Source organism: Musa acuminata, chromosome BXJ2-7 (assembly GCF_036884655.1).
Source record: "Musa acuminata AAA Group cultivar baxijiao chromosome BXJ2-7, Cavendish_Baxijiao_AAA, whole genome shotgun sequence".
Lineage (NCBI taxonomy): Eukaryota > Viridiplantae > Streptophyta > Magnoliopsida > Zingiberales > Musaceae > Musa > Musa acuminata.
The window spans coordinates 35,849,331-35,990,460 of record NC_088344.1 but is presented as its reverse complement, the minus strand read 5'-3'; the positions used below and the strand labels follow the sequence as shown (position 1 = coordinate 35,990,460).

General features: G+C 40.6%; 14 protein-coding genes and 2 long non-coding RNA genes across 32 annotated transcripts in view; 10 read left to right on the top strand and 6 right to left on the bottom strand.

Annotated features, from left to right (window-relative positions):
• Positions 1-2,470: 2,470 nt before the first annotated feature.
• On the bottom strand, positions 2,471-7,678 carry LOC135617876 (TPR repeat-containing thioredoxin TTL1-like). Its single transcript, XM_065118596.1, has 7 exons — positions 6,139-7,678; positions 5,328-5,523; positions 5,065-5,249; positions 4,650-4,983; positions 4,361-4,565; positions 3,913-4,019; positions 2,471-3,794 (listed from the first exon to the last, which is right to left on the bottom strand). Exons 1-7 carry the CDS (start codon positions 7,023-7,025, stop codon positions 3,642-3,644), a joined length of 2,067 nt encoding a protein of 688 aa, XP_064974668.1. The 5' UTR covers positions 7,026-7,678; the 3' UTR covers positions 2,471-3,641.
• A 3,785-nt stretch (positions 7,679-11,463) lies between these two features.
• LOC135617875 (ketol-acid reductoisomerase, chloroplastic-like) lies at positions 11,464-16,544 on the bottom strand. The gene is made up of 10 exons (XM_065118594.1): positions 16,194-16,544; positions 15,968-16,060; positions 15,021-15,086; positions 13,878-14,018; positions 13,231-13,458; positions 12,954-13,071; positions 12,742-12,881; positions 12,505-12,672; positions 12,178-12,333; positions 11,464-12,052 (listed from the first exon to the last, which is right to left on the bottom strand). The coding sequence occupies exons 1-10, from the start codon at positions 16,476-16,478 to the stop codon at positions 11,684-11,686; spliced, it is 1,764 nt and encodes a 587-aa protein (XP_064974666.1). The 5' UTR covers positions 16,479-16,544; the 3' UTR covers positions 11,464-11,683.
• Positions 16,545-17,584: 1,040 nt separating this feature from the next.
• LOC135616251 (uncharacterized) lies at positions 17,585-19,934 on the top strand. The gene is made up of 2 exons (XM_065115444.1): positions 17,585-18,173; positions 18,992-19,934. Exons 1-2 carry the CDS (start codon positions 17,713-17,715, stop codon positions 19,842-19,844), a joined length of 1,314 nt encoding a protein of 437 aa, XP_064971516.1. The 5' UTR covers positions 17,585-17,712; the 3' UTR covers positions 19,845-19,934.
• A 1,581-nt stretch (positions 19,935-21,515) lies between these two features.
• Positions 21,516-23,685, top strand: LOC135616302 (protein trichome birefringence-like 37). Its single transcript, XM_065115500.1, has 5 exons — positions 21,516-21,838; positions 21,936-22,107; positions 22,877-23,052; positions 23,147-23,305; positions 23,394-23,685. The coding sequence occupies exons 1-5, from the start codon at positions 21,516-21,518 to the stop codon at positions 23,683-23,685; spliced, it is 1,122 nt and encodes a 373-aa protein (XP_064971572.1).
• Positions 23,686-29,079: 5,394 nt separating this feature from the next.
• Positions 29,080-31,409, top strand: LOC135616250 (protein trichome birefringence-like 37). The gene is made up of 5 exons (XM_065115443.1): positions 29,080-29,402; positions 29,500-29,671; positions 30,441-30,616; positions 30,711-30,869; positions 30,958-31,409. The coding sequence occupies exons 1-5, from the start codon at positions 29,080-29,082 to the stop codon at positions 31,247-31,249; spliced, it is 1,122 nt and encodes a 373-aa protein (XP_064971515.1). The 3' UTR covers positions 31,250-31,409.
• Positions 31,410-37,375: 5,966 nt separating this feature from the next.
• On the top strand, positions 37,376-39,818 carry LOC135616249 (protein trichome birefringence-like 37). The gene is made up of 5 exons (XM_065115442.1): positions 37,376-37,713; positions 37,812-37,983; positions 38,835-39,010; positions 39,105-39,263; positions 39,353-39,818. Exons 1-5 carry the CDS (start codon positions 37,391-37,393, stop codon positions 39,642-39,644), a joined length of 1,122 nt encoding a protein of 373 aa, XP_064971514.1. The 5' UTR covers positions 37,376-37,390; the 3' UTR covers positions 39,645-39,818.
• A 5,693-nt stretch (positions 39,819-45,511) lies between these two features.
• Positions 45,512-48,287, top strand: LOC103992729 (protein trichome birefringence-like 38). The gene is made up of 5 exons (XM_065118593.1): positions 45,512-46,025; positions 46,136-46,307; positions 47,255-47,430; positions 47,525-47,683; positions 47,772-48,287. Exons 1-5 carry the CDS (start codon positions 45,703-45,705, stop codon positions 48,061-48,063), a joined length of 1,122 nt encoding a protein of 373 aa, XP_064974665.1. The 5' UTR covers positions 45,512-45,702; the 3' UTR covers positions 48,064-48,287.
• Positions 48,288-49,458: 1,171 nt separating this feature from the next.
• LOC135617874 (uncharacterized) lies at positions 49,459-53,129 on the bottom strand. Its single transcript, XR_010488876.1, has 4 exons — positions 52,746-53,129; positions 52,497-52,663; positions 50,044-51,077; positions 49,459-49,933 (listed from the first exon to the last, which is right to left on the bottom strand). It is a non-coding gene; the product is annotated as an uncharacterized LOC135617874 (long non-coding RNA).
• Positions 53,130-55,131: 2,002 nt separating this feature from the next.
• On the top strand, positions 55,132-63,797 carry LOC103992728 (uncharacterized). The gene is made up of 6 exons (XM_065118591.1): positions 55,132-56,088; positions 58,215-58,322; positions 59,582-59,691; positions 62,539-62,598; positions 62,948-63,449; positions 63,519-63,797. Exons 1-5 carry the CDS (start codon positions 55,293-55,295, stop codon positions 62,984-62,986), a joined length of 1,113 nt encoding a protein of 370 aa, XP_064974663.1. The 5' UTR covers positions 55,132-55,292; the 3' UTR covers positions 62,987-63,449; positions 63,519-63,797.
• Positions 63,798-65,635: 1,838 nt separating this feature from the next.
• Positions 65,636-66,409, bottom strand: LOC135617873 (eukaryotic translation initiation factor 1A-like). Its single transcript, XM_065118592.1, has one exon. It carries the CDS (start codon positions 66,298-66,300, stop codon positions 65,866-65,868), a length of 435 nt encoding a protein of 144 aa, XP_064974664.1. The 5' UTR covers positions 66,301-66,409; the 3' UTR covers positions 65,636-65,865.
• A 456-nt stretch (positions 66,410-66,865) lies between these two features.
• Positions 66,866-91,110, top strand: LOC135617871 (uncharacterized). Of its 2 annotated transcripts, XM_065118589.1 has the most exons (16): positions 66,866-67,321; positions 68,091-70,745; positions 72,625-73,093; positions 73,254-73,479; positions 73,897-74,061; positions 74,288-74,560; positions 74,676-74,921; positions 76,102-76,485; positions 76,632-77,981; positions 78,091-78,147; positions 80,417-80,845; positions 84,466-84,689; positions 84,796-84,929; positions 90,090-90,341; positions 90,424-90,602; positions 90,690-91,110. In XM_065118589.1, exons 1-16 carry the CDS (start codon positions 66,916-66,918, stop codon positions 90,774-90,776), a joined length of 7,536 nt encoding a protein of 2,511 aa, XP_064974661.1. In that variant the 5' UTR covers positions 66,866-66,915; the 3' UTR covers positions 90,777-91,110. The 2 variants fall into 2 exon arrangements, with proteins under 2 accessions (XP_064974661.1, XP_064974662.1); XM_065118590.1 differs by lacking the exon at positions 90,690-91,110 and having other exon boundaries at positions 90,428-90,564.
• Positions 91,111-91,857: 747 nt separating this feature from the next.
• On the top strand, positions 91,858-104,233 carry LOC135617870 (uncharacterized). 16 transcript variants are annotated; one of them, XM_065118587.1, is made up of 5 exons: positions 91,858-92,034; positions 96,814-96,885; positions 97,821-98,092; positions 100,968-101,968; positions 103,379-104,233. In XM_065118587.1, exons 4-5 carry the CDS (start codon positions 101,007-101,009, stop codon positions 103,848-103,850), a joined length of 1,434 nt encoding a protein of 477 aa, XP_064974659.1. In that variant the 5' UTR covers positions 91,858-92,034; positions 96,814-96,885; positions 97,821-98,092; positions 100,968-101,006; the 3' UTR covers positions 103,851-104,233. The 16 variants fall into 16 exon arrangements, with proteins under 16 accessions (XP_064974659.1, XP_064974653.1, XP_064974650.1 ...); XM_065118581.1 differs by having other exon boundaries at positions 96,084-96,885; XM_065118578.1 differs by lacking the exon at positions 97,821-98,092.
• Positions 104,234-105,810: 1,577 nt separating this feature from the next.
• Positions 105,811-111,403, top strand: LOC135617869 (uncharacterized). Its single transcript, XM_065118570.1, has 11 exons — positions 105,811-105,959; positions 106,045-106,261; positions 106,681-106,763; positions 106,952-107,052; positions 107,729-107,824; positions 107,945-107,998; positions 109,051-109,199; positions 109,292-109,409; positions 110,543-110,630; positions 110,732-110,929; positions 111,020-111,403. The coding sequence occupies exons 1-10, from the start codon at positions 105,872-105,874 to the stop codon at positions 110,839-110,841; spliced, it is 1,104 nt and encodes a 367-aa protein (XP_064974642.1). The 5' UTR covers positions 105,811-105,871; the 3' UTR covers positions 110,842-110,929; positions 111,020-111,403.
• An 863-nt stretch (positions 111,404-112,266) lies between these two features.
• Positions 112,267-124,867, top strand: LOC135617868 (uncharacterized). The gene is made up of 2 exons (XR_010488875.1): positions 112,267-112,395; positions 124,605-124,867. It is a non-coding gene; the product is annotated as an uncharacterized LOC135617868 (long non-coding RNA).
• Positions 124,868-128,652: 3,785 nt separating this feature from the next.
• LOC103992719 (auxin response factor 18) lies at positions 128,653-132,777 on the bottom strand. Its single transcript, XM_009412532.3, has 14 exons — positions 132,221-132,777; positions 131,987-132,093; positions 131,772-131,867; positions 131,606-131,662; positions 131,335-131,487; positions 131,154-131,238; positions 130,886-130,976; positions 130,646-130,810; positions 130,441-130,554; positions 130,285-130,357; positions 130,065-130,215; positions 129,346-129,974; positions 129,085-129,272; positions 128,653-128,989 (listed from the first exon to the last, which is right to left on the bottom strand). Exons 1-14 carry the CDS (start codon positions 132,231-132,233, stop codon positions 128,890-128,892), a joined length of 2,022 nt encoding a protein of 673 aa, XP_009410807.2. The 5' UTR covers positions 132,234-132,777; the 3' UTR covers positions 128,653-128,889.
• A 5,827-nt stretch (positions 132,778-138,604) lies between these two features.
• LOC135617866 (F-box protein SKIP8-like) overlaps positions 138,605-141,130 on the bottom strand; it is a 12,322-nt gene continuing 9,796 nt past the window's right edge. The window contains exon 3 of the mRNA XM_065118569.1: positions 138,605-139,175. Within this exon, the coding sequence (XP_064974641.1) occupies positions 138,938-139,175 (238 nt within the window). The 3' untranslated portion in view covers positions 138,605-138,937. The remainder of the gene's footprint in view (positions 139,176-141,130) is intronic.

Genomic DNA, 141,130 nt, shown 5'->3' with positions numbered 1-141,130 from the left:
AAAACTAAATAACCTTAATTACGTAAATAAAAATATTATTTATAATATATACTTAAACATGTATCACTATATCTTTTATGAATTATTCATAAACTCAATCATAAAAATACATTCTTTAAAATATTTTAGGTTGTAAGGCGTTAGTAAATTAATCAACAATCAATATAGTGGAACTCAATTTCTTAATTGATATTAATTATTTTCACTCATTTATCTAACCAATCAAGTACTTTAGAATTTTTTTAATTTTTGAGAGGAAAAAAATCCTTTTAAAAACCCCTAATTCTCACGGTGTTATCGCTGCCACTGCATTCTACTGCACCCATGCGCGTATCTCTTATTAGTCGTGCATCAATCGTCTATCGTATACGTGTTGCTCGTGGTGTTGTGACTGTTCTCAGGCAGTTGACCAGTAAACTCACTGTTGCCGCATCGTGCTCACGTGCAATTATGCATCACTACACTGTGTTATGCCAACGTATGGTGGTTATGAGCCGATTAGCGACCACACTCTCGTCGTAACACTCGGTGATGTTTGCGAGTCTATCACACAACTGTTGGGTACCGTGGCTTTTTGGCATCTAGTCGACGCCAACCATGACCAGTAAATGTCATAACAACGTCGCTGTACCATCGTAGGCATTGTCGCAACATTCGTCACAATCATTGCACTACTGTAGTAACATTACCATCGTCACTTATACCAATCGTAAGTATAAAAACTATGATTATACTACTGTTATGCTAAAAACTAAAATCAAATAACAATAAATCAAATATACGATATGTACCTTTTCATACTATTCAAAAAATATTTATCTGATCCGTAGATGCACCGTCATCATATATGTATATACTTCATAGGACTCATACAAACTTGTATTAGCAACAAATGAGAGATAATAGAAGGTTTACAATCTCTTAATGATATATTATTTTGTCCCTATGAGCATAGGGTTTAGGATAAGTAATTAGGAAAATTTCTCTGTCAAAATCATCTCTAAAAGAATCTTATTATAATTAAAGTTTATTTTTTTTATTAATTAATAATTATAATCAAATTTTAATCATATCTATAATATATCTTACTTAATTAGATAGAATCACATAATCTAATAAAAATTACTACTCTTAGGTTAGATTACACGTGCTACATGAAGCCCATGATAAATGGGTTGATAAATAGGTAGAATGATCGATTGATCCACCGCCAATCACGGCTTCAAATTTTAAATCGGCAGGAAATGTGAATCTGACAGCTTAGAAAATGGATAAAAGAATAAAAAAGAAAGAAGATGACATCAAACTTTTACGCAAGGCAAATAAATACTTGAAAATGTACCAAAGCACATGCATTTTGAGACTTTAGGATTCTTTCTTCATCTCTCCTCTCTCCTATACGCCAAGCATTGCTTTCCATCCTTTTCGAATGGAAGATGCAGAAGCATGTGGTTAATAGAGCAATCAAGAAACCCAGTCTTTGTTCGATGAATCTAAAATTATGTGATCTTTCACTTATCTCTATACATTTCTACAAAAATTGTAATGGCGAGATGAGACGGATGAAAATAATAGAAGATAAGAATAATTATTAAAAAAACTTTATTAAAAAAGTAAAAATACTTAAATATATTTATATGTGACTCAACGGAACGAAGGATTTTCCCTATGAAGGATTTTTCTGTTGCTATGGCCGAAGACAAGAAGTGAAAAAAAAGCATGTCCCTCTTCTATTTATACCCTAAATAGAACTAAAGATTTTTCTAAAAATTTTCTCAAGAAATCTTATCTTGGACCACTAATCAATAAACATTGCTCCTAATCATCCATCCAAATGTCGAATCAGTCACTTTCCACTGACATAACCACTGCTCGTCCAGTATAAGCTCATATTAATAATAATAATAATATATCTATCTAATAATTCTATAAACAATTCTAACCTTATCCATAGCTATATATTTCTAATATTTAATTATATATCAAAAGTAAATTAAGAGTAAATTTAATTTATATATTATTATTAATTTTAATTTAAACATTTTGATGAATGGTTTGAATTAAACGGAATTACAAAACCCATTAGAATGAATCACGATTAGATCGTAACACTTAAACCCAATTTAAATCGATCAAGCTATGTATCTGTTTCTATTTGAGCCAAAATCTAATTTAAATATCTATCATTTTTTCTATCAAATTCATCTAAATTCGACTCAAATAGGTTGTTGGATAGACTCGAATCTCCTAACGAATCCAAAATATAGTCGCGCTCTCTCCGGCCATTAATGAGTGCCAAGCCTTATCTTGTCTTGTAAGAAACAAGCTACTGCTGCAACCCTATCATCATCATCACTCTTTTGATGCTGCCTTTTGGTACTACAAAATGTCAATGTCGATGTGGTCTACTTTATGAACACTATCATTACCGTGTTCTGAGAGCAATTAAAAGGAATTGTTGCCGCCAATTCTTCATGGCGTTGCACGAGCACAAGCTTGAACAGTAGTGACGAGGGTTTTGGTGGTTGGGAGATGGCACTGCAGCCACGAGACATGATCGCATTCACATCCCACCCACTGGTTTGTCGATGGTGAACGAAGACATGGGTGCTGCTCCATAATGGAGGGTGAGGTCAAGGACATGGAGAGGTTGTGGGGGTACCCAATGGTCGCAAGTTGCACCCTTGCCGACAACCAACCCTAGAAGAGAAATGACAGCTGACTTTGGAGCCAAATCTAGTGTTTCTTCCACAGGCGGAAGGAAGGGGCAACCCTTCCCCTTCCAACCTGGCTTCCATTCCATGTCTTTGGCTTCATCTTGCTTGCTGCTCTCTCTCTCTCGTGATCTGAGAACAGTCCTCTGCCTCTGCAAGCACCTGCTGATCTCAAAGCACACAAGGTAGGAGAAGACGAGGATTGGCAACATATTACCAAAGCATGTTGTGTGAACCAAATAGTCAAAAGTGTGTTGCAGATGAGAAAGCATTCAGCATGTATCAGCACAGCAGAAGCAAAACAATATCTGAGAACACCTTGTGAAGAGGCCCTCTGCCTCTGCAAGCACCTGTTGCTAAGCACACGCGGTCGGTAGGAGAAGACAAGGATCAACAACATAACATCAAGGCGTGTGCCAAAACCGAACGCAACAAAGAGGTATTGATGAAGAGAGTAAAGAAGTTGGCACATACCGAAACGAGAAAGAATTCTTTTATTTCACAGATATGGCAGCAGCATGTATCAGCATGGCAGAAGCACAACAACATCAATGACATCCCGTCTTTTCCCTCCCTTTTATCGACTACCACCTCCGTGGCTTTCGATGCTTTTCTCTATATGACTTATATACATGAAATAAATCTTAACCAGCCTCCACAGACACCAATTGATACTACAAACATGCGTCTAGAAAAGACGAGATTGATTTCTCGGTAGATAAGAACATCCTAGCCTAACCAGAAAAGGAAATGATAATGGAAATGATGATCCTGGAACTCCGCAAATGGAGGGATCAAACAAAGCAAAAGTAAAAGGGGAATGATGCTTCAGCTCGATTGCTGGATCAAATGGGAGCTGAATTTTGAATCATCGAAGAAAGGTGGGGGCTCGCCCTAGGACACATCAAAAGAATCACTTTATTCATCTTAAAGACCGTAGTGCCTCACCGAGTACTCTAACACCTGCTGGCTCGGACAGATCATCTCCTTCACTCTTGTCCCGTTCTTGTAGATCTTAAATGTCGGGACTATCCTCACATTCTCTGCCTTTGCAACATCAGGGCTCCGGTTGATATCCACCTTTCGGTACAAGCACAAAACAAAAGTTAATGCTTAGAAATAAAAATGAAATCAAGCGACAAAAAAGCATGGATGATACAAAGATGGGCAAACTGTGATGCAGGGCTAACAATATTACCCTGAGAAAATTTGCAGATGGGTACCGATTACAGAGTGCATCAACAGATGGGGTTATCTCAGTGCATTGTGGGTTCGAAGCAACCATGAAGTAGACAACAGAAGCTCCTGAAATGGAACAAATTTACTCTCTCATTGGATGTATGAAATGACTGAAAGATAGAAACGTCAGCTGCATGAAACTAAGAAAAATGTCCCATCATCATTTAACTTTGTTAAAACAAAAAGAAAAAAGGAAAATAAAGCCAGCATCGTCTTCCTAGACAGTAAGTGCATCATACTGCTAGTAACAGTATGAAATGAAGAGTCATGTCCTACCGGTGATCTGAAGATCACAAGTGTACCACCACTAAACTCTAGAACCAGCTTGGAGAAGAGTAATGATGAAGTTTTAGAATGAAGTCAATAACAGAGTAGGAATACTTAATCACTCGAAGATGCTAACTGACCGGGAAAAGATATTGCTGCTCGGAATTGTTCTACACCAGTGACCTCCTCAACCTCTCCACCAAACTTCAGATTGGAGACATCTTCACCACGACATGTTTTCAATGCAACCTGAGCATGGAATAAGGCTTCGGCCACCTCAGTGTCCCGCGGAAGCTCCTTCCTCAGGACTTCATAATCTCGGACACATTCAGCCCAGCACTCAAGCTGATTACAATGTGACAAAAAAGGGTTAAAACAAAATAATTCTTGATCTCTCGGTGTCAGAGAAAATGAATCACGTGATACAACCTTGGCATAGGAATCAGCTCGTCTGAGAAGAGCCTTTGTGTAATTGGGTCGGATTCTAAGAGCTTCACTGCAGTCATCAACAGATTTCTGCCACTGCCCGAGCTTAGAACGGCAAGCTGCTCTGTTGCATAGAAGGACCGAATTTGATGTATTGTACCTGAGTCCTTCCCCATAAGCTGCACAGGCCTCTGCGAAATTCCCCAACTTAAAGAGCTCATTTCCTTGAGCTCGAGCCCTTGCCACTGACCTCACATTGCTCATGACCATTGTCACTTCTACATTCCTAGCATCCACCTTCCTGGCCTTTTCAGCTGCCGTGACTGCATTATCGAACCTGTAAGAGTTCCATTCCATGTCTCATCACCCAAGAATTGTTTCTATGCTATTCTGCAGAACTCCAAAGGTATCAGCTTACCTCCCCATTGCCATATCAACTTGCGCTCTAACAATGTAGAAATAGGAAGAGGAAAGCATACCAAAGATCTTGGTAGCTGAGGAGAAAGGGAGTGAGTCCTTGAATTCAGATGATATTGAAAGAACTGAATCAGCCTCATCAGGATGTTGGAGGTGCAGAAGAGCTTCCGCCCTCGATGCAATTAGCTGCGAGACGCCAAACTGAAAGTTAATTACATATTTAAATTTCACCAAGAAAACAAAAAATGAATCTTCAGGATTTACCGGCAGAGAAGAGTCTGCTCCTGCAGCAATTGCTGCATCAGCTTCTCTTAATGCACTCTTCCAGTCTCCTATCTTCCGGGCATCTCCGCATTTTACCCAATGTCTCTCCACCGCTTGAGTCTTCTGCAACTCAACAGGGTCAGGCGGCTGCCCAGTTAAAAGGAGATGCTTCCTCGCATCCTCAACTAGCCCTAACCTGTGAAAAGAAATGGATTAGACAATGCAATGCATTGAAGCAAAAAACCTATGATAATTGCATTGACTGCAATAGATTCTCCAGCAGAAAATCACAAAGCAACATAAAAAATAATCCAGTCTGTGTTGGCCAAAATATTGGATTTACCCAATTAGAAGAGGAGCAAATATTTCCACCTATAACAAATGCCACCAGAATCTGTGCTCAGAGTTCATTCAAATTGAAGCTTTTCAATCAAACTCATGATTTCTACATAAGCATGGAACCTCCAAGAAAACACATGATCCAACAAAAACTAAATACACATCAAACAGGCTAGATCAATCGAGCATAAGGATCAAAGCTTTTGACAAAAGAACAACTAAAAACATGAACATGATTCCAGTATTATATGGCGAGCAAACAAAGAACACAAAAACAGATCAGCCATCAAGGTGGAAGCTTTGGAGCAAATGACAACCAAAAGAACAAAGAAATGATCAAAACCAGTGAAGAGAATGCATCCCTTGCACTGCACATGTATTGTGGGAGACGAACCAGCACCTACACGTCCTCCGGTATGAACCAAGAACAAGCGAGTGAACCAGAACAGATCTTTGGTAGTATTGGTCTCACCTTAGATTTAGACATGCCAGCCGATGGTGCGCCCGCCCGTTCGCGGGATCCAACCGGACGGCCTCCTCGCACTCTCTCACCGCCTCCTGCAACCTGCCGAGCCCCATCAGTGCCGCCGCACGATTACTCCGGCATGGAGCATTCTCCGGGCACATGGCCACCGCCCGATCGTAGAACGCCAGCGCCTCCCCGTATTGTCCCCTCTTGTAGTGCTCGTTCCCTGCCCTCGTCACTTCCTGCGGATCCATTCTCCCGGTCGCCCTCCTTGTGGTCGAATCCACCGAATTCCCCATGCCGGCACCACCACTGGGTCTGGCCGCTCCGCCACCGCTCATACCACCCCGCATTATACTGCCATGGCCGTAGTTCCCGGTGCCCGACCCGAGCACATCGCTCCTCGGAGTCGTCCTGGGCATCATCCCTGTCTTTCCGATCTTTCCCGAGGGGTAGATGTTCCCGGTAGGTAGCACATTGGTGTTGGGAGAGCTCGCGGTGCAGATACTACCGCCGCATCCGCCTCCGACGGAGAAGATTAGTGGCCCGGAGTCAGATTGGTGTTGACTGATCTCGCCGGAGAGCTCCCTGTAGTGGCTCCGCCGCCCCGGGTCGGGAGCAGCGGGCCTCCGGGCGGCGGGGCCGGAAGGGGAGTGGGGCAGCGGGACGACCTTGCCGGAGGCGGAGCCGGAGGAGCTGGAGCTGCTGCTGCTGTTAGCGGGGCAGGGGCGAAGGGGGGAAACAGGGGATCCGAGGTCAGGGAAGTCGGGCTTGTTCTCCTCCATGCGGAGGGCCGCTTGAAACCGGTCGGCGACCGGCTCGACCTGCCCGGGCGCAGCCAAGCCTGAGCCTGCCTTCTGGTCCGGTCGGCTCGTCTCGCCGGCACGTGACATCAAAAGCCTCGCGACCACCACTTCGGATCTCCTCTTTCACCAACCCACCCTCTGTCTCTCTTACGGATTAATGCCGTTAGCTTTGACAACCGTAATGGCCACAGCCGACGGACAGAAGGCTACAACAACACAACACAACCCGAAAGGCCTCAAAGACGTACTCCTTAAAAGAAGAAGGGGTGTGTGTGTGCGTGAGTGACTGAGAGAGAGAGAGAAGAGCTGAAAGATCTCGTGATTTGGTAACACGGAGAAAAGAGAGGAATGGATATGCCCATCTCGGTAGATTTGGAGACGGAGGAAGAGAGAAGTGGGAGAAGGGAACGAAAAAGAAAGGAAGCAGTGAGAGAGAGAGAGAGAGAAACAAATAGAAAATGGGGAGAGGAAACTTTTCTGTCGTTTCCACGCTCTCTATTGTTTGCCCCTTCTCCTCGGTCCTCACGGTGACGCAATCTCTCGCTCGTTCTCGCTCTCTCTCTCTCTCTCTCTCCCCTTCTCCCTCGGACTGATGTTTCTCACCCTACATCACGCTAATGCCAATTGACTTCTTGTAGGAGATTGAGATTACGTGTTAATTCGTCCCCCTCTTCCGTGGTTCGCAGTTCGCGAGGCGGCGCATTGTGGATCCTGGCCGGCGGATTCCCGGAATCTTTGACGGAGAAGGGAGGGGGGGGGTTGGATTTGGGCGAGCGAGGGGAAGGAGAGGAAGGGCGTTTTGGGTAATTCGGTCAGGCGGGCTCCCCCGGACAATGGGCAGGTGGCCACGTGCGGTGCTTCGATCGCCAGCTGGGCCATTCGGGGAACCCCAAGCGCCGCGTCGCCGTCCACCAAAGCACTTGACGGCGTTAAGGCCGCCGTAGGTGGTGATCCGACGGAGGAGATCTGGTGAACCCCCGGTGTGGAGTCGCGATTGGGTCTTCGATGCGTGCACCGGCTTGAGACCTCCTCACCTTCCTATTTATGATCAAAATTGGAAGCCAAGAACAGATAGGATCAAATTGATTTTGCATACAATGAAACAAAAGATCACACAGGAATAGCTTAATACTATTCCAAGCTAATTGGTTGTAATTGTGAAAGAAAACCACCCAAGAGAGTTTATTTTAGAGACAGTAGGAATACAATAATAAATAATATATTATCTAATGCGTATAAAATGTACTCACACTATATAAGATGTGTTCACATTAATAGCATATCTTAATTACATAATAATTAGCAACACAATATCATCTTGATGGATTAATTAAGAGATCCTTCATTTATTTTATTTTTTTTCAAATGTATTATCATTTTCAACACTCTCTCTTAAATTAAAGCATAAATGTTGAAGAGTAGAATGAAAATGATAAGGACATTTAATCCTTGGTTAAACAGTAGGGGAACTAAGGATTGATAAACCCTCTGAATCACTGTGTCTTTTGAGGTTCATGAGGCTTGAAAATATAAAATCGCAGGCATGCCCGAGAAGATAATTCCTTATGAGCCTAGCATAATGTTTAAATGTTGATTTATTAGAATGATGTTAGAAGAAGAGTTATGAGCACTAGATCTCCTAAGTCACCCTTATTTTTAGAGACGATTTTTGGGATTCACGAGTTTTGAAAGGGTAAAATCGAACTAGCATACTCAAAATGAATAATTCCTCGTGAGCTTACGAGATCATACCAATGACAATCAAATATTAATTTATCAATAAAAGTATCTATTTATGTGATTTACGAGTAAAAATATACTTATGTATTCTCAAAAAAATATATTAGAAAAGTAAACAAAATAAAAAAATACATACAATTTTCATGAAAAAAACTTCGAATTTTTTTAGGATATCATAATAAATTAATTCAAATAGTTCAACTGAGAATAATATATATATATATATATATATATATATATATATATATATATATATATATATGTATGTATGTATGTATGTATGTATGTATGCATGTATGTATAGATACATGAAAAATACTTGATAATATGTTGTCTAATGCATAATATTGCATATTAAGATGCTATAAAAGATATGCTCCTAACAATAGAAATTCTCAATAAATTAATATTTGGTAGGGGAATATTGCCTTGATCTTAAGGCAAGGATTAGGTACATGTACTAAGAGAAGGATAATTAATTAGCTCCCAGTGGAAGAATCAATAGAGAATTTGTTCTGTTTTCTCAACCTTAAACCAATTCACTCTTCTTTTATCTATCCTTAATAGTCATTTATTTCACCATACTCCTAATTTGCTCCATGACAAGGCTTACCGGTGCACAAGCAATCATTAAAGAGATATTAAATATAAATAAATTGAATAATCAAATACCAAGCAATCAATCATCATAAAGAAGAGAGAAAATATTTTGTAGAATCTATTTGTTTTATAGGTAAATATTTTCTAATATTAGTGCATTAGAAATGACGATAGGAAATCAAACAAGTCTAATTATGTGCCTAATTAAGCACTTGCAATACATATTTCTGAGGTCAAGTCGAGTCAACCAACCTGCTTGCATAAATTCTACCAGTCTTTCTTGGGCTTCATACTATATCTTCTACGGCAGATCGATGCTTCCCTCATCGGTGACTCGATCGAGACAAACCTCTGCTCTTTGAATATAACAGTCTCGAGTACTACAGGCATTAATGTGCGTGCATTGGCAGTGGATGTCATCCACTGAACTCGCTCATGGTTTGGTATGTGCTCTGCACAAGCGACGCCGATGGCGGTATCTCCTCCCTCCGCACACAGGTTTGGGTGTTCCTCCCGTTGACCTGGTCAACCGTGCCGGCCTTTTAATACTCTAATCACACGCATAAGCTCGTGCGTTTGCAAGAGACATGTCTGTGGAGCTCCCACTTGATCTAACCAGCGAGATGTGGGAGCCTAGAAAGGAGGAGGAAAAGATTTGAAGCCTGGAGCTCATCTGGGAGCCGCAAGTGGTCCTCGACACCTCTGAGTCGGAGGGACGCAATGAAGTGAAAGCTTGCTGTAGATTCCCTGACATGGATGAATGATGAAAGGGAGGCAGAGAGAGGTTTGGCGTGGCGTCGGTGTTTATTATATGAGGGTTTTAGCGGCAGCAGCAGCAGCACAGGGCGGCCAGTCGAATGATGCTGCTTACAAGGACAGCATCCCTGTTTGTAAGCAAAGAGCATCGCATCTTCTGGGGAAGGTTCACTGCGCTGAGCTCAAAGCTCCATCGGCGGTGGGCGGGAGTTGGTGTGGCAAGCTCGATTCGTCATTGTTTTACCGCTAACACACGCCATTGTGTTCTGCATCCGCATGGGGGCTTCAGATTTGCTAAGCAGGTGCAGATCGGTGGTGTTTCAATGTCTTCTATGACAAAGAATTAAGTGGGCAATAACTTCCAAGCTTTTGGAGCTCCCAACATCCATGGCGACCACACATAAAGCGCCAAGCAAGTGATTACTGCCAGTCTAAAGCTGATGTACTTGGCCTGCAGATCACATGGCTAAAGCATTGTTTACAGTTAGACGTCTTCCTCTGAGCCTCCTTTCGCCTTTGGTACATCCAAATTAACTCTTTGAGCAAGCTTTTGGGCCTCTTTTTCGAGGAGGACGAGATGACCACATTGGTGCGTGACCTGTGAAGGACTCGGATTTGATGGCCTTCAGGTTGAACGAACGTTTGTTGGTACACACTACCTGTGAAAGCTTACGGAGGGCAGGCAAGTTCGGTTTTCGTCTTCTTCTCTTTGATCCGTTCGCTGTCATTGCTTGCGTCAACGTCCGTGCCAGTAGCTATCTACGAATCTTTCTCTCCGGGAACAGGTTTCGAGATCAGAGGTCATGGCCGTGCTGCCGTGACTCCACACCTGTTCCACAAACACCGACATGGTTAAAGAAAGGAGAGATGCAAACAATGTTGATTCCGTGGGTCAATTCTATGCCAACTATTATCCAGTGCCCGGTGGCATCAGAGACCCAATTCCATCAAATTCATCTACCCATCTCCCAAGAACGTCCTCCTCGTGGGCATGAAGACGAGCACAGTGCAAGAAGCAGAGAATCTCATGTTCAGTAAGGACGACAACAATGATCGATGACGGTGGCTGCTAGTGTTGGTGGACATGGATTTGGCTCTCACTTCACTGCCACTCCTCTCTGCAAGTCCCCGAGTAGAAAGATCCAAGTCATTCAGATCATCATGAGGAGAGGAGTCGTCGATCGCTTCAAGTCTTTAATGATGTCTATCATCGACCATCATGGTCATTCAAATCAGCATCTAAATTAGCTTATAGTGATCCGTCATCTAGAACATGTTCACTGAGTAGATTCAAGCTTCGCAAGTTCTGTTCCCTGACTGAATCTTCCACATTTTATTCCTATGCTAAGTCATCTCAAGTGCTTTAATTTGTACTTCAACCTCCATAATAAGCATTCACTGATGTGTTGTCCTCTGCAACGACAAAAGCTAGCCAAATACTTAAAGAGTTAGATCAAGCTCTTGCAGTACACAACCACTGTTATTCAAAGTAGGAAACACAAATGTCAAACTACTTCACTACAACCACATACTAGGCGATCTCGAATCATAATTTCTCCATAAGCGTTGGAACTGCATATTTGGGAAGATTTTCCAAAGATTTAGCCTCAAACATCCGAGAGATGTTAAGCATCGAAACTTCTTACATCTCAATTGCTTGTTTGTCGCAATTCCGGGCGGACAAAATCAGCATCAGGTGGAACTGAGATGTCAACAGTTGGCCTCAGTTGTGCACAAACCTCGATTGCACCATGGACCGGATCGGATAAGAAGTTGCTGATGAGGTCCTGATTAAGGGGGCTCTCTTTGTCGACAGTAACAAAAGCCTGCTGCGTGAGGATGTAATCAAACCGTGGAGCCCATTTTCTGGATCCGAGACGTGCAGTCGTGGAACAGTTATCCACCATAAATGATACCCCGCGAGCATGCATAAAAGGGTTCAGTGAATCAACAGACTCTATGACACTCTCATTGATGATCTCGGAATAAGAGTGTCCCTTCTTCCTTAGGACCTCAATCTGCATAATGTTAATGCCAGAAAGGGTTTAAGCCACATGAACAAACTTCAATAATATAAATATGCTCTTTAAACCGATAGGGTTTAAGCAACAAGAACTAATATTAAGAACAACAGAATATGTACCTGTGCCATCATCAGAGCCACATAAACTCCTGCAGTAAACGGATGCAAAGGACCCAAGTCGCCTTCAGGCCGAACAGCACGAACTTGCTCACCAACCTTCCACATACGTGTTTGATCGATTTTACCCATGGGGAAAGCGGGGAGACCATCCTTTTCCTGAAAGAGGAAATAATAATAATGTTTTTGTCATTTTCTTCAGACAGGAAAGAGAAGAAAATCCAGTCTTTCTGGTACAAAACACATGCTTCATAAAAGCACCCAAAAAAAAAAACACCAGCTTTTATACAATAGCTCTGATGGCATAAACCAGCAGGCTTAAGAGCTTACATAAAAGCGCCGTCCAGCTAGTACGACGCTGCGAATTTCACTGCCACAGGCAACATCCTCATAGCACTCATACAATATGTCCATGCAAGGATAGTAGGATGCACTGTATGCAGCATTAAATTCTTTCTTCCCCTCTTCTGACAGAGCATTGTACACAGCAAGCATACCCTAAATTTTACAGAGCAGTTGAATGAGTAGGGCACCTTAGATCGAGCAACACAAAGCAAATACATTTACCTTTGTCGAAATGGTTTTTGATATTATTCCTGTGATACATTCTACAGTGTTTTTGTAAGCCAGTTCTTCGCTCATTCCATTCTCGGTGTATCTTCTAAATAATGCCTCCACAATTCCATGCACAGCACCAAGTAAAATACCTACATAAGAATCAACTAAAATTAGGTGACCTGCAGAAGTCTACTAGCAATCTAGCAGGTTGACAAACCAACCGCGCTCCCCAAAAATGTCACTCTTGTATTCCTGCTCCAATGTAGTAGCAAAGGTGAAAGGGGAGCCTAAAGCGACTGACCACCCCAGAGCAACATCTGTAGCTCTGCCATCAACATCCTGTTGGGAAAGCAAAACGGTATCGTTAAGCATAACTTGTCAAGAAAAGAAAGAGATCCAAACATACATCTAGAGTTGTAAAGGCTTTGTTAAGGTGTACTGCATGGAAAAACATCACAGGAGAATTAGGTATTAATTCTTAATAGGCCAAGGAGGTACCTGGTGTACAGCAAAACTAGAATTGATCCCTGCACCGTTGATCTCTTTCCCCTGGACATACAACCTTCTAACAGATGGGCCCATTCCCTTGGGGCATACAGCAATTACACTGATGTCTTTTGGAAAATCAAGACCAACGGACTGCAAGTGTCCAAGAAGAAAGCCATGGGAGAGGCCCAGGATGCTGTTTGGCTTCATGTGAGAGAGTACTTTCTCATAGTTGTCAGCCTAGAGTATCAAGACACACAGCATTGGAGTTAACTTATGGTAATTAAAAAATATATCTTCCCAACTTGCTAACCTACAGAAGCTCAAAATTAATACTGCACTAAAAGAAATCACAACACTAAACAAAAATATATTAGCAATTTGGCCAACATTATGACCTAACTCAAATACTTAAGAACAACATGTAGAATAATGATTAAAACTTAAACCATAATTTATCATTTCAGACTTAACCTACATGTTAGATAAATACTATTATATTAGGTATACTTGCAATTTCTTTACAAAAAAATACATATTGCCATGACCATTATGATAAGGTTTTCAAGCCGGACGAGATAAAAATCTGCGGAATCATGTCAAACCAGCACATAAAGACAATCCACATGACTGCGGATTCTGTATTCTCAGAAGCTAACCTGTGCGGCATCAGAAATCAACAACAGCAGAAGATCACTGCCTGAAATTGTCTCCCAGATATCACCCAAAGTCCCATTTTCTTCAGTGAATCCAGCAGCACGTGCTTCATCAAAAGAACTAGAACCTTTTCTCAAACCGATCTGCAAATGTTCAAATCATAGCACTAAAAATTACATATACATAGAACATAAAAGAAAATCTGAAACGTAGCTTCAACATCTTAGTTCCCTTAGTTGATAAGAATGTGTAGTGCACAGAACAGAAGCAACTTGTACAACACGGGGGAAGCATATCACATCATAAACATATTAAGGGGAAAAAACTTTAAATATACCGATAGATCAAATAAATCATGTAAAAGGGATTTAATGGAAAAACAAGCATCTAATATGCTACTCACAGTAACCTAGACAATATTAGAATTTCAATAAAGAGGCATAAAAAGACAGGCGCAAACAAAGGTTGCATCGAACTCAAAAGTAGATGTAGACAGGTCAGCAGAACTGATCATAAGAATGACTACAAGGGCAAACAATACAAACCATTTTCAGGCTAACATAAAGTTAAGCAGATATAGGTTCCTAAAATTAGAAAGAAAGAGTAAGTTATCCACTAGATTTCTCACTTTTTCTTTTTGTTTGCAGGTCAAAGGTAAAATAAAAATGCCAAAAGTCCCTATTTATAACTGTCGCGGAGAAAAGGCATTGTAAAAAAAAAAGGACCAAGTGCAGAACAATTTAAACCACTATGTTATTGATAATAAATTCCATGGTTCGTCTTACCATCCGTACAAGCATACCGACCGACTATCGGTATGGTACATACCGAACCATAGCAACATATTGACATATGGTATAGTGGGATATACCAACAAACTGGTATGTACTGCCCATATCAGTCCTCTATCAGACTAGTACATATCGCCCATACCGAACGAAACATCATGGAATGACGAACCTTGATAAATTTAGTGTTTCTGATAGATAGCTCTATCATCATCATAAAACATATTAGTTTGTGTAGACAGTTCATGTAGGTATTCAGAGCATATATAGGTCGGATCTTCCATCGTGATGATGCAAGATCTCACTTCAAAAAACAGTGACAAATAACAAAGAAATGAAACTTAAAAGCAGAATCACCTTTACTACAATGTCTGACTTTGTGGCAGCAAGTGAATCCCTCAAATTCTGTGCTTGGGCTGGACCCTACAAAAAAAAGACCTTGGTATTAGATATGCAAAGGTGGTCCATAGAAAAAAAACAGAACCATAAGGTGAATCTAATGAAATTTACAAATAACATGACCACCCAATTTCCTATAGATAAATTATAGAAGATTGTATGGCAACTTACACAACAAAGAAACTGACAACAGTTCATGAATTTGCTAAAACGTGATAGAACCTGCAGCATCCCTCGGACTTTCCAAGAATATATGAATAAATATGCCTCAGCACAAGATACAAAAGTAAAAAACTATTTTTTCAATACAAGCCACCCTATGTATTTGAAAAAGAAGAAGCATACAATCATGAGTAATATGCACATTAACATCTAGACACCATAAAACAATAAAATGCCATAATTTGTCTCCTTAAATGATCAGTGATAGCCATTCTCTATCATGTTGTACCTGTTTGCCTAAAACAACTTTAAAAATAAAGCACGCTCGAGAAAGCCATATGCTTCTACCAATAAAGCGTTAGATATTTGACCAATTATTATCTGATTTAACTCGATTTGTTTGATTCATTGCGAAACGATCAGAATATACCGATAGACTTGTTCCCAAGAAAAAAATTACAGTAACCACCTTCAGTCACCTTATAAATTAATGTGGCATAATGCATGTTGCAAACCCCCCAGTAAAACATACGAATTAGCAAACTCGAACAATAGCTCCCAGGCAACAAGCTTCAGTTTAAGGCGAAAGGTGCTATGCAACAGTCAAGTTTCGTCATTCTTTAACCAGTATTACCAGGAAGGAGGTGAAATTATTGTATCTGAATACACGGAAATACAGAAAACAAAATCGCAATTTTGGCATCTATGGAAGAAAAAGTTTTGCTAAAAAAGGGATATTTCACCTGAGACCCCCAGCCGATCACACCAATTTGCTTGATCCCCTTGAACGCATCCGGCAACAAGGGGAACAGATCTCTTCCACCTCTAACAATATACTGATAGCAAAACAAGGACCCAAAAACATAAACGAAAAGGAAGTCAAGAACACCATTCACGCACAGAAAGAAGAAAAATCTGAAGAAAATGGGGCGAGAAAACAAGAGGCAGAGCTGAAAGGAGGTGAAAGACCTCATCGTGGCCGGCAAGGGTGACCTTCTCCTTCTTGAACACCGAGGTCTCAAAGTCGAGGGAGGGGGCTGACCTGCCGATGGAAGGCACGGAAGATACCATCCGGGCCGCGAGGGCAGTGCCGCTTCCGGCCGCGGCGTCCATGTCGAGCCGAGGGAGGAGACGCCTCAGGCACTTGAAGGCCGATAAGGAAGATCCAAAACCTAGGGTTTTGGGCGCCGCCGGTTTCAGCGACTTGGAGAGGGGGACGGAAGCTGCAGAAGGGGTGAAGGCAGCCGCCGACATCAGTGAGGAGCAATGCGTAGGGCGTGAGAAGGACAGCACGAGATAAGCAACGCCACTGTTCACTTAATAATGCAGAGTTAGCACTTAGTTCGTACTTTAAGGACTCACTTTTGCAAATAGCTCCCTTATATTATCATTTTCTTAGGATGTTGTGACATCACAGCGTCGGTATTTTGCATTCGTACCCCTCCTCGTGTACTTGTTTCATCTATAAATGTGATACTATTCTAGTCGAGTATCCCCACCTACCCGCCTTCATATTGGCGGAAGGTGGGGCCGTTTAAATTCCACCGTGGGCCCAACACGGCTCCTGGAATGGGGTACGTCGGGGAAAAGGAACTCCACGCCCTGCCGCCTCACGTATACATCCCTCGGCGTCTCCTCCGGTCACCCTCCGTCCTCGTTCGTCAACAAAAACTCGAAAGGATGCCTGAACAAAGGAGTTTGTTCTCTTTGGCTACGAAGTAGTAAACCGAGAAGAGGAAGAACGAGTCCATCAGTCTTCAATTCGTATAAAGGAAAATCGAGACGCAGTTCTTTATCACCACACTACATCTTCTTCCTCATTCTAACATTTCGGCACATGCATGACGTGGAACCCAAAGCAGACGCCTCGAATGGAAGCTGGAAGTGGCTTCATCTCTCAGTCTCATCAGCACGCATTACGCCCGTAGCCAAGCTTTGTGGCGCAACATCTTTCACATATGGCCATGGTGTAGTTTGGGGCCACCTCAATGCCTTTGTGGCCGAGCGAGGACTTGAACAGCGGCCTCGGTTGAGGATTTATCCACTTGGTGAATGTGAGGCCGACGACGTGGACGCCATGTCGGGGGGGATTTAGATCACGCGAAGGTGGCTACAGATCGAATCTCTCCTTTCATGTTCTCGACCAGGAAACAGAGAGCCGTGGCCACTTACCGCACAAGGCATTGGCTGCAAGAGGTGGCCACCGACGTCAATGGTGGGAGACTCAACAGTAGGTTTCGTGAGTTAGAAAAGCAACCGGGAAGTGCGACACACGTGAGCTATGATGCTTGGTGCCCGTCCACAAGCGATATACGTGATCGATCCTGATTCAGCTTTACTAATATGTATGTCGTCCATCGTTTCTTCTTCCCCATGTGAGACTGCGATCTCGCTGCCTCCTTTTGAATTAGTCTATTGGTAGTAGTTAGCACTGTCCACAAAGCATAAATACATTTTAGATTTGGAAAGGCTGAGACAAAGCAGAGGCATGTTGGATTCTGTTCCTTCCTTCAACGACGACAACGAGAAGAAGAAGAGCAAGTTTGTGCCGCTTCGTGTCGCGGCTCGCATCTTTGACTTCCTTGCCTCCTCCCCCTGCTCCTCTTTAACAACCAAGAAGTCCCCTGCTGCTCCTGCTCCTACGGTTCTGAGTCCGGTGATGGCGGAGAGCGCAGGTATGCCGGCAGCAGCGGCTGAGGATGGGATGGTGGAGGTGGCGGCGATGCAAAAGGCAGTGAAGCAGCTGCACTTTGGTGAGCGCGAGGAGATCAAGGTGGCAGCGGTTGCTGAGATCAAGAAGTTGGCGGCCGGCGATCCCGGTAGGAAGCGGTTGCTGGCCGCGCTCGGTGTCATCCCGCCTCTGGTGTCCATGCTCGTGGAGTTGCAGGACGACCAACACCGGCAGCTTGTCGTTGAAACGCTCATCGTGCTAGCCCACGGCTCTTTCAAGTGAGTAGTACACACCACCTTCTCTTCGTCTTCCTGATGTGATCTTGGAATTGTTATGTTGTCGTTCATCAAAGACGGAGGCACAATCCAAGCGCTCGTTAATGGTGTTGTCATCCTCGTCGATAGTTCTTCCTCGTCAAAACCTTCTTCCTCCATGGTCATCAGCTTCTTTCGTGACGATCATACAGCAAGTACAGAAGCCTATCGGAAGAAATCCGATAGCTTGAGAAGATTTAAGTTCTAGCATCTTATCATGCCCAGCCTTCTAATTCTTCTTGTTGATCTTCCTTTACCTCCAATAGGATATCAAACATATTCCAGAGTTGCTTGTATTGCTCGACTATGATGTCCACTCACATATCCTCTTTGCATTAGTCACAGTAGCAATTATCTTTTAAGCGCAGATCTAAAGATAATGGATCGAAGATTCTTTAAGCCGATGGCGAGCTGCCAACCCTCTATTATATAAGGATCTATACTAAAAATTTAGATATGTCGATGTAATGTAGCAAGAAGCAAGATTGACCGAGTGACACGACACGGCAGAGTCGGCAGATTTCCATTGTCTTAGATGTCTTTGCTAAGTTTGACTCGCAATTGTCAACCGAACAGGGCTCCTTCCTCCTCGTCTTCCCTTCTATTTCAACGTTGACCTGGATCCCTTTGTGCATGTCACCCAACTATTTCATTGACCACCAAAAGATCTGTTGGATCTCGCGGAAGATCTAGATATTTTTGTCATTTTGACTGCTCATAACCTCCACAGTGTTCAGTCACATCTACTTTGGTGATCTCAGTCTAACTTTTGCTTGTTCCAGGAACAAGGCACTCATTGTGGAGGCAGGTCTCCTCGTCAAACTGCAGCAGCTCACGAACACCGAGGACCTCCCAAGGAACCAGCGTTTGGCTCCCCTCCTCCTATCCCTCTCCTTCCTGGCAAAAACCCAGTCCCCAATTAACCCCATCCGCATGCTACCTTTCCTGATCGAAATCTCCACCGCCACCGAAACAACCGACGAGACGAAGTTGACATGCTTAGCTACCTTGTACAACCTATCCACAAAGCTCGACAACGTTAGAGCCATCGTTTCCAGCGGCGCGGTGCATATTCTCCTAAAGTTGATCCAGAACAGGAAGGCCTCAGAGGGAGCTCTGGCAACTCTGGGCAACTTGATGCTGAGTGAAGCAGGAAAGAGAGTCATAGAGGAGGACTCGATGGTCCCGGAAGCGCTGATGGAGAGCATGGCGTGGGAGGATGAGCCCAAATGTCAAGAGCTCGCCGCCTACCTACTGATGGTTCTTGCTCACCGGAGCAGGACCCAGAGGCAGAAGATGACAGAGCTGGGGATAGTGCCATTAGTCCTTGAAGTGGCATTGTTAGGGAGTCCCATTGCGCAGAAGAGGGCACTGAAGATACTGCAGTGGTTCAAAGATGAGGGGCGTGCAAGGACCGGAGGGCATTCTGGGCCTCAAGCAGACCAGATTTCGCTTCCGAGCAGCTCAGCTGGTAAGCAGCATAACCGGGAGTGCAGAAGGGCTGTGAAGAAGATGGTAAAGCAGAGCCTCGATAGGAACATGCAAGTCATTACAAGGAGAGCTCATGCTTCAGAGGATTTTTCTTGCTTCAAGAGCTTGGCTGGCTCTTCCAGCTCCAAGAGCTTGCCTTATTGAACACGACAAAGCTGACAATTTGGTCAAGGCAATTGTGACATTGTAAATCTAGTGAAATTGATGGTCTAGTTTGCCTAATACAATGATCTATCTACGTGATCTTACATATTGCGTCTACCCTCACTGAAATTTTGTGTGTAAGAAGAGATCAGTAGGGGCATGTATAGCATGCATGTCTTCTGTGTAAGAACAGAGGAGGAGGACTCACGCAGTACCGGAGGGAGTTCCAAGAGAGGCAAGCAGAAGCACATTCCATGTATCAGGCAACCCAGGTAGACACCATTGGCTGCAGTCAGCGTATCTTGCAGGCTCGCAGCTTCGCATGCAGTGAATTGTAGATGGCCCTGTGCGCATCTCTCCGGTACTCCGACAGCCTTGTGACATTTAGATACGTCAAAGGAGTAGCCATCTTCTTGATGGTTCTCTCCACAAGAGACACCATGGATCTGGGAAACCTTTGCAGGAAGGTCTCGCTATTAATTGGCCAGGTCTGGTTGTAGCACCAGCTTTCGCTGTACGTAAATTCAAGTGTGAGATGGGAGCAGCGTTAATTACATATTATCTCTTTAATTAATTATTTTTGATATTTTAATTATTTTTTATTTTTTTTAAAATATATTAATATTTATGTAATTACAAAAATGAATCATCTAGATTCGTTTACTTACTATTATCGATTTAGAAGTATAAAAATAAAAAATAAAAAAAATTAAATATTTCAATTGATGATGACGGATGACATCAACGGATGACGACGTCAATACAAATGCAAAGTAATATCATTCAGCAACTATATTAATATTAATGCAAATGCAGAGCAACCTCGATGTCGTCGTTCATTACTATTAATTGAAATATTAAAATTATTTTTTATATATTTTTATTGGTAAAATCGATAACATTAATATAAGTGGACTTAAAATATTTTACTTTAATAACTATATAAATATTAATGTAACTAACTATAAGGCTAATGTGTAATTAACTAACAGGCCAAATTATCTTATTACAAGTGAGATATTGGTTTTATTATTAGAAATAATGCAGGTTCACGAAGACATATGAGATTATTTTTAATTAAACGTGTAAGAATGCTAGAGAGCTTATGTTTATGATGGTATAAGAAAGATCTAAATTGAATCTAACTTGACGGCTATTATTTCTATGAAAGATAAGAAATGCGTTGTTCCTTGTCCGTTACTCAATATCATGCATGGCAGTTAATTTTTGTTGAAATCATTGGAAACATATTCTATGAAAACTAATTATATGATCAATTAGCTGGCCAACCATACTAAAAATACTAAAACTTATTTTTGAGAGGAGAATGACTCCCTTATCTTTTTATCATTGATTCGATATGATGCTAAGGGTGGATTTTGTTCTTGTGTAATTTAAGCTATAATAGTTTTCTTTTCGAGTCAAAAATAGGAAAAAAAACAACTAACAAAATCATATACTTGCGCTTTATACATCCGATAGGTGCGTGCCATTCGCTGCCGACCATTCCGAGCCTCAGCCTCAGCCCACACCATCTGTCCGACCCATTTCTCTCCTTAAACTTCTCGCTGCATGGATTTACTATATATTTATTCTTCACGCTACATAAATAGATGTTGAAGCCTCTCCCTCTCTCCATCACTTCCTTCTTTCTTCCTTCCTTTCTTTGTCATGATATCGAGAGCTCAATGGAGTTTCGTGCTTCTCTGCGCGCTGCTGTCGGCGCTGATCGCCTCCTTGAATGGCACGGCGACCGAGAGCTTCCGTTACACGTATCATCTTGGCAATGGCACGTCGCCGGGGAGCAGGGAGGGAGCGAGCGGCATCAGCTGTAACATGTTCCGAGGCGGCTGGGTCTACGACCAGTCCTACCCGCTCTACGACTCCACCACCTGCCCCTTCCTCGATCCGGAGTTCGACTGCCAGCGCTACGGCCGGCCCGACAAGTCGTACCTCAAGTACCGGTGGAAGCCTGATGCTTGTGAGCTCCCAAGGTTGGTTGCCGTCACCGCCACCACCACAGCTTCTTCTTCTTGCTCCTTCCGTTCATTACCGCGCAGCCACTTGCATTTAATGCATGCTCTTGTGAAGGTTCAACGGTTTGGATCTCCTGAGGAGGTGGAAAGGCAAGAAGATTATGTTCGTGGGCGATTCCATCAGCGTCAACCAGTGGCAGTCACTCGTCTGCATGCTTCACGCCGCCGTCCCCGACGCCAAGACGACCTACGAGAAGAACGACACGCTCTCCACTATAACATTCACGGTGCCGTCCTCCTCTCCTCTCCTCCTTATTTTTGTTTGTGGGGTCGAACACCTCATACGTCACATTCACAACTTGCACAACATTTTCTCCCTGGATTTGACCTCTCCTGAGCTCATTGTAACGATGCCTAATGGCCGAAAACCCCGACGATAAGCCCTTTGGGTTTTAATACTGAGAGACCTCCTCGAGATCCTGCAACTATTGCATCGAGTTGATAGGCTGGAACGAGTGTTTTCATCGTATTCTTCGTCTGGCCTCAGCATGGAGTGTAACATCCATGCATCGTGGTTAGTGCATTTATCTCTGCATACGGATGATTAGGAAATTTGATAGCTTATTCTCCCATCACTCAACTTGTTTCTTGATCCAACTTTTCTCATGCTATCCTCCTTGTCTGTCCTGTAAGTGAAGTCAACCCAATGGCACGGATTAAGTGCACATCCAAATTCCTCTGATTTCTTCTTTTCCCTCTTTCTGCAATCTGGCACAAAGATTACCGGGTGCCAAGGCTCATGTACAACAAAGGCTTTACCATGTGTGAGCAGCAGGGATTCCAGATCCAACATCAGCACTGCACATCAAACTAGATCTTCCGTCATGTACCAGAGAAGAATGAAGGAGAGAGGAGAAACCCGACAGAGGTCTTCATGGCGAACTTATCGGAAGCGTACAGCTGACCTGCTACTTCGAGCACAGTCGTCGTCTGTCTTGGATTTTAGCCAACAGGGCACACGAATGCAAGGACAGCTAACCAGATGCAGTATTGCAGGACTATGGCGTGTCGGTGATACGGTACCAGAGCACCTACCTGGTGGACATCGTGGAGGAACCCATCGGCCGCGTGCTGAGGCTCGACTCCATCCAGTCCGGTGCGGCCTGGCTGGGCATCGACATGCTGTTCTTCAACACATGGCACTGGTGGTCACACAACGGGAGAAAGCAACCGTGTGAGACCTGCCCTGCTCACAGATCCCCCAAAGCTCTTCTTGCCTCCCGTATCCTCTCACCCTGTATGACAAGAAGCAACTTTGTGGCGCAGATGGGACTATGTGCGAGACGGAGACCAAGTTCTGAAGGACATGGATCGGTTGGTGGCCTTCAACAAGGGGCTGACTACGTGGGCCAAATGGGTGGATGCCAACATCAATCCTGCCGCAACCAAAGTCTTCTTCCAAGGGATCTCCCCCACCCATTACAAGTTGCGTTATACAGATAGCACTGTGAATCCTCTGGCTTCTGTTTCATGAAGCTGATCTCACTGTCTTCTTCCTTCGTTTTGGCAACAGGGGACCAGAATGGGGGGATAAGAACGCAAAGAACTGTTACAGACAAACGCAACCAGTAAACGGATCGACTTACCCAGGTGGTCCGGTTCCAGCTCAAGGAGTAGTGACGAGCGTCCTCGGCGCCATGTCCAAACCAGTCTACCTGCTCGATATAACCTTGCTTTCTCAGCTCAGAAGAGATGCACATCCGTCTGCTTACAGTGGAGATCATCCTGGTATGGACTGCAGCCACTGGTGTCTCGCTGGCCTTCCCGATACTTGGAATCAGATCCTCTATGCAGCACTTCTTTGACGGAACCGATTCCTGCAACAAGATTTGTGCAACTATCAAAGCATGCAACTGGTAACCAGTTCGCAAGAATTATCTGATCTATCATCGATTGGTGAATTGGTCATTGATCACATGATGTATATGGTGTTCCTGATTCAAATGGTGCCTTCATTACCGAAAAACGATCCCCTGCTTAAATTACAAAATCAAAAGAGAAGCCTCAAGTAGAGGCAGATTATAGCATTGTCCTTTGTCATGCTAATAAGTTTCAGTGGAACTCAGTTAAAGAATGGTTTCGTTTACTGATCCAGCTTTCTCTGCTTACAAGCAGACCTCGTGGTTATTAACATGCATTCAACTGGAAAGTGATAGGAAAACCTGACAAAAACATGTTTAAAGGTGACACTAGCACTTGTATACTGCATGCATTGTTTCTGTTTAGATGCTTACAATAAGCTCCTACACGAACAGATTATTTATTTGAAGTAAACCTCAGTACAGGATCGGTCGATGTCACCATATTGGCCATCCTGTTCCTCTATCCTTGAATACAAGCTTCTTGCTTGGATTATCTTTAATGCACATCGTCCCCAATGAAGCACAAGCAATTCTTCTTCTCCTGTGGCTTTTGCGGCCTCTAGTGGACTTCTAGTGGGAATCATGATCTAATCTGCATCTTAGTGTAACCTCGAGAGACTCAATCAATCACTTTAAGCCCAAAAGATAGGCAACTCTTGTTGATCACAATTCCTTATGATTTATGTCTTGTCCGGCATCCGAACCACCATGGTCTCGATGGACTCGACCAACCATGATGTTCAGTTAAGTAAATACCATCATTACAAGATGAGTCTGATTCGATGATTACCGATGACATCTTAATGTCGTAGGCAAGATAGCGAATAATGATATAGGTGAGCCTTGAGAGACTCGACCTACATCAAGAATCAGTCCCTACCTATAACGATGGAAGGCAATGTGGGCTAATCTAATTGCCTCACGTTTATCGACTGAATATTATTGAGGATTTTGTTTTAGTCTCATAATGTAACTTGTCACACACATACATATTTAATATATATATATACATCACATATAAATATATATATATACATCACATATATATATATATATATATATATATATATATATATATATATATATATATATATATATATATATATATATATATATATATATATATATATATATAAGGTTGTATAAGCAATCACACATCACATGAGCAATTACAACAAATGATCATGGATCACAACCTAATGTGATCAAGCCCGAGCCATTGGGCCTAATCACTAAGATCAAGATCTATGTGTGCAGCGATGCATCTCTATGCCTTGTGATCGTTTATCTCATCCTCGTCGGTTCAGTCGGTATCTCGATGTATCTCCATGTATCACGATTGTCCATCTCGTGGGTCCCGCTATCGCTTTCATGCTCCTACTATGCCTCTTCGTATGATTACAAGTAATAATAATGAGAAATAAAATAGAGGCTCGTAGGCTCTAATAATAATAATCACAAGTACACATATATAACACGGTCCATGATCATCCATCTACATCATACATCACAAGTACACATCATTATCATGTAAGACTAGTAGATAATAATAGTAATTAATTAAACTTTTTAAATAATTAATATTTTCTTAAATGTAGAAAATTTTTTGAATTACGAGAGGTATTTTGATAATTTGGACAAAAGGATTAAACTAAAATTTTTCAAATTCATAGGTGCAAAATTATCTTTTGCCTAAAAACCCTAAATCCCCATCCTTACTACTTGTTGCGTCGTGGCTGTCGCTACCTTGCTAGCGGTGGTCATTACGCTGGGGGGAGGGGGCATCGCAGTTGCTGGTGTATGCGGCACCCCTATGGGCAAGTGTGCTCGCGGGCGATGTCGAACCTCAAGATAATTGCCCTTTGTGGGTGCTACCCCTACGGGCGAGCGCCACTTGCAAGAGTGCTCGCCCACAAGCCTAGCACCCGCAAGCGCTGCCCCTGCGCACGGGCACAGGTGGCCTGCGCTACAGGCGGCTTGCCTACGGGTGGACGGTCACCGCCTGCGGCACCTACATGCAGGTGGCTTGCTGTAGGAAGCCGAGACCTCCATTGGGAGCTCTCAGCTAAGGATACAAGCAGCCTTTGGCCAACCTACAAGGGCAACAATAGTTGCTGCCCTCTTTCACCTTTTACATCAATGATTTTGACGTCAAAAGATTTTTTAAACCATAACACACATAATTAAAATCTAATTTATCACACAAATAACTTGGCTCTGATACCATTGTAGGAAAATCTGAGGAAGAACATAAAAATAAAATCCTCAAATTTTCATCGATGTGTTCGTCATTATGTGAAGATTGGTGTAATAAATCTGTGAAACTTAAAACTACGTATAGGAAAGATTATGTTACCTTAGGATATTATATATACTTGAATCTCTATATATTTCTAGAAGAGAGCGAAGGAGGTTAAGAGTCATCATCTCTAATGTGATCTACACAGCAGGGTTGCAACGATGCTCCTTAAAATTCCAAGCCTGCTATATGAGGAGAAGGGGAGGAGAATAGAAGAGGCAACCCAAAAAGGCTCTAGCCTATGAACTATTAGTTTCCTCCTATTTATAGAGAACCCTTGTCAACTTAACTCTAATGGATCCTACCATATTTGGTATTAGATCTCCATCCAACTATCCAAGTCTTTTAGATTAGTAGATCTCTATTCAATAATCTCTCATTGGCTTTTATTGGATCTCATCCATAAGATCCAATAATTCAGGGGCTTATTGGATATCCAATAAGATTGGAGCGTGATCCTATTCAACTTTTTATCGATGTGTTTATCGTCGTGCGAAGATTGGAGCGCAAAATCCTTAAAACTTAAAACTATGTATATAAAAGATTATGTTATCTAGGGAGATCATATATCTCTAAATCCCTACAAATCTCTAGGAGAGAGTGAAGGAGATCAAGAGTCCTCATCTCTAGCAGTGATCCACACAGTAGGGTTGTGACGATACTCCTCAAAACTCAAAGCCTGCTATATGAGGAGAAGTGGAGGAGAATAAGAGAAAACTCAAAAATGCTATAGCTTATGAACCATTGGTTCCTTCCTATTTATAGATGTCACTTGTCAACTTAATCATAATGGATCATACCCTATTGGGTATTGGATCTCCATCCAACTACCTAAGCCTTTTAGATTAATGGATCTCTATCTAATAATCTCTCATTGGATCTTATTGTATCTCATCCATAAGATCCAAAAATTCAGGGGCATATTGGATATCCAATAAGAAAGGGCTCCAGCGGATATCTTATATCAGAACCTATATTCATTGCAATGCCTATCATATGTGTGTGACCCTCTATGCCCAATATCGAGCTGACCGTGAGTCGTACCATCATAACTACTTATAACTCAGTGAATTATTATCTCAATAATAATTCACTCGACTCATCGACTATAGACGTACTAGGTCACTACGCCATAGTCTCCAGACGATACAAGGGAATCCAATCCATTGAACCTGTATGTCCTCAGTTACCATATACATATAGTCTCTCATCCATCTAATATCCCAAAGATAGTATACCAGATATAGTGCTGTCAGACCCATACGGTTTTTGCTCGAGTCTCGCTCTAACCGGATTCTTCTGGAAAACTCTTTCTCTCTCAATCTGAATGACCATGACTAGGGATTTGTTTGAACAAGAATACGTGTGAAATTCCTATCATAACACTAAAAGTGGATGATTCTCTATCGATACTTAATAGTTCTCGTAAGGTCGGCTACCATTCTCGATGACTAACTATGTTGTATTTGGAACATCCAGACCTATAAGTCCGGTATCAAAGAATGAAGTACTCATACATAACATCCTTGGTGTCTTAAGTCTAAGGACTAGATGTACTACCAGGATTACAGAATCCTTATTTGATAATAAGACATCATCAACCATCCAGCATTCCGTAAGTGGATCAATAAGTGAACTCATTCTCTAATAAGTATTTGTACTGTATCCCTAGTATCCCCACAGTAGCAGCTATGTGATCAGTTACATCCATTATATGGATGAACATATAACATACCAATCTGTCCGGTTATCTCGATGTCCCTCTTGAGTAACCTATGACCAGGATTATTTAGGATTTGTGTTTAAAGGTTAATCGGTCTCGTTATCGTGATTTCGTCACAATCCGATTCCCACTACACAAATCTATGGGCATCACAATATATTCAAGCAATAGGCAATAGATAGTGATAAAATATCAAATAATAATAATAAAAAGAGTGTGTGTTAAGTCACACATGTCATCACTCGAGTGATTAACTTGCAGGGCACCTATGACTAGCAGGTTTCGCATCGAGCAACCCCCAACGCTAACCTATCATGTCGGATTGCCAATGGATAGGAGGTGACTCTGCTATCAGGACGCAGCCATGTAACCATGAGGTAACCCTTCACCCGAGGACACCCAGACGACTCATCCCTAGGGAGAAACCTTACAACCAAGAAAATCCTAGATCGCCTACCTGATCATCCCGAACCGAGTCCATGCCAATAGAACAACTTTCAACCGAACCACCCACGTTGTCTCACGCACTTGGGTGAAATAATTTTTATTCATGTTACTTCCTATCCTAATAATATTTTACATATTGCAATCCTAGCTAACGATGAGTCCAAATTACCTTATTACACTCTATATGAAATATTTTCATGTCATATTTCATAGGATAGCCCTCAAGTGCAGTGTGTTAAGTTACATCGTGATGCCTACGTTTAAGAGTCATGTGAGTGAGATATTGATTTTATTATTATAAGTGATGCGAAAGAGCTTACGTGTTACGTTTATGATGACGTACGAAAGATCTAAATTGAATCTAACTTGACGACTATTATTTTCATGATAGACAAGAAATACGTTGTTCCTTGTCGGTTAATTTTTGTTGAAATCATTGGAAACATATTCTATAAAAACTAATTATATGACCAATTAGCTGGCCAACCATACTAAAAATACTAAAACTTATTTTTGAGAGGAGAATGACTGACTCCCTTATCGTTTTATCATTGATTCGTTATGATGCTAAGGGTGGATTTTGTTCTTGTGTAATTTAAGCGATAATAGTTTTCTTTTTGAGTAAAAAATAGGAAAAAAAACAGCTAACAAAATCATATACTTGCGCTTTATACATCCGATAGGTGCGTGCCATTCGCTGCCGACCATTCCGAGCCTCAGCCTCAGCCCACCCCATCTGTCCGACCCCTCTCTCTCCTTAAACTTCTCGCTTCATTGATTAACTATATATTTATTCTTCACGCTACATAAATAGATGTTGAAGCCTCTCCCTCTCTCCATCACTTCCTTTTTCCTTCCTTCCTTTGTCATGAGATCGAGAGCTCAATGGAGTTTCGTGCTTCTCTGCGCGCTGCTGTCGGCGCTGATCGCCTCCTTGAATGGAACGGCGACCGAGAGCTTCCGTTACACGCATCATCTTGGCGATGTCACGTCGCCGGGGACGAGGAAGGGATCGAGCGGCATCAGCTGTAACATGTTCCGAGGCAGCTGGGTCTACGACCAGTCCTACCCGCTCTACGACTCCTCCACCTGCCCCTTCCTCGATCCGGAGTTCGACTGCCAGCGCTACGGCCGGCCCGACAAGTCGTACCTCAAGTACCGGTGGAAGCCTGATGCTTGTGAGCTACCAAGGTTGGTTGCTGTCACCGCCACCACCACAGCTTCTTCTTCTTCCTCCTTCCGTTCATTACCGGGCAGCCACTTGCATTTAATGCATGCTCTTGTGAAGGTTCAACGGTTTGGATCTCCTGAGGAGGTGGAAAGGCAAGAAGATTATGTTCGTGGGCGATTCCATCAGCGTCAACCAGTGGCAGTCACTCGTCTGCATGCTTCACGCCGCCGTCCCCGACGCCAAGACGACCTACGAGAAGAACGACACGCTCTCCACTATAACATTCACGGTGGCGTCCTCCTCTCCTCTCCTCCTTATTTTTGTTTGTGGGGTCGAACACCCCATACGTCACATTCACAACTTGCACAACATTTTCTCCCTGGATTTGACCTCTCCTGAGCTCATTGTAACGATGCCTAATGGCCGAAAACCCCGACGATAAGCCCTTTGGGTTTTAATACTGAGAGACCTCCTCGAGATCCTGCAACTATTGCATCGAGTTGATAGGCTGGAACGAGTGTTTTCATCGTATTCTTCGTCTGGCCTCAGCATGGAGTGTAACATCCATGCATCGTGGTTAGTGCATTTATCTCTGCATACGGATGATTAAGAAATTTAATAGCTTATTCTCCCATCACTCAACTTGTTTCTTGATCCAACTTTTCTCATGCTATCCTCCTTGTCTGTCCTGTAAGTGAAGTCAACCCAATGGCACGGATTAAGTGCACATCCAAATTCCTCTGATTTCTTCTTTTCCCTCTTTCTGCAATCTGGCACAAAGATTACCGGGTGCCAAGGCTCATGTACAACAAAGGCTTTACCATGTGTGAGCAGCAGGGATTCCAGATCCAACATCAGCACTGCACATCAAACTAGATCTTCCGTCATGTACCCGAGAAGAATGAAGGAGAGAGGAGAAACCCGACAGAGATCTTCATGGCGAACTTATCTGAAGCGTACAGCTGACCTGCTACTTCGAGCACAGTCGTCGTTTGTCTTGGATTTTAGCCAACAGGGCACATGAATGCAAGGACAGCTAACCAGATGCAGTATTGCAGGACTATGGCGTGTCGGTGATGCTGTACCACAGCACCTACCTGGTGGACATCGTTGAGGAACCCATCGGCCGCGTGCTGAGGCTCGACTCCATCCAGTCCGGTGCGGCCTGGCTGGGCATCGACATGCTGGTCTTCAACACATGGCACTGGTGGTCACACAACGGGAAAAAGCAACCGTGTGAGACCTGCCCTGCTCACATATCCCCCGAAGCTCTTCTTGCCTCCCCTCCCCTCTCACCCTGTATGACAAGAAGCAACTTTGTGGCGCAGATGGGACTATGTGCGAGATGGAGACCAAGTTCTGAAGGACATGGATCGGTTGGTGGCCTTCAACAAGGGGCTGACTACGTGGGCCAAATGGGTAGATGCCAACATCAATCCTGCCGCAACCAAAGTCTTCTTCCAAGGGATCTCCCCCACCCATTACAAGTTGCGTTATACAGATAGCACTGTGAATCCTGTGGCTTCTGTTTCATGAAGCTGATCTCACTGTCTTCTTCCTTCGTTTTGGCAACAGGGGAGCAGAATGGGGGGATAAGAACGCAAAGAACTGTTACAGACAAACGCAACCAGTAAACGGCTCGACTTACCCAGGTGGTCCGGTTCCAGCTCAAGGAGTAGTGAGGAGCGTCCTCGGCGCCATGTCCAAACCAGTCTACCTGCTCGATATAACCTCGCTTTCTCAGCTAAGAATAGATGCACACCCGTCTGCTTACAGTGGAGATCATCCTGGTATGGACTGCAGCCACTGGTGTCTCGCTGGCGTTCCCGATACTTGGAATCAGATCCTCTATGCAGCACTTCTTTGACGGAAGCGATACCTGCAACAAGATTTGTGCAAAGACTACCAAAGCATGCAACTGGTAACCAGTTACCAAGAATTATCTGCTCTAGCATCGATTGGTGAATTGGTGATTGATCACATGATGTATATGGTATTCCTGATTCAAATGGTGCCTTCATTACCGAAAAACGATCCCCGGCTTAAATTACAAAATCAAAAGAGAAGCCTCAAGTAGAGGCAGATTGTAACATTGTCCTTTGTCATGCTAATAAGTTTCAGTGGAACTCGGTTTAAGAATGGTTTCGTTTACTGATCCAGCTTTCTCTGTTAACAAGCAGACCTCATGGTTATTAACATGCATTCAACAGGAAAGTGATCGGAAAACCTGACAAACACATATTTAAAGGTAACACTAGCACTTGTATACTGCATGCATTGTTTCTGTTTAGATGCTTACACTAAGCTCCTACATGAACAGATTATTTTTTTGAAGTAAACCTCAGTACAAGGATCGGTCGATGTCAACGTATTGGCCATCCTGTTCCTCTATCCTTGAATACTAGTTTCTCTACCGTTGGCTCCAATAGCTTCTTGTTTAGATAATCTTTAATGCACACCGTCCCCAATGAAGCACAATCAATTCTTCTTCTCTTGTGGCTTTTGCTATGACCTGCAGTGGACTTCCAGTGGGGATCAGGATCCAATCTGCATCTTAACGTAACCTCGGGACTCGACCAATAATTCTAAGCCCAAAAGGTAGGCAACTCTTGTTGATCATAACTCCTTATGATTTCTGTCTTGTTCGGCATCTGAACCACCATGGTCTCGAGGGACTCGACCAATCATGATGTTCAGTTTAGTAAACACTATCGTTACAAGATGAGTCTGATTCGATGATATATACTCGAGGGACTCGACTAAGCACACAATGTCCTCAGGTCACCGATGACATCTCTATGTCGTAGGCAAGATAATGAATCATGATATAGGTGAGCCTCGAGAGACTCGACCTATATCGAGAATCATGATATAGGTGAGCCCCGAGAGACTCGACCTAAACATATTGGCCATCCTGTTCCTCTATCCTTGCATACAAGTTTCTGCACTGTGGGTCCAATAGCTTTTTGCTTGGATCATCATTATCCACACTTATCCCAATGAAGCACAAGTAAATTTTCTTATCCTGTGGCTTTTGCTATAGTCTCAAGTGGACTCCTAGTAAGGATCGAGATTCAATCAGCGTCTTAGTATAACCTTGATGACTTGACCAATTATTCTATACTCAAAAAGTTAGCAACTCTTATCGATCACAATTTTTTGTGATTTCTGTCATGTTCGGCCTCTGAACCATCATGGTCTCGAGGGACTCGACCAATCATGATGTTCAGTTAAGTAAACACCATCATTACAAGATGAGTCTGATTCGATGATATACCCTCAAGGGACTCGACTATGCATACCATGTCCTCATGTTACCGATGACATCTCTATGTCGTAGGCAAGATAGCAAATCATGATATAGGTGAGCCTTGAGAGACTTGACCAACTAGACCTACATCAAAAATCAGTCCCTACCTATAACGATGGAAGGCAATGTGGGCCAATCTAATTGCCTCACGTTTATCAACTTAATATTATTGAGGATTTTGATTTAGTCTTATAATGTAACTTGTCACAGACATACATATTTAATATATATATACATCACATGCAAAAATATATATATATATATATATATATATATATATATATATATATATATATATATATATATATATATAAGGTTGTATAAGCAATCACACATCACATGAGCAATTACACCAAATGATCATGGATCACAGCCTAATGTGATTAAGCCTGAGCCATTGAGCCTAATCACTCAGATTAAGATCTATGTGTGCAGTGGTGCATCTCTATGCCTTGTGATCGTCTATCTTATCCTCGTCGGTTCTGTCGGTATCTCGATGTATCTCCATGCATCGCGATGGTCCATCTCGTGGGTCCCGTTATCGCTTTCATGCTCCTACTATGCCTCTTAGTATGATTACAAGTAATAATAATGAGAAATAAAATAGAGGCTCGTAGGCTCCAATAATAATAATCACAAGTACACATATATCACACGGTCCATGATCATCCATTTACATCATACATTACAAGTACACATCATTATCATGTAAGACTAGTAGATAATAATAGTAATTAATTAAACTTTTTAAATAATTAATATTTTCTTAAATGTAGGAAATTTTTTGAATTACGAGAGGTATTTTGATAATTTGGACAAAAGGATTAAACTAAAATTTCTCAAATTCATAGGTGCAAAATTATCTTTTGCCTAAAAACCCTAAATCCCCATCCTTACTGCTTGCTGCGTCGTGGCTGTCGCTACCTTGCTAGCGGTGGCCACTACGCCGGGGGGAGGGGGCGTCGCAGTTGCTGGTGTACGCGGCGCCCCTGTGGGTAAGTGTGCTTGCGGGCGATGTCGCACCTCAGGATAGTTGCCCTTTGCGGGTGCTACCCCTACGGGTGAGTGCCACCTGCAATAGTGCTCGCCCACGGGCCCAGCACCCGCAAGCGCTGCCCCTGCGCATGGGCGCAGGAGGCCTGCGCTGCAGGCGGCTTGCCTACGGGTGGACGGTCACCGCCTGCGGCACCTACACGCAGGTGGCTTGCCGCAGGAAGCCGAGACCTCCATTGGGAGCTCTCAGCTAAGGATACAAGCAGCCTTTGGCCAACCTACGAGGGCAACAATAGTTGCTGCCCTCTTTCACCTTTTACATCAATGATTTTGACGTCAAAAGATTTTTTTAAAACATAACACATATAATTCAAATCTAATTTATCACACAAATAACTTGGCTCTGATACCATTGTAGGAAAATCTGAGGAGCAACATCACATGCGCAACGGAAGAACATAAAAACAAAATCCTCAAATTTTCATCGATGTGTTCGTCATTATGTGAAGATTGGTGTAATAAATATGTGAAACTTAAAACTACGTATAGGAAAGATTATGTTACCTTAGGATATTATATATCCCTGAATCTTTACATATTTCTAGAAGAGAGTGAAAGAGATTAAGTGTCATTATCTCTAGTGTGATCTACACAGCAGGGTTGCAATGATGCTCCTTAAAATTCCAAGCCTTCTATATGAGGAGGAGAAGGGGAGGAGAATAGAAGAGGCAACCCAAAAAGGCTCTAGCCTATGAACTATTAGTTTCCTCCTATTTATAGAAAGCCCTTGTCAACTTAACCCTAATGAATCCTACCATATTGGGTATTGGATCTCCATCCAACTATCCAAGTTTTTTAGATTAGTAGATCTCTATTCAATAATCTCTCGTTGGCTCTTATTGGATCTCATCCATAGGATCTAATAATTCAGGGGCTTATTGGATATCCAATAAGATAGACTATCTTTCGCCTTTTGCGTTAACGATTTTAACGTCAAAAGATTTTTTAAAACATAACACACGCAATTCAAAACCAATCTATCGCATGAATAACCTGGCTCTGATACTACTATAGAAAAATCTAAGGAGCTACATCACATGTACAGTGGAAGAACATAAAAACAAAATCCCTAACTTTCTATCGATGTGTTCGTCGTCGTGCGAAGATTGGAGCGCAAAATCCTAAAAACTTAAAACTATGTATATAAAAGATTATGTTATCTATGGAGATCATATATCCCTGAATCCCTACAAATCTCTAGGAGAGAGTGAAGGAGATCAAGAGTCCTCATCTCTAGCAGTGATCCACACAGTATGGTTTTGACGATACTCCTCAAAACTCAAAGCCTACTATATGAGGAGAAGTGGAAGAGAATAAGAGAACTCAAAAAGGCTATAGCCTATGAAACATTGGTTCTTTCCTATTTATAGATGTCACCTGTCAACTTAATCATAATGAATCATACCCTATTGGGTATTTGATCTTCATCCAACTACCTAAGCCTTTTAGATTAATGGATCTCTATCCAATAATCTCTCATTGGCTCTTATTTGATCTCATCCATAGGATCCAAAAATTCAGGGGCATATTGGATATCCAATAAGAAAGGGCTCCAGCGGATATTTCATATATGAACCTATACTCATTGCAATGCCTATCATATGTGTGTGACCCTCTATGCCCAATATCGAGCTGACCGTGAGTCGTACCATCATAACTACTTCTAACTCAGTGAATTATTATCCCAATAATAATTCACTCGACTCATCGACTATAGACGTATTAGGTCACTACGCCATAGTCTCCAAACGATACAAGGGAATCCAATCCATTGAACATGTCTGTCCTCAGTTACCATATACATATAGTCTCTCATCCATCTAATATCCCAGAGATAGTATACCAGATATAGTGCTGTTAGACCCATACGGTTTTTGCTCGAGTCTCACTCTAATCGGATTCTTCTGGAAAACTCTTTCTCTCTCAATCCGAATGACCATGACTAGGGATTTGTCTGAGCAAGAATACGTGTGAAATTCCTATCATAATACTAAAAGTGTATGATCCTCTATCGATACTTAATAGTCCTCGTAAGGTTGGCTACCATTCTCGATGATCGGCTATGCTATATTTGGAACATCCAGACCTATAAGTCCGGTATCAAAGAATGGAGTACTCATACAGGACATCCTTGGTGTCTTTAGTCTAAGGACTAGATATACTACTAGGACTACAGAATCCTTGTTTGATAATAAGACATCATCAACCATCCAGCATTCCGTAAGTAGATCAATAAGTGAACTCATTCTCAAATGAGTATTTGTACTGTATCCCTAGTATCCCCACACTAGCAGCTATGTGACCAGTTACATCCATTATATGGACGAACATACAACATACTAATCTGTCCGGTTATCTCGATGTCCCTCTTGAGTAACCTATGACCAGGATTATTTAGGATTTGTGTTTAAACGTGAATCAGTCTCGTTATCGTGATCTCGTCACAATTCGATTCCCACTAAACAAATCCATAGGTATCACAATATATTCAAGCAATAGGCAATAGATAATGATAAAATATCAAATAATAATAATAAGCTAAAAGAGTGTGTGTTAAGTCACACATGTTATCACTCAAGTGATTAACTTGCAGGGCACCTATGACTAGCAGGTTTCGCATTGAGCAACCCCCAACGTTAATCTATCCTGTCAGATTGCCAATGGATAGGAGGTGACTCTGCTATTAGGACGCAGCCATGTAACCATGAGGTAACCCTTCACCCGAGGACACCCAGACGACTCATCCCTAGGGAGGAACCTTACAACCAAGAAAATCCTAGATCGCCTACCTGATCATCTCGAACCGAGTCCATGCCAATAGAACGACTTCCAACCGAACCACCCACGTTGCCTCATGCACTTGGGTGATATAATATTTATTCATGTTACTTCCTATCCTAATAATATTTTACATATTGCAATCCTAGCTAACGATGAGTCCAAATTACCTTATTACACTCTATATGAAATATTTTCATGTCATATTTCATAGGATAGCCCTCAAGTGCAGTGTGTTAAGTTACATCGTGATGCCTACGTTTAAGAGTCATGTGAGTGAGATATTGATTTTATTATTATAAGTGATGCGAAAGAGCTTACGTGTTACGTTTATGATGACGTGCGAAAGATCTAAATTGAATCTAACTTGACGACTATTATTTTCATGATAGACAAGAAATGCGTTGTTTCTTGTCGGTTAATTTTTGTTGAAACCATTGGAAACATATTCTATGAAAACTAATTATATGATCAATTAGCTTGCCAACCATACTAAAAATACTAAAACTTATTTTTGAGAGGAGAATGACTCCCTTATCTTTTTATCATTGATTCGTTATGATGCTAAGGGTGGATTTTGTTCTTGTGTAATTTAAGCTATAATAGTTTTCTTTTCGAGTCAAAAATAGGAAAAAACAGCTACCAAAATCATATACTTGCGCTTTATACATCCGATAGGTGCGTGCCATTCGCTGCCGACCATTCCGAGCCTCAGCCTCAGCCCACTCCATCTGTCCGAACCATTTCTCTCCTTAAACTTCTCGCTGCATGGATTTACTATATATTTATTCTTCACGCTACATAAATAGATCTTGAAGCCTCTCCCTCTCTCCATCACTTCATTCTTTCTTCCTTCCTTTCTTTGTCATGAGATCGAGAGCTCAATGGAGTTTCGTGCTTCTCTGCGCGCTGCTGTCGGCGCTGATCGCCTCCTTGAATGGAACGGCGACCGAGAGCTTCCGTTACACGCATCATCTTGGCGATGTCACGTCGCCGGGGACGAGGGAGGGATCGAGTGGCATCAGCTGTAACATGTTCCGAGGCAGCTGGGTCTACGACCAGTCCTACCCGCTCTACGACTCCTCCACCTGCCCCTTCCTCGATCCGGAGTTCGACTGCCAGCGCTACGGCCGGCCCGACAAGTCGTACCTCAAGTACCGGTGGAAGCCTGATGCTTGTGAGCTCCCAAGGTTGGTTGCTGTCACCGCCACCACCACAGCTTCTTCTTCTTCCTCTCTTTCGTTTATTACCGGGCAGCCACTTGAATTTAATGCATGCTCTTGTGAAGGTTCAACGGTTTGGATCTCCTGAGGAGGTGGAAAGGCAAGAAGATTATGTTCGTGGGCGATTCCATCAGCGTCAACCAGTGGCAGTCACTCGTCTGCATGCTTCACGCCGCCGTCCCCGACGCCAAGACGACCTACGAGAAGAACGACACGCTCTCCACTATAACATTCACGGTGCCGTCCTCCTCTCCTCTCTTCTCCTTCTTCTTCTTCTCCTTCTCCCTCGGACTCCCATCATGACCACTGCTTTCAGCAGTCGCTGTTAACATATTAATCGTCTGTACGTTTTGTTTGTGGGGTCGAACACCTCGTACGTCACATTCACAACTTGCACAACATTTTCTCCCTGGATTTGACCTCCACTGAGCTCACTGTAACGAGGCCTAATGGCCGAACACCGCGGCGATAAGCCCTTTGGGTTTTAATACTGAGAGACCTCCTCGAGATCCGGCAACTATTGCATCGAGTTGATAGGCTGGAACGAGTGTTTTCATCGTATTCTTCGTCTGGCCTCAGCATGGAGTTTAAAATCCATGCATCGTAGTTAGTGCACTTATCTCTGCAAACGGATGATTAAGAAATTTGATAGCTTATTCTCCCATCACTCAACTTGTTTCTTGATCCAACTTTTCTCATGCTATCCTCCTTGTCTGTCCTGTAAGTGAAGTCAACCCAATGGCAAGGTTAAAGTGCACATCCAAATTCCTCTGATTTCTTCTTTTCCCTCGTTCTACAATCTGACACGAAGATTACCGGGTGCCAAAGCTCATGTACAACAAAGGTTTTGCCATGTGTTAGCAGCAGGGATTCCAGATCCAACATCAGCACTGCACATCAAACTAGATCTTCCGTCATGTACCCGAGAAGAATGAAGGAGAGAGGAGAAACCCGACAGAGATATTCATGGCGAACTTATCTGAAGCGTACAGCTGACCTGCTACTTCGAGCACAGCCGTCGTTTGTCTTGGATTTTAGCCAACAGGGCACATGAATGCAAGGACAGCTAACCAGATGCAGTATTGCAGGACTATGGCGTGTCGGTGATGCTGTACCACAGCACTTACCTGGTGGACATCGTGGAGGAACCCATCGGCTGCGTGCTGAGGCTCGACTCCATCCAGTCCGGTGCGGCCTGGCTGGGCATCGACATGCTGGTCTTCAACACATGGCACTGGTGGTCACACAACGGGAAAAAGCAACCGTGTGAGACCTGCCCTGCTCACAGATCCCCCAAAGCTCTTCTTGCCTCCCCTATCCTCTCACCCTGTATGACAAGAAGCAACTTTGTGGCGCAGATGGGACTATGTGCGAGATGGAGACCAAGTTCTGAAGGACATGGATCGGTTGGTGGCCTTCAACAAGGGGCTGACTACGTGGGCCAAATGGGTGGATGCCAACATCAATCCTGCCGCAACCAAAGTCTTCTTCCAAGGGATCTCCCCCACCCATTACAAGTTAGAGTTATACAGATAGCACTGTGAATCCTGTGGCTTCTGTTTCATGAAGCTGATCTCACTGTCTTTTTCCGTCGTTTTGGCAACAGGCGAGCAGAATGGGGGGATAAGAACGCAAAGAACTGTTACAGACAAACGCAACCAGTGAACGGATCGACTTACCCAGGTGGTCCGGTTCCAGCTCAAGGAGTAGTGACGAGCGTCCTCGGCGCCATGTCCAAACCGGTCTACCTGCTCGATATAACCTTGCTTTCTCAGCTCAGAAGAGACGCACATCCGTCTGCTTACAGTGGAGATCATCCTGGCATGGACTGCAGCCACTGGTGTCTCTCTGGCGTTCCCGATACTTGGAATCAGATCCTGTATGCAGCACTTCTTTGACGGAACCGATACCTGCAACAAGATTTGTGCAAAGACTACCAAAGCATGCAACTGGTAACCAGTTAGCAAGAATTATCTGCTCTAGCATCGATTGGTGAATTGGTGTATGGTATTCCTGATTCAAATGGTGCCTTCATTACTGAAAACCGATCCCCTGCTGAAATTACAAAATCAAACGAGAAGCCTCAAGTAGAGGCAGATTGTAACATTGTCCTTTGTCATGCTAATAAGTTTCAGTGGAACTCAGTTTAAGAATGGTTTCATTTACCGATCCATCTTTCTCTGTTTACAAGCAGACCTCATGGTTATTAACATGCATTCAACAGGAAAGTGATAGGAAAACCTGACAAACGCATGTTTAAAGGTAACACTAGCATTTGTATACTGCATGCATTGTTTCTGTTTAGATGCTTACACTAAGCTTCTACATGAACAGATTATTTATTTGAAGTATACCTCAGCATAGGATCGGTCGATATCAACCAATTGGCCATCCTGTTCCTCTATCCTCGCATACAAGTTTCTCTACCGTTGGCTCCAATAGCTTCTTGCTTGGATCGTCTTTATCCACACCTATCCCAATGAAGCACAAGCAATTTTTTTTATCCCGTGGCTTTTGCTATGGTCTGACTTCTAATAGGGATCGGGATCCAATCAGCGTCTTAGTATAACCTTGATGACTTGATCAATTATTCTATACTAAAAAGGTTAGCAATTCTTATCGATCACAATTTTTTATGATTTCTGTCATGTTCGGCCTCTGAACCATCATGGTCTCGAGGGACTCGACCAACCATGATGTTCGGTTAACTCAATACCATTGTTACAAGATGAGTCTGATTCGATGATATGCTCTCGAGGGACTCGACTAAGCATATTATGTTCTTAGATTACCGGTGACATCTCTATATTGTAGGCAAGATTACGAATCACGATATAGGTGAGTCTCGAAGAATTTGACTTACTAAACATTATTAGTTATGAATATGACACTCTGCTGTGGGTCAGAAAGAAGACATTTCTCACATTATTGATAAAAAAGCATAAATGCAAAAGCTATAACTAATTTTCACATAAGAACATCTTTGTGTGATGAACAATAGTCACTCTCTCATTTACTTGCAAACTTCCTGAAACTATTGGAGCAATAGCAGGCCTTTCCTCGATAGCATCAGAATATTTAAGAGTGTCTCCTAATGACCATTTGATAGGGATGATTTTTTCCACGCCAGCTCATTCGAGGCCGACACTAAAATGGTACTACAGGGTATCTCGATGACCATCCTACCTTATCAAGATCACAGAATGATCAGATGGTTTACCTAATTTTATCTCAAACCAGTCAGTAAGAAGTCCTATAGATCAAGTATAAAAAGGAATACGCCAATTTACACGGAGGGGGGACTCTCTGCACACTCATCTATTTATACAGCTTACACTGTTGTCTTCTCCCCTTCCCTGAATTAAGTATCGGAGGGGTGGCATTGAGTAACCCCCAATGCTAACCTATCATGTAGGATTGTCGATGGATAGGAGGTGACTCCGTTGTCAGGACGTAGCCAAATAACCACGAGATAACCCTTCACCCGAGGACACCCAAATGAACCATCCCTGGGGAGGAACCTTACAACCAAGAAGATCCTAGACCGCCTACCCGGTCATCCCGAACTGAGTCCATGCTAACAAAATGACTTCCAACCGGACTACCCACGTGGTCTCACCTCACCAAGTCAATCGCGTTAGCCAAGAAGAGGCACCTGGGTGAGTATGCACCTTCAGCAATGGACCAACCGTGCTGACTCATCAATCGATAATACTCATAACACCATTATTTTAACGCTAGAAGGAGGGTCAAACATTATAGACACACCCTTCTGCCTCCTTTTTTATGAACGTATAAGACAAGGAGGGCCCCTCCTCCTTTTCCCAAGGGGCGGAGGTGAGCCCCATGCTTACCTTGTTAGAAGCATCTCTTAGGCTTCGGCGTCAGGGGGTCGAGCATCCATGGCTCCGCACTCCTGCTATGCCCCTAGCAATTCGCCCCTTGACCCCTTTAAGCTAGTGCCTAGCTTTCCCCGCTTGCGAGAGAGTTGGAGCCAAACACTTGATGACTCCCCAGGGGATGCTCCAATGATACCTGAGGCTTAGGATCTCTCGGCCCACGAAGTGGTAATGCAAAGCAAGGGAAAAGGATTTCAAACATTCCCGAGCTCGCTCAAGAATCATTTGAAGGGCGAACGATACATTCCAAAGAGGTTATCATTAAATTAGACAAAATAAGTTATAAAAGCAAATGTCATCCCGAAAAAAAGTCTATAAAACAAGAGCTAATAAGAAACAAAAAGGGTCATCAAGACCCAATTGCATCAGGCAAGAGGAGGTAAGGCCAGAGGAGACATCGGGTGATCATCGAATGGAACCTCTACGGGAGTTGCTAGTCATAAATGCTCTGCAAGCCAATCACGTGAGTGATGACATGTGTGATATGACATACACTCTTTTTACTTAGTATTATTATGATATTTTCTTACTTTATATTACTTAATGCATAAATATATTATGGTCTCCATGGATCTATGCAATAGGAATCGGATCATGATAAGATCACAATAATAAGACCGATTCACTTTTAAATACATATTCTAAATAATCATAGTCATAAGTTACTTAAGAGGGACATCGAGATAGCCGAATAGACTAGTGTGTTGTATATCCGTCCATATGATGGAGGTAGTTGATCTCATAGCTACTCGTGTGGGGACACTAGGACTAAAGTGTTGTCAAGAGATGTGATGTCAAGAAATGTTGAATTTAATGAACAAAAGAGTCGGAGTTGAAAAAGTAATAAGAAGCATAAGAAAACTATAGCTTTATAAGATGATAATATAATACAAGTAAACACTAAAGAGTTTTTATCTGAATCAACACTCGATTATGTTATATGATTCAAGAAGTCTAATTATAAAAAGGATAAGAATGATTTAGAAACTATACGATGTGATTTGGAGAATTGATAATAATAATGATGAGATTGCTTTACTTTTTTTTCATGCTAGCTTAGAGCTCAAGAATCCTGTGGTGAGAGGTAAGCACGTGTTGCTCCAAGTGAAGACAGTGACACACACTTTGTGGGTAATATCTGTCGGTCATGGGCAAAGGAAATTTTAGGAAAACTAAAAATCTATGGAGTTAAAAATATGAAAGATTTGACCTTGGTTGAAGATACCAAGAATGAACTGTGGTTTTGCATTTCTGGAGTTGTCATCAAGCTCTGAAGCAATGGATGCTTACAGATATAGTATTTGGAGTTGATAGCATTGCTATGATTTCCTTTGCAGATTCTTTTATTGAGCCAAATGATGAAATCATGTCACATGTTAATTTATTGATGGGTTGCCTGCTGTATGGAATGAGGACCGTGTGAAGGATTACTCGAAGAAATATGGCAAAATCGAGAAAGTAGAGCTTGCTCGTAATATGTAAAACAGGAAAGCTTTTGGATTTGTTACTTTTGACACTCATGATAATGCTGTTGAGTGCGCTGAAGGTATCAATAATGCGAAGTGAACAAGTGATTGATATACTTATAAAATCTCTTAAAATTTAAAGTATTTTAACAACTTTGAAAAAAACATGATATATTAGATGCAACAAATTTAAAATAAAAGAATATTAAAATTAAACTTATCAAGATATCATGAAGAGGTTTATTATATCAAAAGGTTAACATATTAAATGTCAATAGAATGATAAACTAAATTGATTATTGATTCTTAAAAGAATCTCTTGAAAAAAAATAATTCATACTAAATATAATATATCTATGGGGACTATATAGACCCAATGTGTTAGTCATGAAAAATATAAAATTTTTAAAATTATAAGGATTTTTAAGTAAAATATAGAATATTTTGTCTTGTCGTATTTTTTTCTTTGTGTGATGGCTCTATCTATTCTCCTTATGTAGTTCAACAATCTTCATCTCTTCTCCATAAACAAGTTAATAGCTCAACTTGGCCAAAAACACATACCTGTTACTCTGCTGCTTGCAAGTGATTACTGAGCAACTTCTTTTTGGATGCAAGAGTAGGCTTCAAGGAATCCTAATGCCAACTGTGTGTGGGGTCTGCTTCAATCATCAATCATCATGGAGAGTGGAGCCTATTATTAATAATCAGGACATCAAAGAGAAGAGATAGATGTATGGAATAGTCCACTTGCTCTATCCATCATTTTGTCTTGCCAACTGCAAATTACTGTAGGAGTTTGCTGCTGTGCCAAGTCTCTGATTCAAATAACAGTCACAGCCATTTTTAATTTATTAATGAGGTGTATGGATTAGATATTAAGCTAATAGAGTAAGTGAGAAATTATGATCACAACAGGAAACAGTTCTCAGCAATCTATAATAGGCAACAATTCTATGATTGACATTTTGTGGTCCTCAATACTACTCTTTTTTGTTTGGTTGTTGAATCTATTGATTACTATCTTTTTCTCAATGTTTCTTCTTTATTTCTCTATGGCATCTCTTCAAATCCAAAATTAAGGTAAAATTTTTATTTTTTTGTGAACTGGGTGAATGGTAAATGGTTTGATAGTGGTGGTGAGTCAGAACCATTGGGCATTAATTGCAATTAGCCTTTGGTGGATCTAGTTTGGAAGAAATGATATAATTTTTATTCAGAATGCCTCCTCTCCTAATAAGATTTTACATAGAATAATCATAGCTAATGATGAGGCCAAATTACCTTCTTGCACTATGCGCGGTCAACACAGCACATGCCACCTGAGGGGTTCCAAGGTGTTGAGATGATTGACGTTTCGCGTTGCTCGTTATAGTCACCGCAGCATGTGAAAATGGCCCAAAAACAATCCAAACCTAGTCATTTTTGGTCGCGTGAGCGAGCAACGAGCGACAGACAATAAGCGAAGCGAGGGGTGGCACCTTCCATATTATCCGAATGTCTCATTCAGCCCTGTTCCACCCGGGGGGTTTCAGGGTATTGAGATGGCTGACGTTTCGTACCGCTCACTGTGGCCATCACGGCATGCGAAAACGGTCCAAAAATAGCCCAAAACTGGCCATTTTTGACTGCACGAGTGAGCGACGGAGCGAGCGAAGCAAGGCGCAACACCTTCGAAAATCCCATCTAGCCCTGTGCCACCCGGGGAGTTCCAGGGTGTTGAGATGACTGACGTTTCGCGCCGCTCACCACGATCACTACATCATATGAAAACGGCTCAAAAATAATCCAAAACTGATCATTTTTTACTGTGCAAGCGAGCGGACAGCGAGGGGCGGCACCTTCAAGTGCAGTGTGTTAAAGTTGAAATGTAATACCTTTGTCAAAGTGTCATTTGAGTGAGGTATTGGTTTTGTTATTAGAAGTGATTTGGATGCAGGTTCATGAAAGTATATGAGGTCTTTTTTCAATTAAAGCAGTAGGAGTGACTGTGAGAGAGCTTATGTGTTGTAGTTTCTGATGGTATAAGAAAGACTCCAATTGAATCTGACTTGATGATTATGGTTTCTGTGATAGACAAGAAATGTGTTGCTCTTTGTTCGTTACTCAATATTATGCATGACATTTGATTTTTGTTGGAATCATTTGAGACATATTCTGTCTATCATGAATATAAAGAAACTTAACTATATGACTTATTAGCTGGCCAACAATACTAAAAATACTAAAACATTTTTATTTTTGAGAGGAGAATGATTGACTCCCTTATCTTTTATCATTGATTCGTTATTGTGGAATCTAAGCAATAATAGTTTTCTTTTTGGGGAAAAAATAGAAAAGAAAAAAGCTACCAAAAGCATATACTTGCACTTTATACATCCGGTAGTGCATGCCATTCACTGCCGACCATTCCGAGCCTCAGCCTCGGTCCACTCCCTCTGCCCCTCCCCTTTCTCTCCTTAGACTTCTCGCTTCATGGATTTACTATATATTTATTCTTCACGCTACATAGATAGATCTCCTTGAAGCCTCTCTCTCTCTCTTTCTCTCTCTTTCTCCATTACTTCTTCTTTCTTCTTCCTTCCTTTGTCATGGGATCGAGAGCTCAATGGAGTTTCGTGCTGCTCTGTGCGCTGCTGTCCGTGCTGATCGCCTCCTTGAATGGCACGGCGACCGAGAGCTTCGGTCACACGCATCATCTTGGCAATGGCACATCGCCGGGGAGGAGGGAAGGAGCGAGCGGCATCAGCTGCAACATGTTCCGAGGCAGCTGGGTCTACGACCAGTCCTACCCGCTCTACGACTCCTCCACCTGCCCCATCCTCGATCCGGAGTTCGACTGCCAGCGCTATGGCCGGCCCGACAAGTCGTACCTCAAGTACCGGTGGAAGCCTGATGCTTGTGAGCTCCCAAGGTTGGTTGCTGTTACCGCCACCACCACAGCTTCTTCTTCTTCTTCTTCTTCTTCCTCTCTTTCGTTCATTACCGGGCAGCCACTTGCATTTAATGCATGCTCTTGTGAAGGTTCAACGGTTTGGATCTCCTGAGGAGGTGGAAAGGCAAGAAGATTATGTTCGTGGGCGATTCCATCAGCATCAACCAGTGGCAGTCACTCGTCTGCATGCTTCACGCCGCCGTCCCCGACGTCAAGACGACCTACAAAAAGAAAGACACGCTCTCCACTATAACATTCACGGTGCCGTCCTCCTCTCCTCTCTTCTCCTTCGTCTTCTTCTTCTTCTCCCTCGGACTCCCATCATGACCACTGCTTTCGTCAATCGCTGTCAACATATTAATCGTCTGTTCTCTTTGTTTGTGGGGACGAACACCGCAAACGTCACATTCACAACTTGCACAGTGGCTCACTTGTTAGAGCTAATCATGGGAGACAGCAGAGCATGTCTGTGCACTGTGCGACATTTTCTATTTTACCTTCTCCCTGGATTTGACCTTTCCTGAGTTCATGTCACGAGGCCTAATGGCCGAACACCGCGACGATAAGCCCTTTGGGTTTTAATACTGAGAGGCCTCCTCGAGATCCTGCAACTATTGCATCGAGTTGATAGGCTGGAACGAGTGTTTTCACCGTATTCTGCGTCAGGCCTCAGCATGGAGTGTAACATCCACGCATCGTAGTTAGTGCATATTTCAACCAACGTAGCTTTTATCTCTGCCAACGGATGATTAGGAAATTTGGTAGCTTATTCTCCCATCACTCAACCTGTTTCTTGATCCAACTTTTCTCATGCTATCCTCCTTGAATATCCTGTAAGTGAAGTCAACCGAATGGCAAGGATGAAGTGCACATCCAAATTCCTCTGATTCATTTCCTCCTTTTCCCTCTTTCTGCAATCTGGCACAGAGATTACCGGGTGCCAAAGTTCATGTAGAACAAAGGTTTTACCATGTGTGGGGAGCAGGGATTCCAGATCCAACAGCAGCACTGCACATCAAAATAGATCTTCGGTCTTGTACGCGAGAAGAATGAAGGAGAGAGAGGCGAAACCCGACAGAGGTCTTCATGGCGAACGTGTCTGAAGCGTACAGCTGACCTGCTACTTCGAGCACAGCCGTTGTTTGTCTTGGATTTTAGCCAACAGAGCGCATGAATGCAAGGACAGCTAACCAGATGCAGTATTGCAGGACTATGGCGTGTCGGTGATGCTGTACCACAGCACTTACCTGGTGGACATCGTGGAGGAACGCATCGGCCGCGTGCTGAGGCTCGATTCCATCCAGTCCGGTGCGGCCTGGCTGGGCGTCGACGTGCTGGTCTTCAACACGTGGCACTGGTGGACTCACAAGGGAAAAAGCCAACCGTGTGCGACCTGCCCTGCTCACAGATACCCCAAAGCTCTTCTTGCCTCCCCTCTCCTCTCACCCTGTATGACAAGAAGCAACTTTGTGGCGCAGATGGGACTATGTGCGAGATGGAGACCAAGTTCTGAAGGACATGGATCGGTTGGTGGCCTTCAACAAGGGGCTGACTACGTGGGCCAAATGGGTGGATGCCAACATCAATCCTGCCGCAACCAAAGTCTTCTTCCAAGGGATCTCCCCCACCCATTCCAAGTTGCGTTATACAGAGAGCACTGTGAATCCTGTGGCTTCTGTTTCATGAAGCTGATCTCACTGTCTTCTTCCTTCGTTTTGGCAACAGGGGAGCAGAATGGGGAGATAAGAACGCAAAGAACTGTTACAAACAAACGCAACCAGTAAACGGATCGACTTACCCAGGTGGTCCGGTTCCAGCTCAAGGAGTAGTGACGAGCGTCCTCGGCGCCATGTCCAAACCAGTCTACCTGCTCGACATAACCTTGCTTTCTCAGCTCAGAAGAGATGCACATCCGTCTGCTTACAGTGGAGATCATCCTGGCATGGACTGCAGCCACTGGTGTCTCGCTGGCCTTCCCGATACTTGGAATCAGATCCTTTACGCAGCACTTCTTTGACGGAACCGATACCTGCAACAAGATTTGTGCAAAGACTACCAAAGCATGCAACTGGTAACCAGTTAGCAAGAATTATCTGCTCTAGAATCGATTGGTGAATTGGTCAGTGATCACATGATGTATATGGTATTCCTGATTCAAATGGTGCCTTCATTACTGAAAAATGATCCCCTGCTTAAATTACAAAATCAAAGAGAAGCCTCAAGTAGAGGCAGATTGGAACATTGTCCTTTGTCATGCTAGTAAGTTTCAGTGGAACTCAGTTTAAGAATGGTTTCATTTACTGATCCAACTTTCTCTGTTTACAAGCAGACCTCATGGTTATTAACATGCATTCAACAGGAAAGTGATAGGAAATCCTGACAAACACATGTTTAATGGTAACACTAGCACTTGTATACTCCATGCATTGTTTCTGTTTAGATGCTTACACTAAGCTCCTACACGAACAGATTATTTATTTGAAGTATACCTCAGCATAGGATCGGTTGATGTCAACATATTGGCCATCCTGTTCCTCTATCCTTGAAGACAAGTTTCTCTACTGTTGGCTGATGAGACCTTTGATCCCCACTCCAATAGCTTCTAGCTTGGATCATCTTTATGCACACTTACCCGAATGAAACACAAGCAATTTTTCTTCTCCTGTGGCTTTTGCTATGGCCTCTTTGAATTCCTCCTCACTCTTCACCTACAAAAGTTCACAGGATTTGCTTTGTCACATGAGTTCCAAACACGATTGTAGGGTTAAAATCAGCAATTGTTGTCACAAACTCACCTTGCCCCGCTGTTAATGGCACCAACAACTCCAGTATAGTTCCGGTTCTTAATCACATTGTAAGGCCCATCATGGATCTCTACTTTAATGGTGTATCCACCATTATTAATGATGAAGACAATGCTCCGCTGCCCTGCTGGATCATATTCAATACATCTTGAGCTGCCACCTAAAGAATGACGGGAAGTAGAAGTAATGCTGAGCAAGGATTGAATTATACCGTACCAAAATTTCGAGACTTATTTGGTACGGTACGGTATATCGAGCGGTATATTTCGGTATACCACTCGGTATATATATATATAGGTAAACCGCTCGGTTTATCTCTATGCGGGGCAACGTCGACTCACTTCTCGGGCGACGTCGCCGAGGCGATGTCGCAGATAAAAAAAAAAATTGCGCCGAGGCTATATCGCAGATAAAAAAAAAATTTGCAAGCGACGTTGCCCGAGAAGAGAAGAAACAAAAAATCTTCTCCTCTCTCCGCCTCTCGCCACCGATGCTTCTTCTGCTACACGCGGATAAGAAGTCGCAGGCAAACGAGGAGGAGAGCGGCGATCTCCAGGTTCTCCCTTTTTTTCCTATTTATTTCTTCTCCTTCTCTCTGTTTTCTCCCTTGGTCACCATCGGCGATAACGCCTCAATCGATGGTACCCCTCAGTAGTGGACGGTTCGTGTATCAGTTTGTTGACGGACCGGTATATACCGCCCGATACGGGCGGTGTCATTCGGTATTGCAGACCTTGATGCTGAGTACTGAATACACAGAAACTATTTTTTCCCCCTTTTTTCTTTTTTTTTCTTCCTTTAAGATGTGAGGAACCCAAATGTAAGTACCACCAGCCCTCTATATACTGCTGGGTCAGAAAGAAGACATTTCTCACATTATTCATAAAAAAGCATAATCTGAATGCAAAAGCTGATCTAATCACTAATTTTCACATAAGAACATCTTTGTGAGATGAACATGCAGGTAGTCACTCTCTCATTTACCTGGAAACTTCCTGCACCTATTCGAGCAATAGCAGGCCTTTCCTTGACAGCATCAGAATATTTAAGAGTGGCTCCTACTGACAATCCAATAGATCCATACTGCATTTGAAACCCATATCTGTTTCAGTTGCATTCTTGAGTTGAGCCGAATGACATCATAATAAGGAAGTCAGAACATTAGGAACAATCTGATCATAAAACTTACTCACCCACACTTCTCTGGCAAACAAAGTCTTTGGCAATTGAACCATGAATCACCAGTCTCTATAATAACATTGGTCTCTCCACTCAGCACATCCTGCTTAATGGCATCAATTGTACAAGAAACAAGTAGTACAATACTGAACCTAATTAGAATTATGCATTTGTTGTGAACAAAGATGCTCTTTGATATTTTTAAGATGGGAGAAGGTTGGTGTTGAAAATGGTGATAAAAAAATGCAACAATTATGTACTTTTTGTCAAAATTAGCTATACACAACAAAGTTTTGAATGTCACTGAAGTAGTCAACCCCTCAAAAAAGTGAAGGAAGAAGAAGAACAAAATAAAAGGTGTTTTGCAACCAAGGACTGATGTCATACCAATATAAGTTCGTAACGGTTGGTGCTCTTTTTTTTTTTAATGATACCAAATGATATAGGAGGGTATATTACCTGAAATGAAATTAGTATTTGACTGAAAAATAAAATTTAGATTTCAATCATGTTAAGGGAAAAACAAATAAATGAAATATGATTTGATAGCAAGAATAATAATGGCAAACTTGCCTGAATGTGCTTAAAAAGGATATTGACCCATAAAGGCTCATTATTCTCCCATTTGAATGCTTGAAGGCTGTAGATACACCAGTAATTAACCGAAGTAGTCGTATTCTTCCTGAGCTTCCGAGATGCAGTTAAAAAGCCCACAATGAAAGGGAAAGACCATTATCAATAGTAACTCGGTCAGGCTGTCCAATCACTGCTTCTTCTCAGCATGGAATAGCCCACACAGCTATAGTCATTAAACATTCACCTAACAAACACATTTGCATCAGCTGATTCCACAATCTCACCACAGAAGTTGGTACTTATGGTACAACTATTAAGCACCAATGAAGTGAGGACGGTGATCTGGTACCATACCTTTAGCTGATGCAATAATGGCTATTGGATACTCACATGCATCTGCTAGCTCCATGAAGGCCCGCTGGGCTTTGGCTACCCTCAGTTTCAGTCCTGCAACTAACAATGGCTTTACAGCCTTTGTATGATAATTACATACAAATTAGAAGTAAAATAAAGGTCCCAAGAATATTGCCTATAGCAATCATATTCAGATCATAACTATTAGCAGCTCAGCCTCAGCCCTCAATGGTATCAAGTCCACAAGAATGCACATATGATTGTATCTAAAGATGTAGATGTTTGGGTCTACAAAGACTCTCAGGACATCAGTCTTTGTCACAGAGCTTATTCAGTGATCTCTTACTGGGCATATCAGTTAACAGTACCCGGAACTGTATTGCCTACCTAAAATTGCTGCAAAACTGAAGGAATGATACCTAAAATTAAATTCTACCACAATCACATACAGTTTACGCTGCTACGATTCCGTAACCAAAAATTGACAGCATCAGAGAACTAACTAATGAGTTAGCTTTTGTGCTTACCAAATTCAAAAATGATGATAACAACATGCATAAAAGAGAAACTTCTCATCCATTCCAAGTTTCCCATATCCTGAAAGTGGAAGCTGATAGAATTCACAATATGCAAGCAAGAAAAGATCTATAAGGCAGGTATATTATGCAGAAACAAATGGCAATCATTATTTCCTATTCACACACACACACATACCCACAATCTAACTTGAGCATACTCTGTCAGTACAGACCTGTTCAATTTAACTACAAATAATTGACAGTATATATATTTTCTATTACTTAGATTTTTCATATTAGTTAAAACCATTAGCCATTGTACTTAATCAGATTCCTCTGACATTTTCATGGAAAGATTGTCAATAGATATTAATATCGTAATTGACTCTCGAATTCAGGTTAAATCTATTACTGAGTACGAGTGACTCTACTGATGACTAACTAGACCACTGTTAGATATCGATGAAACACCCATGCAGAGTGAGCACACAACCATGTGCACACATTGCCAGGAGCTAAAGAAACTATCAACCATCTAACTGTACAATTCAGCTCCACAGGAAAGACTGAAATTTGTAGCACTTTTCTGGGTAGACTATTGCATTAAGTATTAACTATGTGTGCTTGTAGAATACAAATGACTTAGACCGGGAGATGAATTCAAGAATATTAATACTGACAGAAGATGACAGGCAAATGTTCAGAGAACAGGAAAGAGCATACTTCTGTAGTTTAGGAGGATAACAGTAAGCAAAGGCGACAGAGACGCTCAACAATTAGACAGATAAACATAAAGTTAAATGCGGTTTGCAATCACAAGCATTGAGATTGAATATAACTTTAGGTAATCTGATCAAACACTTGCAATTGAAAAGAAACGATCGGTTGATTCCACATGCTTTAGTAATCATCAGTGTCCAATCGTAGAAATCGAACAAAATAGTAACTAAAATGATTCTGGCTTATTATCCTCTGTACCAAGATATCAAATTAGCATTTAGCAGAATGTCCAAGGCTACCTATTTGGGCGCGAGGAAGTATGCAATGTGCTCGATCACGAAGGTAGGTGTGGATCCCCGACAAGCTGCGGCTGATGCTGACGATTGAAGTATACGGGCAAGCTCTGCTTCAAGTCCGACGAGATCGCCGTGTGGATCATCGTCCACTCCAAATTATATACCACCTCCTACAAATTACAAGCCGATATATAAGCCAATCTGACAAAATCCACGCTCTTGCTCTTTGAAATCGGAAACCAACTCGGTGACCTCGGAGAAGCCGATGGTATGGAGGAGGATGCGGCAGGTGCCATAGTCGTCGGAGTTGTGCCCTCCCACGACGCAGATGACGGGTGAGGTTGTCGCCCCAGGAGCCGGCTACGCCAACGGTGAAGGTGAGATACACGGAGTATCCGTCCGCAGCGAAACCGGAGCCGAGCTCGATGCAGTAGACCACCAGATTGAGCTCCGGCTCCAAGCTGATGGGATACACAAGCAGGGCCAGATTGACGTCGGCGGGGACAGCGGACACATCAGTACGCCGACTTGCACCAGCCAACGGACCAGGTGCCGGCAAGCGTCCGGGGGCTCCGCCGCCGGTAGCCTGTGCGCTCTCCATCGGCTACTGGTGGTGGCAGTAGCGAAGGCTGTCGAGAAGCGAGCAAGCAAAAAGCGAGGGTGCAATTATTTATGCTCATCTATTAAGGCACCGTTCGAAGGGCACGCAAATTAACGCTGATATTAATAAATGACGAGAAATATTACCCGAATTTATAAAAAATGGGTGGCGAATATATTTTTTTTTCTTAAGGATGATATTTGTTAAAATAAAAAATATGCCTTAGATTTATGTTTTTTTTTAAACGAGCCAAATATTTGTTATCCTCTTTAACCATGTAGGTTTTTTTTAAAATTTATTATAAAATATAATCGATCAGTCAATACGACGATAAGGAGACACATAATAATCAATCAATCAAATCTTATGATTGATATGATCAATTAATACGATAATGTACAACGAATATCGTATGATGACTTAGATTAAAATATCACGTGTCTCTCTCCAATCATAAATAATCATAGATATAATCTTTTTCGAGGTTACTAATAAAAGGGGTCCCTAAGGACACTCTTGAGGAGTTTATTTTTAACATTGATCGATTAGTCTAAACTCAAAAACTAATTTAAACGTCTAAGAGACATTTGTTGAGAATATCCCACGGTTTTTATAGGTTCGACACATTACGAATTGTGACTTAGACTGAGACTGACTTAGAATGGATCTTAGTTGGATTCGAATCATCATTTTAGCTTCGACAATTTGAATATACCACTAACATATTGGATCATTGTCTCAGGAAATTTTTTTAAGACCTTCCGAGTTAAATCATCAAGTTTCGAATGAACTAAACGAGTGAAACGAATAGAATAAATCAAACGAGTCAAATGAGCCGAATGAATTGAGCAAACGGGGAGGTTTGAGTCCGATCGTGACGAATGCCCTCTTGCCAAAATTACCAATATCGATCCTCCTAAGGCAGATTTAGCTTGGGCCTTTGATAGGACTCTTGCTCCTCTCACTTGTCAAATACCCGATCCTCAACTCTTTTATCAACTATTTTAAGATTCGTTGAGCAACCCATCACCACTTGCTCATCCTCTAATATCATTAGCCAAAATTGTAATTGTACTTTAGAAATCTCCTATAACCCAAGAGTAAGAGGGACCAAAGGAGCCATCGATTGAGCTCCTTCGAGATGTATGAGTTCAGCTCTTCAAGATGGATCAATGGCTAAGAACATCAAGAAAATGGTTATGGTCTACTTGGTGAACTCCCCCTTCTCCTTTTCATCAAACTCGACTTCATCTTCTTTTGCAGGAGGGGTGAAGTACTTGCGATCATTGGTTTCATCAGATTCGATGAGGATGACCTCTCTGATTGTCTTGCTATTAAGGACCTCCATTAGTGTGAGATTGGAGTGGGGGCAATGAAAGAGAGTTAGGGTTAAACCTTTCTCAAACCCTTTTGACGCCTTATACTTAACTACTCACTCGACATCATATTTGGGTTATTGAGTCTTTTCGACTCTAAGTTGCTTGGGAAACCCCTCAACCATTTTTTGTAGCTGAACCTTCTCAACACGGAATGCGATAATCTTTGTGTCCAACTTTAGCAACATATAGTTGAAGCAGTGTCGGTTAGCCCTCACCTCAATTATCAATTGTTTTATGTCATCGAGTCGACTCACCAGCTTTGTCGACTTATATCGCTTCACCATCAACTCCCTCTCCAAGGTTTTTTTGGACTTGAAATTTCACGAGCTTATCGGAGGGAATCCAAATGCATCAATCCTAGGATACGAGCATTCAAAGATATTTAATGTTCTTTAATCAAGCAAAACATTTTCATATGTTTCTATATTGGATGAAGGTAATTTAATGATCATTTTTTTATATAAATAATTTAATTATTTTTTATGCAACAATAACTATAATTTCATACTATATATATATATATATATATATATATATATATATATATACAATTTTCGGACCTTATTTTATCTCAAAAACTAAGATGAAATAATAGATATACGGAGGACTAATTCACATATTTGTCGAATATATCAGTGAAGATTGGCTTTATGCCGGTCGAAAAAGAAGCGCCTCCTGGGTGGGAGTCCAGGGAAAGGGATCCGGCGAGGGCCTCGGCCGAAGAAGCTCCGTCCGGGTTGGAGCCCAGGGAAGGCGATCCCACCAGCGGGACGGGGCGAAGAAGCTCCTCCTGGGTGGGAGACGAGGAAAGGGGATAAGATGAGCGGCCCGGCCGAAGAAGAAGTTCCTCCAGGTTGGGAGAGGAGGGTAGGGGATCCGACGACCAGCTCCGCCGAAGAAGCTCCTCCTGGGTGGGAGACGAGGGAGAGGGATTCGATGAGCAGCCCGGCCGAAGATGTTCCTCCTGGATGGGAGAGGAGGAAAAGGGATCCGAGAAGCAGCCCGGCCGAAGAAGCTCCTCCTGCGTGGGAGGCGAAGGAGAGGGATCCGACGAGCAGTCCGTCCGAAGAAGTTCCTCCGGGATGGGAGACAAGGGAAAGGGATCAGAGTAGCTGCCTGGCCGAAGATGTTCCTCCTGGGTGGGAGACGAGGAAAAGGGATCCGACAAGCAGCCCGGCCGAAGATGTTCCTCCTGGTTGGGAGAGGAGGGAAGGGGACCCGACGAGCAGCCCGGCCAAAGAAGATGTTCCTCCTGGTTGGGAGAGGAGGGAAGTGGATTTGACGAGCGGCCCGGCCGACGAAGATGTTCCTCCTGGTTGGGAGAGGAGGGAAGGGGATTCGACGAGCGGCCCGGCCGACGAAGATGTTCCTCCTGGTTGGGAGAGGAGGGAAGGGGATTCGACGAGCGGCCCGGCCGAAGGAGATGTTCCTCCTGGTTGGGAGAGGAGGGAAGGGGCAATGACGAGTGGCCCGGCCGAGGAAGCTCCTCAAGGGTGGGAGAGAAGGGGAAGGGACCTGACGAACGGCCCGGATGAAGAAGTTCCGCCCGCGTGGGAACCTTCGGCTCCGCTGCAATCACAACCTCCTGCACTCCTTTCACCAGCTCAAACTACAGGTTGGGTTTTCCCTTCTGCTCCAAACGAATCGAATAATGTCCTAAATTTATATGACTCAAACTTAATTTTTTTTTAATGCTTTTGGGATTCGAGTAACACAAATTAGCATCATCTCTTTGAGCGGAGGAGGTGAGTCTGTTAATGATATGCAGGCACTGTCTTTCATAATTGTAACATCGGTGCAACATCATATGGAAAAAGAAAAATAATATTTTTATCTCTTTTTTCGTGTCTCCTTGCCCTAAAATATATTAGTTCCTTTTTGTTGGTCTACAACAAAAAAATATCATGATAGAAAGGTTGGATGAGTTACTAGGGTTTGAACTCTATCTATAGATAATCTATGCTAACGTGATGCTTTAGCTTCAATTTTTGTGAGGGTTGGAATGCCAGTTTGTGACCACAATGGTAACAATCAATTTTATATTTTCAATGTGGATGTTTGTAATAATAACACAGAAGTTCAATGACAGATTGCATAATGCTATGTAAATATCTAGGAGGTAGGAACTGTAAAATGCATTGGTTATTGTGATGGTGAATATCTGCTTTGGAAGTGAAGATACATCACTGGATCACCTACAAAAAGTACAATATAAGATTCCACAGAGGATCTGAAAATGGTGGTACCATTGATCAATGTGGACTCTGAAGGGAGAAGTGCCAGATACATAATTAGTATAGAGCTTACTGGTTTGGATATTTTATTCTACATAATTGGTCTAGAGCTTAATTGTCGAGATACTTTATTTCTCTAATAAATTTTTTGATATGTATATGTACATATATATAAACTAGTTAATTGGAAATTGCTTTGCTTCATTAAATATTAACACAAAAATTGACAATATAAGCTACATGGTGATGAACATGATGTCATAAATGGGGGACCAATGTAGTAACCAAGGATGGTCATTTCTCTCAGATCAAACGATTGGTAAGTACTGGTCCAGGTGTGAATTGGTATGCGGACCGGCCCTTTTTTGGGCGGTTTGCTTCGACCCATTAAAATGAGTTCGCTCCTACCTGTTTATTCGAACATGAGTCCTCTTTGTCCAAATGTGCTCACGAGCCCTCTTTGCTCGAACATTCTATTGCAAGCCCTCTTCGCTTGAACATGAGTGCGTCTACCCTCGTGCTATCGATGTCATCGCTCGTCGCCCGCCACTTGCCGTGTGTTATCGACAGATGGTTACACTTCCTCCTCTTCCTCCCTCCTCTCCCTCCTCTCCCTCCTCTCCCTCCCTCCTCTTTCTTTCTCTTCCTCCTCCCTTTTCCTTCCTCCTTTTCCTTCCTCCTCCTTTCTCCTTCCTCCTCCTCTGTCTTTATTACCCCTTTCTCTTCCTTTTCAAAACACCGGTATGGACCAGTTATGTCCGACCAAATCATTGGAATTGGTCCAATACCCAAAATGATGATTGTTGGTAGCAACTATTGATTCATATTCACTATCAAAAGTTTTGGAAATAAATGATATCACAATTTAGTACTACAGATGTCTAGTACTGGTCCTGCAAGCTAATTGTTACTTCTTACCAAAATCTTTTGGACGTTACCACGTATTGGTTATTTGAAGGCAAATTTATTAGAGATTTGTCACAGAGTTGCAAAATTTTTGTGCCATTAATGAACCTAGATAATATAATAACATAAAGAATGTTTTGCAAAATTTTTACTTTCACTAACTCATGTTCTCTTAACTTTGTAGAAACTGAGTAGTAATCAGGTACATTGAGTTTTCATGTGCATCCGTCAAACATGAAAGCTTTTTCTGTATTTGATTTATTAATAACTCTAATTTGACAGAGTTGGGCTCGATCAAATATGAATGATTAACCAAACACAGCAATTTATATTCCCCCGTTGTAATTGCTTTGTTTGGTTAATCATTCATTCGATGACTTGTTGATATAATTTACTTGGCTGAAAGCATATGGGTTCAGATCTAGTTAGAATCATCTGTTACTTTGACTACGAGCCTCTTTTATTTACTATAATTAGCACATTCATACAATGAACTAGTGATTACACAATATGATAATTTTCTCTTGGTAATCATTTAATTTTTATTCCCAACCTGCATTTCCTTGATTTTCAGTTTCTAATGTTTCAAATTTAAAATCAGAAATGGGTCAGATGGTCTGTGGTGGTTGTCGCCAACTTCTGTCTTATCCTCGGAATGCAACTTATGTCCAGTGTGCTTCCTGTCAGACAATTAATCTTGTACTTGAAGGTACATGCTTCAATTTTGTCCTTTAGTCTGCACATGCAAGTTATTTTTCACTGACTGCCATAATTTTATCCTTTTTCTGCTTATTTGTGTGCAAAAAATGTAGTTTCATTCTTCAATGTCAATCCCAATTCAAAAATTGTAGGAACATGAAATCTTTAACTTTCATTTCTAAAGCTTATGTCGTCTGAGTATAGGTGCTGTATCATTCCCTTTCAATGTAAGTTTATGTCAATCAACTTTCGTTTCTTTCCACAATAATCTCTCTTCTTAGGACATTTTCCAATATGGCAAGCTGTTGAACCTTCTCTTTTTATGTTCGACAAGAGGCTATTTCTTTCAATTACAAATGTTATTTTTTAATGTTCAGTACTGGGTTTTTAATTTCGAATGTTACCGTTCGTACCGGGCAGTACGTACTGGTCCACCAATAGACCGGTACGCGGACCATCCGCTATCAGGTGGTACCGTCGATTGGGGCTGTTTCCGCCCCTGTACCATGCGAAATCGGTAGGTGATGGTCAATTTTGACTATTGCCGCCTGCTACTGGACGATGTTAGCTGAGGGAGAAGGAAGAAGATGAAGAAGAAAGAAGAAAAGGGAGAACCTGGAGATCCGGCACCGCTCTCCCTCGACGATCCCGATCCGTTGTCGCCCTCTCTTGCTAGACGCCGTAGATGAGAGGTCGTCTCCTCCTCATTTGAGGCGACGAGGCCTCGGCGTCGTTGGCGACTTCTCCTCATCTGCGTGGGGAGAAGAAGCCTCGGCGACGTCGTCGAGGTTTCGTAGGGAGAAGAAATGAGGGACATCACCTTTTTTTTTTTATAACTTTTTTATTTTGTATATATATATATATATATACATATACCGAGCGCGACGCTAGAGCGTATTGCTTGGTATACTCATACCATACCACACTGAGCTGAGCTCGATACTTCAATACGGTGCGAAATTACGAACCTTGGTTTAGTGTGCAAACATGTATCAAAATTGCTCTATAGAGATTTACCTATTGACCCATGATGGCAGTCCTTTGCTCGAGAGCCTGATACATTTGTGGTCATGAGTTTTCATGTATTATTCAACATATTGTGGTTCACAGAAGTTTGTCTTTTTCTATTCTTGCCAAATAATTTTATTTCCTCCTCTAATTCCTCATCTTGCTGATCATCTTGCATAAGGACACCAATGGTATTATATTGCAGATTATTTCAATGATATTTTTTATTAACACCGGTTATTAATAGAAATTGTGTTGTAGCTCATCAGGTTGGCAATGTGAAATGCGGGAGATGTTCTGTTCTATTGATGTACCCCTATGGAGCTCCATCTGTGAGATGTTCTTCATGCTGCTTCATTACTAAAATTGGAGTAAGTAAACACTTGATTTATACAGCTGTTTATTACTTTTATGAGAACATACTGCTCAGTGTACCATTCCATTCATCTCTATTTTTATGTCTGCTTTTATAATTATAGTCATAAGCAGAAGGAAAGAACGAATGGAAAAGGACTTCTGGCTTAGCCAAGACTTTTCTTTGCACTATGGCCTTTGACTTCTTTCTTTTATTTTCATTGAACTGTTGATAACTCAACGTCGAAGTTCATTCGATGAACAACATTTAGATATCTCAATCGGTTGAGGTGTTGTCCCATACCAGTGGAAAGTCTATCAATTGATCTGGCTTAGCCAAAACATAGATCTGATTTTGACTTCTTTCTTTCATTTCGATTGAACCATTGATAACTGAACGTGGAAGTTCATTCGATGAACAACATTTAGATTTTAGATGTCTCATTCAGTTGAGCTGTTGTCCCATATCAGTAAAATATCTGAGTCTAGTCTGATTGCATCATTCCTGCTTGCGTTTAGTTAATTAAACTCCCTTGATAGACAAAGAAAGGAAATTGCTAACCCTGATATACGTTCTGTGCTCAAGTACCATGGACATAGCTGCCCCTGTGATCAGTGTTCATAGGCTAAGCCAGTGATGCAAACTTTTCTGCCCTTTTGGTAAATAGTGGTGAGACTTTGACTCTTTCCTTGATTCTGATTTACTTTTTGTGACGGAGCATGATGCTTCCAGTAAGCTGAACATGAAGACACACATACACATGTAAAACATTGATGTCAACTCAAGGGAGTTGTGAGCTGGAGTTTTCATATAACTCGAGTTACAAGGGAATTCCACTCCTCTCGTTAGTCATTGCTTATGAAAATGAAATTTGATATTGGTCATTCATTTGATCTTTGCCTTTTTCATGTAATTATCTCTTAATACTGAACAATATTCACATATAGAAAATTTATGGAATAGTGGTCTAGATCAACGATTGTTGTACCACCCAAATCGGTATGAAGTGGGCAGTACAGACTGGTTCGGGCATGGACCGGTATATGGACCAAGGTAGGCAATACCGAATGATACCGCCTGTTATGGGCGGTACGTACCGGTCCGACGGCATATCGGTACGCGGACCGCCCGCTACCGGGCGGAACGAAAAAAAAAAACAACAAAAAACATATATATATATATATATATATATTAGAAAAAGGTGCCTTTTTCGGCTACGTTGTCGAGGTGACGTGACGTCGCCTTTTTCGGATTATATATATATATTTATATATTTAAATAAACGAGGCGACGTCGTCCCGCGTGGGGAAGGAAAAGGTGACGTCGTCGAGGCGATGCGACGTCGCCTTTAAAAAAATAAAAATAAAAAAATAATATATATATATATATATATATATATATATATATATATATATATATATATATATATATATATATATATATATATATATCGAGCTGTATACCAAACGGTATATCGCTCGGTATACAGTTTCGTATCGTAACGAGCGAACGTCGAAACTCCGGTACGGTACGAAATTGCAGACCTTGATGTGGACCACCCTTGTTTTAGGTGGCTCGATCCAACTCAGAAAGAAAAAAAAGTAGCCATGGGGCTATCCAACTCAGCATTAAAAGAAGAAAAAAAAAACTTTAAAAATAGAAACTAAGGCTCGTGAATGTGACTCTTCTCGCATTCAATGTTGCTGTTGCTTCGCGACACCGCTGCCGTAGCTGCTGCTTCACGACATTGCTGTCATGTTTTTTCTTCTTCCTAGGGACACTCCCACCTCTTTTTCCCCTCTTCTCCTTTGTCGCCTCTATTTTCTTCATCTTCTTCTTCCTCCATCACTTTCTCCTTTTCCTTCTTCCTCCGCTTCCTCCTTTCTTCCTTTTCCCTTCTCATTCTTATTCGTTTTCTTCCTCTCCAAAACATCGATACATACCGGTGAACTAACACATGGTACATCGGTGTGAACCGGTATACCGGTCCAACTAGATCATTGAAACGAGGCAAACCTGGGTCTAGATTATTTATTTTCTAAATACTTTTATCATTGTATGGTCTGAGCTCAATTTTGATATTTGTTCACAGGAAATATAAGGATGAAAGGATTGTTCAACAACTGCTTGAGTTTTGTAGATGTTTTTTGTCTACATATTGATTGTGATATAAAATCGTGCACTGAACACTCCTGGTTACCGCTCATTTTGTGATTTATAGGAATGCAGGTGGTTATCTGATGATGACAAGTCCTATGCTCCTACTTCTGTTTTGTGTTACGCCTTCAATTCAGTAGTGAAGTAACTAAACTTAGTTATGGGAGAATCGAGTTTCATGGCTATCTTCATCTCGTACTAGATCTTCAGTGGGGCACAACACAAGATATCATTGTTTCCAGTTCTATTCAGAGAAATATCTTGTTGGCTGGCTATAAAACCATTTTAGCACCACATTTCACTTTCTCTAGTCTGCACTTCTTACATGCAATTTGGTTATAGTGCAATAGTTTAAGACCGGCTTTGTTTTTCGTTAGGCCGTTTAAAGCAAATAGAGCTACAACAGAATAAAGATTTGGAAATGAAAAACTTTCATGATTCTCCTTATGATCCAGTTAACATCATGCATAATTGCTGCTTGTAGTTTATGATGTTATTGCCTGCTTAGAACCTGAACTGGGCTCACAAGGAGACACTCAACATTAACTAGAGAAACTTCTCTTATGTTTACAAGCATCATAGAACATTTTACATTGATTACATTACGGGCATGATTCTTGTTTTCATGGCTCTCTGGTAGTACACCAGCATCAAATTTCTTTACTCGAAACCAATGTCTGATGCTTTCGATCATCATCTTCTGCAGGAGCGTAATGTTCGGCCCCCACTCTCTGTGCAGCAAGGCCAACCACCCACCGGAAATCCTGTATGTTAGAACAATCTCCTGTGCATAGCTCTTGATCCTAATCAGAATCAGTATACTTCATGTGATACAGTTAATTATTTATTTGGAAAGCTATTAACATACATGTCTATTAAGTGAGAGCTCTGTATTATTGTCGTTATAATGACGTGATTATGTAACCTGAGACAAATGTCTGCCAGTTTTTGGGAATAAATTGGTGCATGTAACTATAGGTAAACCAATTGTGAACCTAAACTTAGGATCGCTCAAATAATATTTTATTGATATGTAAAAGTCTAGGGTTCATTCTCACATGCTTTTCGATCATGATAGAAGATAACAATTTGACGATGCTAGATGTTGATTTCAGGAAAGTATGAAAAAAGAACAGAGATGTGGGAAATCATGAAAGGGTTACGGCCACAGTACGTGTTGATCCACAGCCACTAACTCCCTCCCGTGTGGTTTGCACCGCATGGGAGGATGAGCGCGAGTACGTAGCGACACAGCCCACCACGAGCGTGCGCTGATGCTACCGCTTACTCATCGCCGGCCACTCCATCTTTCCCTGCGCACCAACGCGACTCGTCCACAAGATGGATTGCCAACAGCAGAAGCCAACTCGGCCGGAAGAAAGAGCACGGCATAAATTCCACTCGTCGCCACATCTAACCGAGTCCAACCTGCGCCGGAGAAGGCAGACTTCTTCTCTCACGTCACCGTCATCGGATCGCCTCGTCACTCCCACCACCATGAAGGGTTCAGGCGCCGTGACGATCGCGTCCACGGTGATCACCGCCGCCGCATCGTACTCGACCGCCGTGTCTGGCTCCTCCCTCCCCGACCCCCCGAAACAGCAATCGGCAGACCAGGTAATTTGCACGCGAGTCATGGTTCCCTACGAATCGTACGAAGCCTAGTCTCACTTGTTGGTAGCGCAGGAAGAGCAGCGGCGGCGGTCATCGGAAGACAGGTTCGCTCCCAGGTTCGATGGGTTGCGGTTCATAGAGACTCTCATCACCGCACATCGATGATCCATGACGACGACTGACGCAACCATCTACCCTATTCCTACATCATTTCATGGATGTAATGCTCGCAGTGATTCGTATCATTAGTTGGACATAATTGTATGTCTCTTTTTTTTTTTTTTTTATGTACGGAACTGATTGCTGTTTCTTTTTTTTTAATACCGGAAAAATACTTTTAATTTTTTTTTATTTTTGTCTTATTCTTATGTCCCAAAAAAAAAAATCTACATTAACTTTAACCCCAAAAAACACGACTGAAGCAGTGATTCATATCATTGTCTTATTATTTATAGTGTAAGATGCCATCGCTACCGCTATCGATACATCCTTGTTCCTCCACTGCTATCGCTATCGATACATCCTTGTTTCTCCACCATCGCTATCGCTATCGATACATCCTTCCTTGTTTCTCCACCACACTAACATATCATGTGTTGATACACTGATATAAAACGATAAATTATCAAAATAGATCCGATAACCAAAAAAGCAAACACTGATCCCAATTAGACATTTAGAAAAGAATTTCCACAACCAGAGAAAACTTGGGATCAGTTAAAATGGAGGTCATTTGGGTGATCAAGGTTTCAACAATGCCTCCCAGAATATGTGGAAACTTCAGGAAGTTGAGGTAATGCAGTTATTGACATAAGCACAAATAGCATGAATCTATAGTTACATTTAGATCAAGATCAAGGCATCAAACAAATCCTTCCAAATTAGCATAAACAGCATGTTTGTTACATAGCAACTTAAACAAGCACAATCAGTATCCAATTCAATGTGTGCTAGCATCTTAAGAGAGAGATAAAAAGACCCCACTTGCCCAAGTTTACTAGCAGGAAATTGCAATCAACTTATGCATACTCAGCTACTTGCAGAAATAAACCCTAAAGGACCTTTTACTCGATGTGCAATCAAAAAGCAAAGTTTCATATCAATTCTTCTTCCTGTCCACATATCAGTAGCACCTCAGCTACCGAACAAGCATAGACACATTGCTCAAATTAATGAACAAATTAGAAAAAATAGCAGCCCATGGGCCATAGTCCTAATATCATTCATGCAACATCGACCAGCATTTGGCTTACTCATGATGAATTCTAAGCACTCCACTAAATGGAGTCTCCAGAACAAAAAACTGTCGGATTAACCTTCACCAATCATACTGTAAACACACAATACAAAAGGACATGCAAAACTGAATACATTGGAAAGATGTTGAATGAGTATGAAACATGAGAGATAAACCAGCTGAGATGGACTACTCCAAGCAACAAAATGACTTGAGCAAAAATATGCATCTTAGTGATCCTACAAACTTTATACACTTAGTTTTGGATTTGTCATTTCATCTAAAATTGTCTACTAAAATTGTCATTTCATCAACAACCTAGGGATTTAAGTAAGCATGCATGAGAGCAATAGAACAACAGAATTGTGAGAATGAAATTATGCAACACATGGGTAATTCCAACCAGAACCAGCACTACAGACAAAATAATAAGACAAAAACTTATAAGCTGAACCTTGCATCAGTAATGGCTCTCCATGCCTAAAGGATACTAGATCAGTGTCTCCCTTCATCTTTTAGCTAGTAACCACATACCAAGCTTCATTAAATATACTGTAAAGCGTAAACACACAGTGCAAAAGGACACACAAAACAGAGTACATTGGAAAGATGTTAAGAGTGTGAAACATGAGAGATGATCTGAGATGGACTACTCCAAGCAGCAAAAATTCTGAAGCAAATATGCATGTCCACCAAACTTGTCATTTCATTAACAGCCTCAGTATTGAGGTTAACATGCATGAGAGCAATAGAACAGCAGAATTGTGAGTATAAAATTATGCACACATGGGTAGATCCAATCAGAACCACTGCCACAGACAAAAGAATGAGAAAAAAACTTATAAGCTGAACCTTGCATCAATTCTACTTCTCCATGCCTAAAGGATACTATACCAATGCAACCACATACCAAGACTCATCAAACATACTCAACTGTTATTTTCTTTATAGGTAAGTAAAATAGAAACATCATCATATCAGATTAAAAATCTTGTTCACACAAGCAGCCACCATCGCGGAATTATGAATATATAGCCATACAAGCATCTTCATAATTATTTTTATGTTATAACCCTATTCAAGAAGCAGATTTAGGCATCCAATTGATCAGGAAGGGAAGGGATCATCACCAAACAAGAAGAGGTAAAGGCAAAGGCAGACCAAAATCGATTCTTCCATTACTTAGATTTTGTCGATGTCCTCATCCTCGAACTCGATGTAGTCATCAGCAGCGCCCTCATCCTCCACGTCGAGGCCTCCGATGCCCTCGTTGAGACGGATGTTCTCGGGAAGCTCGCCGTAGGCCTTGAGGAGGCGGGCCTCGTCGGGCATGTACTTGAAGATGACGTCGGCCTTGTCGTCCTGGTAGTCACGGAGTCCCAAGAGGATGATGTCCCCGGCGGCGATCCAGACCTTCTTGTGCATCTTGCCGCGGATGTGGCAGAGCCGCTTGCTGCCGTCGATGCACATGGCCTCGCAGCGCCCGTTGCCGAGCATCCGGAGGACCTGGGCGTACTCCTGCCCGTCCTCCTTGAAGACCAGCTCGCGCTTCTCGTCGTCGGCCTCGTTCTTCCCTCGCTTGCGGTTCTTCCCTCCCTTCCCCTTGTTCTTCGGCATCCTTGTTGTGCGTCGATCGAACCCCTAAACCTAGCGCTCGATCCTTTGGTTTCCTCGATCGGTGTTTGTTCGGTGCTCCGAGATCGCGTTAGCGTCACGGAAACCAGAAGCTGATGAGACCCTGCTTTTATATTCGGGGTGGAAGTAGATGTCGGTTAATCCATCTTCGCACGAATCATAAAGCAAGCCCACTATGACAACTAGCGGGCCCAAACAAAGTTATAACGATGGCCCATATTTTCTTCTCGAAAATGCATTTCACCCCTTCCATCTGGACCATCTCACGTACCTGTCACGTAATTGTAAGGTGGGACCCAGAAATTTACGTTACTGCCAATCGAAACGAGGGTACTGGTTGGGTAGTTGTAAACCAGTAGAGAAGTATTGCTTGGGAAATCAAATTTTGTCCTTCTATTTCATGATAATAACAGAAGGACTCCAAAATTTAGTGGGCAACCACATCTGTTCTTCATCAACCTTCTTTCTGAGGATATATCATTTATTATCTTCTCAATCAGGGACCTTTTTGTAGATGTTCCTTAAATATTTTCCCCACTCGGTCCTCGGCACCGACCTCCGCGCAGTATCCCAACGTTAGCCTCAGGGGAGACCAAGATGCCGGAGGCGGGCGGCGGCACGGCGAACCGTGGAGGCGGAGCCGATGAGCCCGAGGACATCATCGATATCCTCCCTCTCGAGCTCGTCCGATCCCAGCTGATCCCTCCCGCTCCAAACCGCCGCGGGTCGGCGATCGATTGGCTCCCGGAATTTGGTGGCGCCTCGTGGATCGCATACGGCGCCTCCTCTCTTCTCGTCATTTCCCACTTTCCTTCTCCTCTCTCCGACCACGAACGCCAACTCGGCCCATTCTTCCGGCAGGTGATCGAGCCGCCGCCTGGAGGTGAGCCCGTCGATTTGAGTGCGGTCTCTTGGTGCCCAGCGATACCGTCAGAGGGAGAGATCGCGGCGGCATTGGGAAATAGCATCTTCGTGTACTTGCCGGTCCCCGGCGGCGAATCAGGTAAGAGGGAGTGTCTTTTCGGTTTCCTGACTATTAGAATCGAGAAAATTGGAGAGAGAAAAAGGACTGAGTGGAGAGAAACCAAGCAAACTGATTTATCTCCACGTGAGTGTTTCTCTTTGAATCTGCTCGTTTCTTCTCTTCTTTCCTCGAGTGTTTTGGATCAAGAACTGATTAATTTCATTCCCAAAGTTTAAAGGTTCTAGATTTTCTTTGATTCTTGAATATTCAGATTGATTCTGATTACAAAATATATGCCACATGATTTAATTGGGTATCTTATATTTGAATCTATTAGTCCTTTCCTAAGATGTTTGTGCCATTGCCTCTAGCTGTGCTTGGCATTTTGCTTTACTTCATCCAAAGGAGTCAAAGCGTTCTGAGTATGTAGGTGGGTTTGTACTTGCATATTTACTGTACCATCTGGGTTGATCCTGCTTCACGCACCCAGCCAGTTTTGTCTTTCAGGATTCTGGAGGTAACAACAATTGTACTAGAAAGGTTCAGGATTAGCGCATTTCAATTGTTAGTCCTTTAGCATACTGTGGACTAAGTTCTTTTTGCTAGTGTTATAAGTAAAAAATGTCCAATAACTAATTTCTATGTATTCATCGAATTGCTTGGAATTTTCTGTTTAGTTGACAGGCAGTGGCAGTCGGAGTTCTGTTAGCAGCAAAATAATTTCAACCATGGATAAAATTTCTGAAGGACTTTTACTTTTTTACCTGTTGTTGGTAACAAACCATAACTGAGCAACTGAAAATTTCAGGTTCCTTTTCTTGGAAGCAGACTGTGGGGTTTGTGGAGACATTTTCAATAGAGACAATTGGATGGACGGGGTCTGGTGATGGGCTAGTTGCTGCTGGTGCCGAAGTGGTCTTATGGAATAGGAAAAAGGGCTGCTCTTGGGAAATGTCTTGGAAGTTGAAAGCAGAGGTGCCTCAAACTATTGTTTCTGCAACCCAGTTTGCTCAAGGGTCTGTGGCAACAGCTCCGCAAGCATTGATGCAGCATGACAAAGTTATATCCGGAGACCTTCATTCTTCAGTGTCAGACGAAACCAAGCATGTTCTAGTATATCATGATGATGGTAAATCGGGAATAACAAAAGTTCAGCTCTGTCATCCTCAACCTGTTTTGATGATTCAGTGGAGGCCATTTTCTGGGATGCAATTGCAAAAAGATGCTTTCCCTGCATGGAGGGACATGCTGTTGACTTGCTGCTTGGATGGAACAGTAAGATTGTGGAGTGAGATAGACAACGGTAGGCCTAGAAAATTCAATAAGGACATGCATGATCAGAAGCACATGAGGCGATTGTTCCATGTTGTTGCGGTGATTGAAATGAACCAGTCTTTGAAGGGAACACTTGGTAGAAACATATTTGTAAAATGGGCACTTGAACTTGGTGGTGTAATTGAAAAGGGTGAAGGAGATTGTTATTCTTTGTTATCATCTCATACTGAATGTGAGCAAATTGGCAAGTGTGAGTGGTTGATTGGTGTAGGGCCTAACTTCTCCATTACTTTCTGGGCCATTCATTGTCTTGATGATGTGTCCCCTACACGGTTTCCACGGGTGACAATGTGGAAGAAAGCAGATTTGATAGATCTTAAAGGGTCTAACTTTCTTCATTGTAATTTTTCAGAGACAATGGGCCAACCTATCCTAGTAAAAGTTGTTGCTTCAAGGTGTCGGCTTTTTGGTCCACCTTCTTCATGCTCTTTGCTTCAATTATTGCCTGATAATTCAATCAGCTGGTCACAATTGTATAGTTCATCAGAAAATACAGAGGATGGAATTTTAAGTAAGATAACAAAGGAGAGAAGTCTTTCATGCTTTGCTGGCAGTGCTCTCAGTGAGCATGGGCACACTGGGCGCATCATACAAATTGCAGTGCATCCATATAGTCGTGATATTGAACTTGCTGTTTCATTGGATTCCCATGGTTTACTTCTCTTCTGGTCCTTGTCTACTCTTTCAGAGAGCATCTTGGGTGTGCATACGCACATACATCCCATGTGGAAACTTATGGGTCATATAGATTTACCAGTTTCATCGCCTGATTGTAAATTTTCATGCTTGGTGTGGGCACCTTCAGTTTTGGAGGAGAACCGATTTCTTCTTGTGGGACATGAAGATGGAATTGATTGTTTCATGATTGAAGATTCCTTGAAAGGGGAAAGTATATTATCTCACAAAATTCTCACAATTCCATTTGGTGGTCAAACAAATGGAGCGAGTCCAGATCAAATGTTTGCAACACCTATTAGTTGCGGTGTTGGCCAATCATCTTGTTATAGTAGTTTCTCATTGCTTTGTGTATGGATTAGAAATTTTCAAACTTTATCATGGAAGGTCATCCTTCACATGTCCGGAACCAGTGGTATACTTTCCTCTGATGTCAAAGGACTTGCTATTTCGGAAGAAGGTAGATGCACAAGTTCTTCTGGTAAATTTTATTATGCCAATTCTTTTAGGCAGTCATCGAACTTACCTACTCCCCAGTGTTGTGGTGAAGTTACCAGTGTTGCTGTAGTTTCTCCAAGTAGTTGTTTACCATCCATCCAACAAGCATCTTCTAATGATTTTCCTAGTAGTTATTTTGGATACCATATGGCCACAGGATATTCTGATGGAACTTTGAGACTATGGAGGGTTTGCCATGTGCAATCAGAACATTCTGATACGGAATATGTCCCATGGGAGTTAGCGGGTACATTTACTGCACATGAAGGTCCAGTCAACGCAGTCTCTTTAGCTAGTTTTGGCAGTAAAGTTGCTACCACCAGCATCTGTGGCCCTAACAGTACATCCAGTCTTCATATCTGGGAATCTGTAAAGTTGACAGGTGGTGGTTCTTTTGTTTTAGAAGATGCAATATTCTTAAAAGGGACTGTTGTTGCTCTTAGTTGGTTAGCTTTAGGCAATGGTCAGACATTGCTTGGAATCTGTCTGCCAATGGAGTTGCGTATATATTCACAGAAAAGATCCTCTATTCACTCTTTTGTACATTCAGATAAGTCAAAGGAGATCCATAGTTGGTCTTGTATTGCAATCACTAGTTCTTTGACCATTGTAAGAGACTTCTTTTGGGGACCGAAGATGACTGCTGTGCTTGTTCACGAGAAACATTTTTCTGTCTACAGTCAGTGGTTATTCAGATCAAATAGTCCGTGCTGTGATGATTCTGTTGCCTATGTTAATCGAATGCAAGAAAACTTGTTCTGTGCAAGTGATACTGATAGAAACATCTTCAAGACACAAGAACAATTGAAAAGTGGGAGCAGTGGAAAGATTTTTCAGCAGGCTTATGCTCCTGATACTAGAAATAGGTTATTTTCCATTCTAGATATATCAAATAAATTGGATGGAACTTTAGCACTGTATCATCCTGAGGCATTGATTCAATATATCTATTCAGGTACTGTTTCAGCTCCTACAATATTTGACGTCATACAAGTTGTCATAGGCAACATATAAAAATATCATAGCCTTTGCTTTGCAACTTATGTTGGTTAAGGAACACTGAAAAACATATTATTGTCATGAAGGACAATCATCCAAATAGTCTGCAGCTTATGTTGTGAATGGACTGTCTATTTAGAAAGCAAGCAACACCATTTTCCCCTTGGGTGTGTTCTCATGAGTCATGATCACCAGTCGACCAAACCTGTTTATGCATAAATAGTTCTAAGTTATTGGTTTTCTATTGTTAGCCAGTACCTCGGAAGGATTTATAACATTATCTTATGAAAATTGGCCTTTGGTTTTCAAATATTAAATTTGAACTGTTTTTGATGCTTACTACAGTCATTGTATTTTGCCTACTAACAAAGTATCCATGTCCAGATAAATGTAACATGGTCTTGATGGTTTGAAATCACTGTACAGAAGAATTAAACTCCATCAGTCACTCAATTTTATGATGATACTTCCCTTAATCTACCCCATCTGACTAGTTGGTGGAAGATGTCTAGATGATGGAAAAAGTAGTGCTGCAGGGAAGTAGCCATTAACTTCTGAAGGAGACTCTTGCAAACCTGGAAATGATTGTTATTTCTGGAAAGAAGAGACGTATTGATCTATGTAGCAACAGTAGCATAGTCATCCTACTTCATCCGATGCTATAGTTTGCTATATGCTATTCATGATCGTTTTCTCTTGGTGACGTAGCATCATATTATGCAGCATTAGACTTTTAGAGGCTTGATCATGCTCTATCCATTGCCTATTTGATTCTGACCACAATATTATTGCCTTGTTCATCAGTAGTTTTACTTTAGTTGGACAGTTGTCGATACTTCTCTTAAAGAGGAACAGAAAACAAATACACAAGGACATATTCATTGGATACACAAGAGTTGTTTTCACCATTTGAGCACTATAAACTTAAGTAGAATTGGGTATGCATGGCAATGGGGTTATAGTTCTGCAATCTGTTAGTGGCTTAACATTTGAATTATAAGTTCCTTTTGCTAATTTTTCACTTTTAGTCATCATCAAGCTCTAAGCTGACCAGACAAATGGGAAATCTTCTGTAACTTGGAACAATTTGTTCATTATCTACAAAGTGCTTTCTCAGTCCTTCCAAGTTTGATTCTGTATCAGACCACAGCTATATTAAGGGATTATAATCTATTTCAGTATTACCTCTACTTATGTGCCATTAATATGAATCCTACTTTATCTTGTCATATTTCTTCTGTTTCCTTATTCATTGCAAGATATCAATACCTTTATTTTTCCTTAGGTCATGTGTGCTCACCAGCTTCGTCCTCATTTTGTATGTTGTTAATACGGTTAACTTTCTTTCTCAAGTCTCACTTAAATGGTATGTCCCTAAATTGCCGAAAATGGTGCCCGCCAGGAAATCAGAAAAAATAATTCACTCAAAATTTATTTTCCTGATCTGATCCTAGCTTCATTGCCATAGGTTCTGTGAGAATATTCTGTTATTAATATTGATTATTATTTTTCGAGGAATATACTCATGGAAAAGGATATTATACAAAAAATTATAATGCATAAGGAATCAGTGAATATCATTTAGTTTGTATTGGTCTTGGATTATTAAATTTGTGCTGAGAATATTATACATATATATAGATATTAATTTGACATTAAAAAACTGTAATGCTATTAATAATCTGGTTTTATGCTTTTCTCTGTTTCATCTAGTTTTATTGTGGTGACATTGAGCATTAGGCCATGACTAACTCCTGCCTGAGCTTCAAAGGTTTCACTTGTAAGATGTTGTTCATACTTCATACTACTGTTGAAACAATGATCACTTGTTGCAGGTAACTGGAAACGTGCAAAAGTTATTGTGAAACATTTTGTTAAATGTGTTAGTTGTAGTAAAACTTCATCTTCCATTATGAAGGGCAATCATTGTGGAAAATCTTCCTATAATGTGCCTGAAGTACACTTGTCTACATACTTTGAGGATAATAACTCTGTAAATTCATCCAGTGAAAGGTTATTTTGGGGTCAGGGTACTACTTCAGAAGAACCTACTTTGCATTTTCAAGGAAACAGTCTCCAGTTGCTAGACAGTAAATTAGAGGCTAACACTTTTGGGAGAATTTCAACTGCTGATGAAAAATCTGAAATCATGGATCTCATTGAAACTCTTGAGAAATCTGATGGAATTGCTGGTATGACAGATTTGGAGAAAACCCAAATACTTGTGATTCTTGATCTTCTGAATGAAATCAGTGATGCAAGAGCTACTTCAGCCTATAAAAGCCTTGATGAAGCCGGGCGTAGGTATGTTAAAATAAAAAGAGTAGAAGTGATTTTCTAAGATATCAAATTTATTCTTATACTTTGTGAAGTGTCTACCTTGTATGTACAAATACAAATACGAAGTCACTGATTTTGGGATTGTTTGTCATAATATTAACAATGTTTTTTTATTTCTCCAAAGGTTCTGGGTTTCTGTGCGATTTCAACATCTATATTTCATTCGTAAGTTTGGAAAGATGGTTGCTGAAGAGCTTGTCATCAACTCTAGGTTGGCTGCATGGGCCTTCCTATCTGATTGTCAAGATGATATGCTTAGTTCTGTTTTATCCACGGAGCCATCTTGGTTAGAAATGAGAAATTTGGGTATAGGGTTATGGTATACAAATGTGTCACAGCTGCGAACAAGGGTATATTACTTAATTCCAAACTGTCATGTCAGATTGATTGCTTGGTCTTACATTATCTATTTAGCATAATTCTGCAGTTACTATTTATAAACATCATAGATCTGCAGCTTTTGTAATCTCACATTGCTATGAAACAAAATACTAGTATTCAAACTAATTGTACCACTGAAATCATTCTTTCGACCTAAAAATGCAGCTCTTTTGATTATGTGGGTTGTTGAATATTATTGAACAAGTTGGTCCATTGTTTTATAGTGTGCCATCCCTTTACTGAATTTCTGGGCATGTGTTTATATTCTGATAATGTTATGTAACTTTCTGGAAATTCTGTTTGATTGTTCATTTTAATTGCTTTCATTCTTTTGCATAATCATGCTCCAGATCTTCCTGACTAACATAATATATTTGACCATATAGATGGAGAAGCTGGCAAGATCGCAATATCTGAAAAACAAGAACCCTAAGGACTGTGCACTTTTGTATTTAGCACTCAACAGGCTTCAAGTTTTGGCTGGCCTTTTCAAAATTAGCAAAGATGAGAAAGACAAAGTTTTGTTTGGATTTCTTTCACGTAATTTCCAGGTTTGTCAGTGTAATTGTGCATAATATACTCCTTTTTGCTCTAGGGCATTGTGTGAAGTTTGCAAGCACTTATGTAGTATCTTATTTTGCATTAAAAATGACATTTTGGGGGCATGGATCTTCCAAGTTCCAAGTTTGTTTTATAAAAGCTGATATATTATGCTCATGTGGAAAGTGGTGCAAAACATTGTACTGCCTTTTTGAGAGTGCATTTTCACTGATTTAGGAAGAGAAGAACAAAGCTGCTGCTCTGAAGAATGCTTATGTTTTGATGGGAAGACATCAATTGGAGCTCGCAATAGCTTTTTTTCTGCTAGGTGGAGATCCTTCCTCTGCTGTCACTGTTTGTGCTAAGAACCTTGGGGATGAACAACTAGCTCTTGTTATTTGTCGGCTCATTGAAGGTTATGGTGGTCCATTGGAGAGGCAACTCATATTAAGCATCTTGCTTCCCAATGCATTAGAGAAAGGTGACTACTGGCTTTCCAGCCTACTTGAGGTATGTGTTATATAAGCATCCTAGTTTTTATTTTCTCATTCTCCCAGAAATTTCCAATTGTTTCTATGTCAAAATTCTATAGCCTGTTAATGCTAACATAATTTTGCATGGTCAGTGGACATTGGGGAATTACTCACAATCAGTCAAGAGACTAGTTGATTTTCGGACAAAACATGTCAGCTGTAATTTAGTTGCTTTGCACAATCATGCTTTCTTATCTGATCCTGATATTGGTCGGTACTGCATGATACTTGCCACCCGAAATAGTTTCAGATGTTCTGTTGGTGAGAATGTCGCAGCAGCCTTTTCTAAGCTTGCAGCATTTTTGGCTGCAAGTGCCTTGAACAGATGTGGAATCCCTGTAAGTTCTATCTAAGTTGGATTTGCATATTCATTTTGTCTGTTCAAATTGTGTTGCTGAATTAGTAACTCTTCTTTCTACAACTTATTTGTATCATTTATGCATCTGCTGTATCTGATATGGGACATATGTTGTGATTAACTTTGGATATTGGATTCAGTTTGTGACGAATCTAATATATTTTCATCTCTCCAAGCAAACACAGAATCACAGATACAGTTCTTTCTCGCTCATTGATTCAGATTTTGAACATGAGCCTTCTGTAGTTGACGAAATCATTTTGGAAGTCGAAATTCAATATCTTATCTTATCAAACATTTTCCACTCTATTCAAATTCTGACAATTGATTAAATTCTATGGATTTGTGAAACTGTTGCAGTATTTAAGTATTAACCTAACCAGGCTTGATCAAATGTTTATAGTCAGTATATTGTTGATGTCTCATTCTATCTGAGCTAATCCTGGATTTCAGGGCCTGTGGCGGATTTGCTAGGTCCAGAATAGATTCGGTAGAATGTGCACTTTTTATCTGTCTTTTGATGCCAAGGAAAATTAATACACCTAACTTGTACATAACTCCTGCGGTTTACGTGAAAATGATGAATATTTTGGAGATTTGAGACTAGCAATATATGGCCAAGTCACGAAATTGTAGTAGGCTAATGGTTTCTCCTGTCAATACATCACAATTAGTTAGAAGGGTTTGATTATAGTGAATTGACATGGGAACTAAAATGATATCTCATTATTTTGCTGTTATAAAAGATAGTTTTAGGTGAAAGATCATTACAGGCTAATAATTCACTAGATTGTAAATAAGGTTTATTTTTCTTGTAATATTTTGATGAAAGATGTTCCTACTGAACTTGTAAATGTTATAAAGCTCTGTGAACTTTTATGATAAGATATTTGGATAGTCCCCAGTTTTGTTGCACTATTATGTGATATAATTTCTTCTTTGAAATGATTTATCAAACTGCGCATATGTAAAACAAAAAGAAAAGGTTACTGGAATTTGGGAACTTCCCTAGATACTCTGTGATATCTTCTAATCAGGAATCAGTTGTTTGGTGATTGCTTTTATCTTTATTGCTCGAGTTGTTTTGTGCTTAATAGCTTATGAGAGAAAACATGATTTTGGTCATTGAGGCTGATAAAGTGTCTTTTTGTTTGTCTAAGCTTGATGCACTTGAATGCTTGTCATCTTCTTTAAGCATTGAAGGTATGGACCACAAGAATATGTCAGGTGTTGAAAATCATGATCTTTTTCAAGGAATACTGAATCCATTCTCTGGTGATGCTTGCAACTGGCTACTAGAAAGTGTGGCCCATCAGTTGGAGCTGGATGTTAAACTAAATATGGCATTACGATACATATCAAGCTACTTGAGAAATCACCCAAGATGGCCATCCATTAACCTATCAAAATCCAGAAAAGTAATTAGCTCTGACTATGTTGCTTATCAAGATGAGGAGTTTCAGCAGCTGAAGCTTGATCTGGGCATGATAATATCAATGTTTGACAGGAAATTCTCACTGAGGCCAGTTGGCTTAGCTAACATGGTAATTTGATATATTACCAAGACAGTTTTCTTTTGCTTTTTCTTTCTTCTTTGATCTGTAATATTTACATCTTCAAGTTTCACATCAACTAATGACATTTAAAGGTATGTCTCTCATGACAGTAAAATTGTGATTTGCCTATGCAGGTACTACTTTTTGCCGACAACAAGGGATTGATTTTTCTTGGTTACCTGCTCTTGTATGTCAATAATTCTCTAGAAAGTGAAGATAATCACCGAACTCTTGACATGGTTTTGGATCCTGCTTTGATCAGGCTTCTGTTTAAGGCCACCGAGGAGATCTTATCTTTTCTGGCTAGGTTTGTTGTGTCGATCAATTTTACTTATTCAATGCTGAATCCAGTTTGTGACAGTAACACGAAATCTAGAGAGTATAGTCATGATCAGCTACTTAGTGTGTTTTGTTTGCAGAACATGTTATACTTGATCAATATTTTCAGGCTAATCTTTAGTTGTCAGAAAAAAATTGTTCCAGAAGATCTCACTTTGTGGTCTTTGGTTTTTGATCTTCTTGAATTTTATGTAAACTTTGCTTCTGCATGCATTAGAAGAAATATTAAAGAACTGATTCTGATGATTCATCCTATTGTAAATGCATTTATCAATGATGAGGTATCTTTTGAAGTTGCATATGGGAAACTGAGGGAACTTTCACGTCAGACTTCACTATTGGTTCATGTTGCATCAAATGATGAGGTTGGATTCATTTCTGACTCTGGATTTCAACAAAAACATTCAGAAGTACATGAGTCTTCAATTCCAGAAGATGAAAGGTGGCAAATATTAGGGGTTTGTTTATGGTTGCACATGTTGAACTTTACAAAGCTTGGACTAAGCAAGTTTCCAGCGAATGAAGAGTGTTACGATGTTAGAAGTATAAAAAATGTGATCGATACATTTCCTTTTGCTAGTGCAAATTCACTAGTAAATGCACTCAGATATGTCTCCTCTTCTTTGGTAAAACTACTCGCTTCATTCCTTAAACAGAAAGCATTGAAAGGTTCACCAGTTAATAGTATTGTTTGGTTGGATGAATGTGCTCGCTCCCATCCATGCTCATTACAGAATTGTCTAAATCAGGGACTTGATTCTTTGCAACTGCCTGACAATGAGCAGCAGCCATCTTTGAAGATATTGTGGGATGTTTCTGTCAGTCCTTCTGAAATATGTGCATATTTTGCTAAAGAAAAAGTTGGCTCTTTTCCCTGTAATCATCAGAATCAGTTTGCTTCCTGGAAAGATGTGCAGAGGAATATTTCCTCTGAGAATGAGAATGCTGATTCTTTGGACAATAGAGAGGGAGAAAAGATTGGTGGTAATGGTCTTTATAAAGAAACCAAATCAGGACATGATGGTACAGTTTTGGACAAGGATAATTTTCTTGAAACAAATAGGAAACACTTAGGTCCCAGGGGAGATGTTACTTTCTTCAACAACCCAAAAGAAGTTATGAAGAGAAGTGGGGAACTTTTTGAGGTATATTTTTCTTTGCTAAATCTTTTCTCCCAAAAAGCACAGAACATAATATCTGCAAGTTAAGCATCATGGTTATAAAAGCAGGTTAAAAATGTTCTTTTCGATGCAGGCTATATGCTTTAACTCCATCAATGAGAATGAAGTTGCACTTTCAAGCAACAAAAAGGTAACTTCTTCCTCGCATATAAAGCATGATTTGTGATCTGTCTTGTGAAAGGAGAATTCTAGAACCTAAAAATTTGTTCTTATTTATGGCTATATTCTCTGTGAAGATTTGTTTGATTATGGCATGACACAATTTTTTACTTTTATGAGAGTATTATAACTTGTAGAACTGGGTTTTTCTTCCTGGTAATGAAGAACCCTGCTTTTGTGTTTTAACAAATACTATGTAGAAAAATCAGATGCCCACTGCTTGATGTCCATTGACTTGGTTGTTGGCTATGTTAACCCCAATGAAAAATCAATCCATCAAGATCGACAAGTGCTGAAGCTTTTTTATTTTACTGGTTCTTTTTCAACTATAATCCTATATGGATGAAATGTTTTTGTGTCATATAATCTGGAGTCTGGAATATATCACCTCATGTTGGACAAAAGTTGATGACTGTCAATTTTCTTCTGATTTTTCTTTAATGCATGCATTTGTCACATGGATTTGACCTGTTTACTTGTGTGAAGTGTCCACGTTACCAATTTTCTAGACCGAAATTCTCCTATAGTACATAGAAAAGAATTAGCTTACTATCAAAACTTCAGCAGCTTTAGTACATAAAAATTCTTTACTAGTCCAACCAAGTTCCAGCACACAGACTTTCTAATTTCGCTCAGTCCGGCTCCAAGTTGAGCTTACCATCTGGTATTCATACCACACCATGGTGGTAGACTACTACCCGTTACCTCTTTCATTCTTTTTTTTGTCTTTTACTTCTCCTCCTCCTCCTCTACCCCCTCTTCCTCCTCCTCTGCCTTTTTCTTCCCTATATTTGTTCTCCTCTTTCTGCTTCCTTCTCCTCTCCTCTTCTTTCTATTTGGTCTGTCATTTGTGTTGACTAGTATGCCAGCATACGGTGTGCCAATATGCAATATTCCAGTATGTACCATACCAGTCTTGTCAACAATCAGTATGGATCTTGGACCAAAACTTAAAACCTTGCTCTTTTGTTCAAGACATATTTGTTCCCTCGGAGTAATATAATATTTTTTTAAGGACTTATAGAGGATACATGCTTGTCATTATTCAATTTGTGGATAGGTGGATCTTTGGGAAATTTGGGGTGTCTTTCAAGATTTTAGTAAATGAATATTGTTGAATCTTTTGCTCCCTCACTCCCCTTTGTGTTTCAATATCTTTAACCTTCACACCCTTTCATATGAGTGTTGTCATATACTCTTCCTGAATATGGCTCGACACCTCTATGCATACTATGTGTGTCACTCTGTGGGCCCTGATGAATTGGTAATGGGAGATTCTAGAGCATAACCCAAAATTTCTTTGGCACATTTGGCAATATTTTGTGACTAACCATCAAGTTCACGTCTTTTAGCTGAGGCACAATTTGGCGCAAAAGAGAAATACCAGAATGTAAACAGCTAGTTATTGGATAGAAATTTATACCTTGTTTTCTCCAGTTTAGGCTCATGTAATTATGGAGTAATGCTCCAAAACTTGCTGTATACATGTGAAAAGGGGCATGAAATAAATCATTTTGCAAACTTCAGTGGATTGGAGTAATACTGTAAAACAACAACAGAAATTTACATTTGACGAGATGGTGCAGATGGGGTGGAAGTAATTCCCTGTAAATGCCCGTATCCTGGTTAAGTGGATTGCAGTTATTCCTGTATACTTAAGTTCTTGGTAATATATGTAACTCAAAAATTACAAAAATATAGCATTTCTGTTAGATCTACAATTACTTGTCAGTATCACAGGCCTTCATCCTTACTTAAAATGGTCTGCATGTTTATTCATGTCATACAGATATTTCCTTTCTTCTTTTGGGTTATGATACATGATTTAGGTGGTTCCAAATTGCGGATCTCGGTGTTGGCTGTATTGTTGTACACTTGTACTTACTGTGTCAGCAACTATTCATCGAGTGTCAAGGGTGCATCATGTGTTCTGTTCATGAAGAACTGGCAACATGCATTCTAGCTAGTTTAGGCACAGGAGAACATCGCATTAGTGGTATCTATTATGTACTGTTCTATTGGCTGTCACTGTACAATCAGTCATGGGTAAGATATGTGGCACCAAAAGCATTCTGATCCTTTGAATTATATTGTACTTTTATTTTTGAAGATTGATAGTATGAAATAATTGATATTAGAAATATTGGAAATTATGTCTGTGGTTTCATTATTTTTATTTCGGTGATATCTTGACACCTCATTGTTTATGGTTATTATACCAATTAACTGGTTATTTTTAGGGGCTCATTTTCTTCAACTTGGAAGATAAGGAACATTTCAGGCAACAAGCAGAGTATATCTGGTCAGTTTCTGATTGGCCACAAGATGGGTGGGCTGGTTGTGAATCTACACCTGTTCCTACATATGTTTCTCAGGGCATTGGCCTTGGGAACAAAAGAGGGGCACACCTTGGTTTGGGTGGTGCGACAATTGGCGTAGGCTCTTTGGCAAGACCAGGAAAAGACCTGACTGGTGGTGGAGCATTTGGAATACCAGGTTATGCTGGTATTGGAGCTGTAGGTTTAGGATGGGGAGAAGAAGAAGATTTTGAGGAGTTTAGAGATCCTCCAGCTACAGTTGAAAACATTCACTCACGAGCATTATCACGTCATCCCTCGATGCCTTTCCTTTTAGTTGGATCTAGCAACACACATGTCTACCTCTGGGAGGTAATAATTTTCTTTGATAATGCCAAATTATCTGTTGTGTTATTTGATTCGGATATTTTGAAGAGAACTTTTTATTAATCAAGTTCTTAAACTTGTAAAGACACTGATAGTAGTATCAGTGAAAATTTCAAGTTTATCCTGTCAAAGTTCTTTTTGGTACTATCGATGCTCTATCACCAAGTTAAAAAAAAATTATTTGCAGCATCTTCACTCGCATATTCCTTCTTATAACTTGGATTTTATGATTAAAATATGTTTCCTTCCTGACAAATGGTGATAGAATCTATTAATACAAACTAGAAAGCAAGGATTGAAATTTCGTACCATACCAAAATTTCGAGACATATTCGGTATGGTATGGTACTGTATACTGAGCGATATATTTTGACATACCGCTCGGTATATATATATATATATATATATATATATATATATATATATATATATATATATATATATATATATATATATATATATATATATATATATATAGAGGTAAACTCGAGCGACGTCGCAGATTAAAAAAAAAATTGCGACGTCGCCCGTGGCGACATCACCTCTCTTCTTGGGCGACGTTGTCGAGGCGACGTCGTAGATAAAAAAAAAATGACGTCGCAGATTAAAAAAAAATTGCGACATCGCCGAGGCGACGTCGCTCGAGAAGAGAAGAAAAAAAAAATCTTCGCCTCTCTCCGCCCCGCGATGTCGATGCCTCTTCTCCTGCGCACGGATGAGAAGTCGCCAATAGACGAAGAGGAGAGCGGCGATCTCCAAGTTCTCCCTTTCTTTTGCTATTTCTTTCTTCCCCTTCTCCCTCTTCTTTCTTCTCCCTCGATCACCGTTGACGATACCGCTTGGTAGCGGGCGGTCCGTGTGTCGGTCTGCTGATGGACCAGTACGAACCGCCTGGTACGAGCTGTATCATTCGGTATTGCAGATCTTGCTGGAAAGTATTTAATTTAAGTTCCACAAGTTGTCTCTGCCTTGGTTTGGATTAATATTGATCCATCAGAGTTGGATTCTTATGAAAAATACATTAAATTCCTTATTATATATGGCTAATTGTGACTCATCGGATGCTTTATCTTGTAAGTAATTTCTGTACATATGTTTATATGTAGCCTATGTAATCATTTTGGTTAGAGAGAAATATGAAATTCTACAGAAATATGTTGACGTACTCATTGCTATTTGTTATGGTTACTCATTGATCCATTAGATTTTTTTTCCTTGTATTTTCGTATGCATGATATTTAGCATTGCTATTTATATATATGTTTTCATCTATATTCATCTACGTGCATCATAAGTTTCTTCATTTTTTTTTTTTCAGAATCTTTGCATTGTTTCTATTTTTGTGCTCTTGCTTTGGGGTTTCAATCATCTTTCCAAATTGCAACTTTTACGAAATACAAAATTTGTTTAATTGTTCATAGCCTCTATATTCTGCCTCTCCTCTCTATTTCTTCTTGTCTTTTGATTTAATAATCATGTGACTCTATGATAGATTCAGTTTCATCCTCTCCTTATAAAGGGAAAAAATATGGGTAGAATAGTAAAATTCAAAATGTGTATTCTGGATGGGTTTGATGGAGTCGAAGGGCACTTATGGAGTATTATATGTCTTACTATCTTTGACGAGGTCACAAAATCCAAGGTTTTTAATCTAGTATTGTATTGGTGTACTGAGCCTTGCTCGGTACGGTACGTACTGATGTACCGAGTGGTTTGCCAGGGCATATTGAGTGGAGAACACGAAGCAACTTAGGGTTTTTGTATTTGATCGTGGACACAGAGGAGAAAAACTCCCCCCACCGACGGGTGAAGTGCCTTGGGGTTGACTGGTGCATGCACGAGGGGGAGTGGCGGAGAGGGAAGGCTTCCGGAAAGGGAAAGTTCTCATGGCCCTCCAACGTGACCTTCATAGGAGAACTCCGTTCCAATCGGATAGAAGGCTTCGGGACCTTCACCGAGTTGGAGGGCAACGCTTGCCTTGGCGACACAGAGCACAAGTTTAGATACAAGTGGTACACCAATGACAACTATCATGAGGGCGGCTAGTGGTGCAACCTACAGGAGGGTTGTGACCGATACGTGTGGCGGAGTGGAAACCAGTACATTAGTGAGTGGCCGAATGACGTAATATCCGACCGTGGGGCACTCACCTGGGCTAATGGCAATCACTACGACGGCCATTGGGAGAATGTTGTGCCGAAGGGGAGGGGCGTGTAAGCTTGGTTGGACAACAACTGCTTTATAACGCCCGGTATAGGTTGGTAACAATCGAAATTTTGATCGTTACCACCTGGTACATTCCCGTATCACCTGATATAGGGCCAAAAACCTTATACTGCCTGGTAGCAACCTGTCCACGTGCCGGTCTATTGGCGAACCGGTACATGTACAAAATTAAAAACCCTGGCAAAATCTAGTGGATATTAGATTGTTGAGGTTGACGGTATAAAGCGTGGATAAGGCTTGGAATAATTTGTTTATGGGTGCAGTATAAGTTCTTCTAAGCACAAGTTCTGTAAATTGATTAAAATGATGGTCACTGTCTTCAGAATCAAGTGGAAGACTTATTCGAAGAACTTGGTCAACAAAGGGTAAATTCATAAAAAGATGGACAAGATGGTTTTGATAGTTTTGATGATTTTTTTATGGTATTAATTTTAATAATTCTTCTTCCCAGTTTATTTGTCAATTTGAATAGGTAGAAGTATTATATGTAAAATAAGAGTAGGATACAGTGTTGCTTAAATAATTGGTCGACTATCAATATCTGAGGCTTATTTGTAAATATTTTATGACAGTATAGGTTTGTTTGAAGTCTAGTAGATTCTTTACTAGCTACATAGGTGAGCCAAAATTTACTTTCTGAATTGTAATAGTTTCAAAAGAGATTATGTTTTGACCTGGGGAATTCAATTATTCCCTAGTGACTTGGTTTGGTTCCATAATGTCAGGTAAAACACATACATGTGGACCTATTTTTAATGCTTGAATTATTCTGTTCTCATGTTTTGAAATTTATCTTGTCTAATTATTGATAATATTTACTTTCTCATGTTTTGATATTTATCTTGTCTAATTATTTATAATATTTACATGCATTTTGTATGATAGCATAAAAAATACTATACAAACCTTTTATTTCTATGGGGTTTTTCATGTCTATCCCTTCAAAGTTTGGAAATACATATTTGCTCCTCCAAATTTTAATATTTCACTTATATCACATCAAAAATGTATATTTTTCGTACATGACCATCTAAATATTTAAATATTTTATATATGTCACTTCTGTTAACAATTCCTCCAATAAATTCAAGTTAATTACTATTAATCATGGTTATCATTGATTTTTTTTAAGTAAAATTTTAAATAACTAAAATATCCTTTATTTCTTTCTTTAATTATTTGATCTCTCATGTTCCTCAACATTTTGAAGGGAATATTAATGTCACTTTGTGAATGCCATTATGCTAACGGTCAATTGGCAGATATTATGTCATTGGGAAGATTTGAGCTTTGCAAGTATACATATGCTAAACTTGAATTGAGAGGGGCAAATAGGAAAATCATAAACTTACTTGCTTTGTTAATATTGCATTTTGCAGTTTGGGAAAGACAGAGCTACAGCAACCTATGGTGTGCTTCCTGCAGCTAATGTGCCACCTCCTTATGCACTTGCATCAATATCTGCATTACAATTTGATCACTATGGGCACAGATTTGCTACTGCTGCATTAGATGGCACAGTATGCACATGGCAACTTGAGGTGGGAGGGAAGAGCAATGTACACCCCACAGATTCTTCCCTCTGCTTTAGCAATCATGCATCGTATGTACCTCCTGTTCTAGGCAAATTTTTTCCAATACTATGAAAATCAATATGAACATTGCATCATTCTTTCTGATTTTAATTGATGGGTTGAAACTGTTCCCAGGGATGTTGCATACGTGGCCACTAGTGGGTCAATTCTTGCTGCTGCTGGGTGTAGCACAAATGGTGTCAATGTTGTTTTATGGGATACTATGGCCCCGCCTGCCACATGCCAAGCTTCTCTATTTTGTCATGAAGGTATAGCCCAAGTTGGTATTTCAAAAACATTAACTTTATCTAAACCTAGATGTGAAAGCTTATTGTTATCAGGGTACAAGAAGAGTATCATGCAAGGTTATTAATATGGGCCTCTCACCTTCTATCTAAACCTAATTAATAGGAGACAGTCAAATGCATACAAATTTGAAAACTTATTCTAAATTTCTTATTCGGGTACAAGAAGAGCAGCATGTGAGGTTCTAAATTTCGATCTATAGTTGTGACAACTCATAACTTCATATAGGAGCAACTTTCCTCTTGGTTGCTACATGCCTATTATGTCATGGTACTATTTTATAGGTTTTCTTCCTAATTTATATGTTATGTATAATCCTGTCATGTAAATCATCCTGGTTTGTAGCATTTGTAAGTATCATTTCAGATCTTGATGATCGGCATATATGGTGTTTGCACTTTGTACTACTCTTTCAGTCTTATTAACTATGTAGTTAACAGTTGTGGACTTGGTAGTTGGTACTACTGATGGGTAAAGATTAGGCAGATCAGATATCTGGTCACAAAAGCCTTGACACAAAATAACCAAAGAGATACGAACACCAAAAGCAAGTTGCTCATCTAGTCGGCCAGTTGTGTAACAAACTGGCTCTTTTGCCTACCTAGATGGGATCTCTCTCTGGCCTATATCAGGCACTCATTCCTATATATTGATAGAAAGACCTTTGTCAAATACTGGATGTAGGGATCTTATTTTCTCTGCTGTTTACTTCTATACCTACTGCTATATAAACTTTCAAACTTTAACTGCACAAGAGCTATAGCTTATTTTACTGACCAGATAAACTTTTCACATGTAAGACATACCTTCATAATCAAAACAATTCAGATGTATTTGAGACTGTGCTGAACTGTTGAAGCTGCAGAAACCTATTCGCTGATAGCTACAGTGGAATTATATAGTGATTTAAAAAGGCGCTCGGGCGCTCGCTTAGGCGCTCGGGCGAGGCGAGGCGAGGCCCGAGCGCCTCACTTCACTTCCAGGCAGTGTGCTTCAAAGAGGTGCCGCCTAGGCGCTCGCCCGAGCCCAGGCGCTGGGCGCTTCGGGCGAGCGCTTAGGTTAAACCAGGCGACCGAACCAGGATTTTAGGTCTGGTTCGGTCTCCGGTGTTTTAGTTGGTTCAATCGAACCAACTAAAACCGATATCAGCTGTCGCTGCCCAACCCTAACCCTGCTCATTGCCGCTCCCGCTGCCGCTGCCTCGTTACACTCCCGCTGTCGCTGCCTCCTTACACTCCCACTCCCATTGTCGTTGTCGCTGCCGCTTCCTCTTTTCTCAGTCAGCACCCCCTTACACTCCTCTTCTTTCTTCTCCTTCTGTATAATGTTAACAGTATACAGTTAACAGTATACTAATAATAGTATTTGAATTTTGAAACTTTTTGTTAATGTGACATTATGATTTTGTATCTTAGATTTTCTTAATTTAATAACATATTTTTATTTAATTTTTTAAATAATTATATTTATTAATTATATTATATATTTTTATATTTTAGCTCCTCGCTTCGTTCGGACGAGCGCCTAGCGCCTCGGGCGTTTTTGGACCTTAGCGTCTTTTGGCGCCTAGCACTTTTTAAATCACTGGAATTATAATCCCATTTCAATTTTGATTTTGCACATATCCTCATGTGACACTTTGAACTTGATTGCCAGTAATTTGCAGCTAGAATATTTAACTCTTGGTTAATTAATCATCCAAAACATTTCTTCATATTTCCCTTATTGTTGGAAAATCTGCATGAAAAAGCAAAGTGATGTGTTATCATGAGGAGTGATTTTCATTCCCTATCTCCAGTTTATTATTCTTTCAATCTTTTGTATCAGCTTAGTCACTAGTTATCATGAGAAACATACCGTAATTGAACCTCATGTGCAACTTAATTGATTGTAACTGTTCTCCCTGCAAACTGTTCTTGCATTCTATTATTGCAGAATGTCAAAATTGTCTTTATTTTGACCAATTTTTAAATATGCATACTTATCGACATTTCTTGAACTATTTTCCTAACAAGTTTGCTTTAATATTTTATGGTAGTTTATATTATCAGATACCATGATAAAGTTACATTTTCTTTTCCATCTGCAGTTTCTTGGATTACTTCAAGGTGTTTTCTTAATTTTTCCCACGTTTCTTTCAGTTATTTGCAGTGAAATCATGAAAAATGTACATGTTCAACATCAACTTTTGCTGACAGCGTTTCATTTTTAGACATCCTTTTGTGCATCTTACTACATGAAGTTCCAAATAAATAACTGGACTTCTGAGCTTTCATGAATCTTTTGTTTTGTTGAGAAGTATCCTTTGGTAACCAGATATCCTTTTCATATTTGTTCATCCTTTGGTATCAATAATTTCATTTACTAGTAGGTAGGTGATGAAAATCATCAACTTAGCAACCATACACCCCGATAGTTAAAGAGTTATGATACATATGGAATGCAAATTGATACCCTCCAACGAATTGAAATAAGATGAATCGTTCAAGATTGAAGTAAGGGAAACTATTCTAATCACTTTATCAATGAAAAATTGATAAAATAATTAGAACAATACTTTGATTCCCTTAAAACACTACAAACTAAGAAGTTTAATAAGTTGAAAGGAAAAGCAAAGATTTTTGGGTTTTGAACGTCACAAGCAGAAAGCTTGATAAGTTCCAAGGTTCATGCAAGAACTTAAAAACAAAATACTCACCAATGTTGAAAGATGATTATAATTCTAAATTACCTTCTTACATAGGAAGTCAGTCTTATTTATATAATACAAAGGCCAAGTATAAAGGAAATGAATCCATTAAATACATTAAATGACATTCATATTCCTAATTCATGAATGTAGATCACTCATTAATCTGCCTTGAATTTATTTAAATGATCATTCATGAATAAGCTTACAATTCCTAAGATGGTCCAACATGGCTGAATGACCTTTATTCTTTAAAATGAGCCAAAAATTCATCATTCTCTCAAAGCTGGATTTTTTTTTCATGATTTAGACTTATTTGAATCATGTTGATCATTTTAGGCTCTTCTTGCATCCATATAACCTTGACCGAGTCTTGACTAGCTTGCTCCTTCCAAATGCCTTCCAATAAGCAAATTAAGGTTTCTTTCATCCTTTTAGCTTTAGCTTGGTCCTTCATGAATAGTTAAAGGGTCTTTGACAGAATTATGATCAATTTGTTGGTTCATATCATTCTTAAAATAGGCTGAAAATTCATCATTCTCTCAAAGTTGGACTTTCTTTTCATGATTTGGACTTATTTGAATCATGTTGACTATTTTAGGCTCTTCTTGCATCCATAGAACCTTGATCGAGTCTTGACCAACTTGCTCCTTTCAAATGCCTTCCAATAAATAAGTTAAGGTTTCTTTCATCATTTTAGTTTTAGCTCTTGTTATGATCAACTTGGCAGAATTATGATCAACTTGTTGGTTCATATCATTCTTAAAATAGGCTGAAAATTCATCATTTTCTCAAAGTTGGACTTTCTTTTCATGATTTGGACTTATTTGAATCATGTTGACCATTTTAGGCTCTTCTTGCATCCATAGAACCTTGATCGAGTCTTGACCAACTTGCTCCTTCCAAATGTCTTCCAATAAATAAGTTAAGGTTTCTTTCAGCATTTTAGTTTTAGCTCTTGTTATGGTCCTCCATGAGTAGTTAAAGGGCATTTGGCAGAATTATGATCAACTTGCTAGTTCATATCATCAGGACTTGGACCGGTGTGATACCAGTTCATACCACCAGTGTACTAGGCATCGGTATGCCAGTACGTACTAAGTTTCAAAAGGTACTAAAAAAAGTTGATAAACAAAAAACAAAACAAGTGCTTGGTACAGAGCTTGTACCACCATGTACCAGATGGGTGTACAGCCCAAATTGTTCCATGTGCCGCTAACTTGTCAAACCGGTGAATACCACCTGTACTGTACTGAATGGGTAATTTGGTCAAAAAGTTGGCTTATTGAGCTGGTAATGTCGAACTAAATTGTAATGCAGCTAGCACTACAATTTGGTACACTCTTGAAGCACTTCCTGATCTCCTATCAGAGACAGCAAGTCGATAGTACTGTTGTGCTTCCTGTAAGTATTCATGGTACTATTATCAGATTTACAGAAGACAACCGGTTATAAAATTTTAGACAATTCATTCCCTTCACCTTCAAAATACTGAGGTAAGAAAAGATGGCCTTCAACCTTTGCTTAGTTTAATACTTGCATACTTCTTTAGCCAAAGTCATTTTTTATATTATGTCCTTGGTGCAGTTGTGTTCCATACAGAATGATTTACTTCTGTACTGCAGTCGTAGTCCATGCAGAATGATTTACTTTGTACATTAATTTGGTTGCTAGCTTTTTTTCATCCTTATTTGTTTGTAGCAAGTTTTCAGTTTTCACTTGATGTATCCTGATGACCCTGTTTGGTAAGGTTCAGACATCAAAGAACGAGTCCATGTTGACACTCATTGAGTTAATATGAGAAAGGAGGGAAGGAGGGAGGGTAAACTTCAATCCTCAAAAGCTTTCCCTTCAACATTGTCTAGTCAAGTAAATTTCTCAAGGTTCGTAATACTTGAGTCAGTTCTTAAAACAATAAGGAGGCTGAATATGGATTGTCAAGTGAGCTAAAAGGGTGGCACACATGGAGTGGTTATCCATAGATCAAGTTGGATTCCACTGGCACACTATTCACCTTGCTATATGTCATGTTATTTTTTTTTTACTCGATGCTTAAAACATACATGGTTGGTTAAGAACTGTTTTGTATGTTCTCACTCGGAGGTGATGTGCAGAGCATCGATCTATAGATTTAGGAGTTGTATTCCAATGGTTCATTGGATTATTTATGTGTTTCGTATGGAGCTTTCCTTTTTACACAGTCCTGATGGAAGGATCAGAGCTTAGTCTCTTTTGCTTATATTATAAATGTTGCCTAAGTAAATGCATGTAGATTTTCATCGAGGAAATAATGAACTGCTGAGCAGGCAAAAGTTGAACAAAATAAAAATTTATAAGTTATTCACATATTGATTTTGCTTAGACAAGAATATCAAGTATTAGTTGTATACCCAAATAATGCATCTTTTGATTGCGAATCTTCTTTCATTTGAAGGTGGTGCCCGTTCTATATCAGTGTTCGACAATGATATCGGGACTGGTTCTATTTCACCCATAATAGTTACAGGAGGGAAAAGTGGTGATGTTGGGCTTCATGACTTACGATACATTGCAACTGGAAAGTCTAGACGGAATAGGCATGCCAGTGAGCAAGATCTCAAGACAATGCATGATACAAACTTGGGAACTTTCAAGCATGGTGAGAATTCAAATGGGATGATCTGGTATATACCAAAGGCTCATCTAGGTACATCATGCACCTTCTCCATATATTCTCTATAAGAATAAATTGGTTCTTTATTCTGATTTCCTATTTGGTGTTGGTAAAGGAAGTGTAACCAGGATAACGACTATCCCAAACACCAGCTTGTTCTTAACTGGTAGCAAAGATGGAGACGTGAAACTATGGGATGCCAAAAGATCCCAATTGGTTTATCATTGGCAAAAGCTGCATGATCGCCACACTTTTCTTCAACCAAACTCACGGGGCTTTGGTGGAGTTGTCAGAGTAATCTCTTAGACAGAACCTAGAACATAATTTCGTACTTTCCTATCATTAACATTACTAGATACTATCTCTCACTCTTTTATGTAGGCTGCTGTGACTGATATCCAAGTCCTTTCCAATGGTTTTCTTACATGTGGTGGAGATGGTTCTGTAAAGCTTGTCCAACTCAAATAATTTTGACAGAACAACTAACAGAAACCAAAAGAAAATCTGCTTCAGGAAGGGTTAGGCCTGAAGAACTCTGTGGTGCTTAGTTGAATTTCATTCTGTACTTCTTATATGTCAGGCGTGCAACCTGGCTTGACCAACGACGTCTAACGGCATCAAATCATCAGTTTTGGCACCTAAAGTTTGTATATCCTTTGTCATATATCCTGACTCTTATAATCTTATGCATTTTTTGGTTGTATTGGCTCCCTTGTGTTATGTTCTGGTTTATTTAGATTCATTGTTCAGGTGCCACTGGGATGTAAAAAATATTTTCTCGAGTTGTCTGTAATTAGGTTTACACCTTTTTGTGTCGCGTTGAGAGTTGTCTGAATTATCTGAATGCCAAGCTGCTGGTAAAATGATAAAGGATACACCATACGGGACACTCCTTCCCTTCAGTCACATCTCAGATGGCTAAACTTTCTCTTGTGCCAGGAATACCAAGAATCTGGAGAACTTTTCGTGTCAGGTACACCAATCAGAACAACAATATGCTATCTTTCCCACCAGCAGCAGCAGCAGCATGTCATCTAGATCTGAAACATTCACCTGAGGAAAGCATCGAAATTGATCGCCTGGTGTTCTTCACTGTTTTAGTTAAGCTATATAGCTTGTGCAGTCATAAATTTTGGTGAGCTCTGTATATAGTTTGCATTAAGTTATCAGTGGTGATATCAAGGAGAATTATAGTGAAATATTTCATACTGCAATATATTAGTATTTCTGTAATAAATTGTCTCTATATCATGATTTGGATTGTTGGCATTCTGTGTGCAGCATTTTAACATCCTAATTACACTCCTGAAATGTTTATGTTATGACCTTTCGCCTTTTTTACACTTAAAAAAATGGATAAAGAAAACTATAGCTTAAGATTGAAATCACATTATAAAGAAAACTTCCAACTGATATTTATGTAAAAATTAATAAATAAATCCTTCTTTATTCTTATCCAAACAGCTGTTTCGATTATGCTTAAAAGCATGAGTGCGGCCGGCCCTGCCGTTGTTACATGTCGATAGGATTAGGCCAATCATGCAACTGTCGCATGGCCGAGCTGGCGCGGGTTCCGGACCGGCTCTCCTTCGATTGAAGAAGCCCGCCTCCCTCGTTCCCCTCTTTCGATCTAGAGCTCTGGGTTTCCCTCTCCTTGGCATTTCGGAGTCCGGAGAATCGTGAGATCCCAACCCTCGTTCATCGAACTGCTCTGGTTCAATAACAGGTACGAGGAACTTCTAATTCCTAGAATCGCATGCACTGGATTTCTTGAATTGGTGGAAGGATGCTAGTTATTGGTTGTTAAAATATGTGTTTGCTCTGTCTCGCTTGAGAACCCTCTTTCCACTTCTTGTGAAGCGAAGCATCCGAATCTTTGGAAGTTGGACGACTCATCACGGTTAATCTATTGTCGTCGAATTTGTTTCGGAGAATCTTCAGTTTTAGGGTATGTAAGATGTGAGAGGAATTACACTAGATGGCTGGTGGAAAACAGGGAGAGATTTATGTGAGGACTTTTTTTTTTTGAAATTGTTTTAATCAGGTTAAGATTATGAAATTTGATGCCACATCCTTTTGTAGTTTAGGTATATAGTTGTGAAGAACATTTGATGTGGGTGCTGTGACTTTTGGGTGACACGCTAAATATCCATTTTCCAGACTTAAGTGAGATGTTCATGTAGCTCTTCCGGATGTGCTGAGATTACAATAGAACTAACTATATGGTATCCAGTCCTTATTTTCTCGAAGCTGTTCCTGTCTATTGTTTAATCACTTGATAAATACAAGCAGATAGAAGTTTTTTTTTCTTCTCAATATTGTAGATTTTTTTGACAAAATAGATTAATTTTATCAAGCTTTCAAGTTTGTGCAACTTTGGATGCTTTTAGATCGATCTTGCTTGTGTCAAATTCATTTGGTTACACCATCATACTAAGAATGAGAAGATCACAGGTTTGAGACCTTATAAGTTCATTTTGCTTTATTTTTACTTTTGATAAGATAGATTTGTTCGGATGCAACTCTTGTGGTTTGGGTTTGTTTGCTAAATGTAACTGATAGGATGTAACTTGGCTTGTGGCTTGAGGTTTGTCAATGGCCGACCTCCTAACCTTTCGTATTGTGTATTTTCTACCGTGTCAACTTGGCTTATTCAAAGCTCAACTTTGCTTGTTTGGGTTGATGATGATGGTTTGTTTACTTTCTTGAACAAGATAATGACTTGGGTTGGATCAAAGTCAATTTAGTTTCCTGAGATAACAATTTTGTGAGTAACATGAAATATGATAAGAGCTATTCCCGACAGCCGACATTGGATGTGAGTTATGGATTACTTGGTATAATAAGTAACCACGCCTGTGCAACGTGTAACTAGAAAGAATTGTTCTTCTAGGGAAAATTTACATGGTAACAAGCTCGAAATTATGTCAAATATGGTAACTGGAACTCTACATGTGAATCAATACAACTATTTAAAATCTAAGAAAACATTCTTAGGAATGTCTATTAGTTCTATAGTTTAGGAGCTTGCTCTAATTAAGACACCAATATGAAATCATAACTAATTAACTTGTACCAAAATATATACTGCTAGTTCAACCTAAGATGTCAAGTACGAAGCTAAACCTTATTAGTGGTGGTTTTCACTCACTAGAAACTGAAATCTTGCATATAATGAAATAGTTTGTCTTGAACATAGATAATGTTAGTTTGTTAAGTTGTACTTTCCAGACTAATCTCAATGTCCCATGTCTCCATCTATATTAAGATTGTTATATTTCTACATGTGTAATAGTTCAACCTGAATATGTGCAGTCCTTGGAATTTAATTCTGTAATTACATCTAATTATTGGTTTACCATGGATAGGTTTAAGTGTTCTATACAGGAGTACGTCCACAACTTTGATGTTGGAAGTTACTGTTTCTTGAAGTACTACTGGCTTATAATTACCATTAGAAATATTGAGCTTTTAGCTTCTTCATTTTTCTTCAAGCTGCTGAGTATTAATTTTCAATGCAAATAAGCTGCTCAAGCCCTTTGAATACTGACTGTGAAATCTCAACCCTTTCCTACTTCCTACTTATCATGAATACCTGAATAGAGCACCACGTGCTCTCAAGTTCAGTATTTGAAACGGTTACATTGACCTCATTGGTAGAGCCTTGTCCACTTTGCTGCCCAGTAAGAATTTGCTGCCCTTTTGATAAGGTGAAAGAAAATTTAATTTCACCGAGCTTGGCAAGCTAAAACCTTAGTATCTTAGTAGTTTCTTGTTTTTACTTTTAGGTTAAAGTCCATTTTAACCTCTTTGATTTTGGTTATGGATCTCTTAAGTTTTTATGATTTACTTGTGTATAAAATAACTCATATATTTTTAAAAACGTAGTATATAAGTTCCTCCCGTCAAGTCTGAGTTAACAAACGTTAGAGTCTACTTACGTGATAAGCTGATTCACAATAAATCATTAATATATTAACATGTGTAATTTATTTAAAGGGTTAAGGTCCATTTTAGCTCTCGTCGTTTTGGTCATGGACCTCTTGAGCCCTTATGGTTTACTCATGTTTAAAATAACTCTTATATTTTTAAAAACATAGCATATAAGTCCCTCCCGTCAAGTCTAAGTTTACAGATGTCAGAGTTTGTTTACATGGCATATTGACTCACAATAAACCATTAATATAATAACACATGTAATTTAAGTTTAAAAAAAAACTAAGACCACCATCAATGGTGGGAGAAGGCGTCGTCATGGAAGTAACCACCAGCAATAGCGTCGAGCCATTGCTGTCTAGCAAGGCATCATATGCATGTAGTCTTTCCTTCGCTGACAACAAGATCAGTAGCTTCTGGTCTTGCCTCAAGTGGATGTGCGTTGACCAATTCGACGTTAGGCATGCAATGGTCTCTTGGTTCCTCTTCCTCCTCCTAGGCGTCTTCGTCTCCACCGCCTCGCACTTCGTCTTCTCGTACGCCCCCACCCATCGCGCCTACAACATGGTGGTCTAGTCCAGCTCTCCCTCACCTCCACCTTTGGCCTCTTCCACCTTTGCCTCTTTGCTGGGGAGGTGGTTTACAAGGTATGGTGGTTCGTCAAGATCGGAGCGGGTGTCATTCGCAATGGCAGGCAGTGCTGTGGTGGCACGTGCCCTGGAGCTAGCAAGTGACATCCGATAGATTCAACTCGCCAACTCCAAGGCGTATGCCACCACGTCGCCCACCACGGTGTTGCCCGCCATTACGATGGCACCTGCTTCGATCCCGACGAGTACCACCATACCTTGTCATCCACCTCCCCCATGAAGCATGACATCACAGACGGAGAGTATGCAGAAGGAGCGATTGAGTTGGTCCATATAGGCTTGCCGCACCCGCTCGCTCTCCCTAACCAGCTTATCGAGGAAGTAACGGAGGTTGTAGCGATGGACAAAGGCAGAGATAGGAGAGGTCGGAGGCAGAGGTGAGGAAGAGTTGGACCACCACGTTGTAGGTACGGTGGGTGGGGGCATAAGAGAGGACGAAGTGAGAGGCAACGAGGACAAAGATGCCTAGGAGGAGGAAGAGGGATTAGGAGACCACTACGTACCTAGCGTCGGATAGGTCGACACACATCCACTTGAGGTAGGATCGAAAGCTCTTGAGATTGTTGTCAGTGTAGGAGAGGTTGCATGTGTACAACGCCTTACTAGGTAGCAGTGGCTCAGTGCTATTACTGGTGGTTGCTTTCACGACAACGCCTCCTCCCGTCATGAATGGTGGTCTCAGTTTTTTTAAAAACTTAAATTATCTATGTTATTATATTAATAATTTATTGTGAGTCAGCATGTCACGTAAGTAGATTCTAACGCCTGTTAACTCAAACTTGATAAGAGGAGAGATTTTTATACTATATTTTTTAAATGTATGAGTTATTTTAGACATGAGTAAATCATAAGGGTTTAAGGGGTTTATGACCAAAACCACATGGGCTAAAATGGATTTTAACATTTTAAGCTTAAATTACACGTGTTAATATATTAAAGATTTATTGTGAGTCAATATGTCACGTAAGCAGACTTTAATATTTGTTAACTTAGACTTAACAGAATGAGCTTATATGTTATATTTTTAAAAATATAAGGATTATTTTAGTTACGAGTAAACTATAAGGGCTTAAGAAATCCATAGTCAAAATCCAAATGAGCTAAAATGGATCTTAACCCTTTATTTTTCTTTCTAGTCTTTCAATTTTTTATGGGAACTTGGTTTGGAATGTGCTCACTTTTGTTTCAGACTGCAAGCAATGATAAGAATACAGAAGTAGAGGGCCCAATGCTTTGAAATAGCAGCGGCAACATACTCGACATCAAGAAACACGAGCTTCAGAATATATCAGATAAGTACCACAAATTAGATGATATTCCAACATTTGATTTGGGTTTGCAGAAGCATGTTTAGGAGAGCTTCTTACTGTAATGTACTCAGAACCAGACTAAAATCTTGACAGTTCTGATATCGTCAATGCTGAAGAGTTTTATCTGATAGAAACCCACCAAACATCTTGAATCCAGTATTTTGCAAAGATTTTGATAGGTCTTATAATTGATAGATATGAAAATGAAATCTCGTATTGACCATTGGGTTGCTATTATATTCTTTATCTTTTCCATGCATTCATGGCTGAAAGGAATCCTCTGATTGATCAGTACCGACTTATCCTGTTGTAGTACTCTCCAACGGTGAGTGAACTGCAGTTAGGCTGTTGCTTTTGCTCTACTACAAAAATATTCTTATAACAGAAGGAGACAGGCAGATGAAAAGAGTTGTATCATAAGAGCTGCATGCTCTCCCAGCTTTCCTTAGTTCCATTCTTTTCGCTATGGACCAATGATGGTTGTCGATTTTGTCATGTTTCTCGTTTAATACATTTAGGCAGTTTGATTCAGTGCTAAATGCCTGGTGTCAAGGTCTCTATCTTGTTTAATCTGTGCTGATTCAGTCACTGACACATTGCTTTTGGCAGTAATCACCATGAATGGACCAGCAATTGAAGGCGCTTCTTGGTCGTTGGACCATCTTCTCGTCACTGCTTCAGGTAAGATGCTCATCTATCTGTTAATATAACTTGAAAGAGTGTCATTTATCATTTTCTAAATCAGTTTATCAACAATATGTTTGGAATTACAATATCTTTGCGTATGACGTTAATTACATGCGACTAATGGTAGTTAGTAGTTCTCCATGTTTGATTACGTGAACCAAAAATGAATGGTTAGTGTTTTAGATGCCAAATATGATCTGCTTCACTGCTACTTCTCTAATTCAGTGTACTGATTGGTGGTTTACCGGGTTGTGGTTTGATGGTTTTCTTGTTAGAATTAATCAGTACCACATCCTACATTTGGAGATCAGTGATCGCTTTGCTCCTGCGTTGTGCAAATTGCACGAATCTCAATACCATGATTCCCAGAATTGCATACATTCCTAAACCTTCTTACCAAAATAAAAGGAGTCCTGGCAACTGGCGAGAGCTGAAAGGTGCTGCTAGTCATGGTAGAAAGAGTAAGGACACAGTTTTAGGCACCTGGTTTGTGGGTTTGTTTAGGTAGAACCGAAAAAGATGAGACCCTGTTCAACGTTTTAGTTGTGAAGAGGATGTGGTTGGTGAGACAGCTCAGCCCTCTTTTGCTTCCTGCTTCTGCACCTTTATGCTCAGTCACGAGAAGAGTTTGCCCGTAGCTTTCTTCAGCGTTAACCTGTGTGCCATACTTCGGATTGCTGGGGTCCACCGAGCTCATGGTTTACTGGGAGTGACGTACTCGGGTCGCCGTCCTATTATATAATATAATGAACTAGACATATAACCTGACTTGTATACGTCGTGACGGATGATCACATTGTTAGTGTTACAGATATACGTATTCCATTGGGATGGAGTACAGTTAGCCTCCTATCATATAATATAATGAACTTGACATATAGCCTGACTTGTATACGTCGTGACGGATGATCACATTGTTAGTGTTACAGATATACGTATTCTATTGGGATGGAGTCTAGTTAGCCTCCGTGTGGGTTGGAGAGGACACACGGACTCGGCAAAACCGTCCGCGTCGCCACGGATGTGACCCAGCTGCCCTTCCTCCGGACGCGCTGACGTTCACCCGCCGAAAGCGAGGGCGGTCTTTGTCGACCCAATCTCCGCCGACCATCTCCATCCACGTTCTTGGGGTGATCGTCTCTTGTCCGTGCCTTCCCTCGCTTCACCCATCGTGCTACCTCCTTTGCGACGACGCCAACAGGTGGGTCCCAGGATCCTTGGCCTATTGCCTCAACGTACATCACGCGGGTACCATCGGAGTCAGCGGGTAGGAAAAATTTTCTTGTTTCCTTCCTAATCCTAATGTATAAATGCACGCATCGTGGTGGTGGGAGCGATCCATTCGTGGGACCCGCCAGCAACGTACCCCGATGAGCACAGGCGATAAGATATTACTGTGTAAAATCGGGGGGCCGGCAAGTCGGTGGCTGTTTTTGGAAGTTTCGCTTACGATATTACTTGGGGAAAGGAAAATTATATGATTGAAATTATGAAGCGGATTAAAATGGCAAAAGCCAGCAAGATAAACGAAGAGGGAGAGGGAAGGAGACGGCGCATACCATCGTAATCCGATTTCGTTTCTGGTTTCTTCTTTTCTTCAAACCAGATTTGCAGGTCGATCATCGTGCTGCTACTGAGTGGGTCTGATTCTGGAATTTGATCTCCCTCAAGTTTCTTGTTCGTACAAATTCTGTAGTATGTTTCTTCATCCCCGATCCTTGATTATTAGATTCCGGAGTCCGGTCTTCTCATGAAATTGTCTTCTGATCTCTTGATTTCCTGCTTGCTTGCTGATTTTGTTGGGATTTTAGAGGTGTCGGTTGTCATGATGGGTTCTAGTTTGTGTTGATGGATTGTGGTTCTTTTGGGCTTTCGTGTTGTTCGGATCTGGTGATGATCGGTGATTTATGAAATCTCTTGCTGCCAGTTGTTTTATTTTCCTCTTCTTTGTTCTTTTCTGAAGCTTCGTCAGCTGTGCTTTTCGAATGGTAGCTAAATTAGGATTTCAATTTTCTAGATCTGCCAAATGAGAATTATTTGGTTGGCCTCAAATTGTTCTCTTTGTTGCCTTTGCTTGCCTTCTGCTGATCTAAAGGTCTACTGAACCGTGTGCGGCTACTATTCTGTTTCTTTGATTGTTGTGGTTTTTAGCCTGCTTGATTACCAGGTTAATGATGGAAGTTACTAGAGCTTTTGTTGCGTTTAGTTGATGAATCTCGCCATATTCACGATGAAGGGAGAGCGTATATTTGCTTGGGAAGGGAAGATTTTGGGAGCGTTTCCCTTTCTTTGAAAAGTAAGGTTGTAGACTTCACAAGATTATGGACATTGGTTTCTTGAGTGAAACTCCTGCTTACAATTTTCATGAATTTATGAAGACTTGCCATCATTACAGGCCAAAAAATACATCTAAACAAGCCCCGATAACTTGCATATATTGGAAGTCAGAATTGTGCTTTGTATTAGTAAGTGTAGTTGTTACTGATCGGAACAAATGTTGTCTAAAATCACAAAAATTTGGATAGAGAATATTTGGAAATCAGTGACCGCTGGTCGTTGTCACCGGAAGTCTATCGGTAATCTGAGCTTGCAATCCAGCTCCAAAGTACCCCGCTGATATCATATAAGATTGTCATTTTTTATTTCTATTTTCCTTCAACTCACCTTTTATGTCCTTTACAAAATCAATTTTTGCATATTTAACTTAATTCTTCTTTTCAGAATCTGGTATCAGCTTTTGATGTTCACGTCAGGTTAGCAACCAGATCTCAAGTCCGAAAAACACTTCTATGGTGTCTTCTCAACATTGAGTTGTGATCTATAACACTATGTTTAATTTGAAAAGGTTGGGTTGTGATATTGATGACTCAGGCACTAAAACAAGGATCATTCTCCAATTGGCCAAAGTTAAAAATATAATGACATGATATTTTTTTATTATTGTCTGATATGGAAGCCATCAACTCGTTGCTTACACAATGTATGTCAATCTAAATATGGAAGCCAGAGAAACAAAACAATAATAGAAGACAGTAATAGTTAGCTTCCAATGTATGTCAATCTAAATATGGAAGCCATCAACTCCTTGCTATCTTCTATTATTGTTTTATTTCTCTGTTGATGTTGCTGCCATGGCTTTTGATAATTTGCTCCATGGAGAGTTACCTAGAAGAAAGTTACAAATCAGTATTTAGTCTATGACCAGTGTATGGTGGCCCCACCTCGTTAACTTGTCTTGAATAGCATTAAAAATAAAATCGAGTGCTTTTAATAGTTCTCGGGTTCATTTTAGCCTACCACAAGCAGCTTCCTTGTGCTCTATCTTAGCCCTTGTCAGACTCTGTAATGGCTTATTATTCATCATGACTCCTGCCTGACTAATTAGTTGGAGTAAGTTGGCGCTGAAGCTGATAGGATTCATAATGAAACTACGAAGTTGGCATCTTGATTCCCTGTGTGTTTGTCATTGTACTTGATAGGTCTTGGAAAGAAATTAAATATGCCAATTGCAGTTTTCTTAAATCAACTGGTTGTTAGATTTTTTTTTTTAATCAAATTCTTCCTTTAAAAAAAATATAATATAAGATAGTTTGCTATGAAAAATAAAAATGTTCTTATCAGTTCCTTGTTGTTACCACTGACTATATTTGTTCTTGTTGCAAATGTAAAATTGGGTTAGGTAGCCATTGCCGGGGTATAGATAGGAAAGTCCTCCATTAGGAAGGATTTCCATTGGTGGATATAGGCAGGTCCTATGGCACAGCACTGGAGATCCTCACTGGCATTGATTTCAGAGCAGTATCGTGGTTACAGAAAATGTTGTGGAACACCATATAGCACTGCTTAGATTGAAGGTACTTCTATTTGGAAGTGCCTTTCAGCTTAGGTTGTCTTGACCGTAAAAAGCTTTTAAACTCAGAAGCTAATTTATATGTATAACTGTTTCTGGAAAATGCTTTGAAAATCAGATCTGCTTGACATCTAGAATTTAAGTTATTTTGATAGAATTGCTTCTGAGAGTTTGTTTGATTTTCTCTTAAATGAGGATATGAAGCTGATATATTTGCCTCTGGCAGATGAAGATTATGAAAATAGTTTGAGGAAATGGGCTACTAATGGCAGCTGCAGAAGCAAGGGCTGCTTGGCAGCGCACTGCGAACCGTTGTCTAGTCCAGGAAGATGCAAAACGAGCTCCAAAATTAGCTTGTTGTCCATCGTCTACCCCACAAAATGATTTAGGCAATGGGAACACAGCAATTGCACAAGATAATTCTGTTCCCAACTTGATGCCTTTGAACAGGAATTCCATGAATGCTAATCTTTCACCTGAAACAAAATGGTGGCTTCAGCTGCAACCCAATTTTGGATACCAAAAGGACTTTATCTTTGAGCAACTAAGCTCCTTAGAAGATGAAGTTGATGAGGAGGACACGGAAACTATGGTCCCAACATCAAAGTTGGATCTGGAATCTTTGCCAATTGACTTTAACAATTTTGCTCTTAAAAAGGAAGAGAGTATTCTGGAACCACCTTCGATGGTATCATCAACTGTCGTGATGCATGATTCTGAAACTATGGTCAAAGATATTAAGACAGCAACCAGTAATCCACAACAGTTACCAAAGCGGAAGGCACCTGTGAGTGATTATTTTCATAAGAAGAACGAACTTCTGGATATGGAGTCAGTTGATCAATTAAGTTTGAAAAGGCCAGAAAAGGCTTCTTCGGACCTTGAAACACCTTGGACTGGGAGTAATAACTCTGAGCCATGGTGGCGTATTGCAGACAAAGATGAGTTGGCTTTATTAATTGCCCAAAAATCAATGCAACAGCATATTGAAAACTGTGATCTGCCTAAACCCAGAGAGACAATTCATGTTACTAAGAACCTTTCTTCTTCTGAGAATATGGATAAATGTGGGAATTTTCAATCATCATCGGGAAGAAAGTTAAGTGCAGACATAAGCAATGCCAACGAACACTCACATAATACATTTTCTTTTGCAAACTCTGAGAACAAGAATTTGTCTTCTGGTGAAAGAGGCTATATGCTCCATGATTCAGAGAAATTGTACAGGCAAGGCCCTATCACCATATGTTTTATCTTTCAGCAAATTCTATAGTTTTTCTGTGAGCCTGCATGGTGTGTTATATTTGTCTGTTAACATTGAATTTAGTCCGATTATTGTATGGTTGCATTAACAGTTTTTCTTCGATGCTTGTCTATTTGAACTCTAATTCGATGAACTCATCTGTTCAAAATAAAATTCTACACTGTATATTGTTTGTTAATAATGTTGTCTTGCTTGAGAGTAGACTGGATAAATCGTTATGGGGACAACCTTTATAGAATAAGTTTTGCAGATTAAATAGGTTCATGACCAATTATACGAAGTGTAACATTAGGCACATCTATGGAGTAGAAGGTGCAATCTGACCTTAATTGACTTTAAAAGAAAAAAAACTGTTATCCATCATAAAACAGGATGGGGAGGTTGATGAGGATATTATTTATAGAACTAAAATGGGATGGTTAAGATCGAGAGGGGCATAAGATGCATATGCAATGATAAAAAATCCTTGCTGAACTCAATAATATCAAATTTTTAAACCAAACCTGAGCCGCCTAATACAGGTGTAAGTTGTACTTACTGTCCCATACCCATACAGAAACAAGTCAGTTTAAATTGGGTCATCATTGAGATGATTGCTTTTGACATGATTTAACCCACTGAAATGACTTAAATTCGGTAAACCGAGTCCAGAAACCCGCTAATCACACAATTTGGATAATATGCCTGGCATAGTAAGCCCAAAGGCTATTCTCATGCAGGATCGATTGTCAATTGTATTTTACTGGTCCTTTGCTTGGAAATCTGCTTTTCCAGTTTATTTTCTTTCTTGCTTCTAAGGCTGGTTTAAATCATTAGACCATACTATGGATGGAACAGTCTGTGTCCAATGCAAATTTGGACATGACATATTTTTGAAGTCGTATATACTGATATCCCATTCTGTTGATCGTTTTTCATGTCAAGATTTAAGTGAATGATTAGTGATTCAAAATTATTTATTGAAGTTGAGTAATCTAGTGGTGCTTGATTTAGGGATCCACTTGTACCTATTAGTAGTTTGTTAATCATAACCAATCAAAAATATATATCCATGCATATAATTTTGATCCTTGAAAACCATATGGAGATCAAACAAATTGACCTATGTTAAAATCACATGTTTAATTTACTTAGTGATTCTCTGTGATGCTTTGACCCTGTTGCATATCCTTGTTGGCTTGTTCTTTTATCTTTTATGCCCATCCAGACATGTCATCTTCAATTATTTGTGCTTCAAAACTTTGACAAAGTCTCTTCCACTTGGCATGTTCTCTTCCTATTATTTATCTTTGCTATGAACATGTCTTGAAAGAGGGAATCCTCCATTTAACTACAGTGTCTGAATATGTTTTTGATCTAACAATCATATGCAGCCACACACGAGGTTATGTAAATGATGAACAACATGAAGATAACCATACATCTGAGCATGACCTTTCAAGGGCTGAGCTGCTGGAGGCACTTCACCATTCCCAAACCCGAGCTAGGATAGCTGAAATAGCAGCCCAGAAAGCTTATGATGAGAAGGAACACATAGTCAAGCTGTTGTTCAGACAGGCATCACATCTATTTGCATACAAGCAGTGGCTACGAGTGCTGCAACTCGATAACATTTTTCTCCAACTCAAGATCAAGGACCATCAGATAGCGACGATCATCCCTGTGCTGCCCTGGATGTCATTGAAGGGGAAACTCTCAGGCAAAGGTAACATAACAAGAAACGGGAGTAAAAAGCACAAACGTCACATATGCAAATATGCCTTTGCCTTTGCTGTTGGGTTGGGTCTGGCTGGTGCAGGGTTGCTCTTAGGTTGGACAATTGGCTGCTTGTTTCCCTCTATATAGATCACTATAGTTCAGAAATATGCCAATTTCTTTGAACCAAATGACTCCCAGGCTCCTTTTATCTCAGGCAAGCGAGTGAATATTAGGCCCATATTTTGTGGGCTGATGTGAAATCTTGGGTATATGGGGTGGCTCAGATCATCTTCACTGGAGGATTCATCTTTTGTTGTATATATGGTTTCTCATGTACATACGTTGAATCTGAAGTTGTACATGCGTTTATTATGCACAGGTAGGGTGGGGAAGCTTTATTAATTGTATGAAATAAGAAAGTGTCTGATGACATCATCGATTAGATCTTTATTGTTATTCATTACTGCACAATCATTGTAATGATGCCTTGTGATCTCAAATCAGTTTGCTCGTGTCATTTACATGCATCACATCTTCTGCAGGGCATCGCTAAATCTCTTCAGCTGAGTATTGTTGTCATACAGTGCAGGAATGGCTTTGACCATCGAAAGGTAGATGGCTCAACCTTTGGATATAATTAGGAGTTGGTTTTAAGAGTCCGAGTGGATTTATAAACCTGATTACTTTAGGTTTGGATATGATGGCTTTCTTTCGAGACTGAGAAATTAGAGAGATGTTAAACGATCGTAAAAGTGGATATGCAATTATGAATGAAATGTTTAGATTGTTTTTATATTCCCTTTGTTTTATGTAAATTACTGACGTTTACTTATTTCATGTACTAACATTGTTGGTTCTTCATCAAGACATGTTCTTCTTATCTTACACAGATTACAAGTTGAAATTGCGTGCCCTCAACTATCCATGAGAAATGTGGAGCTTAGCTTTGCATTTTTCAATGATCACGAATTCTCTTCTCCTCCGTCGGAGAATACCGCAAGTAAAGAACAGATGCATCATGCGCTTTAGTACAGGTATCCTACTGATCTCTTATATCAAGCAACTTGTGGGAAAAGTTATTTGCCATTTGTTTCGTGCCGACAGGACCATCTAATTATTGACATGAATGAATGAATCGAGAAACCACTGTGAATTTTCCCCTTGACATGATGTCCAACCATCACCATTCATATCCAGATTCATCCTCTTGGCAAATCATAGAACTTGATGCAGATTTGAGTCCATAAAGTTCACAGAATGCATCTCCTCAAGGAGAGAAACACTCCATCATCAAAGACAAAGGGCATCAACTACAACTTTAGTATAATGTTAAAAGGACGATTGTGGCCATCAAAGATGGATTTATTTGCAATATCTGACCTTCCATCCAGCACTTAAAACAATAATATTATTGTCAGTAATAATAATAAGATAAGGAATGACTCATCAGTGTCCTATGGGCCTTATTTTCTGGTCGCCATCACATCCAACCAAACCCAGAGTTCTGCACGTTGAACTCGTGCCCCGACGGATAGTGACAAATCTGGAACGTGATACATATTTTTTCGTTAGGAGAATATTTTATAGGAAATTTATTTCATATTTTGAGTGATAGTTTTGTACTATTGAACTTTATAGGAAATTATAAATAAAAAAAAAGAAAAAGGAGAGAGAACACCACATGGAAAGAATGATTTTAATGAAGAATTTATCCTATTTTTATGTGATATTTTGGAATTGCTGAACTTTATAGGAAAAGATAGGAACTCCACGAGGAAATAAGACCTTATACGGAATTCCACCCACCCCCACCCCCCTCCTCCATTTTTTTGGGTTTAAATCTTCATATGCATTTCATGGTCAACCACATACTTTCTGGACCGACAGAAAGACGTTGATTTTCGTGGTTCTAATCGTGATCGATCGGATTCATCATTATTATTATTATTATTATTATTATCCGTCGTTCTTTTTTGACTCCTCTTCTTATCCTTCCCGCCACAACCGTCCCATCTGACGCAGACTAGTCACCTCGTACCAATCCATCCACGCGTCCCGTTGCCTCCCACCTCGCCGCCCGTCTTTAAATACTCCCCCAATCTGATCGGACAAACCTTCCTCTCTTCTCTCTCCTCTCTCTCTCTAGCGATCCAGTTATCGTCGTTAATATGCCTTACTGCGACCTAGGCAGCAATGGCATCAGGATTTTCTACAGGAGATGCGGAAATGGGAGTACCAAAGTCCTCCTCATCATCGGTAAATTTTCTCTTTTGGATGCATTTTTCCTGTTTTTGATGGAGATTTGGGGTTTTCGAGTGCCAAAGGTTCTTCTTGCGTGTAGGATTGGCGGGGACGCACGATTCCTGGGGACCGCAGATAAAGGGGCTGACGGGAGCTGTGGAACCCAATGATGAGGAGGCGCCGCCGACGGAGACTGTCGGCGGGGAATCGAATACCTTCGGTGAGGAGGTCCGGGAGGGGGACGGGATCGAGGTGTGCTGCTTCGACAACCGCGGGGTGGGTCGGAGCTCCGTCCCCACCGAGAAATCGGATTACACGTAATTTTTCTCTCTTGTTTTTCTTACTCATGATTTTTTAGAGCCCCGTTAATTTAATGTTGGTGTAAAAGATTTAGTCCTCAAAATTGGGTTTTTCACGATCGGATTTTAGCTTATTAATCGGAATAAACAACATCGAGATAGTTAATGGACTAACGTTCTTTATCTCTTTTGAGGAAGAATCCAAGAAAATGATAGAAGAACGTGTATTAATCGATCAGTTGATTCAGGACTATACGTGGCACTTTTTTAATGAGATCGAACCATATATATATGTAGAGAGAGAGAGAGAGAGAGAGAGAGAGAGAGAGAGATAGGAACCACGATGAATGCAATCTTTTCTCCTGAGGAACTTTGAATTAGTGTATGAGGTATAATTGCTAGGAAAGAACTTATGTGCTCTGTTCTTTGGGTTGCAGAACAACTATCATGGCTGAAGATGCCCTGGCTTTATTGGACCATCTAGGCTGGAAAAAAGCTCATGTTTTTGGTCACTCAATGGGTGCGTTGACTTCTTCCTAGAACATGATTGATTCTTATTGGCACTAAGATGGAAAGTTTATAAGCAAATCATACTTTGCCTACTGATTCAGTACATTCTCTTTTCCTTGCTGTAGCTTCTCAGAGTTTGAAGAGTGTTTGTGTAGTATACGCTTACATGCTATTCAAATCCGTTTGATTGATGTACAGGAGCGATGATTGCTTGCAAATTGGCAGCCATGGCACCTGATAGGATATGCTCCTTGGCTTTGCTCAGTGTGACTGGAGGTGGCTTCGAATGTTTCCCTAAGGTATATCAGTAAAGCTACTACTTCCGGACAAATCAACTCCATTCAGTACCCCTTGATCTTGTTGAACTTTTTGATATGATTTAGTTCTTGCAAAGATAAATGTCTCTTGCAATGGTGTGTTACCTGGATTTATACAAATTTACCACTTGCTTCTTTACTTTCTGTTTGAAGCTGTTTGTTTCAACTACTTTCAAGCATCTAACCCAGTTATGCAATCTAACCCAGTTACTTCCAATTTTCTGGAATGTTCTAGCTTGCTACTGAATATGTAGATCGATGATAACTAAACTAAAGTATAACCTTCTGTTTCAAAGCACTTTATCAGGAACAGTGTCCATCAATTAAGTAATCTTGACCTTGTTAGTTATCTTTCAAGGATTATGAAAATGTCGGTGTTAACTCTGCTCAGAACCACAAAAAAGCAAGTGATACTGCTACTAAATGACTCCAGCGGAAAAAAAAAAGAAAAAAAAAAACAAGGCTCATCGTCAGCAGTTCTTAATGGGATAGTTTAAGTGAGGATTCTTTATGAACTCCTTTAGCAACATATATACGCAAAATTTATCATGCAATGTTTCTTGTTTTACTAAATTGCATATTTGTTGCCTAAGGTTAAAGCAAAATACACACTGCTGTGCACATCACTCATCAAGATGAAATTTCACCGCTATTGCAGATTGATCTCCAGATGCTATCGCTGGCATTTCGATTCTTGAGAGCAAAGACCCCAGAACAACGCGCTATGGTGGACTTAGAAACCCATTACACTAAGGTGGAGCACTTTTTTTTGCATGCACTATCTTTGATTGCCATGCAACCTAGATGAGATATTTCATCTTTGTGAAACCCCCCGAAAGCAATTAATTATGAACCTCTTTGATGTTATATGCAGGAATACCTTGATGAATGTGTTGGATCTCGGACAAGAAGGGATATTCTCTATCAAGTAAGTGAAGTTGTGCCAAAATAGAACACATAAAAATTATTTAGATTTATTTTGGTCTCCTGCAGTTAACACCTAAAACACCTTGGCCACATTTCCAGCAGAGTTTCTGAATATCAGTTCTTCTCTTTTCTTTCAAGGAAAGCAACACTAGTCCTAAAGTTCTCTAATCTATTCTTTCCTTTAGCTGTGCTAGCATCAACCTGCCCTATAACTCAAGCTAGTGACAAACAATATTTGGTACTTTTCATCTTATCCTGCCTACTTTTGTCTTCCTCATCTTTCCTACTACAGATTCTTTGTCTCCACCCAAGTTCAAAAGATACCAAAGTCACATGATGAGAACTTGCCATGGCTGTCCATCTCCATCTCATCATGTCATCCTGCTCAATTCTCCTGGCAAAACTGATATGAACTTAAACACCTCTAGCCAATTGGCATCTAGAAAATTACTGAAACGATGGTTCCCAATGAACAGATTGGGACGGAATTGTGCAGCAAATTTTCACCACAAAGTTCTGTTAGACATAACATAAAAAATGCTGAAAATTATTATAGAAAGCGTAAGCCATTCATCTGTCGAACATCGAACAAAAAAAGCACTCCTTCACTTGCAAAAACACTTTTCCAACAATATAATAAAGATTTTCATATCATTTAGCCATTTACCATACCTTCATGTTGAATCAGTGGTGATGCGATAGAAAGAAATGTGAAACCATTGACAAAGTTACAGAGAGATGTAAATTCTGATTTTTGTTTTGGGTATTCATCGTCTTGCATTGCTATTATTCATATAAACGGCTAAAAGATTTTAATACTGGGAAAAAAAATTTAACTCGCCAGGCTGGGTTTATTGTCATCTCTATTAAATTGATGGTAAACAATGTTCTAATATGGCCTCTAGCACAATTTTCTCCGTAAGAAGCAACCTTGTTCTGAATTTAAGATGAAATCTCTGGCAAAATGATTAATGGAATCACGTGATTTTCTGCTTTTTTATGGTTTTCCAGTCTTTTTTATTTTTAATACAGATAAGAGTTTCATGACTTCAGGATTATGTAAAAGCAATATCATCAAGTGGAATGCAATCTAACTATGGTTTTGAAGGCCAACTTAATGCCTGCTGGATGCATAATATGACTTCAAAAGAACTTGAGACAATTCGTTCATCAGGGGTTCTTGTTTCAATCATCCATGGCAGGTAGCAACTAAAGTTTACTCCCTCCCACTCTCCCCCTCCTATGCTTGTCAACAATATTGAAAAACTAACATTGTGATGCAATATCTTGATAGGGATGACATCATTGCTCAATTGGATCATGCAAGGAGGCTTGCAAAGAAGCTGCAACCTGTTGCAAGAATGGTAGAGCTTCACGGCGCACATCTAGTGAGCCATGAGAGGCCAGAAGAGGTATCTATATTATGAATCCATATAAGTCAGAACTTTGAAGTGAAATGCTCTATAACTGATGATGATAGAAACAGAAGTTTGCAGCATACGTATTATACAAATTCTTTCTTATGACTGTCTTTTGACGGAATGTAAAAGATAGCAAAGATATTAGCCACTGAGGTTTGATGGTAGGATATCATGAAGATGCTGCAGTTTCATGCCATTCAACAAGTCACCTATGTGGTTTGCAACCTTTAGTGGTATAATAATCCCAGGAACAGATATTTTATAAGTTTTTTGTTTTCATTTTTGGTCTATTACAACCATGATTTTCTTTATCATCATAGCACCAAGATACTTTCTAATGAAAATATTGTGGCATCTCAAAGAGATTATACTTCAGACTTCTACATATCTGCTTCACCTCTGTTTTTAAGCCGTTCAAAAACAAAGCAAAGAAATTTTAAATTACAATAACGAAACTTTTGTGGATGTCATGCTACATATACTACAGCTACAAGCTAGCATAATGGCTCAGGACTAGTTGTGTCTATTATTTATCTGAAGGCAGTCATGCCTCTAGCCGCATGATATGCTTTCCTGCAGTGAAGATATGACATAATTGCTATTGACTTTGGACTGGAGTAGTTTGGTACTGATTGCTGGACTGTTAACTTTCAGAGATTTCACACTAATAATATCTCAAAACATGATATTGTACCAGTTCTTAGCTTATCCATGTTCCCTTGTACAAGAAAAAAGATGTCTTTCAAAACTGAACTTGTCCTTCAAGATGTCTTACAAGAAAAAAGATAATCAAATGACAAGTTAAAACATATCTAGTGAGCTCAAGATAAATGTAAAAACTTGTTGCAGATCATACAACTACTATATTTGAAGTAGCATGCTGAACATTCTCTCACATTTTCAGAAAAAGTTAGTCTTTCAATTATTCCTCATCTATGATTTGTAGACAACAGCAAGTTGTCATCTCATCTATACATGGGGCCAGTTCAGCCCTGCTGCTGTAAAGTAAACCATTCTGGTGTATGCCTGTTTCTGCTGTTTGATTATATGTTTTTAAGAAGAAATCTTTATCACTTCATACTCTAAATGCCAGACAAGTCCTAAACTTACTGGTGGACTTCCAGGTTAATGTTGCTCTTATGGAGCTAATAAAGGCTTCAAAGTCAAAGCTAGAACCAGAAGAATGGTCACACTTGGCTGAGAGTGAGTCAGGTAATCTGGAAGCAATTATTTCAATGCATATTTAAACACTCACCATGGAAGTGCAGTATCCTGATATCAATCAAAATTCTCATATGACTCGTTCTCCATAGGTTGTCTTGTCTTGAAGACGCATCCACCACTGAACAACAGGAACAAAGATGAAGCAAATTCTCTAATCATGTATAAATTACTAGGAAAACTACAGCTTAGATTCCTTTAATTCTTTGGGGCATTTATCACGGGATACGAACACATCCGAAATACTCTCAAAATAAAGCCAGTTAGAGTTGCAGCCTCTGTAACATAAGGTAAAACCATCATTTATGCTATAATTTTGTTTCCTTATATATTTGTTGATCATGAACATCCAAACAGCATTGACAAGTTTTATTTCTTAGATCTTATGATCTTGGAAGAGCAACCATTACACTTACAGGATGCGATAATTCACCGCTTCCATTTTTCTAAACTTAGAGATGCGACACACATCAACTCAAACAGTTGGAAACTACAAAGGAGAAGTGTTTTCTGAGCAAGTTACAGCCTTGAGAAGTGTAAAAAGTTTCTTGCATTGAAAGAATAAGAAGCAAAAAGCCACTGATTAGATGTTGTAAGTGCCTGTAATCTGTATCATGGCACTGTCCTTGTCCATTTTAATTCAAGAATTGCACTGATGGCGCATCAAATTAATCCCAGTTGATGCTGTACAGTTGCATATATTTTCACATCGTGTTTTCTCTCTTCTTTTTTTTAATGGAAGAGATCATTGAATTTTTATTTTACATGATGGATGAAAAACAAGTTGTATTTGATTTAGTATGGAATTCCCTATTTGTTTCACTCAAATTCTTGTTACAAATAATTGTGGATTGACATGATCAATGATTCCAATGCATAGCCTTCTTGCAAAATGGGGAATTCTATTCAAGAAAAGGGGAACTTCATATGCATTAAATGAAGGTAAAAGTTAACTATCTGTCATTATAAAAAAAAATCTATATATTAAAATTCCTATCGAGATGAGAAAAGAAAGTGATGGATACTGATTTGGTTACCTGAACTCAAAAGACTTCAGAGAGATCCAACTCAGAGAGAGAGAGAGAGAGAGAGAGAGAGAGAGAGAGAGACGACCCGAGCAGCGGTTCTATGGATGAATCTTAATGTACCGTATGAGAGCGGTAGATTCCAATAATATTCCGGTATCTTGCAGCGGATATTCTTGGAATCCGTTCCCTGGATGGGGTACGGCGGCCCTTGACAGGGCCAGCCGAAGCGATCGATGAGTCGGGCTACAATCAAGTTAAGCCCGGCCCAATTAGTTTTATTATTGGGCCTCATCCCGTAGATTGATACCTACGCCCTGCTTCGATCGCCACAATATCTTTTGTCTGTATTAGAATTCCTAATTGCCCGATAATATTATCAACATAAAAAGGAAATATATATATATATATATATATATATATATATATATATATATATATATATATCGAAAAGGACTTTAAAATTAACAGGATAAATTAAAAAAAACAAAAATGGGTAAGACCGAGCTCAAATTAATGGGCTAAAATCAAATAAATGGGCCGGCCTTAAGCCCACATGATCCGATTAAAACCTGTGTGCGTGGACGAAACCCGCACAGGGAGCAGAAGCAGGGCGTGATCGAGGGTGCGAACCGAGAGAGCAGAAGAGATGGGGCGGGTGATGGAGAAGCTGAAGATATTCGTCGTGAAGGAGCCCGTCGTCGCCGCCTCTTGCCTCATCGCTGGCGTCGGTACCCTTCTCTTCCCAACCCTAATTATGTGATCGTTTGTTCTCGTCGATTTGAAATAGTCGAAGATCCATCGATTTGGTAGTTCTTCTCTCGGTTTATTGTTTTAGATCTTGTAAGTTGATCGATGTCAATTCTTGATGTCTATTTTGAGAATAGTTCAGAGTGATAGTTGGAGAAATTACAGAAGAAAAGATAGAAAAAGAGTAACCTAAAGAGAGCGTGGGTTTCCATTCAGAATCTAAGATGTGGAGGTTGCTTCTGAGATGGTGCCATCAGTGCGCCAGAAATAGTTGCGTAGGTGCTATGATTTTAAGGTTCCTGGAACGGGTCGTGGATCCAAAAACGAAACATATGAAGGTTTTGTAATCTAGGTTTAACTTGCTTTGAGTTATGACCATTTTCTTCTTGTGGAAGATGGAGACTTTGGATCGACCAAGCATATACATCAGATCTTAGTTCTTACTGGATCTGCAGCTGAGCATGAGAATGTCAACATTGAATATATTCATTCCATAAAGAAAAAATAATGGTATTTAGTAAATTTGAAGGAGAGGTTGTTCTGATATATTTACTCATATGTGATGGTTAAATTTGGTTCCTGCTTTAGATTCTTAATAGAAAAGCTAGGTTGCACATTGTTTTTTTTTTTTTATGAAGCTTGGTGCAATTAGCAAGTTATACATAGCAAAGACCATAGCATCAATACTCCTCTTGTTGTGTGTTTTGATCACTCTACCTTGAATTTTTTTTAATCTACATCATTATATTTGAAAAAACACAATCTTTAAGTGGATTCCTGAAAATAGATTGAGTTTAACAAAGCATTTACTTTCAGATACCATAAATCATACTTGTGGTAGCTTGAAACTGTACTTGGTTTTAAGACATAGGCTGTAGTTTGTGAGCTTAATTTTCCATGAAAAAGAAAAAAAAAAAAGGCTTTGTGCTGTTAGTTTGCAATGTAAATAACTAGATATAAAATTTCTCGAGTTATTAAGTGCATTCTTCAAATTTAAAGGTTTTTATTGGTCAAAGATTCTATCTTTTTGGCCATTGGCATATCCTTGGCATATACTGGTAGTGCTTCCGTTTCTGTCTGTGCTTCATGATTTTTTATGCGTGCAACGAACAAAAAGTCTCAGAGTTCACTTTTTGATGAGGCTCTTGTTAGAAGAACATAAACTACTAATAATATGCAACTTGTTATCAGCCTTCTTAATGAAAAGCTGAATCACAAGCTTCATGTACATGCTATGTTCAGGATATCCAAAAGCGGCAAATTTGGATATGGTCCTTCTCAATTAAGTTTTTTAATGGCCAATGTCCTATAACTTCACAGTAGAACACTTCATAATCCTGTTTTGTTGTGAGAAACTTTCTGTCATTGCATTCCTGAACCTTCTAATGTAGCACCATCATGCTCAAGTAGTAGGTCTTTCTAGAATCATAGCTTCCTGAACCTCCTAATCCAATATACATTTTAACATAGCATACTTTATGTTCATTGTAGCTCCATCTTGTGAACAGGATGAATGAGCTATCTGTTGATTGTTTATAAAAAGGTGCCAGTGAGAACCCTAAAACGGGGTATTCCATTCATTAGAATCTTGGTCTCCCTGCTACGAGATTGGCTTCTAATCGAAAATTCCCACTATGTTTCACAACTGACGAAGAAGTTCAATGTTCTAGCTCTTTCTAGAGTTACGTAACTTCCTATGACAAGTGATACGAATGAACATTACTTTAGGAGACTGTTTTTCAGAATCCTTTGTCCCCCATAGGTTGTGAACAAATACGATTTTCAAAAGCTGAGCACTCGATATTATCTACCATATGTAGCATTATTACTTCAGATTAGAGTGTTATAAAACCAGAAACAAAAGAACAGTTATTACTGCTAGTCATAAGTGCCCAGCAAGCCAATCACATGAGTGATGGCACGTGTGACTTGATACAGAATCTTTTTGCTTATTATATTTTGGCGTATATCACTTTATAACTATTGCATAAATGCATATGTATTGTGATGTCCTTGGATTTGTGCAATGGGAATCGGATCGTGATGAGATCACGATAATGAGATCGATTCACCTTTAAACACATATCCTAAATAATCCCGGTCATAGGTTACTCGAGAGGGACATCGTGATAACCGGATAGACTGGTGTGCTGTATACCCGTCCATATGATGGATGCAGCTGGTCTCATAGCTGCTCGTGTAGGGACACTAGGGATACAGTACAGGTGCTCATTGGAAAATGAGTTCACTGATTGATCCGCTTACGGAATGCTGGATGGTTGATGATGCCTTATTGTCAGACAACGATTCCGTAGTCCTAGTGGTGTATCTGGTTCTTAGACTTGAGACACCAAGGATGTCCTGTATGAGTGCTCCACTCTTTGATACCAGACTTATAGGTTTGGCTGTTCCCAGATCTAGTACAGCTGGTCATTGGGAGTGGTAGTCGACCTTACGAGGGCTATTGAGTGTCGATAGAGGATCATCCACTCTCGGTATCATGAGAGGAATATCCCATGTGTTCTTGCTCAGACAAATCCCTGGCCAGGGTCATTCGGGTTGAGAGAGAAAGAGTTCTCCGGGAGAATCCGATTAGAGCGAGACTCGAGTAGAAACCGTATGGGTCTGACAGCACCATGCTCGATATACGGTCTCTGGGATATTAGATGGATGAGGGACTATAGGTACATGGTAACTGAGGACAGACAGGTCCAATGGATTGGATTCCCCTGTATCGTCTGGGGACTACGGCGTAGTGGCCTAGTACTTCCGTAGTCGATGAGTCGAGTGAATTATTACAGAGATAATAATTCACTTAGTTAGAAGGAGTTCTGACAGGTATGACTCACGGCCAGCTCGATATTGGGCCTAGAGGGTCACACACATATGGTAGGCATTGCGATGAGTAGAGGTTTGGATATGAGATATCCGACGGAGCCCTTGTCTTATTGGATGCAGATCCAATACCCACTAGGGAAAGGACCCATTAGGGTTTTGACACGGGATCTCTATAAATAGGTGGGATTCACAGCCTCATAGGCTAGAGTCTTTGCTTGCCCTTCCTATTCTCCTCTCCCTCTCCACCTCAGAGTAGGCCTGGAGTTTTGAGGAGCGTCGTCGCAACCCTGCTGTGTGGATCACCGCTAGAGAGGAGGACGCTTGACCTCCTTCACCCTCTCCTGAGGATCTGCAAGGAAACAGGGATATACGATCTCCCTAGGTAACACAATCTCTATACGCAGTTTTGTGTTTTTTGCGGATTATGCGCACCAATCTTCGCACGACGACGAACATCTTTTTGGGAATCGGGGATTTTGTTTTCTTGTTCTTCCGCTGCGCATATGATGTCGCCCCCAATGATTTCCCAACAGTGGTATCAGAGCCAGGTTGTTCGTGCGAATGATTGGTTTTTGAACTGCATGTGTTGTGTTTAGGAAGAATATTGACGTCAAAATCGTTGACGCAAAAGCAAGGAAGGGCAGCAACAGTTGCTGCCCTCGATCTGCATGCCTGCAGCCAGCCGCAGCCGCAGCCAGGCAGTCTGCTTGCAGCAGGCTTGCGGCCGGCGGGGCTGGGAGCCCGCTCGGTAGAAGCGCCTGCGGCCACTGAGCCCGCGGGCAGAGGCGCCGCGGGGCAGCAGCGCGGGCTGAGGCACCGCAGGGCAGCGGCGCCTGTGGCCGCTGCTCCCACGGGCAAAAACCCCGCAGGGGCGGCCGCTAGCGAGACAGCACCACCTGCGGGCGCTGACTCGCGGGCAGAACCGCCCGCGAAGGCAGCGGCGCCCGCGGGGGCGCCCACCTGCAGCGGCAGCGACCCCAGCGGGCGTGCCACCTGCAGGCGAGGGCAGTGCCCTCGCCCTCGCCGCACAGGCCGCCGCCAGCAGGGTGGCGGCGGCGGCGGCGCAGCAGCGAAAAGGGGAAAGGGTATTAGGGTTTTCTGCGCAAAAGACAGTTTTGCCCCTCGGAATTTGAGAAATTCCAGTTTCTGTCTTTTGTCCAAATTACGAAAAATACCCTTAGGAATTGAGAAATTCCCTATATATCCCTGATTTCAGAAAATATTAATTAATTAAAAGGTTTAGTTGATTATTATTATTATCTAGTAGTCCTACATGATGACGATTATTTATACATGTGATGTATGATGAGTGGACGGATGATCATGGACCGTGTGATGTGTGTACTTGTGATTATTATTATTGAGGTCTGCGAACCTCCATTATATTTCTCGTTTATTGTCGGGCCTGCGTGCCTATGATTAAGTTGTAATCACATGAGGAGGCGCAGCGGGAGCGTGGAAGCCATAGCGGGACCCACGAGACGGACGATCGTGATGCATGAAGATGCATCAAGATGTCGACGGAACCAACGAGGACGAGATGGACGATCACAAGGCATGGAGATGCACCGTTGCACACATAGATCTTGATGTGAGTGATTAGGCCTACTGGCTCGGGCCTAATCATATTAGGTTGTGGTCCATGATCATCTGGTGTGATTGCTTATACACATACTAGATATGTATATATATTTGCATGCGATGTAGATATATATTAAATATGTACATGTGTGACATGTCATAATAGGAGACCAAATCATAGAAACATCTCTCGATAATATTAAGTCGGTAAACGTGAGGCAATTAGATTGACCCACGTGGCCTTCCATCGTTATGAGTAGGAACCGAATCCCGGTGTAGGTTGAGTTGGTCGAGTCCCTCGAGACTCACCTATATCGCGATTCGCTATCTTGCTTACGACATAGAGATGTCACCGGTGACCTGAGGGCATGATATGCTTGGTCGAGTCCCTCGAGGGTATATCATCAAATCAGACTCATCTTGTAACGAAGGTGTTGACTTAACCGAGCATCATGGTTGGTCGAGTCCCTCGAGGCCATGGTGATTCGGAGGCCGAACAGGACGGGAATCACAAGGAGTTGTGATCGGCAAGAGTTGTCTACCTTTTAGGCTTAGTGTGATTGGTCGAGTCCCTCGAGGTTACACTAAGACGCTGATTGGATCCTGATCCCCACTAGAAGTCTGCCGGAGACTTCCGTTTCACGTGCTGAGGGTGTCGCGTGACTCGTTAGTAAAATAGTGGGAGCATATTAAGATAGAAGTCCATATCTTGATAGTTTATTTCTTGCAAAATCTGCATGTTATTCATTTTTGCTACATCTTTATTTTCAGAAAATGTCGCTTTCAAATCCCTTACGTGGCATACTTGATGTCAACCGCCTCACTGGTCCAAATTATACGGATTGGCTCCGTAACTTGAGAATTGTTCTCACAGCGGAGAAAATCGTGTACGTCCTTGATACAGTGATGCCTACGCCCGAAGAAGGGGCAAGCGAGGATGAGATCGCTCGCTACGTGAAGTACATTGATGACTCCACTCTTGCTCAGTGCTATATGTTGGTCTCTATGACTCCAGAGTTACAGAGACAACATGAAAAGATGGATGCCAGATCCATTCTCCTACATGTCCGTAAATTGTTTGAGGAACAGGGAAGGACTCAACGATATGAGATATCCAAGAGCCTTTTCCGCGCTAGGATGACTGAGGGGACACCGGTTCAGAACCATGTCCTAAAGATGATTGAGTGGATAGAGAAACTCACAGGTCTAGGAATGGTCCTAGAGGATAACTTGTGTGTGGACATTGTGCTTCAGTCCCTACCAGATTCCTTTTCACAGTTCATAATGAACTTTAATATGAACAAGCTTGAGGTGACTCTCCCAGAGCTCCTCAATATGTTGAGGGAGGCAGAGAGTACTATTAAGAAAGAGAAGCCAGTTCTCTACACTGGTGAGACCAGAAAGAAAAGGAAAGCAGAAAGGTCCCTTAAGAAGGGAAAGGGCAAGGGCAAACAAGGTAAAGCAAAGGTTGCTAAGAAAGACCCAACAAAGGACAAAGGCCAGTGCTTCCACTGTGGTAAAGATGGGCACTGGAAGAGAAACTGCAAAGAGTACCTTGCAGAAAGGGCGAAACAAAAGCTTGATGAAGCTTCAGGTACATTCATGATCAGTCTCCATTTGTCAGACTCTTATGATAACACATGGGTATTAGATACCGGTAGTGCTTATCATATATGTAATTCGTTGCAGGTTCTGGCAAGGCCTAGGAGACTAGAGAGAGGCGAGATGGACCTCAAGATGGGTAATGGAGCAAAAGTTGTTGTATTAGCTGTTGGCGAGGTCGCCCTACATCTGCCTAGTGGAGCTTTTATTGCATTAGATGCATGTTATTTTGTTCCTTCTATTATCAAAAACATTATCTCCATTTCATGTTTAACAGTTAGTGGATATAAATTTGTTTTTGAGAACAATGGTTATTCGATATTATTAGATGATAAGATCATCACGAAAGGAACATTGCATAATGGTTTATTTATGTTAGACACCACTCCACATATCATGAATATAAATATGTCCAAAAGGAAACGAGATGAGTTGAACAGTGCATACCTGTGGCATTGTAGGCTAGGTCACATCCATGAAAGAAGGATTCAAAAGTTGCTAAATGATGGATATCTAGATCCATTCGACTATGTGTCATATGCAACTTGTGAGCCTTGCATTCGTGGAAAACTGACCAACTCTCTATTTAGTGGAACTGGAGAGAGAGCCACTGAGTTGTTGGAACTCATACATAGTGATGTATGTGGACCCATGTCAACTCATGCCATTGGAGGTTACTCCTACTTCATTACATTTACTGATGATTTCTCAAGGTATGGATATGTGTACTTAATGAAGTACAAGTCCGAGGCCTTTGAGAAATTCAGAGAGTATAAGAATGAGGTGGAGAACCAGACTGGAAAGAGTATCAAAACTCTTCGATCAGATCGAGGTGGTGAGTACTTAAGTACAGAGTTTACTCACTTCCTCAAGGACCATGGGATATTATCCCAATGGACACCTCCTTATACACCTCAGCTCAATGGTGTCTCTGAAAGGAGAAATCGTACATTATTAGATATGGTACGGTCCATGATGAGTTTCGCTGACCTACCCATCTCATTCTGGGGATATGCCCTAGAAACCGCAGCTTACCTTCTGAACAGAGTTCCAACTAAGTCGGTGGTGTCTACACCATATGAGATATGGAAAGGGAAGAAGCCTGATCTTAAAGTAGTTAAGATTTGGGGCTGCTCTGCCCATGTTAAAAGACACAACCCCGATAAGTTAGAATCAAGGACAGGGCGATGTAAATTTGTGGGATACCCCAAGGAAACTTGTGGGTATTACTTCTATCATCTCGAGGACCAAAAGGTCTTTGTAGCTAAGAGAGCAGTGTTCCTTGAGAAGGAACATATTCTTGACGGAGACAGTGGGAGAATGATAGAATTGAGCGAGGTTGGAGAACCAAGCTCAAGCACCACTCTACAGCCCGAGTCTGTTCAGGTATCTAATACACAAGTTTCAACTTTACGCAGGTCTGATAGAGTATCTCATCCTCCTGAGAGATATGTGGGACATATTAGAGCAGAGGATGTAGAGGATATTGATCCTCAGACCTACGAGGAGGCTATTATGAGTATAGACTCCGGGAAGTGGAAAGAAGCCATGAATTCTGAGATGGATTCTATGTACTCCAATAAAGTTTGGAACCTAGTTGATGCACCCGAAGGTATTGTACCCATCGGTTGCAAGTGGATCTTTAAGAAAAAGATCGGAGTAGATGGAAAGGTAGAGACCTATAAAGCAAGGCTAGTGGCTAAGGGGTATCGTCAAAGGCAAGGTGTTGACTACGACGAAACTTTCTCACCCGTAGCAATGCTAAAATCCATCAGAATTCTATTGGCTATTGCAGCACACTATGATTATGAGATCTGGCAGATGGATGTGAAAACCGCATTCCTCAACGGGAACCTGGAGGAGGAGGTGTATATGATGCAACCTGAGGGATTCGTGTCCAAGAACTGCCCAGATAAGGTGTGTAGGTTGCTTAGATCCATTTATGGACTAAAGCAAGCTTCCCGAAGTTGGAACATAAGATTTGATGAGGCAATCAGATCTTATGACTTCGTTAAGAACGAAGATGAGCCTTGTGTGTACAGGAAGGTAAGTGGGAGCGCTATCACCTTTTTGGTGTTATATGTGGATGACATCCTCATCATTGGGAATGACATAGGAATGCTATCCACAATAAAGGCTTGGTTATCTAGAGACTTCTCCATGAAGGACTTAGGAGAAGCATCTTATATCTTGGGGATTAGAATCTATAGAGATAGATCCAAAAGGATGCTTGGCTTGTCCCAGTCCAGGTACATAGAAACTATTGTCAAAAGGTTTGGCATGGAAAATTCCAAAAGATGTCTCATACCGATGAGACATGGGATATCGCTTTCTACGAGTATGTCCCCAAAGACTCCAGAAGAAAGGGCGAACATGGATATGATACCTTATGCCTCAGCAATAGGGTCTATCATGTATGCCATGCTATGTACTAGGCCTGATATAGCGCATGCTCTGAGTGTCACGAGCAGGTATCAGGCGGATCCAGGCTTGGAGCACTGGAAAGCAGTAAAGTGTATCCTTAAGTACTTGAGAAGGACTAAGGATCTTTTACTAGTATATGGAGGTAATAGCCTTAAGGTTGAAGGCTACACTGACTCAAGTTTTCAGTCTGATGTCGATGATAGCAAGTCGAATTCAGGGTATGTGTACACCTTGAATGGAGGAGCAGTGTGCTGGAAGAGTTCCAAGCAAGATACCACTGCTGACTCGACCACAGAGGCGGAGTACATTGCTGCATCAGATGCAGCAAAGGAGGGAGTCTGGTTGAAGAAGTTCATCACAGATTTGGGAGTCGTGCCGGATAGTGAGGAGCCGATTTCCCTATATTGCGACAACAACGGGGCAATTGCTCAAGCGAAGGAACCTAGGTCTCATCAGAAATCTAAGCATGTTCTGAGGAGGTTCCACCTTATCAGAGAGATCGTGACCCGAGGAGATGTAGCAGTGGAAAGAGTTCCATCCGAAGATAACATTGCAGATCCACTAACAAAGCCATTGTCTCAGATTGTCTTTGAGCGTCACAGGGGTCTGATGGGGATCAGACACATAGGTGATTGGCTTTAGGTCAAGTGGGAGATTGCTAGTCATAAGTGCCCAGCAAGCCAATCACGTGAGTGATGGCACGTGTGACTTGATACAGAATCTTTTTGCTTATTATATTTTGGCGTATATCACTTTATAACTATTGCATAAATGCATATGTATTGTGATGTCCTTGGATTTGTGCAATGGGAATCGGATCGTGATGAGATCACGATAATGAGATCGATTCACCTTTAAACACATATCCTAAATAATCCCGGTCATAGGTTACTCGAGAGGGACATCGTGATAACCGGATAGACTGGTGTGCTGTATACCCGTCCATATGATGGATGCAGCTGGTCTCATAGCTGCTCGTGTAGGGACACTAGGGATACAGTACAGGTGCTCATTGGAGAATGAGTTCACTGATTGATCCGCTTACGGAATGCTGGATGGTTGATGATGCCTTATTGTCAGACAACGATTCCGTAGTCCTAGTGGTGTATCTGGTTCTTAGACTTGAGACACCAAGGATGTCCTGTATGAGTGCTCCACTCTTTGATACCAGACTTATAGGTTTGGTTGTTCCCAGATCTAGTACAGCTGGTCATTGGGAGTGGTAGTCGACCTTACGAGGGCTATTGAGTGTCGATAGAGGATCATCCACTCTCGGTATCATGAGAGGAATATCCCATGTGTTCTTGCTCAGACAAATCCCTGGCCAGGGTCATTCGGGTTGAGAGAGAAAGAGTTCTCCGGGAGAATCCGATTAGAGCGAGACTCGAGTAGAAACCGTATGGGTCTGACAGCACCATGCTCGATATACGGTCTCTGGGATATTAGATGGATGAGGGACTATAGGTACATGGTAACTGAGGACAGACAGGTCCAATGGATTGGATTCCCCTGTATCGTCTGGGGACTACGGCGTAGTGGCCTAGTACTTCCGTAGTCGATGAGTCGAGTGAATTATTACAGAGATAATAATTCACTTAGTTAGAAGGAGTTCTGACAGGTATGACTCACGGCCAGCTCGATATTGGGCCTAGAGGGTCACACACATATGGTAGGCATTGCGATGAGTAGAGGTTCGGATATGAGATATCCGACGGAGCCCTTGTCTTATTTGATGCAGATCCAATACCCACTAGGGAAAGGACCCATTAGGGTTTTGACACGGGATCTCTATAAATAGGAGGGATTCACAGCCTCATAGGCTAGAGTCTTTGCTTGCCCTTCCTATTCTCCTCTCCCTCTCCACCTCAGAGTAGGCCTGGAGTTTTGAGGAGCGTCGTCGCAACCCTGCTGTGTGGATCACCGCTAGAGAGGAGGACGCTTGACCTCCTTCACCCTCTCCTGAGGATCTGCAAGGAAACAGGGATATACGATCTCCCTAGGTAACACAATCTCTATACGCAGTTTTGTGTTTTTTGCGGATTATGCGCACCAATCTTCGCACGACGACGAACATCTTTTTGGGAATCGGGGATTTTGTTTTCTTGTTCTTCCGCTGCGCATATGATGTCGCCCCCAATGATTTCCCAACAATTACTTCATTGGTTAAGCTTCAGGAGATGCATGTTTATGTATCATTTTAATAGAGATGCTTTGTCAGCAAAAGAAGGGAACTGCTGCTTGGTCCTTGTAGAAAACAAACAAGATGTATATTGATGCCCCTTTAACTGATAAAAGGTGTAGGATGATAGATAAATACAACCTTTATTGATCAAACACTCTGGTCTGTTTAGTAATGGAGCTGTTTGTTTCAGTGCATTATGATCTGGATCATGCTTAATGCTTTTGACCGGACATGGATAACAGACAACATAAGAAAAAATGTCCACATAGCAATATCTGTCTTAGGTGACGTTGATTCATGTGAATTGTAAGGTAATTTAGGTTCCGTGAAGTGGGACTGCAGATGTGACTGCTTTTAAGTATTGTGCTATTGAACTTAGGTAATAAATGGAGGAATTTTATGGGGAATATTCTGTTGCTCTTTTAAGCTCCTGCATCTGAAATTGTCTCTAGCTTACGAATGAAACTGTTTTTTCTCTGAGAACAGGAAAAACGATGATTTTGGTACTTGTTGCTCATATTACCTGCTGCAGATGTATGAAAATTAACTCTCACCTCCGTTCACCTCCTAATATATGGTTGTTATTACCTGGAAGACCTTGGTTTAAATATAACATACAATTTGTTGGATTTTTTTTTCTATAATCTTGTTGATTATATTTTCTTCTATACTACGACATACAAAGCTACCATGAATCAACGACAGATTTTGGTGCAATTTGTTTATATTGCCTTATTTTGTAAAATCACTTATGCCTCATATTGTGTATGCTAAACTGAAGCTAGGATATTTGATCAGTCTTAGATGCATTGTAACCTCATCCACGAATTCATGCCAAGTCATTGCATGTTCTTGTTTTTCGAGATCAGGGCTCAAGCACAATATTAATTTTTTTTGCTGATGATCTAATCAAAGGCACTCTAACATAAACCAAAAATGGGGCTTATTTTCGCTATTGGACAATTTAGATTCTTGGAATATGATATTTTATATACCTAATTATGTGCTCTCAGTTAACTAGAATTTTTATATAGGTTGTTTGTATGCCTGCTCTGAAGCATGTTAAATCAGGAGATGGAGTCTGATAAGTTGGTTTGCTTGCATTGGCTGCAAGTATAAAGATTTATGTTTATAATTTCAACCATGTTGCGTCTTATGCTATTTCAGGTCTCTTCCTTCCTGCTGTAGTTAGGCCTATCTTGGATTCCTTTGATACAGCCAAGCAGGTCCCACAACCTGCTCTTTCTGATGTATGTATATGTTGCACCTTTATTCTTTCGTGGCTTTAAGAAACTTTCTCCTACCTTATTTAAGATGAGATACACTTGCTATATTCCCAACATCAAAGTATAAGCTGTATTTTAGCTGAGGTCATGTCCACTTAGCGCTTTAAAGCACCACAAACAAGTCAAAATCAAAATGGAACTCCATGCTTAATTTTATGGATAATGGGATCATTAGCATTATGACAAGCATTAAATTCAGAGTGTCGTCATCCATGAACAATAAGATTTGTTTGTTACTGGATTTCTTAAGTGTTTTTTTTTTTCCTTGTGAGCGCAGGTGGTAGCTGGTGTGACTGGCAAGAGAAGAGACTAACCTGCATCTTATTAGTGTTCCTCGTGCTTTTAATTCCTCTCTTTATATTCTCCTTCTACTTTTAGGCTTTTCAAGATAGTGTGATGTCTTTGGTTTTCTATGTTCAGAATGATGTGGCTAAACTTAGACCACATTTCTACTTTTGTTGACCACTACTATGGGCATTGAACATAGCAAGTTCAGAATTGTTCTGGATCAGTTCAAATAAGAAAAATATTTGGAAGATACGAATTTTGTATTAGTTTCTCCAGTGATCCAGTCAACTAGTTGCTCCCTTGATGAGTCCAAATGGTTACAGCTTTGGGAAGGAATACAAGTTCATGTTTGTTTTGCTTCTCAAGAAGCTCAATGATACTGTTTCGATGTGTTGTCTTGCTTATGTTGCAGATCCAGAGGCTAGACGTTCCAAGAGAGAGGGGTGAAGCCCTTGTTCTTCGTGGTTAGATTCCATCAGCATTAGAGATAATAAAGATAATGGACACTATGATTAGATTTGGTCATGATTGCATCACAGATAATGGATATTTCATGATTAAATTTAATTATATTGAAAGTTTTTTTAGATGTTGTATGGATAAATTTAGTTATATTAGAAATAATGTATGTTTTGTTTTATGGTCAAATTCGATCATGCTTCATAATCAAATTTGATGCATGTTGGATGTTTTATGATTCAGAGGTAATGAAGACCTCTGAATGCTTCATGGATATATTTGAACGTGTTGGGAATAAATATTTCATAGTCGGATTCAATTATATCGAAGATAAAAGATATATAATTAGATTTGGTTACATCAAAGATAAATGATACTTTATAATCATTCAATTATGTCGAAAGATGTTTTATGATTGGATTTAATCATGATTGGATTCAACCATGTCAGATTGGACCGTGTCAAAGAGAAAAAGAGAAAGGATGCTTTATCAATTATGTTTCTTGAGATGTCACAAGTGCATTGATTGATTACATGCGTGATCCATTATCACTTCGGACATCAGCATGCATTCCAATATAGTCGAAGCATTAGGGATCTAAGGATATCATGATCTTATTGATTGATCCACTTAAAGTGATGCACTGGAGACGAGATTTCAGTTCCCTCTCCATCGTTTTTTTATCGAGATCTTAACACGTATAAGGGATCTCATCCACTAAGGTGGCATCAAATGCTTGGCGACACCATGCAACATATGTTACCGAATGTCATAGTCTTAGCAATACCCTTATGCTGACCTTGTTGCATTATAAACTCAATATATTTAATAAAAATTAATTTTTAAATATAATGATCCTGTAATCAAATATTGGAATGAAATATAGCTGTATGAGCTCTTTGAGATTATATATGTTTAGATCTGTAGGTCGTTTCATATTTTTTTATTTTAGTATAGAGAGATATTTTATCATATTTATAAATATCTTATTGAGATATTACTATATATATATCTAATTATAAATAAAGTTGAGAAATAATTAAATAGAAAAGTTAAGATTCTTAAATCGAACATGGTGATAAATTTTTTTATAATAGATATGATGAGTCTAATTATAATTATAGTTCTTTCACTGGATTCCTAGAATAACAAGATATTTATACTCAAAACGTCTTACCATATGTACAACGAAGAATAAGATTGTTGAAAGATGAAATCATATTATCATGAGAGCTTGATAATTTATTTTTCTATACTCAATGTGAGAAGAAGCATTAAGGATGATTATATATATCTTGAACAAAATTTTTAGTAAGTCAATTACATCGACCCTTTTTAAGTTACATATCGGTAGGAAATCAAGTTATTTACGTATTTGAGATTGTCTCAAGATAAAGATCTTTAAATCATATAAAAATAAATTAGGTTCAAGGACCATTTTGGATATTTTATTGGTTATTTAGAAAATTTTAAAGGGATATAGATTTTATTGCTTTACGAGAACAATTGAATTTGATGATGTAAGATTCCTAGAAAATGGTGAATAAATAAGAGTAAAAAATCTTAAAATTTAATTTTAATATTGAGAAAATACATATTGATATTGTTTTATTATTTTATATTCAAGAAATTATTATTCCTCAAATCACTAAATAATTTGATAAATACAAACAACAAAATAACATGAATAAACTCTAACATAGTATTGATATTGCTATTATAAAATAATCACAATTGATAGTTTTGAGAATATTTCAAAGAAAAATATGATTTATTATTTTTTATTATTATATGATATATCTACAAGAATCAAATTATGATATTGAAATCAAAAGATCCTTCATTATTTTCACAAAAGTAGTGATCCTAAAAAGTGATATGACACAAAAGAGTTAAAATTAATCACCAGAATGATATTTAAGAACTCATTGAATTACCTAATAATTGTAAAAAAATCTATTACATAAATATAACTTAAAGAATAATATTAAATAATATAAAAGACATATTTATGGTCAAAGGTTTTACTCATGAGGAATGCATCAATCATAATAAGATATTTTTTTAGTTTTTTAAATGAATTTATTAAGAATCATTATGAAATTAGTGGCCCATTATAATTTTGAGTTACATCAAGTGGATGTAAAAGTAATTTTTCTTAATAGAGATCTAGATTTTATGTATTAACTTAAACGATTCACAAAGAAAATAAGAAAAATATAAAATTTTATATGTAAATTTAAGAAATCCATTTATGACTTTAAATAGGCTTTTAGACAATGATATATAAAATTTCTTGATATTATTAATTCTTTTATATTTAAGAAAAATACTATCGATCAGTATTTATATCTAAAAATCAATAGGAGAAAGTTTATTATATTGGTCTTATATATGGATAATATTTTATTTGCTAGCAATGATCTTGATTTATTTTATTGAACCAAAAAAAATTCATCGAGAATTTTAAGATGATTGATATGAGTAAAGCATCTTATACTATTAACATTGAGATATTCAATGATTGCTATGAGAATGAATATATTAACCAAGTCTTTGAGAAATTTATTATACATCATTTGTTCAATAAATGATAAAAGTAAAAAAAAATTTAGTCAAAATAAATATTTTTAAAATAACTCAAAAAAAAATCAGATAAAAAAATATTCTTTATATATGCCTAATTAAAAGTTTATTATACGTTTAAACCTATGCCACATCATATATCAGTTTTTTAGTTGCTGCTAAAAGCCTCATCTATTTAGGGTTCAAAGAAACCTTTCTCCCTCGTATAGAGGAACATTTCAATGTGTGAGTTATTCAAAGGCATTTAATCATCTTTAATGATATTGTTGAATTTTGTAAGATAGTAGTCCAATAGAGACTCGCTTCCTCACTGTCAAACTACTAGAAGGCAGATTGTTGTCCTCATTGACAATTTGCAGTTGATGATATTATGCTTCAAACTCGTTGGTCAATTGACGAACGAAGCTGATAAGAGTTTTGAGAAAGAGATGAGTACCACTCTCGGGCAACTCCTCGTGGAGTCACACGATGTAGCTCTGCACTCGAGTGTACTATTGATTCATACGGCGATTACTCATTCTCGACCCTTAATGGGAAGACTACACCACCTGCCCAATTTTGTTTGGTAGGACCGATCGAGAATCAACGTCTACGCTAGGAATAGATTCTGGTCGTGTGAGCTGTCCAGGGTGAGATAGGAACAACGTGACTTGTTGAGTCAACGTAGCGAATGTTTTAAGCAAGCAAAACGACTGTGGAGGGATTCACCACCGACGATGTCCTGAATTATCAAACAGGCGTTTGAACATCTTCCGTATGATCCCGTGATTCTTATATCTCCTTAAAAAAATGATTATGAGACAAAGATCCCTCTGACATTGTTCTTTGTGATTTGCTAATTGTCGGATTCTATTTTCTTTCACTCCATCAGCGGATGTCAATTTCATATCAAAGGCGTTTTTTCCATGGCTTAATGATGCTCTCCACAGAGCCAGAGATCAGCATGCATGGGCGCGTCGGAGTCGAGAACACAATTGTTTGCTGAATGCAATTGCAAGGATAGCGAAACTTCGCTTAAAGGATGCAATGATCAAACTGACTCGTTCGGGAACACCAGCCTTTCAATTATAGGCTTCTTTTGGAAAACAGAATTGCAAGAAGCATGACATTTTATTGACTGTTGTCATGCATGATGAGGAGTCCCCCAACCAACAGATCGGTAGGGAAGAGTGAAAGCATGCCAACCTTCAGTTGAGTTTTCTTCTGGGAAACAGCAGATGGCTTCACCCTATGTGGAAGAAGTGGCAGGTAACTTGTTCTCAGGCTCCACCCTCTTCACATCTTCACTTGGATAGATGAGTATCTTCCTTGCTACTTCACAAAATTCCCTGCAAAGTTGTGTTCTTGACTCAATTTAATTCCTCAAGCAGAAGGTGACTAGTAATCAGTTAATAAGTCAAGAGGGTTCATAGATGATACATACGGCCATGGATAGTCGCCGACCAGCATCATATCCCCTTCATCATCGGTAAAGACAACCTCCCATTTGTCGCGACAGCGAAGCTCTACTTTGATCTCAAACATCTGTTCTAGCTCTAGGAACAATTCATCGTAACCTTCTAGGTTTGCCAAGCCTACAGCTCGGCCAACTGCAATTCCTTGCATGTGAACCTTGTAATCACCCAAATGTTAATCAAAGTTCCTTATGAACAGTAATCATGCTTTCGAAGAGCTATGTTTTTACCTTGGTACAGCTTCTGGCAGCAATGTTTTGTTTGCTCTGAATCTCCTTTGGAGATGCCTGCGGCACTTGTTTTGTCTCTTTTGAAGCTTTTGAAACTCCAGACTGCTCATCCAAGTCCTCGGTCAAAGCGGTGGCAGCAACAGGATCCTCAGTTGTGGCACTTGATATGCATGCATGTTCACCTGATAACGCGGTTGAAGATATGCCAGTGGAAGGACTGACTAAGTCAATCCCAAACAACCGGTAACAACCGCTACTCTTAGGCTTCTTCTCATTCTCAATCTTGCATTCCAAATCCAATGAGGGTTCTTCAATTATAGGAGTCGAGGCAAGCCCCCAGGAAGGGAGGGTGGCCTCTGCATCACCAACAGCATCCTCCAAACGCTTGGGCGTAACATGTGGCAGTGAAGATGATGTGCCATTCAAAGGAGAATGGGAGTCTTTCGACCAGCCATCCAACAATCCTCTGTTGCATGGCCTGGGAATATTTAAATAATTGAAGTTGATGCTCTCTGTCTGCCTAGGTGACCAGAGAAATCGAGTCTCTGAGCTCCTAGCGCTGATGCTGTTCGGTGGTCCTAGGTCGAACATCTGGTCCTTAACAGGATGCCTAAAAGTTGAACTAGGTTCTGCGTATGAATAGATTAAAAAAAGTTTAAATTTCAGTCACATAAACATCGAGCAAATGAAGAGGAAAGGAATAACTTCATTCTCACTACCAGTGCCAGGGAGGTCCAAGGGTGACCGAGCTCTCTTCTTGGAAAAGGCTGCCTGAGGATCACCAGAAGCAGAGATGGGTTGACCGAAAGGCTCAACATCCCATGGAGAGATCTTCTCTGGTTTCTGATTAGATGCTTCATCCCAATGCACCTGAAATTAGTAGACTTCAGACACAAAGTTCATGCGATTTGGGTGAATGAAGAGGAGTTCATGCGTAACCTTTAATGATCTCCACTTTGAACCTGGCCACTGTGAAGAAATGTCTCCAATTCCAATTACAGTACCGGTGAAACTAAGAAATAAGAACCAAAAAAAAATTCATTAGGAAGAAGCTCAAGACAATACAACAAGAACAGAGAATTAATGAGGAATAACCTTTTCTCTGGAACATCTTCTCCCTCAAATTTCATCTTGAATCTCATCCCAACTGCAAATTCATTTTTAGTTGCCTCCAGATACTTGTTGAGACTAACAATGAACTGATTACACCTAAATTATTCACCATGCATATCTCAATTAACACAGCAATCAATCATGATAATAATGTGCTTTGACATGTAATCTGAGTATCAGTTCCTACCTAGGCTTGTAGTACACCATGAAAAGTGTATGAGTTGAAATGGCATGTGATGCAGTGGCAAGTACTCCAACATGCATGCTATGACTAGACATCACAGATGTCGGCAGAGTGTTTTGGCAGCGGGCGAGTCGCCTCACTCCAACCCGCAGTTCATCATTCTCCCCTCTAGAGCATCGAATCAAACTTAAAACACTAGTCTCAAGGAAAAAGGAAAGAGAACTTTTTTCAAGAAACATTAACCTCATTAAGATGAATGCATCACCAGCGACTAATCTCTTTGATGCTACAAATGTACTCCATCCTGTTGTGAGCAAATGTCGCCGTGGTTGACCTGCCAATCAGAATTCAATTAGCCGAGGATTTGAGAAGACAAAAGCTACTTTTCTTTTTTACCTTCAACTAACCCTGGAAAAGTACACAAATGAATTGAAGCTCATTGTGCTGCAATGGAGAATTTTTACCTTGGTTGGTAACAAAAAATTCAAAGAGAAGAGAATCAAACTGATACCTCTGAATATGTGTTTAAATCGCCATACCAAACTGTGCAAATCCTCGGCAACCAACTCTTGTGAGGGGGTTTGTTGTGATACATCCTGTCAAGGCATGCAAACGCAGTCCAGATTGAGAGAACATCTGAAAAAGTAAGACCGATTACTGAAACCGACTGAGAGAGACATGGAAGAACTGACTAGAGGAGGAAGACATTCGGTGGCATGTCTACGAAGAACCGAGAAGCCACCATGGGTGCTTGTATCAGAAGCTGTCAATATCTTACAGAAGGAATGAACCACCGGTCTCGGCGTCTCCAGAACACATGGATCAGGACTGGTAGGCTCGTTTTGCTAACAAGAATCAAACCCCAAAAGAACTCAATTTGTGTGGCATTGTATCAAAAAGAGAATTTCTTTTTCCCGAAATGCAAGTGCAATTCTTTGAAAGTAACTTCAATTTGTTTCTTACGTCTGACTCAGGAATCAGAGTGATTTGAGCATAGACTTCGTCAGTGTCGGGTTCGGCCTGGAAAAACCGGGACGGTAAGGAGCTATCTATTATCCGACAGCAAATTTCTAGAAGCGAAGGACAAAGTTTTAATTCGAGAAAGAAAGAGGGTGGAAATATAGCCAACCTTTAGAGTAACATTGACAACGCGGCATAGAATTTTGGGAGGAAGGTTGAACAGCGGAATCTGCTGGTTCAACTCCTGATCTGTCGAAACCTCCAACTGCATATAAACAGAGGAATTCACGAAGAATCCAAAGATTATAATCCAAAAGGTGGAGTTTTTATCGCTTCCACCGCATACAAGAGAAGAAGAGCATGAGAAGTCTTTCTTTCTTTCACCTGCTCCAGATGACCTTGGGGGAAGTAGAACACCCTCTCATCCACCCGGGGAATCTCCACCAGAGGTCCCGCGCACGCCCTCCACAGCTCTTCGTACAGCGTATCACCTGCATCACCACATCAAACAGGAATCAATCAAACTAAAAGAGAGAGAGAGAGAGAGAGAGAGAGAGAGAGAGAGAGAGAGAGAGAGCAACCCCAAAAAATTAAGGCCACAGGAGACGCAACCCTCACCTTTCTTCAGCATATCGCTCAGCCGAGACTCCGATCCGCGCGGCCACGATACCAACTCAAGCGCTCCAAAAGCACCGGCTTTTCCTTCACCACCGTGAGTAAGGTCGAATTTGGCGGCCGAACAACGGAGAGAAACCTCCCGTGCGACCCTTGGGCGCTCCCTCAGGCATTTAGTTCACCCCATTAATGAAGCAGCAAAACGCGTCAGGAGAGAAGAACGGCGCGAATTAAAGGCCTCGCCTTTCACCCGCTGCCGCCCTCCTCGCTGAATCCCCGAGCGCTGGGATGTTCCCCAGCCCCCGCGAAACTGCCGGACGCCGCTTCGTTGCCTCGATTCGAGGAATGAAACCCGTCCTCTCTCTCTCTCTCTCTCTCCGCCTCTTTTCTTCCCCCTTTTTTTTCTCTCCCAAACAAAGCGACCGAGAGAGAAGAAGAAGAGGAAGACGAGAGAGAGAGGAGCCAAGAAAGCGGCGTCACCGAATCGGCCGAAGACCTTTTTACCTGCTGGGTGTGGGGGTGTGTCCTCCTCCCGTGTGTACAGTGATGGCGATGGAGTTAATGGCTTCCCCACTCGCTGTCCCTCTCTCTCTCACACACGCACATTGAAGACGCCACGTATACCCACTGTCACATGGCGCTTATCGTTTCTCGAGGTGGGTCCACCGGTGGTCCCCAATCTTGACTGCGGCTTCCGGTAATACACCGCAACATAACGGAAGTCCTCCCGGCGAGCCAAGCCGCCCCGTTACGTTCCCCGACGGTGCCATCGCGAGTGGGACCGGCGGCTCGCGGGTGGCGCACATACGTATGCCGATGCGTGGTCCGCTGGAGGGAGACAGGTGATTGGACCGCCTCCCGTTACAGTCAGTATCGGCACGTGCCGGGAGGCTCTGTCGGTAATAACCAAAGGGCGGGGACGGGGTGGACGGATGGGTGGGGGATTGGTGGGGTCCAGAAGAGGAGGGCGGAAATTTCACGTGGGGGGCTCGGATATGATGGGCTCATCATCGTCCCCGTCCACCCCTCCATCGGGGAAGACGAGAGGGGCGGTGGTGCGACAGCGACCGGGTGGGAACTTGTCGCCGTACGGTGGAGAATTCCGCCCAAGTCTCTCTCTCTCTCTCTATATATATACTCTCTCTCTCTCTCTCTCTATATATATATATATATATATAGAGAGAGAGAGAGAGAGAGAGAGAGAGTCGATGCGTCAAACGTGTTGACGATTCTATGGGAGGAGTGGGTGATTTGAAACAGCAACATGGCCATCTGCTATTAGCATATGAGCCGAGAATAGCGGACCGACGGCTACTCGTGATTTCAACGAGCAAAAACACTGTTTCTCCCTCGTAATGTTAAGCTCATTTCCAGCCTCCTTTGTCTTCCATCTCGGTATATAAGTGATGAGGGTGATAATTATAATAAGACTTACATGATATCAGCTGACGCCTCATGTCTCTGTCGGGCTAACAGCACCTGGCAAACACGGGTCGAAACGTCAACCGAGACCCATTAACGACTGCTCAGGCTCTATCCCTCACGTCACGTCAACGGTAATGTCAGACGTCGTCAGAGGTACGATCTTGCTCCCTGTGGGCAGGCACATCAAATAACACTAAACTTTCCTATAAATACCCTCGCGTTCTAAACAAGAGGGAGGGGGACAACACATAAGCACGAACAAACCTCCTGCGATCTTCAACTAATTTAGATCGTCGGAGGGGTCGGGTCAAGCACCTCGACCCGACCCGTGTGCAGGAATGAAGATGAGGCGACTCTCATCGGACGCACCAGGCGAGGAGCTCCTTCTCGGAGGAAATGGCGACCCACCTCCACGATCGAACCGACCGAGCCGGCGACCTCAGTAGTCCCGAGGAACCCCCTTTGGAGATCCCTGTCATCCGGACCCGAACCGAGCCACGTCGACACCGAGCCACGTCGACCTCGAGGCCACGGCTTAAGGTTGTTTACACTAACAACAAGCATGAAATTTTGAAGATTGTATACAAACACACTTACTAATCAAATCACATGACATGCTTCCTAATCTAAACTATCCGATTTATTATACCACATCTAAACTTAAATTAGTCGACAAAGGTTAGATAGGTTTGTATATTAAAGCTCATCAAGTTGTTGAGTCAATTATCTCATTTGGTCTAATTCGGATGTCGACTTTTCAACGACCATCTTCATCTTATTATATTTAGCTCTCTTTTTTAAAGCATATATTTAGATACCTAAACTAAATATATGTTCATGTCACTATTAACATACTTTTTTTTAAGCGTATATTTAGATACCTAAATCCAAATATATGTTCATGTCACTATCAACCTCGATCTAATCGAATGTAACGTATGTCTCACTAATAAGTCGAGTGCCTCACATGATCGACATAATACATGATGATATCAATTGCGATAATTTAATCCACTATTCACAATTGAGTAATGTAATTTTCATACTCTATAAATAAAGGGTCAAGCATTATACTCAAAAAGAGATAGAGATGAGATAGAACCGAGAAAGACCAAGAGATCAACAAGACTTGCCATCTCCATGCATGTACCGAAACCGATCCTTTCGTCTAAAGCGTTGTGAGTGCCACACTATAAGTCGGCATATGCCACCGTGCTTTGATGGTGCCGGTGCTTTCCCATGAGCTTTGGTCTCCCATGTTCTCTCTCTCTCTCTCTCTCTCTCTCTCTCTCTCTCTCTCTCTCTCTCTCTCAATATCGTGCATGACTAAATGACACCGAGGGGATCCCAGATCGTAGGAACTGGTGTACAATTGCTTCGTCATTTGAGCATCGTTGGCTCGTGTGATCGACTCGTCGTAGCTGACAGCCTAATGAAGCTGCGACGACACCAATAATTGGCGATCCACCATGGCCTCTTGGGAACCCCACAACGACATGCGGAAGAGTTAATTATTCTCATGCGTGGAGAGAGAGAAGATTCTCCAAAGCATCATCGAAACTTGGTGGAACAAGATTCCTCGATCATCAAATTATCATATCATATGGGAATGTGAGTGGATTAGTAGCTCGATCCGATGTCACGAGTCATGTCGACACCATTTAATCGGTCGCCGAAAGCGATTTGGTGGTGGTAGGCATTAGTCAGCCTAGCTTGGTAGGAGAGATCGTGTCATCACTTACACGGATGATTGACTTGTAAAGCACCTATAAGTATACATATACATATTTATAATATAATTGTTAGTATATATGAAGACGAGTACATGCGATCGAAATCAAAAGCGACAAATAAAAGAATACCAACCCACAAAGTAAGTCAAAATAGAGATCGGAAATAAGTTCGAATAGTTACTCCTCTATTACCTACAAAACTTTATCATCGTTGAATCGCTTTGAGAGGAAAAAGGCTTTACTTATATCCATATAGAGAATATTAGATTTTAGATTTTCTTTTTATATATGTGTGTATGTACATACATACATCGTATCTCATAAAACATAAAAATAAATTCTTTCAATCTTTCTAGATCTACTTAAAAATTAAAAACAAAATTCTTTCGACACACCAAAATCCTGAAATGGGCAGTGTATGTACAAAGCAATTAATCCTCAATTACCAGTATTTTTTTTCAAACAAAAATATATCGTAATATTATAATTCCTTTTGTTGTTCAAGTAGGCTTATCTCTATAGTTTTCTCACAAGGAAATATATTATTGATTATTTTTAGTATATATATATATATATATATATATAAATATAAATTAATCCCAATAACAATTTAGTGAGAAAAGATATTAGAAGACAAAACATGAGTCCAATTGCATGCATAAAGGAGGCCCGTTGGACTAAGTAAGCTGGCCCATAAGTACTCTCATCACGGATTAATGTCTAGCCCACAACATGATCTCGAGGAATCAATTCACATGGAGCATAGAAAATGATTACTGCTCCGATTAGATTAGCTTGATATAACTAAAGTTTTCCATATGTTAAGTGTGTATATATATATATATATATATATATATATATATATATATATATATATATATATATATATATATATATATTTGGTCTTTGCCTCCCTTTCTGGTTTCTCTTTCATGATGCTGTGGACCAGAGAATGGCTGATGCTTCGTCTATCTGCAAGCTGTTTCGATGTTGTGGCAATCCATGAGGCCAACGAAGGAACAGTTCCCTTAAGGCATGAAGACATCCATGCCGGACTGCTTTCCTGCGCAACACATGGCTGCTTGTACCACAAATTTGTCATATTGATCCCCACCGAGGACCCAACTCAATCATAGCCCTCCACCATCATCATGTAACCACGGATTCCAGCTCTCAGACAACGCCAAGCCCGGCCATCATGCAAAACCTGTCCCTGCAATCAATCGCAGTCTGCAAAGTTCATATTTAGAGAGGGTAATCCAGAATTATTTGCAAAGCTTTGTCGTCTCCATGAATCCACGCCAGCTCTCGGGTCCTCCTCCTCCTTAAGTACTGGCCGTCACCATGTTGGAGAGGAGACTGGGCAGCTGGCACTGATGGGGAACTGCACTGTGAAGGGTACAATGGTGAGCTGCTCCGTGAAGGGCGCCACCGTGACCTTCACCGTCCCGGAAACCACCAAAGAAGGGAAGCTCGAGGCTGCCGGAAGGATCAGGGACATAGCCTCCGCAGAGCCACCGGCCACGCGCAAAGCCAGCGGAAGCGCAGGTCGACCCAGGAACTACCAGGGGACAGAAACCTTCAAGAACCTGGAAGTCTTGCCGTCGCCGGAGAAGGGCGTGTGGAGAGTGAGGATGGCGATCAGCTCGGAGCAGCTGGCGGAGATATTATCAGAGCAGGCGAACACGGAGGCCATGATCGAGAGGATGAGGACGTACGCAAGCACGGCTGAGGCAGCGCAGAAGCAACCCAAGAGCAAGAGAGCGGCAGATTGGATGAGTCAACACTGCGAGGATGTGTTTGCCTGTTAGTAGAAGAAGGGCGTTTAAAATTACTTGTTCTGACTGTTAGGTTATCTTTCATGTGCTTGATGAGACTTTGTAGCACTAGTACTTCTTCTTCTTCTTCTTCTTCTTCTTCTTCTTCTGTTCTTGGGCTAATAATCTTAATCTGTTGGTGCTTCATTTCAAGTAGCATCCCTTGAGGAGATATTGTGTTTCTTTCTGTGCAACCTCACGGATGAATGAAAAATCTTGTTTCATCCTTTCTTTCTTTGACGAAAAAGATAGGATTTAATTTGTTAGCTAATGTCTGCTCCGCTTGAAAGCACAAACAACAGGGTAGGTAAAACTACAAACAAAAAGCCGGAAGAGATTTATTTCACCCAAAGCTTTTCATGGGATGTTTCAAGCAACCTAGATAGGTTACTGGATGAGTAGAAGAACATTGCAGATGCCGATTCTGGATCCTTGAGATCCTTTCACACACAACACACACATATAGTTCACCTGTCTTGCCCCAGGCAGGGAACACGTTGCCACTCTGGACAGGATAGGTGGTCCCCCCCAGGCGCTAAGGCCTTACGGGCCCACACTTACGCTGCTTCACGTCTTGCCGCGTGGGGGCCGCATGCGATGGAAGGAGTGCGACGCGCGGGCAACGCATGATGTGCTGGAACACGACAGAAGACACGAATGGTAAGTTCCAGGAGCAGAACGTGCCGCGTCCGCGTCCGTGATGTCCTATCGTTTCGTAAACCATAGCAGTTCGTCGATCCATGATATGATGCCTGCGATAAATGAATGGAGAGTGGAAGCCTGACGAGAAGACCAGGAGACAGGCAGCCTGGGAAAGGGGCCCACATACAACGAGGAGATACGTGAATCACCAACTTGCACAGATGCTGGGACCCAATTTCTGATGCTAATCCCCTGCCGCGTGATAAGACTATAGACGGGGGATTCTATTATCCCATATGAAAATATACAACAGCCACTGAGCTCCTCGACAAAACAATAAGAAGGCAACAAACTAGAGCTACAGGACACCTGCACTCTTCTTTTGCTCTCACGCCAAATCAAATCTTGCGGTAGCAACACCTGCGAGAGATCACTATCAAATTACAGATGAAGTACGATGGCTGACATACGTACGTCATTACAACACACCAACTTCAAGCTCATGAAAGGAAGTTAGCCAAACATCATATTAAGCCTTCACACACTTTTTCGCCGCACAAGTTAGTATGATCAGACCAACCACGGGCCTTTTACCTTGGCCGCCATCAATCACCCACACATCTATGGCAGAGAGAGCATGAGCTTTCTTTCTAAGTGATCAAACCAAAGACATTGACATGACATGAACCAGTGAGGATCACGAACATCGACGACAGCCAGCTCTACGTCCTATCTTTAGACCAATGAGACAATGCATAAAACTCTCATCATGTTAACAGCCACCAGCATGCTCAGTTTCCATTTTTTCTTTGTAACCACATTCATATCTGTACAATTCCCGATGGAGGGTGGACATTTGGACAATCAAAATTTGATTATAAAGATACAACTGGACCTAATGGAGAGGAAAGAATTTACTATCCCAACCGAGAATGCTATAGAAGCATATGTTGACATTCTAGAGTGAAGATATCATCAAGTATACCTTTTGGTGGTAAAATGGAGAAAAGAAACATGACAATAGAACTAAGAGGGAAAATTGAAAGAGAGATAAGCTTTCAGCACAATCAGGCATTCGACAACCACTGCTTTTCTCATCCACTTCAATGTAGCATCACTGAGCTATGGTGGTGAACCATGTGCCATCTCCCATCATGAAGTTCGTAGATATTAGTCACATGGAATGGCCCCGAGTCGATGTCAACATAAGCATTCATGGTAACCCAAGCCACGTCACCAAGAATACGAGCTCGTACATCCCGTATCTGGAAATCAATCCCTTGGCCACCACCTTGGCCCCAGTTGAATAACAATGCCCAGCTGTCAATCACTGCACTGTACCTGTAATGAAGCAAGCGTGAGCACAAAAATCGTTAAGCCACCAGTTGTAAACAAGGAGAAACAAATATATTTTATTTGAAAAAACTTAGTTTCAAATGTTGAATGATGTAAATGGGTTTATCTGCTTGCACTTTCTAGTAGTGCATTTTTTCCCCAGTTCAGATACCCATGTCTTTTGTCAGAAATGCAGTTACAGCGATTATTCAGGCACCTACTTCACAAACACAAGCAGTTGAGCAGCTCATCAGAAAATGACCAGGAAACAAAACCATTAAGTCCAAGGATCTTGTGTTAAGGTAATTTTAGGTGGGAAAGCAGTTACAGTCCCAAATACCTCCAAGAAAGCTCATGCATTGAGGAAATTATGCCAGACAAAAAATTATTCATAATCAAGGAAAATGCAGACCAAATGATAGTACTTTAGGTGGGATAGTACTTTTTGCTAGTAATATGATTAAAAAGGAAACAATACAAACCCATTATAGATTCACAGAAAAACAAAGCCATAACTGTTTGCTAAATTTCAACTTGCCTGTCTTCAGGAAGATATATGAACTATCAATTCTTTTTTATAAACACTGATAACCAGTGATGATCAACTCTGTTTATTAGCCTAGCCTATCACATTGCCCATCACATACACACATGAGCACAGCCAGATTACATGACACCCTTGTTTTTAACCTTCCAAGGAAGTTGTGGAGCAATCTTCATTTCTATTAGAAGTCTAGACATACAGAAAAAATTTGGTTTAGGTTTAGCACTAGCCATATATGCCTGAACTAAAGACATAAAATATCATCCAACAATGTTCAAAGGGCACATAGCCCGTTATCTCATTGTTGCAAATGAGACTTTGCTCAAATTTCTACCACAAAAACAACAAAGCCGTAAGTCCCAACTATTTAGGATCGGCTACATGGGTCTTTTGTCGTTATTGAGACCGGTAAAAAATCATATATCTAGTTAAGTTCAAAGTATTTAAATCTTTATATATAATTTCTATTAAGATCTTTTTAGGTCTTTCTTTACATCTTCTCGTCCCATTAACATTAATTATTTCGTCTCTTCTAATTATTGTATCCGGAGATCTCCACAGCACATATCCAAACTATCTTAAGTAATTTTCTCTCATCTTATCCTCTATTGAAGCGATATTTAATTGTTCACAAATAAAAATATTTCTTTTTCTATCTTTCCTAGTAATTCTACACATCCATGTTAACATTCTCATCTCGACAATATAAAACATTTTTATATGTTTTTTCTTAACATCCGAACACTCAAATTCCTAATGAACACAATAGATAGACTATTGTATTATCCAAAGAAGCTATGTAGTTGACCTCATATAGGATATAATTAGAAGATATTCAAGATTATATTTTTTAGCTTGATGAGAAAGTCTAACTATTGCTTTTTTTCCTTTATAGCACAACCAAATTACATATAATTAAAGACCCAACAAAACAGAAGGGCTCAAAGTTATTTAAGGGGACCTCATCAACTTATTGCTAGAATATCAAAAAATTGATGGTGTTTAAACAAAATTATAGAACCCTTCAAAGGCACATAGCCTAAACAGATTTAGACAACACTAACAAAAATATCCTTAAAAATTAAATGCTAAAATAAAAAAGGAATTGAATGGTACTTGATAATAAATAAATTGATAAGTGCTAGTTAATGTGAAAATAAAAACATACAGAAGAGATCCTACCTAAGATTTTACAAGAAAGATAACATGAACTAAAATTTTTCACTATTTTGAATTAGCAACAAAGTATGAATATTCAGGTATAATTTGAAGTAGAAAGAGTACAACCAACAGTCAGAACTACTGAGAACCACAAATTAAAAAGTAAAGATGCACAACATTAATAATGTCAGTCCTACAAGGGCCTCCGCCCTTCAACCAAGTATCTTTAGTTGCTACAATCTTATAAGCAAGATCT

What these genes read in the sequence shown, in the direction of transcription:
- LOC135617876 (XM_065118596.1), bottom strand. Translation starts at nt 7,025, where the DNA reads ATGTCACGTGCCGGCGAGACGAGCCGACCGGACCAGAAGGCAGGCTCA. An exon ending in GTTGATATGGCAATGGGGAG is followed by an intron (nt 4,984 to 5,064) that starts GTAAGCTGATAC and finishes GAACTCTTACAG; the next exon opens with GTTCGATAATGCAGTCACGG. An exon ending in CATCTGCAAATTTTCTCAGG is followed by an intron (nt 3,795 to 3,912) that starts GTAATATTGTTA and finishes TTGTACCGAAAG; the next exon opens with GTGGATATCAACCGGAGCCC.
- LOC135617875 (XM_065118594.1), bottom strand. Translation starts at nt 16,478, where the DNA reads ATGTCGGCGGCTGCCTTCACCCCTTCTGCAGCTTCCGTCCCCCTCTCC. An exon ending in AGTCAGACATTGTAGTAAAG is followed by an intron (nt 14,019 to 15,020) that starts GTGATTCTGCTT and finishes GAACATTTGCAG; the next exon opens with ATCGGTTTGAGAAAAGGTTC. An exon ending in TGGCTCTGATGATGGCACAG is followed by an intron (nt 12,053 to 12,177) that starts GTACATATTCTG and finishes AACATTATGCAG; the next exon opens with ATTGAGGTCCTAAGGAAGAA.
- LOC135616251 (XM_065115444.1), top strand. Translation starts at nt 17,713, where the DNA reads ATGTTGGATTCTGTTCCTTCCTTCAACGACGACAACGAGAAGAAGAAG. An exon ending in CTAGCCCACGGCTCTTTCAA is followed by an intron (nt 18,174 to 18,991) that starts GTGAGTAGTACA and finishes TGCTTGTTCCAG; the next exon opens with GAACAAGGCACTCATTGTGG.
- LOC135616302 (XM_065115500.1), top strand. Translation starts at nt 21,516, where the DNA reads ATGATATCGAGAGCTCAATGGAGTTTCGTGCTTCTCTGCGCGCTGCTG. An exon ending in CACAACGGGAGAAAGCAACC is followed by an intron (nt 23,053 to 23,146) that starts GTGTGAGACCTG and finishes TTTGTGGCGCAG; the next exon opens with ATGGGACTATGTGCGAGACG. An exon ending in ATCTCCCCCACCCATTACAA is followed by an intron (nt 23,306 to 23,393) that starts GTTGCGTTATAC and finishes TTTTGGCAACAG; the next exon opens with GGGACCAGAATGGGGGGATA.
- LOC135616250 (XM_065115443.1), top strand. Translation starts at nt 29,080, where the DNA reads ATGAGATCGAGAGCTCAATGGAGTTTCGTGCTTCTCTGCGCGCTGCTG. An exon ending in CACAACGGGAAAAAGCAACC is followed by an intron (nt 30,617 to 30,710) that starts GTGTGAGACCTG and finishes TTTGTGGCGCAG; the next exon opens with ATGGGACTATGTGCGAGATG. An exon ending in ATCTCCCCCACCCATTACAA is followed by an intron (nt 30,870 to 30,957) that starts GTTGCGTTATAC and finishes TTTTGGCAACAG; the next exon opens with GGGAGCAGAATGGGGGGATA.
- LOC135616249 (XM_065115442.1), top strand. Translation starts at nt 37,391, where the DNA reads ATGAGATCGAGAGCTCAATGGAGTTTCGTGCTTCTCTGCGCGCTGCTG. An exon ending in TCTCCACTATAACATTCACG is followed by an intron (nt 37,984 to 38,834) that starts GTGCCGTCCTCC and finishes GCAGTATTGCAG; the next exon opens with GACTATGGCGTGTCGGTGAT. An exon ending in CACAACGGGAAAAAGCAACC is followed by an intron (nt 39,011 to 39,104) that starts GTGTGAGACCTG and finishes TTTGTGGCGCAG; the next exon opens with ATGGGACTATGTGCGAGATG.
- LOC103992729 (XM_065118593.1), top strand. Translation starts at nt 45,703, where the DNA reads ATGGGATCGAGAGCTCAATGGAGTTTCGTGCTGCTCTGTGCGCTGCTG. An exon ending in GATGCTTGTGAGCTCCCAAG is followed by an intron (nt 46,026 to 46,135) that starts GTTGGTTGCTGT and finishes GCTCTTGTGAAG; the next exon opens with GTTCAACGGTTTGGATCTCC. An exon ending in ATCTCCCCCACCCATTCCAA is followed by an intron (nt 47,684 to 47,771) that starts GTTGCGTTATAC and finishes TTTTGGCAACAG; the next exon opens with GGGAGCAGAATGGGGAGATA.
- LOC103992728 (XM_065118591.1), top strand. Translation starts at nt 55,293, where the DNA reads ATGAGCGGCCCGGCCGAAGAAGAAGTTCCTCCAGGTTGGGAGAGGAGG. An exon ending in TTCACCAGCTCAAACTACAG is followed by an intron (nt 56,089 to 58,214) that starts GTTGGGTTTTCC and finishes ATTTAAAATCAG; the next exon opens with AAATGGGTCAGATGGTCTGT. An exon ending in AATTAATCTTGTACTTGAAG is followed by an intron (nt 58,323 to 59,581) that starts GTACATGCTTCA and finishes ATTGTGTTGTAG; the next exon opens with CTCATCAGGTTGGCAATGTG.
- LOC135617873 (XM_065118592.1), bottom strand. Translation starts at nt 66,300, where the DNA reads ATGCCGAAGAACAAGGGGAAGGGAGGGAAGAACCGCAAGCGAGGGAAG.
- LOC135617871 (XM_065118589.1), top strand. Translation starts at nt 66,916, where the DNA reads ATGCCGGAGGCGGGCGGCGGCACGGCGAACCGTGGAGGCGGAGCCGAT. An exon ending in CTTGATGAAGCCGGGCGTAG is followed by an intron (nt 73,094 to 73,253) that starts GTATGTTAAAAT and finishes ATTTCTCCAAAG; the next exon opens with GTTCTGGGTTTCTGTGCGAT. An exon ending in GAAGTGGGGAACTTTTTGAG is followed by an intron (nt 77,982 to 78,090) that starts GTATATTTTTCT and finishes TTTTCGATGCAG; the next exon opens with GCTATATGCTTTAACTCCAT.
- LOC135617870 (XM_065118578.1), top strand. Translation starts at nt 101,007, where the DNA reads ATGGCAGCTGCAGAAGCAAGGGCTGCTTGGCAGCGCACTGCGAACCGT. An exon ending in GATTCAGAGAAATTGTACAG is followed by an intron (nt 101,969 to 103,378) that starts GCAAGGCCCTAT and finishes AATCATATGCAG; the next exon opens with CCACACACGAGGTTATGTAA.
- LOC135617869 (XM_065118570.1), top strand. Translation starts at nt 105,872, where the DNA reads ATGCCTTACTGCGACCTAGGCAGCAATGGCATCAGGATTTTCTACAGG. An exon ending in CAAAGTCCTCCTCATCATCG is followed by an intron (nt 105,960 to 106,044) that starts GTAAATTTTCTC and finishes TCTTGCGTGTAG; the next exon opens with GATTGGCGGGGACGCACGAT. An exon ending in CTTGGCTGAGAGTGAGTCAG is followed by an intron (nt 110,631 to 110,731) that starts GTAATCTGGAAG and finishes CGTTCTCCATAG; the next exon opens with GTTGTCTTGTCTTGAAGACG.
- LOC103992719 (XM_009412532.3), bottom strand. An exon ending in CCCAAGGTCATCTGGAGCAG is followed by an intron (nt 131,868 to 131,986) that starts GTGAAAGAAAGA and finishes GTTTATATGCAG; the next exon opens with TTGGAGGTTTCGACAGATCA. An exon ending in TTGTCAATGTTACTCTAAAG is followed by an intron (nt 131,663 to 131,771) that starts GTTGGCTATATT and finishes CGGTTTTTCCAG; the next exon opens with GCCGAACCCGACACTGACGA.